At 45.5% G+C, this 106043-nt stretch overlaps 3 protein-coding genes and 1 long non-coding RNA gene across 5 annotated transcripts; 3 read left to right on the forward strand and 1 right to left on the reverse strand.

Annotated features, from left to right (window-relative positions):
• Nucleotides 1–500: 500 nt before the first annotated feature.
• CFAP74 (cilia and flagella associated protein 74) lies at nt 501–61171 on the forward strand. Its single transcript, XM_058161464.1, has 38 exons — nt 501–664; nt 1403–1487; nt 2957–3100; nt 3759–3857; nt 7566–7670; nt 9377–9550; nt 10686–10796; nt 12042–12144; nt 13483–13640; nt 15426–15633; nt 16160–16330; nt 17126–17299; nt 19238–19356; nt 20435–20501; nt 23516–23605; nt 25365–25535; nt 26292–26445; nt 29310–29422; nt 30682–30804; nt 32057–32178; nt 34241–34369; nt 38059–38146; nt 38738–38911; nt 39766–39899; nt 42257–42533; nt 44235–44369; nt 45317–45456; nt 45953–46087; nt 47210–47319; nt 48913–48968; nt 49103–49222; nt 49450–49605; nt 51788–51914; nt 52976–53130; nt 54799–54934; nt 56724–56851; nt 58252–58386; nt 60787–61171. Exons 1-38 carry the CDS (start codon nt 550–552, stop codon nt 60895–60897), a joined length of 5052 nt encoding a protein of 1683 aa, XP_058017447.1. The 5' UTR covers nt 501–549; the 3' UTR covers nt 60898–61171.
• Nucleotides 61172–61670: 499 nt separating this feature from the next.
• On the forward strand, nt 61671–68991 carry LOC131187059 (uncharacterized). Its single transcript, XR_009152478.1, has 3 exons — nt 61671–62539; nt 67874–68030; nt 68264–68991. It is a non-coding gene; the product is annotated as an uncharacterized LOC131187059 (long non-coding RNA).
• A 7764-nt stretch (nt 68992–76755) lies between these two features.
• On the forward strand, nt 76756–93015 carry TMEM52 (transmembrane protein 52). 2 transcript variants are annotated; one of them, XR_009152495.1, is made up of 6 exons: nt 76756–77035; nt 80391–80434; nt 81651–81695; nt 86374–86543; nt 87821–89318; nt 92509–93015. XR_009152495.1 is itself a non-coding variant. In XM_058161353.1 (5 exons), the coding sequence occupies exons 1-5, from the start codon at nt 76967–76969 to the stop codon at nt 88147–88149; spliced, it is 657 nt and encodes a 218-aa protein (XP_058017336.1). In that variant the 5' UTR covers nt 76756–76966; the 3' UTR covers nt 88150–91673. The 2 variants fall into 2 exon arrangements, 1 of the variants encoding a protein (XP_058017336.1); XM_058161353.1 differs by lacking the exon at nt 92509–93015 and having other exon boundaries at nt 87821–91673.
• CALML6 (calmodulin like 6) lies at nt 90363–97517 on the reverse strand. Its single transcript, XM_058161355.1, has 5 exons — nt 97206–97517; nt 95946–96120; nt 93885–94029; nt 93687–93787; nt 90363–90497 (listed from the first exon to the last, which is right to left on the reverse strand). Exons 1-5 carry the CDS (start codon nt 97206–97208, stop codon nt 90451–90453), a joined length of 471 nt encoding a protein of 156 aa, XP_058017338.1. The 5' UTR covers nt 97209–97517; the 3' UTR covers nt 90363–90450.
• Between the last annotated feature and the right edge of the window lie 8526 nt (nt 97518–106043).

Below are 106043 nucleotides of genomic sequence, written 5' to 3' on the forward strand. Positions count from 1 at the left end.
CCAGAATTCCCCAGCCAGCTTTGTTGGCTGGGGTATTCTGGGAGTTGAAATCCTCCAGGCTTAAAAGTTGCCAAGGTTGGAGACCCCTGATCTAGTCCAACCGCCTGCTCACATGGGAGACCTCTATTAGGGATTCGAACTGCCGACCTTTCTGATCAACGAGCTCAGTGTCTTAGCCTGACTAGGTTGGAGTCACTTGCTGGGGCGGTGTCAACTGATGCCTTGGAAAATCTACCTGGCTAAAAAAAAAAAAACGATTAAAAACATTGTAACATCTAATAATGCTTGGGCTGGGGGGGGGTTGGGCTAGATGACCTATAAGGTCCCTTCCCGACCCTGTTCATCTGTATCTGTATCCTGTAATACTATCTCCGAAGGGACAGATTTTAAGAAAATTTCAAGACTAGGAGTAATAAGTGAATTGGGAGCATAGGACTTGCCAAGAAGGAAACCTTTCATGTTTTCTTGTTCAGTTTATTGATATTATTTTATAGCTAAACCCACTTTGAGAAGAGGAGAGCTACCTCCCGCCCCCCGAAAATTAGCAAGATGGAATTCCATAATATTTTGGAAGAGGACCTTTCGCCTGATTTATATCCCATCGTAGAAGGAAGCAAAGAAGAAGAAACAAATATATTTGAAGAATTTGAGCAAGACATGGAAGGTTAGAATGGTTGTCTGTCTGTCTATCTACTATCTATCTATCTATCTATCTATCTATCTATCTATCTATCTATCTATCATCTATCTATATTAATATTTATCTATCTATCATCTATCATCTATCTATCATCTCTATCAATCATCTCTGTCTCTCAATCTATCTATCATTTATCTTCTATCTACTATATCTATCATCTATCTACTATCTGTCTATCATCTATCTATCTATCTATCTATCTATCTATCTATCTATCTATCTATCTATCTATCTATCTATCATCTATCTCTGTTAATATTTATCTATCATCTATCTATCGTCTATCATCACAACAAGACATTTTTTGCTGTCTCCAGCCCCCAGAGCCTCTCTAGGAGTCTCTGGAGGCTGGGGACAGCAAAAAGGTCACTTCCTGTCCAACCGGAAGTTGGTAAATGGGCCATTTCTGGCGTCCGGAGGGCCTCCAGGGAAATGGGGAAGTCCATTTTCCACCCTCCCAGACTCCTAGAGAGGCTCTGGAGACAGGTAAGAGAGAAAAACGGGCCTACCGGGCCATCATGTGTTGGGAGGGGGGGAAGAGTTGCATGCGCATGCACGAGGGTGGGGCACATAGAATTATGAGTGTGGGCACGCACGCGCGTGACCCCCCCCCCCCTTCCTGGCACGCGATGGCAAAAAGGTTAGCCATCACTTCTTTAGGCCTTTTAACAGAAAAAAACCCCATTTCTGCTTTCCGTCTAGGACATGAAGAAGGCGAGGAGGCGGAAGGCCACCCAGCCGAAGAGGTTTCTTTGGAAGAAACCGAAGAGGCTACGGATATTAGCAAGTGAGTCTGTAACAGGTAGTCCTCGACTTACAGCAGGGTTCAGAGCTACAGCTGCGTAGAAAAATAGTGACTTAACGGCCGTTTTTCACACTTAACGACCATCGCGGCATCCCCCCCCCCATGGTCACGTGATCAAAATCCAGACGATTGCCAACTGACTCGTACTTACGACGGTTGCAGCGTCGTGTGTTCCCTTTTTGAGACCTTCCGACAAGTCAAGTCAACCGGGAAGCCGGATTCCCTTAACAGCCGCGTCGCTAACTTAACACCTGCGGTGTTTCAGCTCAACAACCTGTGGCAAGGAAGGTTTTGAAAATGAGGCAAAACTCACTTAGCTTAACCACAGAAATTTTGCCCCTCGATTGTGATTGTAAGTCGAAGACTACCTCTATATCTTTACTATAAACCCCTCCATTTATTTAAACGAAATGAATAAAATAAATATATCTAATGAGGTGCTGCTGTTGTTTTTTTTCAAGAAAATTCCAAAGCAAAATTTGGAAACGTTGCTTCTTTAAAAGCCGGGCTAAATTCTGGGACTTCATACAAACTGAGAAGCTTCAAAAAAAAGAAAAAAGGAGAGAGAGAGAGAGAGCAAGAAGGGGCACTTAGTCTAGTGATGGCAAACCTTTTAAAGACCAAATGCCCAGACTGCAACCCAAGACCCACTTGTTTATCGCAAAGTGCCAACACGGCAATTTAACATGAATAAGGAGGTTTTGCTACCTAAAATAATGATAAACAAGGCAGAGATCAGCTAAATGTTCTAAGAAAAACGTGATCAATGCCCCTTCGTTTTTTTCCCCTGCTTTTGAAATATTTACGTTTAGCAACAACAAAAAAGAAAAACTTTTGTAATTTCAGTTCTTTTTCCCTCCCTCTCTTTCACTCTCTCTTTCTCTCTCTCTCTTTCCCTCCCTCTTTCTCTCTTTCCCTCCCTCCCTGTCTCTTTCCCCCTCTCTTTCTCTCTTCCCCTCCCTCCCTGTCTCTTTCCCCCTCTCTTTCTCTCTTCCCCTCCCTCTCTCCCTCCCTCTCTCTCTCTTTCCCTCCCTCCATTTCTCTTTCCCTCCCTCCCTCTCTTTCCCTCCTTCTTTCCCCCTCTCTTTCTCTCTCTTCCTCCCTCCATTTCTCTTCCTCCTCCTCTCTTCCTCCCTCTCTCTTCCTCCCTCCCTCTCCCTTCCCTCTCTCTCTTCCCCTCACCCTCTCTCTCTTCCCCTCCCTCCCTGTCTCTCTCTCTCTCTCCCTCCCTCCCACCCTCCCTCTCTCCCCCCGCAGGAGAAACACGATGGAGCTGGGCTGGGGCATGCCCATAGAGAGCTCTCTTTGAGTGGCACCTCTGGCACGCATGCCATAGTTTCGCCACCACTGGCTGATGCCCATTCCTCAATGCATTTATTTGATTTCTAGACTGCCCTTCTCCGTTTCAGCCCGTTCCTTGATTTGGACAACCTACTTTTCTAACCCTACAGGAAAAGTTCAGAAGGATTCCCGGTGCCGAGCCGAGGACGGACCATGAACTACACAGACCGAGTTCGTGTCCTCAACTTGCGACGAAACCTGAACCAACTTGACAGTCTCACCAAAGAGAAAGAGCTGCTCATTCAAAAAACAAGGTCAGGGGGTTTTTTTCCCCCCCCACCATTGTCTTCCTTTTTCTGCCATGCCCTTAGCTCAGAAAATTTATTCCGGCTCCATTTGGAAGATGAGGAAGATGCTAACAAGGAAATAACTCAATTAACTTTAATTACCAAACAACCCAAAAGATGTCAAAAGCATCAAATCAAAAATCAGGACATTGATTCCTTTACAGGAGGCAGGCCCCGGCTTACGACCACAATCGAGTCCGGAATTTTGGTCATACGTTGTCGCAGTTGTATGTCGCAACAACATGCGAGCAGACTCAATTTTACGACTGTACAACAGCCTCTACTGTTGATACTGTGTTGTCTAGTATTGTAAGAGTAATATCTAGTATTGTATACCTGACTAGTCCTCATGTTCCTTTACTTGGGAGCCAGCAGATCTAAAGGATGGCCCGAGAAATAGTCACATTAAAAGGGAGATTAGAACTCCTTTTTCCTCTTCCCGCCTCCTCTCTTTTCCTTTTGTGTAGCATCTCTCCCCTGGCGAACCCTTGGGCTAGTTTTTCCTTTTAATCCATGGACGGTATATTATCAGCATGGGAGGGTAAGTGATGCCACAGATGTCCAAGAAGAAACGGATTGCTGCGGCCAACCTCTCTGGCTGAATCCTGCCCTTCTGTCTTTTCAGAGAAGAGTTAGCGACTTGCCACGCCCGACTGGACATGCTCATCGGCCAGCAGAAGGACGTGGAAAAAGAAATTGAGAAGGAGAAGAAGGATGGAAACACGTATGTAGTTCACTTCTCCAGGGGTTTAAAATTGGCTGAATTCGGCTCCGTTTGGTGGCTGAAAAATATCCGCCACCTCTTTGATTTCCTTCTGTTTAAAGGTATTTAATGAATTTGCGATTAAGGTCTTCGATAAATAAAACAAGAGTTATCTCCAGAGACCGGCAGCCAGCGACAGGAGGAGTTAACCTTTTGCAAAAAAAAAAAAAATCATCTATTTCTGATGCCATCCTTTATCTGTCCCGCAAGTTATTAGTGCGTGAAAATGGGCTTTTTGTTCAGCGAATCTAGGTCCATGCAGTTGCTTTCAAACAGCTCGCTTTCCTTCGCCTTGACCTCAGAGGCAAGAATCCAACTGAGAGTTAAAACCAGCACTGGGGACAAACAATGGTTCCCCCACCCCCACTTTTCAGTTCAGTTTAATCGCAAAGGAATTGTTCATTCCCTTCCCCACTCTTTAAAGCAAAACATTGGTTAAAATGTTCTTGGAGTGCAAAGTTCCCGCCCTGGGATCAGCCATGAAATCAAAGAGCTTGGAAGGGACCTTGGAGGCAAGGTGGTTAAAAATTCTTGGCGACGTTTCGACGAAGTCTCATTCGTGACATTGCTCCTAGAAGCACGAAGCTGTAAACACCAGCCTGAAGATGACGAATGAGACTTCGTCGAAACATCGCCAAGACACTTCCAATTTTACGTGGGAGAAAACTCGAATAACCAAAGACCCACATATATATATAGGATATTTCTGGCCTGGAAATAGCAAAGGACCGGCCTGGGGTGCCTCTGCTAGCGAAAACGGGAATTGCTCCAGCATTAGGCTCCGCATGCTCTTTCCTACTCTGAGATACCTCATGTGCATTTAATGACCTGCACATTCAATTAACAAATGCATTGGGGAAGGCAGGGAGTGAACACAGTTCCTCTCTTTCTCTCTCCTTCCCTCCATGTCTCTCTCCCTCCCTCTTTCTCCCTCCCTCTTTCTCTCTCTCCCCTCTCTTTATTTATTTAGTTATTTATTTCCCTCCCTCCCTCCCTCCCTCCATCTCTCTTTCTCCCTCTTCCTCTCCCCTTTCTGTCTTTCTTTCTTTCTCTCTCTCCCTCCTTCTCTTTCTCTTTCTCTCTCCCACACTCTCTTTCTTTCTCTCTCTCCTCCTCCTCTCTCTCTCTTTCTCCTCTCTCTCTCTCTCCCTTTATTTATTTATTCATTCATTCATTTATTCATTCATTTATTTATTTATTTCCTGCTTCCTTCCTCCTCTCTCTCTCTCTCCTTCTCCTCCTCTTTCTCTCTCTCCCCTCTCTTTATTTATTTAGTTATTTATTTCCCTCCCTCCCTCCCTCCATCTCTCTTTCTCCCTCTTCCTCTCCCCTTTCTGTCTTTCTTTCTTTCTCTCTCTCCCTCCTTCTCTTTCTCTCTCCCACACTCTCTTTCTTTCTCTCTCCCTCCCCCCTCCCTCTCTCTCTCTTTCTTTCTCCCTCTCTCTCTCTCTCCCCTTTATTTATTTATTCATTCATTCATTTATTCATTCATTTATTTATTTATTTCCTGCTTCCTTCCTCCTCTCTCTCTTCTCTCCTTCCTCCATGTCTCTCTCCTCCTCTTTCTCCTCCTCTTTCTCTCTCTCTCTTTATTTATTTAGTTATTTATTTCCTCCTCCTCCTCCTCCTCTCTCTTTCTCCTCTTCCTCTCCCCTTTCTGTCTTTCTTTCTTTCTCTCTCCTCCTTCTCTTTCTCTCTCTCCCACACTCTCTTTCTCTCTCCCTCCCCCCTCCCTCTCTCTCTCTTTCTTTCTCCCTCTCTCTCTCTCTCCCCTTTATTTATTTATTCATTCATTCATTTATTCATTCATTTATTTATTTATTTCCTGCTTCCCTTCCCTCCCTCTCTCTCTTTCTCTCTCCTTCTCCCTCCTTCCCTCCCTCCCTCCCTTCCTCCCCCCCCCACTCTCTTCTCCTTTGTCTCCTAGTGTTTGAAAATCCTGCAAATACAACACAACCTTGGCAACAGGGTTTGGGAGACCGCACACAATTGTTGTGCTGGCTCCTTTCCTTCAATTTGCTTGAATTAAAAGCTGCCAGGAAGAGAGGGGTACAGGGAGGGGGCCTTGTACGCCGCAGATCAACTGCATTTGCATCCACCCTTGTTGCTTCTTGCAATTAATTGAGTTAATATAATTGTGCCAAGGCGGAACGCATTATGCGCCGACTGGCCAAAAAAATAAAACAAAACCCCATCCGAATCAGCAGAATAAACCCTCATTATGTGCCAGCGTGCAAAAAAATGAACGGGTGAAGGTGACCTCTTTAAATCCTTAAATTTAAAAGAAACAATCGGAGGCAGGACTGGGTAAAAGTTGCATTCAGTTTTCAATAAACCAGATTAAATCAGGTCCTCTCGCAAGGAAAATGCCCTCATTGTTTTCTTCCCCCCACCCCCCTGCAGCTAGAGGCCTGGGATTTGGGAAAGCTGGCATCCAGGAACAGACAAAGCAATAGGATTAGGATGGGTTTAAGGAATTTATTTAGGGCCACCCACCGAAGCACAGCCTCCTTACGGGAGTCTGAATTTCCCCTGTGCCTTTTCTCGAACTTGCCAAATGCGATTGATTTCTGAAGATATCGCAACACCTGGAAGCACAGCTCTTCATCCCACCTCACCTGTGTCATTATTACCATTGTAATCCTTCCGCTCAATTCTGCTTTCCAGTCATTCTTTTTCAGGGATCACTTTTTCTTCTCCAAGAGAGCAATTGAACCACAAAACACTGAAATGGCAGAAAAATAGGACTCTGAACTTGAATTTTAACATTATGAATTACAGAATAGCAGAATGGGAAAGGACCTTAGATGTCTTCTAGTTCACCCCCCCTCCCCCTGCTCAAGCAGGGGACCCGTATACCATTCTGGACAAATGCCTGACCAATCTCTCCTTAAAATCCTCCAGTGATGGAGCAACCCACAACTTCTGGAGGCAAGTCGTTCCACTGGTTAATTGTCTCATTGTCAGGAAATTCCTCCTTTGTTCTAAGACTGGATTTATTCAAATTAAATTGAAATTGAAATGTGAATTTTAATTTCTCCAGGAGAGTGCCTCCTTCCTAGGCTGTGAGTTCGATCCTAGTTAGAGGCAGATATATTTCTCTCTCTCGGCACAACGAGGATATATCTGCTGAACAAAACTCCGCATTGGCGACAGGAAGGGCATCCGGCCATTCAACGCTCTGGTAGCTCTATTCAGTTGCCCAGGCTCGGCCCCGCGAGGGATTATGAGGTCGTTAAATCATGATGATGATGAGTGCCTTCTTCCTGGGCCACGTCTAGGGCTCTGTGTACAGCAAAGAACCCGTATTCGTTGTGGTTGTTACAGGGGCTGTTGTGATTATTATTTTAAATGCAGGAGTTGGCTCTGATGTCCGTAGGGGGGACCAAATCAAGAAGCTCTTGCTTGAAGTTCTGCCTGTCAGCTGGTGTAGAGGTTTTGAAAGAGACCGAAAAGGATTCTTTTAAGAGTATAATTGAAAAACATTCCATTACTATAAACCGCCAGATGTTCAGGAAAACAACAGCCTGAATCCCTCCGGGCTGCAGAATTGTTTCGCCTTTGTTTACGTGCTGACTTTTGAACAATTCGCTATTTCCAATTTTCTTCCATTTTCTTTCTTTCTTCTTTTTCTCCTCCTCCTCCCCTCCCCTCCTTTTAATGGCTCAGCGCGGCCGTGTCCCGCCTGCAGGCATTACATCGGCGCCTGTGTACCGAACTGGGAAACGAAAAGAGCCTCGAATGCAAAATCACCGCAGCCCTAAATGAAAATGTGTAAGTGAAAGGAGACCTTGGAGGAGGGCGGGACACATTGGGCCAACTGGATCCTTGCGCTTTCCTCTTAATGCAGTTTAGCGGCTTGGCCCGACTTTGGGGGCTCAGTGGCGGTGAAATCTCTCCTGAATGTTTTACAGGGTGAAGGGGATGGGAATGGATCTATAAATATGCAAAACACGTTCCGGATTTTGAAGTTGGCAGCAGCTTCGTTAGGAATGTTTGAGCTTCAGCAAGGAAACCTTTTTTTCCCCGTCCTCCCCCCTCTTCTAACTCTTTTAACAGTTCTGCCAAACTGAAACGCCTCAATATTCCTCTATTGCTGACTTTTTCTTTAGGAATTCAAGCTGTCACATTAGTATCCCCTCCCCATTTTTTCCTCCCCTAATGAAACCTCGTAGGGGAGGTCTGGCCAAGGGGTGGGCTTCAAAATTTTTAGAAAGGGGTTCTCTGTCCGGTTGCTGGGTGGGCGTGGCCATGGTGAGCGTGGCCTAGTCAGCCTCCTGCACCACAGCAGGGGGGGAGCATTTTTGCCCTCCCTGGACTCTGGAGGCTTTTTGCTCGAGCCTCCGGGAGGGTAAAAATGGCCTCCGGAGGCCCTCCGGAGGCCTTCCTGAAATTCCGGTAGGCCTGTTTTTTGCCCTCCCCAAGCCTCCATGTGTGCCCTGCACTTACCTGCATCCAAAACAAGCCATGTGGGGACTCCTGAGAGGGGCCAGGTAGGTCAGGAGTGGCATTTGAGGGTTCTCCAAACTGCAGAGAATCTTAGCTAAAGGTTCTCCCAAACCCCTGCGAACCCCCAGCAGCCCCACCGCTGGTCTAGCCTAAGAGGAAGCAACCAGTTTGAAGCCACCCGGGATGAGGGTGGACTTGAACCCGTATCTCCATAGCCTATGTCCAATACCTTCACCCACTATACTACCCTGGCTGGTTGTGTTGGACGCGTGTTGATGTTTCTCAACCTGGTTTATTTATTTATTTATTTATTTATTTATTTATTTATTCATATTTTTATACCGCCCTATCTCCCTAGGGACTCAGGGCGGTTCACAACCAAATAAAAAACATACATATAAATACAATTAAAACATCCATTAAAAAACTTATTATAACTGGTCGAATAATTAAAATAGTAATAAAAATAATAAAATCCCTATTAAAACCAATTTGAATTTAAAATCTAGTCCAGTCCTGCGCAAATAAATAGATATGTCTTAAGCTCGCGGCGAAAGGTTCGGAGGTCGGGAAGTTGACAAAGTCCTGGGGGAAGCTCGTTCCAAAGGGTGGGGGCCCCCACAGAGAAGGCCCTTCCCCTGGGTGTCGCCAGCCGGCACTGTCTGGCCGACGGCACCCTGAGGAGTCCCTCCCTGTGAGAGCGCACGGGTCGGTGGGAGGTATTCGGTAGCAGCAGACGGTCCCGTAAGTAACCCGACCCTATGCCATGGAGCGCTTTGAAGATAGTCACCAAAACCTTGAAGGTTGGGATTTCCTTGTGGTCTTCCATCCAACTTGGCTTCCCTGTTTTGAGATCAGTTAAAGGGCCCTAAATGGCCGATTTGACTCCAGGTGGAAAAAAAACTGCAATTTCTGTCACAAACGGATGCGAGGATGAGGGGTGGAGGGTGGTTCTGGGTGCCCACAGAGCGTAATGTGGATGTATGGCACCAAAGCAGGTTGGGTACTGATAAAAGTCTCCCTTTGCCAAGGTTCGAAATGTGGAAGATTGAAATAGAGCAAGGAAATTTTGCCAAACTTCGCAAGCAGCTCAAACTGGACGAGGCGGAGCTGGATCAGCAGCGCCGAGACCAAGCGGAGGAAAGGCTCCAAAAACAGAATGAGTTGTCCCAGCTCTTGAGTCAGAGGTGGCAGAACACTGAAAGGTAGGCTGGATTTCAAAACCACACACCCCTTAAGGATGCTTCGAAATTTCCACTAGGCTCCCTTAACAAGCAAGGAGGCAGGAATTGATCCTGGCAAAACCTCTTTTATTTACACGACTGTGAATTATGCTCATTCACAGTCAGCAAGGCGTGTCCAAACAGTTTTTCAAAGGAATATTGATCAACACAGACCTTATCTGGCTTGGCAAGCTGCCACATAACTGGTTTCCAACCGCGGTACAAGGCAAAACTTGGCACAGAGTCTCTCAGAGTCACCGAACGAACAAATTGTTTCCTGCAAAAGCCCCACTCCCTGTTCACTCCTCTTTTGTTTCCTCTGGGAGGGGCCAATCACCTCCAAGGTGTGGCTTTACTCCCGAGTCGACCCTGCTTTCTGAGTTGTTGTTTTCTGGCAGCTCTGCACATGCGCACGCTGGGCACGGGCTCCAGCTGTTCCTCTGCCTCGCTGCTGTCTAACTCCCTCTCTGCCTCCGAAGCAAAGCCCTCGTCCGAGCTTTCCCCAGGCCCCAGAACTGGCCCAAATTCCTTCCCAACTCCTCACTGTCCGACTCTGCTGCCAGCTCTGCTGGCTGCCGGTGGACCACAACACTACAGCTCATGTAAAGGCACCAGGAAAATCAGGAGATCCAGACAGTTCAAATGAATATAAAGATTTTGTCAGGGTTCTGACCAATAAAAATAAGACACTCTAAATAAAATGAAGAGTCTCAAGCCACTTAGCAAGAAAAATCCAGTTGTTTATTAGGAGTGCTAGGTCGGCACAACCTAGGTTGAAGCCAGCTCTGGCTTCACCTAATTTGCACCTTGCCTCTGACCTTGTTCCCCCCCCCCCGGGTGTGTCATCAGTCACATTCCCCAATGAAGCAATTTCACGGATCGTAGAAGTCATTCCCTCCAGTCATTGTGGGTCTCTGTGGAGATGATGTAAAAAAAGAAAAGGGGGAGGGAGGAGGAAGATGGCTAATTTGAGCTTCACACCCCAACCAGTGAGATATCATTTCAGGAACCCTGACAGGATGAGTGTTGAAAGTTCTTTTCTGTCTCTTACACGTTAGGATTTTGCAGTCCCCTTTGAAAAGAATTCTGCTTTTTTCCTTCTCCCCCCCCCCCTTAGAAAAATCCAAGAAGCTAGCATGGCTTACGAAGAAAACCTGGCCACCGTGCTGGAAGATTCTCAGAGGAACCACGCAAAGGCCGTCCGGTTTCTGAAGGAGAGTTTAGGAAAGTACGTCGTTTAATTTTTCTCCCCTCTTTTTTCTCCTTTCAAAGAATGCAAGAGGTCTGGTCTGTTAACTCTTTGGATTTTCCTTCTCCAACCTGTGGCTCCAGATATCTTCAGCTCCAAAACGTACAGTCAGGGGTGGTATTCCCTTACTTTCCCTACCGGTTTGCAAACATGAGCGCATTTTTTTACTACTGGTTTGCCCGAACCCGTCTGAACCGGTAGCATTTCACTTCTGGACCACAGGCAGGAGTCCTTGCATCATCCTGGACAAATGGATGCCCAATCCTTTCTTGAAAACCTCCAACGACGGAGCACCCACAACTCTGGCAAACTCTTCCATTGATTAATTCATTAATTCTCACTCTCGCGAAATTCCTCCTTAGTTGGAGGAGGTTGGATCTCTCTTTAATGAGCTTCCACCCGTTACTTCTTGTCCTGCTCTCTGGTGCTTTGGAGAATAAGTCAGCCCTCCTCATCTCTATGACTTCCCCACAAGTACCAGAAGTCGGCTATCACATCTCCCCTAATCCTTCTCTTCGTTAGGTTAGACATAGGAGATCAGTACACGATATTGTCAACTCTGAAGCTGGCCCGACCGAGGCCAACTTGGAGGCTTCAGCCTTGCCTTGCAATGGAGGTGAGGGATAGGGAGGGGGGAGAGTAGAGATAGCTGGGGTTTTGTAGCCAAAACAAAATGGTTTCCTCTGGGAACCAAGGACGTTCCAACCGTTGGCTGAAGAGAGGAGGAACGACGTTACCCAGCAACCGGATAGCACCTTAATTGGACCATGTGACTGATTGTTTGGGGAAAGGGGGAAAAACTTGTACTTTTATTGAGGTGAAAACAGCGGGGACATTTAGAGTCGGTTTTCACCAGCCTGTGCCAATATGATATATCCAATAAAACTGTTCTTTGAGGAATCTACCTGCCTGGGAGTTCTGCGTGCTATGGGTGTATTACTTGGAACCTTGACAATATATATAATCTATATAATAATATGAGATCATATGAGATCAAGGCTGCCTGATCTCCTAGGCCCCATTACATTGCAAAAGTCCTCAGCTAGCCTGCTGTAGAAGGACAGCTGAGGTAGATCTTGACATGCTAACCCTGCATTAAGGAGCCAGGCTCTCATGGCACGCTAAGCCCTGCCCTTTGATGGGCATCAGTCAGTCAAGATGGCTGGCTTTGCCCTAGCCTCTTCATCAAAACGGAGCAGGATTGACTCTGTTCTTTTCCAACAGGGTTCGTGAGAAGGAATCGGCGGAGGAAGTAAGCCATAAAGAACACTTGCAAAAAAGGATGGAGACGGTGTTGTCTCTGAAAAACAGCATCAGTTCGAACCGGGTGAGGACTAGCTGCTTGAGAAGGAGAACACGCCACTGTTTTTACAATAAAGCTTTCAAAATTGGGCCTTCCGGTTTCAATTAAACTCCCGTGGCATGGGAAGAGTCCTTCCCTAGTCTTCCCCCTCCCCTCTTCCCCCTTTTAGCCTTTAAAAAAGGAGTTTGTAAAAGGATGGAGAAATTTGTATCAGTAACACAACACCTTTAACTATACTGTAGTTCGCAACTGCCGTTTTGCGGTGGGGAGGGGGGAAATGGAACACATTGGCCAAAACATTGAACAATGTTCAGAATGAAGTCCAACCACCGAAGTCTCATCTTCGTAAGTAGGTTTCATTCTTATATCGGGCTAAGCCGTGATTTTAACTCGGCTTTCCTGACTAAACCACAAATGGCCCTAAGCAACTTTCTGGGCCCGTTTCCAGATCAATCAAACCATGTTAGGGACTTTCCATTTAATTGATGGAATTTATTTTGCAGAGGGGGGGAAAAAAAAGAAGAAATACGGGTAATTCTTGAGTTACAACAGTTCATTTAATGACCGTCCGAAGTTACGATGGCACTGAAATTGGTGACTTAGGACTGGTTCTCAAACTTAAGACCATTGCAGCAATGGTGGAATTAAAATTTTTTTTTTACCACTGGTTCTGTGGGTGTGGCTTGGTGGGCGTGGCTTGGGCATGGCAGAGAGAGGATACTGCAAAATCCCCATTCCTTCCCCACTCCAGGGGATGGATACTGTAAAATCTCCATTCCCACCCCAATCCAGGGGAAGGCTACTGCAAAATCCCCACTTCCTCCCGATCAGCTGGGACTCGGGAGGCAAAAAATAGACGGGGATGGGGGCCAGTCAGAGGTGGTGTTTACTGGTTCTCCGAACTACTCAAAATTTCTGCTACCGGTTCTCCAGAACCGGTCAGAACCTGCTGAATACCACCTCTGCATTAAAGCATCCCCACAGTCAAAATTCAGCTGCTTGGCAACTGACTCATATTTATGACCGTTGCAATGTTCCGGAGTCATGCAATCCCTTTTTTGTGACCTCCTAACACGCAAAGTCAATGGGGTTTCCAGATCCGCTTAACAACTACAGTGATTCACTTAACAACGGGGGCACGAAACGTAGTAAAACAGGGCAAAATTCACTTAACAGCTGTCCCGCTTAGCAACCTAAATTTGGCTCAGTTGTGGTCATCAGCCGACATGTAACTTTTGAAAGCAATTGAAATCTGGGGGTGTGGGATACTTGCTGATTTCTGCCCTCGTGAACTGCTTTCCTGCACACCCAAAAGCGAAAGTTTAATATTTTATTTTATTTTATTTTAATACCTTTCTCTAGGAAAATCTACGAACCCGTCAAGTCCTGGGCAAATTGATTGGACTTGATGCTCAAGAGCAAGATCGGAAAATAAAGGAAGCCATTCAGGCTGAAGGACACAACGTGACCCGGGAATTTTTTTGCCAGAAGCGACAAATCGAGTTTGAAAAGCGGAAAAAGTGAGATGCTAATTTTTGTGAAATGCCATGTTGATCGGGGAGGGGAGTCCTGATAAATTAACAGACTTATGGGTTATTTCCAGGGGTGAAATGCTCCCGGTTCGGACCGGATCGCCCAATCTGGTAGCAATTGTGGCGGATGGTTTGGAGAATGGGTAGCAAAAATCCCTGCCCCCCTCCACATGCCCAGCTGAGCCACGCAATCATCAGAGGGTTGTTGTTGTTGTTTTTACTTTTAAAAGCATTTTTTCTTCGAGCAAAAAAATGCTTTTAAAAGTAAAAAAAAAAGCCTCTGATGATCGCGCGGCTCAGCTGGGATCGTCAGAACCCTTTAAAAGCGTTTTTTCTACAACCTCTTCGGCCAAAGAGGCTGTTAAAAAATGCTTTTAAAATTTTCTGGTGATCAGGCAACTCAGCTGGGATCGTCAGAACCCTTTAAAAGCATTTTTTCTACAACCTCTTCGGCCAAAGAGATTGTAGAAAAAATGCTTTTAAAAGTAAAAAAAAAAAAAAATGGCCACGCCCACAGAACCGGAAGTAACAAATTTTACATTTTACCCCAGGTTATTTCCTCCTAAGTCCTTGATTGGTGAGACCTCAATTGCAAAAGGGTCAATTATGCAGGGAGGGGGAAAAAGTTTTATAAAAAATATACTTGGACGAGAATTCCTTGCCATTAATTAATTAATTAAGAATTAAATCTTAACATTTCAGGGCAATTTTCTGCTGGGATGTGCTTGAAACGATTCCTATTTTTTTAAATAGCTGAAGTATCGTTTAAAAAGTACTATCTGTGCACACAGATTATTTTTTTTTCCCTTTCTGAATGTTATTTTTAACATATTTTCAAATTCCAGAAAATGTTGCCTAGAAGTAACCTCAATGTTAGTGCAGTAGATCTGGAAAATAGAATCATTAACCCCTCTCCAACCTCCCTCCTCCTTCCTGGTAGCTTGTCATTTCTTGTTAAAAACGTGGAAATTCTTCCTCCTTAGTTAATTCTAGTCAAATCCGCAGTAGATTTTGCCAACAGGTGAGTGGAGACCCAAATTTTAGCAGTTAGTAGCCACCAGCTATCCGAGTTCTTTTGTTAGCAGCCTCAATAGTCCCTTTTAAAGAAGGATATTTGCAAATGCAATAAGATTGCAGGTCACAAAATAAAGCACACACTTTCCCTTCTTATATATATAAACTAGCTGATAACCCGTCGTTGCCTGGGTATTTATTTATCCCAATTCCCCTTACCAGAGGGGAGTACTGTGGAGTACTGTGAAGCTGTTACCATGACAACTCACTGTGCTGTACAGTAGAAGTCATTTTAAGGCACAACTGGCTGTATCCTAACAACCTGAATCCAAAATGCACACTATCACTATCAAAAGTACTGTGCTTTGACACTATAGATATAATTCATTCCTTTTCATTTCAGCAGCCTAGGCATTCCACAGTCATGCTGGAACACATACATACAGACACACACACACACCCCAAGGGGTTTTAGGGGTGTCTTACCCCCACAGTATTTTTTTCCAGAGAGTAAGTCATCTGTGTACCAAGTTTGGTTGAAATTGCTCAAGGCGTTCCAGAGTTATGCTGGAATGCGCGCGCGCACACACACACACACACACACACACACACAGCGCCATTTATATATATAGATAGATAGATTTTTAAAGGATTAGCGGATTAATCCTTTTGGACTCAGAGGTCAGTGGTTTGTTCCCTCAGTTTCCCTGGTGTCTGTTCCCAGTTTGTCTCCATTGTCTGCCGTTGCGTCGCCCACAGGGAGTTTCTGGACCAACAGAAAACCAGGAAAATCGAAATAGTCGCTCGGATTTTGAAAGAAGAAGCCCAGGTGGAGAAAATTAAAGCACAATCTCGTCCCCAGAAATCTAAAGGCCCGGACAAACTCTCCGATGCCATTAAGTGGCGCATGAAAACATGGCGTTACATTGAGGAAACGTGTAGCGATAAGGTGGCGCCTGTCATACAGGTGAGAGAAAGCAGGGAGGGCTTATTATTGTTGATAAACTGGTGGGGACTGTTTGGATCAGATTAAAATCCTTCTATGTCCTTACCTGAAACAGCTGGAGGGGGCGTAATCTCTACAGCCCGTGAAAGTGCTCTGTTGGAGAAAGTGATTTATGACACACCCTGGGAGGAGGGGGGGAAAACAAGGGTCATAATTGGGCCATAAATTACGTGGGTCAGACCTGACTTCACTTGGGCACCTGCCGACATGTTGCTCCTAATAAATAACTGGATTTCTTTTGAAGCTTGGCTTGAGGCTCATGGTTTAATTAGGGCATCTGTCGGAACCCTGGCATACGGGTGTTTTTGGCAAGAAAGCGTATTTATTTGAAAGTAGTGATGGATCTGCTCCAAATTAACTGAAGTTTCTGGGAGTCGATGATGAATTTGATGTGGGTTTTTTTTTCTCCTAATATTTCCAAGATTTTGTGATTAATTCACCTGGCCAAGTCCCCCTTTTGACTTTTCGCCACTCTCTTCTGCGGCAGAAACATTGGCGCAGCCCTTCAGTTTCCCCCTCGCTGGACGACAAAAGTTTTAACGCCTCTTGCGACTTCGGCCCTGAAAGCAAAACCGAAGGCGAGCAGGAAAACGTGGATAATATTCTCGCGGAGCCCGAATTTGTGGGGATCTGGGACCAAGAATATAACCCACTGCAGGTACAGATCTATCTTTCTGTCTTTTCCGGTCGTTTTTTCCCCCCTGCCTTTTCTTGTAGGGTTGACCGCGAGGTCCATTCTACTAAGTGGATTTGAGGCTTCCTCTTTTTTTTTTTCCTTTCTTTTTTTTTAAACCCTGCTGTTTTGTTCCGTGACAAGATCAGATCGTTAACCTCCGCGCATCTGACCTCAGCTCTTCTTGCAGCGTTAATCTCTTAACCTTGGGCTGAGCTATGTTCCGCTCATGTCGACTCTTTGTCCTCTTTTGTCAACTTCTCGAGTTCCTACTGCGGTCAAGACATCATGCCATGCTACCGTTTCCCCAGTTTTAAATTCAGCAGAGGGCGAGTGGTTTTTCTCCCGCTGCCAAAACGGACTCAAGGCAAAATGCCAGTGGTGTCAATTTTTGCTCTTCCTTGCTTGGTTTCCTTCCTTGCTTGGGTGGATGGCAAAAATACATATTTACCAAGAGATGAACTCAATCTGTCACCCTATCCCGTTATCCCTGTGTAATGTGTCTTTAGGATAACGGAATAACAGTGTTGGAAGGGACCTTGGAGGTCTTCTAGTCCAACCCCCTGCTCAAGCAGGGAATCCTATACCTTGGCAGACAAGTTGTTGTCCAATCTCTTCTTAAAGACTTCCAGTGTTGGAGTAACCAAAATTTCTGGAGGCAAGTCGTTCCACTGGTTAACTGTTCTCACTGTCAGGAAATTCTTCCCGAGACTAGGTTTGTACTGTATACTTTCTAAGGAAGCCTAGGTCAGAACAAAACCAGTGTTGCCTATTTCTCAGGTACTGGATGACAAAATTGATTCCAAACCCCTCGGTGTGTCAAAACTTGAAAAGGACATTTTTGCCCAGAACTTGGAGAAGTTACATGCTGGAGTCATTCGCAAACACCGCGTTTGTGGACGTGAGTTTAAAGGGTGTCCATTTTATAGCAAGCCAAGCCTCATTCATTTCAAGGTGAGTGATGACTTGATCAACCGCATTCACACAGTGGGCTGAAGTTGGGTTGTTTTAATCTGGACTAGGTCTGGGTCTCTTTGTTCTTGTGATGTGCAAACCAGGGGTGAAATAGAATAGAATAGAATAGAATAGAATAGAATAGAATAGAATAGAATAGAATAGAATAGAATAGAATAGAATAGAATAGAATTTTATTGGCCAAGTGCGATTGGACACACAAGGAATTTGTCTTGGTGCATATGCTCTCAGTGTACATAAAAGAACAGATACGTTCATCAAGGTACAACATTTACAACACAATTGATGGTCAGTATATCAATATAAATCATAAGGATTGCCAGCAACAAGTTACAGTCATACAGTCATAAGTGGAAAGAGATTGGTGATGGGAACTATGAGAAGATTAATAGTAGTGCAGATCAGTAAATAGTTTGACAGTGTTGATGGAATTATTTGTTTAGCAGAGTGATGGCCTTCGGGAAAAAACCGTTCTTGTGTCTAGTTGTTCTGGTGTGCAGTGCTCTATAGCGTCATTTTGAGGGTAGGAGTTGAAACAGTTTATATCCAGGATGCGAGGGGTCTGTAAATATTTTCACGGCCCTCTTCCTGATTCGTGCAGTATACAGGTTCTCAATGGAAGGCAGGTTGGTAGCAATTATTTTTTCTGCAGTTCTAATTATCCTCTGACGTCTGTGTTTTTCTTGTTGGGTTGCAGAACCGAACCAGACAGTTATAGAGGTGCAAATGACAGACTCAATAATTCCTCTGTAGAACTGAATCAGCAGCTCCTTGGGCAGTTTGAGCTTACTGAGTTGGCGCAGAAAGAACATTCTTTGTTGTCCTTTTTTAATGATGTTACCGGTTCATGCTACCGGTTCGAACCTGTTCGCCTGAACTGGTAGTAATAAATGCTACTGGTTCAGGCGAACCGGTAGTAAAAAAAAATAATGCTACCGATTCAGGCGAACCAGTCTGATCCGGTAGCATTTCACCCCTGGTTTGCACATCACACGAACAAAGAGACCCAAATCCTTCTTTCTAGGGCAAACCCAAATCATTGGATTAGTTGATGGTTTGGTCCATTGTGCAAAGCTAGGAAATGAATCAGTGATTCAACAGATTGATTCACACTGAATATGTTGTCGGTTTGCAAGAAGAGGAACTGCCTTTCTTGGCCAAATTAAAATGTTATGATTGCGATGACAAAAACGTGAGCATTTTTATGAGCTTTAATCTAACACTATAACTTAGTCTTTGCTTCAATTCCCCAGCCAGCATATTGTTGGTAATTCAGATTTTTTTAAAATGCACATTTGGAGACCATCTACTTCCCTATCACCTTCATCACCTTTAAATGCCTTCATCCATTAAAGAAGGCGAGCCGGTCTGTAGTTGTGCAAATCTCCCAGTATAAATAGTGTTGCCATTGTTTTAAAATATGTTTTTTTTTAATTTTAAAAAATGGAACACACCAGATTCTCGTACTTCAGGTGCATGGTACATTGATAAAAAAAATTAAATTCATAACATATTAAAATACAGATGGGATTATTTGGTTGTGTGTGTGTGTGAGAGTTATTTGGAAAAAGGTATTTCTCCAGAATAGGGATGAAAAAAAGAGAAAATGCTGCTTTTAATTCTGATTATCTGTTTTTTAAAGAAATAAAAAAAATGAAGAGCCTGTTGCCCAGTTAATTGCAAGAACGCTTTAAAAAGCCAATCAGAAAGTAATTTAAAAGTATTTAGTCGATTTACAATCTTACTTCTGACCCAATAAACACATTCTATCCAATTGAATGTTAGCAATTCAATTCTCTCCAGTTTAGCAATTGTGTTGCACTCATCAAACCGTCATACTTTCGGTGACACTATTGGATTTTTTATTAAAAAAATAAAAATAAAGCTAATATCATCTTTAAAAACAAATATTTCCAGGACTTTGACATTGGAAAAACCTATAAAAAGAAGGTGACTTTGATCAATGCCTTCTATAGTATCAACTACTGCAAGCTGGATGGCGTCAGCGAACATCTGAAAGATTTTTTCACTGTGCTGTAAGTTAGTTTTTCTTAGTCATTTAACCAGGGTTTGTGGATCGTCTGGCTACTTGGGCATTCTGTAAACATGTGAGGGAGAAATAAGGTTCTCTGTAAAATAATAATAAGGGGGCTGTCACTATTCCAACATTTTAACTTTTTGATAAGAACTCTTAGAAATGAATGTTCAAATGGGTAATTGCTTTGTTAGAGTAGGAAGAATAAGAAGATGATTAGGGGGCTGGAAGCTAAAGCGTATGGAGAACGGTTGCAGGAATTGGATATGTCTAGTTCAGTGAATAGAAGGACCAGGGGAGACATGATAGCAGTGTTCCAATATCTCAGGGGCTGCCCCAAAGAAGAGGGAGTCAAGCTATTCTTCAAAGCCACCTGAAGGCAGGACAAGAAGCAATGGGTGGAAACTAATCAAGGAGAGAAGCAACTTAGAACTAAGGAGAAATTTCCTGACAGTTTAGAACAATTAAATCAACGGAATGCCTTGCCTCAAGAAGTTGTGGATGCTCCAACATTGGAGGCTTTTAAGAAGAGACTGGACAGCCATTTTTCAGGAATGGTATAGATTGGACTAGAAGACCTCCAAGGTCCCTTCCAACTCATTTATTCTGTTATGTACTGGGGCATAGTTGTGAAATCTAGGCATTCTTCATAGTCAGGGGTAATATTCACTTACTTTCCCTACTGGTTTGCAAATGTGAGCGTGTGTGCTGGCATCCGCAAGCTTCACTCGCATGCGTCCCGTCCACGCATGTGCCCAGCCTCAAAAATGTGCCTAAATAGGATGGCATAGAACCAGGGCGAGGGTGGGCCCACCACCCCCACCTGTAATTTACGCTACCGGTTCGGGAGAACCGGTCCGAACCAGCTGTTCATAGTGCAGGGAGTAATCACGAAAGGGATGCTTCATTGTAGCTCCTCACTATACACACCAATACTTCAGATTGATCTGAAGTAAAATTGGTTTTCAACTCCCCGAATATCCAGCCAGCAACGAATATGTCTTATGGTTCCGCCCCCCCCCCCCGGTTTATTAGAAATGCTGCCACGATCCAAATCTCTCTTTCCTTTCCCCTTGCAGCTTTGATCCCCCAGGCCCGATGTCGTCAGGAATGTCTTGTGAAGTTGGGGTGACTTTTAAACCTATGGTAAGAGACATGTGTCCAGATGCGTTTGAAAGAGAGACGGGGGGACCTGGGCAGAAATTTTTGGAAACTAAGCAGTGGAAGAGGGTAGAGGTGTGAGAAGTACCTAGATTGAACAGCCAAGAAGCAGACACAGACAGAGATAAAGATTCAAGAGAGGAATTTGGGAGGCAAGTAAAAAAAAAAAAAAAGCATAGCAATTAAAGTATTGAAGCGGGCAAGAGACAATTGATAGATTATTTCTCTTTTTTGTTGTTCTGATTTGCTCTTCCTTTTTCTTTCTCTCTCTTTTCTTTTTTTTTTTAGGTAGGTGACATGACTAGAAGTTAGGAAAGATAGAAAGAAAAAGTCTTTTAATGAAGGGTGACGTGATTAAACGTTAGAATAAGTAAGAGAAGGGGGAATATTAGTGTATACACTTTAATACAATAAGAGTAACGACAAGAGAAAACGTGGAATAATTGCATAATGACAGATTGTAGCTTAATACAAATGTGTATTATTATTAGAAATATATAACTTGATTGAACGCAATAGCTATGATTAATTCTACTAGTTTTATTTGTATTAGAAGGTGTGACACCCAGGTGCCCTACTATTCATGCATTGATTTGATATGCTTGTAAAAAATAAAAAAAGTTGGAGACATGTGTCCACTCTGCCCAATTAAAATGTGGAAATTCCACAGCAGCCAAGAAGATCGAAGGCCCAAGTCACGCTTGGGTGACAGTCTGATGAAGCCACAAATCTCCATTGCTCAGCAGTGTAACCACCCCCTGGCCTGTTCTGGAGACAGAAATTACAGTCTATTCATTTTGGCCCAGTGTTGTTTATTTTCTTTAACTCCCAATTTTTTTCAGGTCCGGGAAAACATTTTCCAATCTTCACCATTTTTTTTTTCCTTTCTTTTAATGATTTCAGACATTCAGCCTCTTAGCAGAAAAGGGGTAAAACAGGATTGTTCCCCAGCGTTTCTATTTAAAGATCCCGAGATTTCCTTTGGTTGATGTGCTACCAGTGATTGCTTTTCAGCCAAGGGTTTCATTAGTTCTCTAAGACGAGGGCAATTTGATAACAGCTCTCGAGGGGCGGTAGCCTAGATCCCCATAGTGCTATAAATACCAATTTGAACTATTTTAACTTTGAAGAAATATTTCTCGCCGCTGTATTTCAGCCACTTACAGGTAGCCCTTGACTTACAGCCACTCGTTTAGTGACGGAAGTTACAACAGCATTGGAAAAATTGGGACTTATGACCAAATAAAATAAATAATAATAACTTGTCACACTTAATGACCATTGCAGCATCCCCATGGTTGCATGATCAAAAATTTAGACACCTGTGCAACTGGCATGTAATTTATGATGATTGCATCTCTCTCTCATCTCTCTCTCTCTGTTAATGTAGTCTAGAACTGTGTTGGCTTTTTTGGCAATTGCAGCACACAGCTGGCTCATATTTACAGAATACAGAATAACAGAGTTGGAAGGGACCTTGGAGGTCTTCTAGTCCGACCCCCTGCCTAGGCAGGAAACCCTACCCCACTTCAGACAAATGGTTCTCCAATATCTTCTTAAAAACTTCCAGTGTTGGACCAGTTACAACTTCTGGAGGCAAGTCGTTCCACGGATTAATTGTTCTCGCTGTCAGGAAATTTCTCCTTAGTTCTAAGTTGCTTCTCTCCTTGATTAGTTTCCACCCATTGCTTTTTGTCCTGCCCTCAAGTGCTTTGGAGAGTAGCTTGACCCCCTCTTCTTTGGGGCAGCCCCTAAGATATTGGAAGACTTCTATTATGTCTCTCCTAGTCCTTCTTTTCATTAGACTAGAAATACCCAGTTCCTGCAACCGATCTTTATATGTTTTAGCCTCCAGTCCCCTAATCCTCTTCGTTGCTCTTCTCTGCACTCTTTCTAGAGTCTCAACATCTTTTTTACATCGTGGCGACCAAAACTGGATGCCGGATTCCAAGTGTGGCCTTACCAAGGCCTTATAAAGTGGTATTAACACTTCGTGTGATCTTGATTCTATCCCTCTGTTTATGCAGTCTAGAACTGTGTTGGCTTTTTTGGCAGCTGCTGCACACGGCTGGCTCATACTTAAATAGTTATCCACTAGGACTCCAAGATCCCTCTCACAGTTTCTACTATTGAGTGAGGTACCACATATACTGTACTGACTTATATTTAAGTGATTGTCCTCTAGGACTCCAAGATCCCTCTTGCAGTTACTGCTATTGAGCCAGTTCACATTTTGCAACCTTCTGACAAGCAAAGTCAAAGGGAAACCAGATTCACTTAACAACTGTGGGACTAATTTAACGACCGCAGGGATACACTTATTAACTGTGGCAAGGAAGGGAGTAAAATGAAGCAAGTCTCACTTGACAATTCTCTTGCTGAGCCACAGAAATGTTGGGCTCATTTGTGGTCATAAGTCGAGGACTCCCTGTACACAGGAAGAGAAATGACATGCTATTCATGAGATGAATTTCTCAGGCCCTTCAGGTGTTTATTTATTTATTTATTTATTTATTTTTCATATTTATATACCGCCCTATCTCCCTAAGGACTCAGGGCGGTTCACAGGCAATTAAAATACATATAAATACAGATTAAAAAACGACGATTAAAAAACTTATTCTATTGCCAAATTATTAAAAACAATATAAATAGTAAAAACCCCTTAAAACCAATAACTTTAAAATCTAATCCAGTCCCGCGCAGATGAATAAGTGTGTTTTAAGCTCGCGACGGAAGGTTCGGAGGTCCGGAAGTTGACGAAGTCCTGGAGGGAGTTCGTTCCAGAGGGTGGGAGCCCCCACAGAGAAGGCCCTTCCCCTGGGTGTCGCCAGACGGCACTGCCTAGCTGACGGCACCCTGAGGAGTCCCTCTCTGTGAGAGCGCACGGGTCGGTGAGAGGTATTTGGTAGCAGTAGGCGGTCCCGTAAATAGCCCAGCCCTATGCCATGGAGCGCTTTAAAGATTGTCACCAACAATCTTTGCTGTTTTTCTTTCAGATAAATGAAGATCTTGAAGGAGAAGTCACCTTTTTATCCCAAACTGGATCCTTTTCCATCCCCCTGAAGTGTTCGACCAAGAAGTGCGTGGTAAGTCCAGATTTTGCATTAGGATCAGAGAGGAAAATTCTATCTTGCTTTGGTATACTATATACAAGAGCAAAGAAAAAAAAATACATTGGAATTCATTGTTGGAATGTATTTTTATAACTGCGGTAGTATTTAGCCAGTAGATGGCAGTGTTTACAAGCTTGGATCTATGATAGATCTTTATGCTTTTTTGCTCTAAGTAGAGTTTCCTGTTTCCTGTTACAGTTATGCAGTTGAGCAGTAAAGCACATGGTGACTGTACTCTTTGTTGGCTCTGTGTGATGCTATCTAGAAACAGAATTTCTAACAAAATATTAGCAGGAAATGAGAAGCAGGAAGAGGTCTGGAAGAATTCAATTGAACAGCAGCCTAACAGCATTTCAATAAATAAACTACACAGTACTTTTCTTGAAATAAATCCACAAATCATTTACTCTGTAGCTAGCACAGCCACAGAGGCGATTGTGAAATGACACTCTAGCAAGCGTAAGGATTCATTATTTGATTTGGATGGCAAGCCTCACGCTAAGTTAACCCACAGATGTTTAAATCCTTTTTCACACATGAAAGGAAATGCCTTTTTAAATATATATTTAAAAATGAAGGCAAGCAAAAGAATACATGAATACAGAAATCGGGTAGAGGCTCATTTATCTCTCCATGTTATTTTATTTCTTTTATTAGATTTTTATCCAGCCTTTCCCCCTGGGACTCAGGTTGAGACTCATACCCTCTCTCTTCCAGTTTTTAACCCACAACAACCCTGCGAGGTAGACTTGCCTGAGGTAGAACAACTGGTAGAGTTTGATTCAGGAAACCCGTTTGTCCATGCCCAGCACCTTAACCATTTCCTCATGGGGTGTGTGTATGTGTGTGTATACATCACACACACATCTGCAGACATTATTTTCCACCCTGATAAAGTACATTATTTTGATCGTTGTCAAATTGCCAAGTTTTTGAACTGTGGCATTTACAGGTTGCTAAATCGAGGGTCTGTTCTATAAATTGCCATTTAAGATTTTGTCCTTTTTTTTTTGTTTTTTAAACTGGAAGTGTTTGAGTCGCGCCTGATGTTACGACCTTCTTCGCCAGGTTCGTTAAGCGGATCACTTGAAGTTGTGAAGTGAATCCTGCAGTCCTTAAGCAAATCCATCTTGCCCCATTGACTTTGCTAGTCAGAAGCCGGCCGAGACAGTCGCAAATGGTGACCGCACCCATCATAAATTCATATCTATATCCAAATGCCCCAGTTTCGATCACAGGACCTCACGCCGTAAGGGTGAGGACCGGTCGGTTATTAGTCACTCTTTTCCACGGCCGTTGTAAGTTTTAATAGCTGTGAAACAAAATGGTTGTAACCAGTGGTGGGTTTTGGATTATGTTACTACTAATTCGACCTGTGCATGCATGCTTCGTGGATGCGCATGCCCGGTTCTTGCTCACGCCTGCCTTCCGCACATGCACCCGGCCTTTCACCTATGTCTCGCACACGCACCAAAAACGTGCCTAAGTAGTATGGCATACTACTTAGTAAGTGGGGCAAGTGGGCGGGGACAGGGGCGAGGGCGGGCCCACCCGCAATTTCCATTACCGGTTCGCCCGAACTGGCTGAAATCACCTCTGGTTGTAACTCAAGGACTTTTCTGTAGAGACACAGAAACGCTTGTGTTCTTTCACTGAACCAACATGATCGCGTCTGTGGCGTTAAATCAAATTATTTCCCACTCCCCGCCTTCCGCTTTCTTTTTTTTTCCAGCTGTCCCTTGATAAAGAGCTCATAGATTTCGGCATGCACGTGGTTGGGGAAACCATTTCACGCACCATCACCTTGACGAACGACGGGGCCCTGGGAACACGGTTCCGGCTACGGAAATTAGGTGGCACCGAGGCTCCGGGCGCCGTTCCAATGCCTTCCACCGAAAAGCCGGTAAATCTGCATTAAAGTTCATCAGTCAATCTAAAAATAGCCAGTTACTAGTCATCTTCCCGCTCCACCCCACCCTGAAAGGATCTGTTTCAAGGTCCTTTCGACCTGCATAGTAGCTCTTTCCAAAGTTGCAACTTTGCTCCAACTAAAAAAAAAGCTGTCTTTAATATTTTGATCAGAAAATAATTCCATTTTAAATTGTTTTTATCAGATTTTAGTATTAACTTGTGTCTGGAACTCTGCACTTTGATATGGCCCAGGGGCTAATCAATTAAACTAAACTAAATTAAACTAAACTAAACTAACCTAGGTTAATGCAGTAGGCTCAGCCATAATTTAGTTTGTTGGATTTAGCTCACTATTATTTGCGCATCCAAGCCCTTGTGGCTTTTTAATAAGCTATAAATAATTAAGTGATGGCTTGGTACAACTTAGGAGCAAAATTCTATTTTTCCCCCCCCGGATCTACATTTTGGCCGCGTGCCATTTCCTAACCACTTGACCAAAAATATCAAAGAGATATTTTGATATTCGGAGGGTTGTTTTTTTTTGACACCCCCCCAACTTAAAAATGTCCACTCTGGGATACAAAACATTTGGCTGATGCTCAGTTCAAGCAATCGCCTTCTGTCATCACAATGGGAATTGCAATCCGGTGGCCTGGAGGTGCACAGCCTCACACCTTGAGGCCCCATCTGGGAAAATAATTGGAATTGGGCTGTTTTCAAGGAAGCCACTCGTCCTTCCCATATTTAGGTCTCCCCTGCTGCCGGTGAATTATCCAGCATGGAGAAAAACAGCTACAACACAAGAACTGACTCCGTGTCTCCGTCCCATTCAGAAGAAGTTCTCCCAAGCGCTGCCCCGCTGGAGAAGCTACATAGCGATGCCACCGTGACCACCACGAATGGTATGGGGCTTGCTCTCCTTCGTTCGCCACTGCAGTGGTTAAAGCAATCAAGCTAGAAAGCCGAAGGTCCCGAGTTCTAGTCCTGCCTTAGGCACGAAGCCAGTTGGATGACCTTGGGCCAGTCGGTCTTTGGGAAGGAGGCCATTGGCAAAGCATTTCTGCAACAGGAAATTGCAGGGATTTCTCCGGGCACTTGCCAGAAGTCATAACTGACATGCACTCACATGCAAATAAACACACAGTTGGGATAGCACAGAGGTGAGGAGCATTAAGCAAAGCCACTTAACAGCCAGGGTGTCGTGTCCCACTCCTCCGCTGACGGCCGGGTCAGGGAAATCCGAATCAGGCTTGCCTCTGCAGCTCTGCCCAAAGTCCTAGCAAAGTCCTCAGAGCAGGCAGGAGACCAGAAAGTGACTTCAGCAAGATATGTTTAGACTTTGCCTGACTCAGAGACTGCCAGAAAGCAGATCCTTTATATAGGCCATGGGGTGTGGCTCCATGACTCAACACTTATCCAGGCCTGCCCCTCCCTTCCTTCTGTTGCCTCCGCCTATCCAGTCTTCTGACGCGAGGGTCACTCCAGTCGGCAGCTGTTGGCAATTGACCTCCCTCAGGCTCACATGCTGTGGAGGAGGGGGAGGGGTCTAGTTGCTCCGTTTGCCTGGGCATGGAGCCAGAGCTGGGGGCTGGAGGTATTTCTTCCTCTTCAGCCTATCTGGGCATGGAGCCAGGGCTGGGGCCAGGAGGCATACTAGAACATTCCTCCGTGTTCGGAAGCAGATAAGAAGGCCCCGGCTGTGGTGAGATCGGACGAGACACAACACTGGGACTGGAGGCTCAGACACATGAAGAACGGTTGCAGGAATCGGGTTTGTCTCGTCTAGTGGAAAGAAGGACTAAGAATGACATGAGAATAGAGCAGGGGTGAAATGGTCCCGGTTCGGTCTGGATCGCCCAATCCGGTAGCGATGGCGGCGGGTCATTCGAAGAACTGGTAGCAAAAATCCCTGCCCCCTCCCTGTCCGCCCCAGCTGAGCTGTGCGATCATCAGCGGTGTTGTGTTTTTTTTTTACTTTTAAAAGCGTTTTTTCTTCGGGCGAAAAAATACTTTTAAAAGTAAAAAAAGAAGCCTCTGATGATCACCCGGCTCAGCTGGGATCGTCAGAACCCTTCAAAAGCTTTTTTTCCCTCTGGCGATCCCAGCTGAGTTGCCTCAGAAGAGGTTGTAGAAAAAACGTTTTTAAAAGTAAAAAAAAAAAAAGTTGGCCACACCCACCCAGTCACATTACCACCCCCCCACCAAGCCACGCCCACAGAACCGGTAGTAACAAATTTTACATTTCATCCCTGGAATAGAGTAGTGGCCAAAATTGTGGAAACCTTTTGGGAAAAGTGTATTTTCTAAAACTAGCTAATAGCATCACTTTTTTTTTTTTTTTGAGTAGTACCATAAAATTATATATCCATGGAAATGTCACTTAACCAAGAATGTAATGCAAATAACATTTATGAAGGATTTGCTATTAGAATAGCAGTTACAGTATTCAGAAGAAAAGTGAAACACATAGAAAAAAACGAGATACGCAAAAATGATCCCCATAGCAAAAAACAGGATATACCAAAATAATCACCAGGTCAGTGAATCCTTAGCTGAGAAATCTTGAGCATGAATGACGGCCTTACAGCATCTTCCCATGGAGTGAACCAAATCTTTGAGTTCTGCAGCTGTTCTAATGTGAAACCAAGATTTAACGATGGCTTCTATTAACTGGGTTTTTATTGCTGGGTCGCTTTTGACAAGTTTCTTTGGTCGGCTCCATAGATTTTCAATGGAGTGAAGGTCTGGGCTCTTCCCAGGCCATTCCAGCAGTCGAAGAGGATTATCTTGAAACTCCCCCCCCCCAAAAAAGTGGTGTTATTAGCCATCAAACCTCAAAACTACACTTTTCCCAAAAGGTTTCCACAATTTTGGCCACTACTTTAGAGTGTTCCAATATTTGAGGGGCTGCCACAAAGAAGAGGGTTTTGTTTTTTTCCAACTTTTCAGACATGCAAACATCAACTCCCAGCTTGTCCGGGTAGGGAATTCTGGGAGTTGACGTCCACAACTGTTCAAAGTTGCCAACGTTGGACATCCCCCTGTCCTGTATATGAGTTTTCTCCTGGGTTTGATTTTTTTTTTTTTTTGCCAAAGAACCCTGGCAAACACTTTTAAGAGGCAGGAATATATGCCTACAACACCTTCCAGCCAGAAATTACGATTCCAGGGCATTGCAGGGATGCCCCCCAAAAAGTCTCTTGGACCTTTTAAATCCATTTGTTGACTCTAAAATGCACTCCAATACCATCCACAAACTTTTTATCTTGTTCAGTCCATTTCTGTGTTGTTTTTTCCCCGTAAACCCAAAGGCCTCAGGCACAGACACGAAAAACCAACTAAGATTGTTCACTGGCAGCTCTCTCTCTCCTCCCACCCCCCACAAACCCTCTCTCTAATCTCTCAGGGTTTTTATTCCAACGTTTCTCTGAATTTTGTCTTCAATCTTTGCTCCCCGATTACTCGCTCTCACCTTTCAAAAGAGAGTGACAGAGAGAAAGAAAGCAGCACATTATTAAAATAAATAAACCTATAGACCAGGGGTCTCCAACCTTGGTCCCTTTAAGACTTGTGGACTTCAACTCCCAGAGTTCCTCAGCCAGCTTTGCTGGCTGAGGGACTCTGGGAGTTGAAGTCCACAAGTCTTAAAGGGACCAAGGTTGGAGACCCCTGCTATAGACCACTGGGCCACACAAGGTTTTTAACAATCGGCAGAGCCTCAGGGTGGATATAATGTCTCTGATTCTTCTCCGTTTCCTTTTTCAAGAGCCACAGGCCGCAACGGAGATGGATATTGCCGGACAAATCTCACCACTTTCTCCAGACGTCGGCTCCCTGGATGACCCTCCGGAAGAGTTCTGCGAACTAAAATTGGGCAAGGTAACAGAGTCACTGGGGGACTTGTTCGATCTGAAGGTGGCGTTCGCGGAGGGATCCAGGTTGCGTGATTCCCGAGTGGGCGGTCACCAGAGTGGATTATCAAAGAGAGATCAAAACCTAGGACGAAGGAGAGGTTTCCTGACGGGCATCGTTGGGGTCCTTTTTAACGACCCCAAAATCCCTTGCGGAGTGGGGTCTGGGCAGTCGAACGGAGCAGAGTGTTTCCTGGCCGGATGCCCTTCCTGTCGCCAGTGCGGATTTTTTTTTTTTTAAATTCAGCAGATAAATTCTCATTGTGCCCAGAGAGAGAACTATCTGCCTCTTTACTACCTCGGATCGAACTCACAGCCTCCTGATTTTGAGGCAAGAGCTCCACCTCTAGGCCACTGCACCAGTCAGAGATTGCCTAACCGTGAGAACGATTAATCGGTGGAACGGCTTTGCCTCCAGAAGTCGGGGGTGCCCCAACACTGGAGGTTTGCAAGAAGAGATCGGGCAGCCATTTGTCTGGAATGGTTTAGGGCAAGGGTCTGCAAACTTGGCTGTTTTAAGACTTTAAAGCAAAGCTGGCTGAGGAACTCTGGAAGTTGAAGTCCACAAGTCTTAAAAGAGCCAAGTTTGCAGACCCCTGGTCTAGGCGAACCTTTTTGGCACAAAGTGCCCAAACCGGGATGCGCGTGCATGTGCGGCTGGAAACCCAAAGACCAGCGCATGCCTGGTTTGGCGCCGTTTTTGACCATTTTCCGGGCTGTTTTCAGGCCGTTTTTGGCCCAAAACCGCCAACGAAATGGCTGGAATATGGCCTGGAAAATGGCTCGAAAAACAGCCTGGTTTTTGACCGTTTTCTGGCAATCCGGTGCCCGCGAAGACCAGCTGGGTGATGTGCGCAATGGAAACCAGAAGAGCTGACTATGGCACGCGTGCCATAGGTTCGCCGTCACAGGTCTAGAGCAAGGTTGGGCAACCATATCACTTTATAACTTGTGGACTTCAACTCCCAGAATTCCTGAGCCAGCCATACTTTCCCCTTCTTGTATATAAGGTCTCCTGTTCTAGCCGGGGTTTGGACTAGGAGACCTCTAAAAGTCCCGCCCAACTCTTTGGTTATTCTATTTTTCCACTCTTGAGTTCGCAATAAGAAAACATTAGAATAAAACCGCTTAAAAATCCCTTTTTAAGAATCTGAAAGAAGAGACCTTACTGAAAATTACTAATAAACAGAGCTCTTCGATGATGGTTTTCTTTTTGCTTACCGGCAGGTAACCGAGGGTGATATCGGGCCCTTCAGCTCGGTCAAACTTCAGATTATTTTCACACCTGTGGTTCCGGGGACCGTCCAGGCTGATTTCGAGATCACCTTTGAGAACCCAGATTGCAAACCAGTGAGTGGTGGGATTAATTTCTCTTCCCCCTCCCCTGCCGCAGATACATTAAGAACAGAGCCAGCAAATATCTGCCAAGGTTCCAAGTACTGTATTTTTCAGAGTATAAGACGCACCTTTCCCCCCCCCCCAAAAAAAGAGGGTGAAAATCTGGATGTGTTTTATACTCCAAATGTAGCCCCGCCCAGCTTCTCAAATGGAGGTTCAGAGGCTGAAAAAAGCATCAGAAACGAAGTTTCAGAAAAGAAGCCCCCAAACAGAGCTTCAGAAAAAAAGCCTCCAAACAGAGTTTCAGAAAAAAAGCCTCCAAACAGAGTTTCAGAAAAGAAGCCCCCAAACAGAGCTTCAGAAAAAAAGCCTCCAAACAGAGTTTCAGAAAAGAAGCCCCCAAACAGAGCTTCAGAAAAAAAGCCTCCAAACAGAGCTTCAGAAAAAAAGCCCCCAAATAGAGCCTCAGAAAAAAAGCCCCCAAATAGAGCCTCAGAAAAGAAACCCCCAAACAGAGCTTCAGAGGCTTTTTTTCTGAAGCTGTTTCGGAGGCTTTCAGAGGCAGAAAAAAAAGTTTTTTTCTGAAATGGGGTTGCAGAAGTTTAAGAGGCAGAAAAAAAACAAAAAAAAAAAAAACGCAAGGCACAGAGCTCACAACCAAGGAACCTGTTGCTAAAATTCACCTCTGGGAACAGCTGATTGGGAGGCCAATCCACCTGCCAATCAGCTTTTTTCTTATTTTCCTCCCCAAAAACTAAGGTGCATCTTATACTCCGAAAAATGTGATAATACATTCCCAAAAATGAGCACTTGGAGGCAAATATATTCCTCAAAGAACATTTCATTGGGACATATCATATTGGTACAAACTTGGTGGAAAACCGGCTCTTAAATTTCCGCAGGTTTTACACCCAATTAAAAGTAAAAGGTCGGCATAGAGGCGGGGCAGGTGGACAGGCCCACCTGCGATTTCCACTACCGGTTCACCCGAACCGGTACAAACCGGCTGAATACCACCTCTGACTCTAGGGCTCACAAGTGTTTTGTGACTGTTTTTTCCACGCTTACGACGGGCGCAGCATCCCCATGGTCACGCGATCACAATGCAGACACTTGGGCAACTGACTCGTATTTATGACGGTCGCAGTATCCCAGAGTCACGTGATCCCCTTTTGCGACCAATTAAAGTCTGTGGGGAAGCCAGATTCACTTAACAAGCAGACATCTCTGCCGTACACTGAGTGTCGCACGGATTCACCTTTAGTTGCCAATTGGGGTCATCGCCGTCTCAGTGGCCGTGCCGGTTTGGGTTTGCAATCCGACGATCGACCTGAAAATCTGCATGTACGATCGACTTTACCAGGACTGCATCGTGGTTCAGAGCAGGTGAGCAGTTTTTAATATATTTCCAGCCCAATACTATGCCATTTTTTATTATTATTATTCTTCGAAGGACAGGGCATGTAGAAAGAAGCATCCATTTTAATGGACCCGCAAGGAATTGTAAAGTTACAAACAAACGGGGCTGGATTTTCCGAAGAAACGGATCCTGTTTGCTTTTTCCAAAAAGCGTTGCTGGTGCCCGCCAATTTCTGCCTTTCTTTTATTCTGCAGCTTCAGCTGGCAAGATGTTCTGAGTCTTGCTATTTTTAATTTCCTCGCTGTTTTAATGTTCTATTTTGAAGGCGAGCAAATAGGATCAGCTTTTTAAAAATGTATGCTTGATTATACTCTTCTCCTTTGTTTCTTGTGTGTGTGTGTGTGTGTGTTGAACAATGTCTCTTGGAAGCCGCGCATATTCTCAGTTCTTTACTAAGACCTTAAACACCGCAGTTGGAAGAGAATAAAGATTTGATCTCCAAAACTCAGAATAGAATAGAATAAAATAGATTTTTTTTATTGGCCAAATGTGATTGGACACACAAGGAATTTGTCTTTGGTGCATATGCTCTCAGTGTATATAAATGAAAAAATACATTCATCAAGAATCATAAGGTGCAACACTTAATGATAGTCATAGGGTACAAATAAGCAATCAGGAAAAAATATCGATATAAATTGTAAAGATACAAGCAACAAAGTTACAGTCATACAGTCATAAGCGGAAGGAAATGGGTGATGGGAACGATGAGAAGATTAATAGTAGTGAAGTTTTAGTAATAGTCTGACAGTGTTGAGGGAATTCTTTGTTTAGCAGAGTGATGGCGTTCGAGGAAAAAACTGTTCTTGTGTCTAGTTGTTCTGGTGTGCAGTGCTCTATAGTGTCGTTTTGAGGGTAGGAGTTGAAACAGTTTATGTCCAGGATGTGAGGGCTCTGTAAATATTTTCACAGCCCTCTTTTTGACTCGTGCAGTATACAGGTCCTCCATGGAAGGCAGGTTGGTAGCCATTGTTTTTTCTGCAGATCTAATGATCCTCTGAAGTCTATGTCTTTCTTGTTGGGTTGCAGAACCAAACCAGACAGTTATAGAGGTGCAAATGACAGACTCAATCATTCCTCTTTAGAACTGGATCAGTAGCTCCTTGGGCAGTTTGAACTTTCTGAGTTGACACAGAAAAAACATTCTTTGTTGTGCTTTTCTGATGATGTTTTTGATGTTAGCAGTACATTTTAGATCTTGCGATATGATAGAACCTAGAAATTTGAAGGTCTCTACTTTTGATACTGTGTTGTCTAGTATTGTGAGTGGTGGAAGTATCGAAGGGTTTCTCCTGAAGTCCACCACCATTTTTACGGTTTTGAGTGTGTTCCATTCCAGATTGTTCCGGTCACACCACCGGGTAGTCGTTCAACCTCCCATCTGTACACGGATTCATCATTGTCTCGAACTCAGCTTACAAATATGACATACAGTCATGTAATGAGTGAAGTTTTACTGGGGTGTTTCTATCTTTCCACCCTCCCTGGGACCAAAGATAATATTATAAATTCAGAAGCAGAGTTATCGTTTCTGGGTTCATCCAATCCTGGATTCTGAGAACCTTAAAATAAATTCAGCTTTCTGATTGCGGGAAACACCGCTGCTTACACTTTTACAGGCAGCAGCTGAGTGCAGAATACCATGTTTCCCCGAGAATACGACATACCCTGTAAGTAAGTCCTAGCTTGATTTTTACATGTGCGCCCAATATAAGCCTTACCCCCACAAAATAAGCCCTAATTAAGACTCTGCCCACTCCAGGGTGCACAGGTAAAAATTAAGCTAGGGTGGGGATGGGAGGGGTGGAACTGCCCTACTAGTTACCTTCGGACAGTTGCAGCCAGGCCTCATACACCTCCGCTCATTTCTTCTGCAGCCGGCAAGGCTTTCCTGAAGGCCTCTGCAGCCGATAACAGAGCTCCGGATCAATCCTAAGACGAATGTCTCACTTAGCAGCAAAAATTCTGGGCTCAGTTGTGGTCGTAAATCGAGTACGCTCTCCGCTCTCTTGCCTTTTCTCTCTCCAGAGCGAACAGCGCCTTACGCCTGAAGTTTGAAGTTTGCAAGGAGCTGGCTAGCTACGTGGAGCTGCTGCCCAAAACAGGCTACATCCAAGCCCATTCTTCCTTCAGCGTCCAGCTGAAATTCCTGCCAAGGTAACGAATGCACCGGCTGCTTTCGCTACTTTCCCGATGCGTTTCTTCCTCAGCCACCATAATCTTTGAGGAAGGCCTGCGTCAATGGTGAAATCCTCCCGGTTTGCCACTGGTTCGCGGCCTGCGCATGCGCGGTGTGTGTTGCGTGTGCCCATGTGCAGTGGGCACCAAACACATGCTGGGCACATGCGCATGCACAGTATGAGCCAAACGTGTGCTGCACACGGAAAAAGGAGGCTTGGGGAGGTAAGTACAACTGAGAGGGGGGGACAGCTGTTTACTTAACAGCTGTCTCTCTTAGCAAGAGACATTTTGGTCTGAATTGTGGCCGTAAGTCGAGGACTACCTATATATCCCACCTTTTAAGGTCCTTTTTCTTCAGTTGGCTGAGTGAAATTAGAATAGAATAACAGAGTCGGAAAGTACCTTGGGGTCCAACCCTCTATTTAGGCAGGAAACCCTACACCACTTCAGACAAATGGTTATCCAATCTCTTCTTAAAAACTTCCAGTGTTGGAGCATTCACAGCTTCTGGTGGCAAGCTGTTCCACTGATTAATTGTTCAGGAAATTTCTCCTTAGTTCTAACTTGCTTCTCTCCTTGATTAGTTTCCACCCGTTGCTTCTTGTCCTGCCCTCAGGTGCTTTGGAGAATAGCTTGACTCCCTCTTCTTTGGAGCAGCCCCTTAGACATTGGAAGACTGCTATCATGTCTCCCCTGGTCCTTCTTTTCATGAAACTAGACATGCCCAGTTCCTGCAACCATTCTTCATATGTTTTAGCCTCCAATCCCTAATCATCTTTGTTGCTCTTCTCTGCACTCTTTCCAGAGTCTCCATATCTTTTTGACATCGTGGCGACCAAAACTAAATGCGGTATTTCAAGTGTGGCCTTACCAAGGCCTTATAAAGTGGTATTAACACTTCACGTGATCTTGATTCTATCCCTCTATTTATGCAGCCCAAAACTGTGTTGGCTTTTTTGGCATCAGCTGCACACGGTTGGCTCCTATTTAAATAGTTGTCCGCTAGGACTCCAAGATCCCTCTCACAGTCAGTACTATTGAGCGAGGTACCACCTATACTGTACCTGTGCATTTGGTTTTTCTTGCCTAAATGTAGAACCTTCCCTTTTTTCACCGTTGAATTTCATTTTGTTAGATAGCGCCCAACATTCAAGGCTGCCAAGATCCTTCTGTATCTTGAGCCCATCTTCTGGAGTGTTATCTATTCCTGCCAGTTTGGTGTCGTCTGCAGATTTGATGAGTTCCCCATCTATTCCCTGGTCCAAGTTATTGATGAAGATGTTGAAGAGTCCTGGGCCTAAAACAGAGCCTTGGAGTACTCCACTGCATACTTCCCTCCATGTAGATGCAATTCCATTGAGGACTACACATTGAAGAGCGGTTGGTCAGCCAGTTACAAATCCATCTGGTGGTGATGCTGTCTAACCCACATTTTTCTACTTTATCTAGTAGTAGCTTATGATCTACTTTATCAAATGCCTTACTGAGGTACAAATAAATTATATCGACAGCATTCCTCTGGTCCACTAATTTTATCACTTGGTTTTTCTTGCCTAAATGTAGAATTTTCTTGCCTAAATGTAGAAAACTCCCATTTTCTTTCACCTCCATTCAGGGAGGAGTCACTTAGAGACCCTGTGGATTTTGAGCAGCCCAACTTTTCCTCTCCACTTGAGTGAGGACCAGTTGAGGGGTGAGTGGAGGTGCCAGGATGTTGTGGGGAGCCCAGCACGTCTCCATCCGCGCGTGGCACCGCACTTCCACCGAGGGTGACTCAGAATTGCTGCTAATGAATTCACGTCAATGTCAAAAGGAACAGATTGCCCAAGATGGGGGCCTTAGCTCGCTACAGCTGGGATCTCGGAAGCTGACATACTGATCAGTGTGCAAGTTTACGTTCTATTTATAGCCAAGAGTTACTGTCCCGAAAACAGAGCAATCTCTTGGTCTTTTTTTTTTTTTTTAAACAACCAGTAATATACAGCATCGGCTTATCTTCAGCTCCTATTTAATATCATGAGCTGACAGAAGGAATTCCTGGCAGTGAAAAGCATTGTCTCAAAATCCCCGTGCAGAATCGAGACTTTAAAAAAAAAAATCTGCTTTGCCATTCAATCAGACTAATAATAATTTGTGCTGCAAAAAATACACCAAAGGAGAAAATTATTCTCGTATATCGCAGTGGTTTGGATGCGAAGGGGGTGACCTGAAAATACACAACCCCTAATTATTTGAAGGATGTAAGACGAGAGGGTTGCGTTCCTCCTTTTATGTCTTTATTCTCTTTATTTATTCAAGGGATACGCCGTCCATCGTTCTGTCACTAAGCCCTGCTTGGCTGTGAGGTATTGAATAAACCAAGATTGCTGGTTCTCTTAATTCCTCAAGTGGGAAGCTAGGATATGCAAATCCCTTTGGATGGGCTCAAATGAAAACACAATGCGGGATTCAGCCTTGCTTTAAAACCTGTTTTGTGAGCACTCGGTAGCAGGTGGAATACCATATAACTACGTCATTGGAACCAAAAAGATAACTGTCTTGTGTTTTATGGCAGAGTTTGCTGCAAAACTCTGCCATAAAACAGGTCCTGCAAAAATTCCCCTATTGGCTGAAAGAATTAAGAATTTTCTAAGATCTAGAACAGGGGTCCCCAACCTTTCGGATCTCAGGGACCACTAAATTCATAATTTTAAATCCCATGGACTACTGATATGATCTGCCTAAAGACCAGCTGGGTGGGCGTGGCTAGGTGGTCATGTGACTGGGTGGGCGTGGCTGGGCCAACTCGATGTCACTCACATCCAGGGGCGCCTCGTTGGCCTCTACTCACCTCTCCCCTGCCAGTCACTCCTTGCCTCCCTGCCCGGGCTCCTGAGGGCCCCAACAGGAAGCAGTTGTTGGAGCTAAGCAGCCACCAGGAGAAAGAGTTGGCAAAATAGCTCAGTTCAAATTGGATCTGACCGAGAAGGAGGCTCAGCAGAAGCACCTCACTGAGGACTAGGAGCATAGGCTTTCCAAGCAGAAGGAAGACCTGCGGGAGTGCAAGGTCAGGTACCGGCGCCTGGAGGGTCAGCGGGCTGAGATGGTCAGCCAGTTCCAGGCTATGATGCAGTCCCACTGGAACCAGGCCCTCCGGCTCTTCGCCACCAGCACAACTTCCCTCCAGCCTTCACATAAAGCCCCGCACCAGGAGGCTGAAACAGACCCCAAGTCTGAATTTCTGCCCCAACAACCTGCACAAAAAGATCCCGAAGTGGGAGACTCTCTGCAGCAACACAAACATTCATTGCACGTATCTGTCCCAGGGGCCGTAGTTTGAGGACCCCTGATTTAGTGCAATATAAAAAAATGCAAATAATTTTTCTGTGGACGACCAAAATTTTCTTATGGACCACCAATGGTCCATGGACCACCAGTTGGTGACCACTGGACTAGAAGACCTCCAAAATCCCTTCCAACTCTGTTATTCTATTCTATTCTATTCTATCCTATCCTATCCTATCCTATCCTATCCTATCCTATCCTTTCCTGTGTCCCAGTACTCCTGAGCCAGCATGGGTTGCTCAGGAATTCTGGGAGTTGAAATCCACAGATCATTAAAGGGACCATATTTACCCATCCCTGCTGTAGCCTGGAAACCGTCCCCCCCTTCCCTTCTCTTTCAGACTCCCCCTTTCAAAAGATGCCAAGAAGTACTTTGATGAGAAGACCCGAGTTCTGGAAGCCCCCCTGACTATCATTGTTTCTGATCAGGTCAGCCTGGCCAATCTGTGGCTTCTTTTGTTGTTGTGTAAGCACAAACCCCAGGTCATGTCTCGTTTTGGACAATCCGGGATTCTTCATTTGAAGGCTGAAGAGCAGGGGCGGGCTTCAAAAATTTTAGCAAGGGGTTCTCTGCCCGGTTGCTGGGTGGGCGTGGCCATGGTGGGCGTGGCCTAGTTGGCCTCCTGCACCACAGCCAGGGTGGGTGGGTGGTTGCCCTCCCCGGGCTCCGGAGGCTTTCCTCGAGCCTCCAGGAAGGTGAAAGGCCCTCTGGAGGCTGGAAACGAGCCCGTTTCCATCCTTCCCAAATTTCTAGTAGGCCCAGTTTTCGCCCTCCCCAAGCCTCCACACACGCCTTGAACTTACCTCCATCCAAAACGGGCTGCGTGGAGACTCCGGGGACTGGAGGGGATGGGTGGGCGGGGGCCAGCCAGGAGTGGGATTTGTGGGTCCTCTGAACTGCAAAGAATCTTAGCTAGAGGTTCTCCCGAACCCCCAGCAGCCGACCCCGACGAAGAGCCTCTGTTCAAATGTAATATATTCTGATTGCATCGCCGTTCGGCTTCGTTTTCCGGTTTTTAGAGCAAGCCGGTTGAATTCAGCATGCACGCCATCCTAACCACTTCGGATCTGGAGATCAACCCAAGTGACGTGGATTTTGGATACTGCTCTATCTACGAAGCTGTTCGGACAACCGTCGCCGTCACCAACAAAGCAATTCTGCCCCAGGAGTTTGGTTTCGTCGGGCTGCCAAAGGTAAAAAGGTCTGCTTGCTTTTGTCCCAAGAGGGCCTCCCTTGGAAATTTCCAGCCTGGGTTAGAATTATACTCAGCTTTTTAGGATGGAGAGCATTCTGGTGGGTTCTGCTTAGAACGAAATCCGCATCAGGAAATTGCAAACTTCTTCATTTGTGCACACTGGACCAGCCGGTAAATGTTTGTTGTGTCCCCTAGTGTGCTCCGTCATAATTTCTGATGTTTTAAACTTCTCCTGGAAAGGGGCTTTAAAGTATATATATTTTCATGAGCACTAGTAACTTGGCTTATTTAGATTTGGAGGGGCAGCAGACGTCCATAGTCAATACAATATTTAAGACGTTTCATTTTTATTTTTATTTTCGCTTTGCAATCTCACTAAATGTATGAGCCTCGGTGGCGCAGTGGTTAAGAATGCAGTACTGCAGGCTATTTCTGCTGACTGCCAGCTGCCTGCATTTTGGCAGTTCGAATCCCACCAGGCTCAAGGTTGACTCAGCCTTCCATCCTTCCGAGGTGGGTAAAATGAGGACCCAAATTTGGGGGGGGCAATAGGCCGACTCTGTAAAACCGCTTAGAGAAGGCTATAAAGCCCTGTAAAGCGGTATATAATGCTATTGCTAATTGCCATAAAAATTCTGAGAACCAAGTTTAATAACAGATTTACAGAGTTGGAAGGGACCGTGAAGGTCATCTACTCCAACCAAAATAAAACAACCCTTTTGATAAAGGTAAAATATCTACCGTTTATACCTTAGAAACGTTAGGACATTCCTTTTTGTTAAAAAATAAATAAATAACCGTCCATTTTCTAATACTTTTCCTTGGTTCATTTCCCCCCCTGATTTTGGAAAGTTCGTAGAAGTTCAACCCAACGACGGGTTTGGGGTGCTCCTACCTCTGGAAAGCTTGACCCTGGATGTCATCTTCAAAGCCAAGAAGGCGAAATTGTACAGTTTCGAACTCGTTTGCAAGACGGAGATCAACAGGTATGGGTGTCTGTTTCAGTTGCCAAGGCCATGGTGTGGTTGGGCCAAAAAGATTTTGGGGAGTCGCTGAATCAAAGCGAGGTCCACTTGAGGTTCAGCTAGCCCCAGCTAGAACAGAGGACTCCCTATTTAGCTTCTGGCACTTTTTTTTTTACACCGCTAGTTTAAACTCTAGAACCATGATGGCAAATCTATGGTACACGTGCCACAGCTGGCATGCATAGCCCTCTTGGTGGGCACGCGAGCCGTTGCTCAGCTCAGTTCCAAAGGGCTTGCGCATGCATGCCGCCCGCTGGCCAGCTGATTTTCGGGATGCGCAGGGGGCATGCGGAGACATGCATGCATGGGGATCACACACGCATGTGTGGGAGTGGGGGTTCTCCACGCATGCACAGGGGCGGGAGCGCGGGGCAGAGCAGCCCACCCACCCCCACAGCCCATTTTTTCAGCCCAGGAGGCTGCAGGGAGGCCTTTAGGCCCAAAATAGGGGGCGCGGGGTGTCACCAATTTGGCTTGGCTTGGGTGAATTGGATGCTAATTTTACATCTGGTTCACCGAACTGGTAGTTGCAAGGGCTGGCTGGTCCTCCCATCCCGCCTCACCACCCCCCAGAAGTCTCCACGTGGCCCGTTTTGGAGGCCAGGTAAGTGCAGTGCCCACGCAGATGCTCTGGGAGAATGAAAAACGAGCCTACTGGAAGTCCTGAAATGGGCCCGTTTCCAGCCTCCGGAGGGCCTCCAGAGCCCGGGGGAGGCTGTTTTCGCCTTCCTGGAGGCTCAAGGAAAGCCTCCAGAGCTTAGGGAGGGTGAAAATGCCCTCCCCCACCCTCCCGTGGTGCAGGAGGCTGAGTGGACCATGCCCATCATGGCCAAGCAACCAGGCCGAGAACCGGTTGCTAAATAATTTAATGCACCGGGGGAAGGGGAGCATGGGGGTCGCATGCGCATGAACAGGGAGTGTTGTGCGCATATGCGTGGAGGCGCGCGCATTGCATTATGGGTGCTGGCACGTGCGTGCGTTGTTGCGAGCGCACACGCATGCTTTCGGCACACAAAGAGAAACGGGTTAGCCATCACTGCTCTAGAATGACATCCAAAGGAGGGATAAGGCCTGACAGGTTCTCTGTACGGTTTGTAGATAATTCCCAGTTGGTTTTTAAAACAACCCATCGGAGCCACTAATCACGACAAATGACAAAACTGTGTTAAGAAATGGGAAAACAAACTTAGAACAGCCCCAAAACAACTGCCAATTACTGTCATCGTTTCTCAGAAGTGATGCCTCCTTATTCAGGGAATAATACTTAAAACAAAACAAAAAAATGATGAAAAAAGATTTGCCAACGAGAGATGCCTCAATCCTGTATATTCCAGGCCTGTAAAAGAATCCTGAAATCGCACTTTTAGCTAACCAAGGACATTCTAGGTGGTTCAACTATAGCTCCCACGCTTGGCTGGGAGTGTTGGGAACTCTAGTCCAACACGAACCAGAAAGCAATAAGACTGGGCTGGGCATAAAGCTAGTCTCACATGACAGCTGCAAAGTAACCTATTTTCTAGGTTTTTCCTAAAAGATGGAACTATAATCCACACCCAGAGGCTAGGTTTGCTTATCATGCTAAACCAAAATAAACCAAATAGAATAGAACAGAACAGAACAGAACAGAACAGAACAGAAGTCGCACTGAGACTTATATACCACTTCACAGTGCTTTACAGCCCTCTCTAAGAGGTTTACAGAGTCAGCCTATTGCCTCCAACAATCTGGCTACTCATATTACCGACTTCAGAAGGATGGAAGGCTGAGTCAACCTTAAGCCGGTGAGAATCGAACTGCCAGCAGCCGGCAGTCAGCGGAATTAGCCTGCAATTAGCCTGCAATACTGCATTCTAACCATTGTGCCCAGAGGTGGGTTTCAGCAGGTTCTGAACAGTTCTGGAGAACCGGTAGCGGAAATTTTGAGTAGTTTGGAGAACCGGTCGTAAAAATTCTTACCCATCTATTCTCTGCCTTGCAATTCCCAGTTGATTGGGAGGAAATGGGGATTTTACAATATCCTTCCCCTGGAGTGGGGCAGGAATGGAGATTTTACAATATCTTTCTCCTGCCACGCCCACCAAGCCATGCCACACCCACCAAGCCACACCCACAGAACTGGTAGTAAAAAAAATGTTGAAACCCACCATTGATTGTGCCACCGATCAGTGGCTCTTCGAAGCCACGAAGCCGTGGGGATTTCTCTCTCCGTTTGCAGAAAGGGATGGTGCGTGGCAGACTGCCGACTTCGTCATGCCGCTTCTTCGAAAAGAATCCCAACACCGACCCTGAAACGTTTTGGTCCTGTTTCCCCATTTTAGGGAGTTCAAGCTCTCCTGCAAGGCTGTCGGCGTCCACCCGCCCCTTGTTCTTTCCCACTCCTTCGTCCAGTTCCCGGCCACAGCTCTGGACGACGTCTCGGCCGCCACCCTCTTCATCATCAACCCCCACGAGAGAATCAGCCACTTTACCCACACCATGCCCCGAATCGGCGAGGGGGAGATCGCTCCAGTCGGACCCACTTCCTTCCAGTTCCTCGTGCCCGAGGATTCTCCCATCATCATCATCCCCTGCGTGGGGACTGTCCTGCCTGGGAAGGTAAACTCTGAGCATGTCTGTCGTGTCCCACTCCTCCTCTGACGGCCGGGTCTGGGAAGTCTGTATCAAGCGTGGCCACGAAGCCTCTGCAGCTTTGCCAAATTCCTATCAGAATTCTCAGGGCAGGCAGGAATCCAAGGTGTGACTTCAGCAACCAGATGAGACTTTGCCTGACTCAAGGAATGCCAAAAAGCAGATCCTTTATATAGGCCATGGGGTGTGGCTCCATGACTCAGCACTTATCCAGGCCTGCTCCTCCCTTCCTTTTGCTGACGTCGCCTCTCCATTCTCCGGAAGTGGGGATCTGTCCACTGTGTCTTTTCGTCCTCAGCTGCCGGCAATTCTAGCTCGTGGCTGGCTTCGTGCTCACACGCTGTAGGAGGGAGGTTTGTTTGCTCAGTCTGTCCGGGCATGGTGCCAGGGCTGGGGGTTGGAGGCATGCCAGGCCATTCTTCTTCACTATCAGTCTCTGGCTCAGATAGCAGGAGATGGGAGGGGCCCGGCTGAGGAGAGGAGGGCGGGCGAGGCACAACAATGTCTAAATAAGATATTAGTACTACCCACCCACCCCCAGCCTCCCAACCAGCCTCCCAACCAAGGTTTTAATTCCTGGCAATGGATCCACCCTTTGAAAAAACAGTGCCATGTCCGAAGGGACTTTGCCATCAAGTCAGCCTAAAAATTAGCAGATACAGATTAACAGAGCTGGAAGGGACCTTGTAGGTCATCTAGTCCAACCCCCCACCCAATCAGGAGACCCTACACCATTTCTAACAGATGGCAGTCCAGTCTCTTCTTGAAAGCTTCCAGGGATGAAGCTCCCACAACTTCTGAAGGCGACTTCTGTTCCTTCAACTTCTTATTCTCACTGTCAGAAAATTCCTCCTTATTTCCAGGTTGAATCTCTCCTTGTTCAGTTTCCCTCCATTATTCCTTGTCTGGCCTTCGGGTGCTTTGGAAAATAGCTTGATCCACTCTTCTCTTTGGCAGCACCTCAAATATTGGACATGTATTTTTTCCCCTCTTCATTTGGGCTTTTACAAACCTTCTTGGAAGCTAAGGGAAGAATGACATGTTTAAATAGGAGATAATTGCATGAATAATTAAATAAACAATTAAAGCTACCTCCACCGCCCCATCCTTCAGATGTGGTGGAGGTTAAAACATAACGAAGAACAGTTGCAGGAATTGGGTATGTCTAGTTTAATGAAAAGGATTGGGGTGAGATGATAGCAATCTTCCAATATTTGTGGGGGGGGGGGCAGTGCCACAGAGAAGAGGGGGTCAACCTATTCTCCAAAGCACCAGAAAGCAGGACAAGAACTAATAAAGGAGAGAAGCAACCTGGAACTAAGGAGAAATTTCCTGAAAGTGAGAACAATGAACCCGTGGAACAACTTGCCTCCAGAAGTTGTGGATGCTCCAACACTGGAAGTTTTTAAGAAGAGATTGGACAACCATTCGTTTGAAATGATACATGGCTTCCTGCTTTAGCATGGGGTTGGACTAGAAGATCTCCAAGGTCCCTTTCAACTCTGTTATTCTGTTATTTTGAGGCTCAGTTGCAGTTTTGTGGCTTCAGCCATTTTGTTTCCTGCCTGGTTGATTTGGTTTTATGTCCTTGGTCATTTCTGCTTTTAGTGAGGGTTTTTCTCCCCCACCTCCTTATTTCTTTCTCTTCTACCGGCTTCTGATGTCCAGAAATGCCTCCTTGATGTCTCCTTCCACCCAGCACTGTCCGATCAATTGATCAGGCAAGAGGCAGTGAACATAACCTGTCAGAACGCCGAAATAAAAGCTCAAATGGAGAAAAGGGCCCGAGAATTGGAAATGCAGGTAAATACAGGTGCAGACAGCTTCCTGTTAGTTCTTTCTGACCAAGGGAATGTATGACAGGGTCACAACTTGGAGAAGCAGGTGGCAAAGGTGCAAACACCCACATCCATTCACACACCCCCACACCCCCACACACAAACAGACCTAGCTGTGGTGGGGGGATATAAGGTGAGCTGGACTTGAAGAGTGAGGAAGGGGACCTTGTGCAAAGATTAGAGACCAGCAGTTCATCACAGTAGTGTAATACTTCATTTAACACCCAGTAAAAATAATAAAGTCCAGTGACATAATAAAGAGAGTCACAGAATGGCTACAAGGGGAGGGGAGGGGAGGGGAGGGGAAGGAAAAAAGGAAAGGAAAGGACGAAGAGGGAAGGAAAGGAAAGGAAAGGAAAGGAAAAAGTAAAATAAATGATGAAGGGGGAAGGGAAGGAAAAAAGGAAAGGAAAAAAAAAAGGATGAAGAGGGAAGGGAAGGAAAAAAGGAAAGGAAAGGAGGAAAGGATGAAGTGGGAAGGAAAGGAATAATGGAAAGGAAAGGATGAAGAGGGAAGGAAATGGATGGGAGGAAAAGGAAGGATGAAGAGGAAAGGGAAAGGAAAGGAAAGAGAGAAGGGAAAGGAAAAAGAAAAGAAAAAGAAAGGGAAGAAGGAGAGAACAGAAGGGAAGGGAAAGGAGGAGAAGGGAAGAAGGAGAGGAAAAGAAAGGAAGGAAAGGGGAGAAAGAGGGAAGGGAAAGGAAGGAAGGAGAAAGGGAGGGAGGAAAGAAGGAAGGAAGGAGATGGAGAGGGAGGAGATGGGGATTTTTCTTAATCTACACTGAAAAAACTCTGGTGGCCCCAGTCTCTCAGTTCTATCTCCAGGAGCAAAGCTAGGATTCAGGGGAGTGTCTAAAGCTGTGTTTTGTTTGCTGCCATTCGCACAGAAGGGTTGTTGTTTTTTTGTGGCAGAGGAGGAAGGAGGAGGCGGCCATATTGGGACGGAAAGACGGGAAGAAGGTGGCCAGCTTCTCCTTCGTGGCTGAACCTTCAAAGGACAAGAGCCCCGTCAAGCCCTTCGAAGAGCCCAACCCAGAAGACATCTCCAGGGAGTGAGGATACAAAAATCTATTCGTTAGGGTTCCGACAGATGCTCTAATTAAATCATGAGCCTCGGGCCAATCTTCAAAAGAAATCCAATTATTTATTAGGCGCTTCATGTCGGCATGTTCCAAGTGAAGCCAACTCTGACCCCATGTAATTTACGCCCCAATTATGACCCTGTTTCCCCCCCACTCCCCCCAGGGTGTGTCATCAGTCACGTTCACCAACAGAGCAATATCGGGGTTGTAGAGATCACTCCCCTCCGGCTGCTGTAGGTAGCCCTGGGAGACAGCCTTGAGAGAGAGATGTCTGGAATGTGCTTTTGTTTTTGGCTGCTGTTTCGCCATTTCCCCATCCCCCTTGCCTATAGCAATTTGAGAGCAAGCCAGGGTATCTTTACGAGTTGACACTAATTCTGCTTCCTGGCTAACACTTAATTGTAGGAGTTGGGTGTGCTCATCGGTCTATTTTGGCCAACTATTGGTCGGTTTCTTCCCCCTCTAGCTCCGAAGAGTACATTGCGGCCCATCTCAACCTAGTCCGTAGCTACACCAGCTGTTTCGATAAGTACATCATACCTTGCCTTGTTGCGAGCGGAGACATCGACGAGAAAAGAAGGGTTGAAGACATGAACTTCAGGTACGCGGAGAACCACCGCGGCCGAGGGCCACTTTACCCATGGCACTACTGTAGGAGGGGTTGAATTTGCCAAAGTCTGCTGCTTTGGCTACATCTCTGGCTAATAAAATCAGCATACCGTTTGCCTCTTTTTGCTTGCAATGGATACTCTTTGATCTGCATCCGCATGTAATTAAAAGCTGGGCTTTTTTTTTTTAAACTCTGATTTTAAACCAGGTTTAAGTGGCAGGGCCAGATTTGGTAGGATTTGAATTTTCTTTTTGCCTGGCTTCATTCCTCAACAAAGATCTTAACGCTTTCTAGTTGGCCAAAATATTTATATTTATCTTATCTCTCTATCTGATATTTTGGGACCGGCCGTCTCGGGCGGTGTACAATAAAACAGGAAAGAAGATAAAAACAGGCTGTAAAAATGTAAAACTTTGAAAGGACACTTGGATAATTGAATGCTGTTAAAATTAGTTAAAAAGTCACAGGGTGGGCTCTTCGGCCACCCACCAACCCCACGGCTGCGCTCCCCATACGAGGTCCCCATATGAGGTCGCAGAACTAGTGGTGGGATTCACCAGTTGTAACAAACGGTTCGCTTCGCGCGCCCTCCGGAAATGGGCCCATTTCCGGACTTCCGGTACTTCTGATAGGCCTGTTTTTTGCCCTCCCCAGGCTCCAGAGGCTTTCCTGGAGCCTCCAGGAGGGTGAAAACTGCCTCCCCCAGGCACCGGAGGCCCTCTGGAGGCTGGAAACAGGCCCATTTCCGGACTTCCGGTAGGCCCATTTTTCGCCCTCTCAGAGCCTCCGCGCATGCACTGCACTTACCTGGCATCCAAAACAGGCCACATGGAGACTCCTGGGAGGGATGGCGTGGGGTGGGTGGGGTCAGCCAGTCCTTGGAACAACCAGTTCACCGAACCAGATTAAAATTAACATCCGGTTTGTCCAAACTGGCTGAATCCCGCCTCTGCGCAAAACCATGTTTTTAATTTTCTCTGAGATCAGAATCTTCTCTGAAAGTTTGCGTTTCACGAAGCTCTTTTTGCCGATCTTGGGGTGTTCGCGAACCACGATGCTTTTTCTGTCGGAAACCAGGGGCATTTGAACTGCAATGTAATTTTCTCTCTACAGCCCTTACAACACTTTGTACTTGGAGCTTCATTGTCCATCTGTCGCCCCTGTCGTGGTGGTCACTTCAAACAACGGGAGAACTTTTTTCAACTTTGGGGACGTCGCCGTCGGTACGAAATCCCCTTTCTGTATCCTCTTTTTTTTTCCCCTCTCCGTTCTGTCTCCTTCCCCACTTCAGACCCACAAGCTGGCCTTCAGCCAGTGGATTCAGGGCTCTTATCAGCGCTGGTAGAGAAATCGCAGCTGCTTGCCAAAGTTCAAACAAATGACTCGCAGAGTAAGACTTCAGCTCTCTTTGAAACGGTTCAGCTAATCTTTTGCTCCCCGTGGAGTGAGAGCAGTCCCAAAGCTCCTTATATATCCTGTGGGGTGGGGCTCCTGCCCCACCCTTCCCTTTGATGACGCCGCCTCTCTAATCTTCTGAAGCGCGGGTCGATCCAGGCTTGATTGGTATGATTATCAGCTGCGTCTGAAGGCGTAGCCTGAGGAAGGGAGGAATCAGGGGATGACGGCCTCATTACATCCTCCGACTGGCCTGGTTCTGGCTCCTGGAGCCGGGCCAAAGGCATCGGTGCTCCCGAGGTAAGCCTTACCGGCCCTTCCCCCTCACTCTCGGAGTCATTTTCGGGCATGGGGCCAGGTTCGGGGGCTGGAGTCACAACACTCTCCTTGGCAGAATTTGATTCATAAAGCTTGGTGAGAGCCGCAAGTTTTCTCAGTGGCCTTATAAGCATCTTATAAGAGCCAAGGTGGCGCAGTGGTTAGAGTGCAGTACTGCAAGCTACTTCAGCTGACTGCTAGCTGCAGTTCAGCAGTTCAAATCTCACCGGCTCAACGTTGAGTCAGCCTTCCATCCTTCCGAGGTAGGTAACCCAGATTGTTGGGGGGGGGGGCAATATGCTGGCTCTGTAAACCGCTTAGAGAGGGCTGTAAAAGCACTATGAAGTGGTATATAAGCCTAACTGCTATTGCTATCTTAAGAACAACAAAGTTGATTAGGGGACTGGAGGCTAAAATGTATAAAGAACAGTTGCTGGAATTGGGTATGTCTAATTTGATGAAAAGAAGGACTAGGGGAGACATGACAGCAGTCTTCCAATATCTCAGGGACTGCCCCAAAGAACAGAGAGTCAAGCTATTCTCCAAAGCACCTGAAGGCAGGACAAGAAGCAATGGGTGGAAACTCATCAAGGAGAGAAGCAACTTAGAATTAAGGAGAAATTTCCTGACAGTCAGAATAATTAACGAGTGGAACAACTCGCCTCCAGAAGTTGTGAATGCTCCAACACTGGAAGTTTTTAAGAAGAGGTTGGATAACTATTTGTCTGAAGTGGTGGAGGGTTTCCTGCCTCAGCAGGGGGTTGGACTAGAAGACCTCCAAGGTCCCTTCCAACTCTGTTATTCTATTCTATTCTATTCTATTCTATTCTATTCTATTCTATTCTATTCTATTCTATTCTATTCTATTCTATGCTAAACAAAAAACAAAAACCTCTCATTTTGGAATATTGGAGCAGTACAACACTTTGTATAGGGCAGGCCAAAGGTATATAGGTAGTCCTTGATGTACGACCACAATTGAGCCTAAAATGTCTGCTGCTAAGCGAGACAGTTGTTAAAAGAAGAGTTTTGCCCCATTTTACAACCTTCTTTTAAAATTGTCTCAACTGGCTTTCATTTACCTGGACTGTCTTCTCACACAGGACACAGAATCAAGAAAGAAGTGGAGATCCAGAATATATCCAAAGAACACTTGGTGGTATCCTTTTCATTGAACTAGGGCCTAGTTCGTTGCGGTGGTGGCAGCATGGGCTGTGGCATTGTTAAAAGCCAAGGTTAGGAATTGGCTGTTTTTTCTTGGTCCCGTTGGATTCTTTGAACCAAATTTTTCAGGTGGGATATTCCCTTCTTGATCCCTTTGGACCGTTTCTGCTAGCCAATCCGATTTGTTCACTCGGAGAAGGCGAATCCCGGGAGCTAGTCCTTTCCTTCTGTCCAGACGAGAGCAAGTCTGTGAGTTTCTGCGTTCTCTTGTCACACTTTTAATGTTTTGTAGCAATGTGTCTCAACCTTCTCCAGTTTAAGAGTTGTGGACTTCAACTCCCAGAGTTCCTCAGCGAACTCTGGGAGTTGAAGTCCACGTCTTAAAGTTGCCAAGGTTGGAGACTCCTAATCTATACAGTATCCCACTGACCATTTCATCCATTCCCTGCTCTTCCCCCTGAAATTTCCCTTCCCAGTATTTTGAAATCCTGGAGATCCGGACTGAGAAGGCCACCCTAACTCTTACATTGACTGGCAGGGGAGTAATCGCATCCATTGCATGTTCGCTGGAAGAAGATGTCTTGAATATGGGATATGTGGTCTCCAAGGAAACCACCACATCTGTCTTCAAGGTACTTTTCTCCTTTTCAAGGAAATCCTATTATCCTATTCCCAACCGAGGCAAATCAGTCGGGAAGTTACCGTGATGGCATGCAAGCCGCAAGGAAAGGCCACCACTTGGTATTATTATTGCCATCATTATTATTATTTAAGATTTAATCTTCAATTCGATTCACAGTCTGGGACTGGTCAAAACGTAACAATTCAAACAATAGTGGGATTCAGCTAGTTCTGTTGAACCGGTACCACGCCCACCCAGCTGGTCATTGGGGCAGAGAACTGGTTGTTAAATTATTTGAATCCAACCACTGAATTCAAGCCCTAACCAAGGATTTAAGAGCTGTTAAGATAATATCTGCGTATATAGGCAGTTCCAAGTAAGGTAGTTCTTTGCGAAGTCAGAATATTCAGGTCAGATATGTATCTAGGCAACACTTTCGTTTGTTGTTGTTATTTTATTCATTAAACAAGTAACTCAAGTCAACTGAACATTCTAAAATTGTTGGTGTTGTTATTATTATTTATTCAGATTTATTCTAGCCACTCCCCTCTAATCCTACTTAGCTTCTGGACATAAGCCGAGGTCAGCCTGTTTATTGCCATCTGCTGTGATCTAGGAATTTTTGATCAAATAAGTTAGTTAATCTTTGGGGGATTTCAAGTAAATCCTATCTAAAGTTTTCAGGGTCATCTTTAAAATCAGGATGGGGGAAAAAAATGAGAAGATAAGTTAACCTCAAGATCAATCTAGACCAGGGGTCTCCAACCTTGGTCCTTTTAAGACTTGTGGACTTCAACTCCCAGAGTTCCTCAGCCAGCTTTGCTGGCTGAGGGACTCTGGGAATTGAAGTTCCCAAGTCTTAAAGGGACCAAGGTTGGAGACCCCTGATCTAGACTATGGAGCAAAATAATTTCTCTTGGCAGATTTTCAAAACAAGTAACAAGCATACCAATAGAATAGAATAGAATAGAATAGAATAGAATAGAATAGAATAGAATAGAATAGAATAGAATAGAATAGAATAGAATAGAATAGAATAGAATTTTATTGGCCAAGTGTGATTGGACACACAAGGAATTTGTCTTGGTGCAACAATGTCCGGTTCATCAAAGCAACCTACATACATCTTTATGAGTGATAAACTTTCAAAGCCTTTTTTACGGTGAGCAGTTTCCCCAGATTAAAGACGGTCCATTTTTTGGAACAAAGGTTTTTTGTTTTGTTTTTTTGTTTACATTTATATCCCGCCCTTCTCCGAAGACTCAGGGCGGCTTACAGTGTATAAGGCAATAGTCTCATTCTATTTGTATATTTTTACAAAGTCAACTTATTGCCCCCCCAACAATCTGGGTCCTCATTTTACCCACCTTATAAAGGATGGAAGGCTGAGTCAACCTTGGGCCGGGCTTGAACCTGCAGTAATTGCAGGCTACTGTGTTCTAATAACAGGCTCTAACAGCTTGAGCTATTCCGAACCTTGTCTGAACCTTTGTCAGGTTGTCTGAAATATTTAATATCTGAACGAAGGGTGTTGCCAGGGTTCCAAGTAATAAATCCATTGCAAGCAATTGAATACCTCAAAGATTACTTTTATCGGAAATATCATATCTGGTGAAAACTGACTCTGAAAACTCCCGCGGTTTTCACCATATTAAAAGTAAAAGATTTTCCATTTTCTTAAAACAATCAGTCCCATGGTCCAATCGCCGTGCTGTCCAACAACCAGGTGGCATCACTGCGCCTCCTTCCGACCGAGTGGAAGAATGACCTTGGTTCCCAAGAGAAAGTATTTTGTTTTGGCTACAAAAATCCTTCTATCTCAATTTCCCCCTCCCTGATCCTGACGGAAGAAAATGGCTTCGGTCAGGCCGGCTTCAGAGATGACAGGTATCCAACCTTGGCAACTTTAAGACTTGTGGACTTCAACTCCCAGGATTCCCCAGGTCTGAAGTCCACAAGTCTTGCAGTTGCCAAGGTTGCGCACACCCGACCTAAACCGTATTGCTGTCCTCATCCATGACAGCTAGCAAAGATTTCTTGCAAAAATTACTTTCCCGCCACTGTTTTCTTCCTAAATCTGCAAAAAGAAATCTTCGCGTTTTTGCCAAAGGCCAACAGCACCTGTACTCTGCTACCTAGGAAAAAAGGGCTTAATATTTGAGGTAATTTTAGGACGATGGGTTCTTTTGCAGATTGAGAACATTTCTTCTTTGGCTTTGAAATATTCTATCGTCTTGGACTCTCTTTCTCCGGACAGATATCAAGAGCTGCAGAGGTTTCCCCCATTCCTTAACACTCCAAGAGAAACGCATATAGTTGGTAAGGAAATGGGCCCCCGTTTTGAGGGCTTTTATGTGCTAGATGTGGCTTGTGGGTGGCTTCATGGTTAGAGTTCATATGATTTGAACAAATTCTCCAGAGGGATACGTGTTCCAGTCACATGAAGGTGGCAGGGCAAATTTCATAGGGAAAAATGGCAATAATATCTATTTATCCATCTATCTATCTATCTATCATCTATCTATCTATCTATCTATCTATCTATCTATCTATCTATCTATCTATCATCTTTGTCTGTCTGTCTTTCTGTCTATTTATCTAGCCATCCCTCTACTTATTTAGCTACCTACTTATCTCTATATCTATGTATCTATCACAAGGGACATGGTGACTCAGTGGCTAAGACTCTGAGCTTGTCGATCAAAAAGTCGGCAGTTCAGCGGTTTGAATCCCTAGCGCCGCGTAATGGGGTGAGCTCCCGTGACTTGTCCCAGCTTCTGCCAACCTAGCAGTTCGAAAGCATCTATAAAAGGCAAGTAGAAAATTAGGGACCACCTTTGGTGGGAAGGGAACAACGTTCCGTGCGCCTTTGGCGTTTAGTCATGCTGGAGACGTCTTCGGATAGCGCTGGCTCTTCGGCTTTGAAACGGCGATGCGCACCGCCCCCTAGAGTCAGGAATGACTAGCACATATGTACGAGGGGAACATTTACCCTTACCTAAGTGTTCTTTGAAATCCTTTGGCCACCTAATGAGAAGGAAGGACTCCCTGGAGAAGAGCCTAATGCTGGGAAAGATGGAGGGAAAAAGAAGAAGGGGATGGCAGAGAACGAGGTGGCTGGATGGAGTCACTGAAGCAGTCGGCGTGAGCTTAAATGGACTCTGGAGGATGGTGGAGGATAGGAAGGCCTGGAGGACCATTGTCCGTGGGGTCGCGATGGGTGGGACACGACTTCACAACTAACAACAGCAACAAATTGTTCTTCCTTGGGCTCAACTGGTTAATATCCTAGTTTTTCTACTCGTTCTTGGATTTCCAGCACTGCTGTGGGAAGGACACGGTCTCTTTTCTACTGGCCTTTTTACCGATTCCTTTCCCAGGTACGCAAAACTACAGTGGCCTAAGCGTCTTCAGTGTCTTCCCAATGCAAGGCGTCATCGGGGTTGGGAAATCTCAGGAATTCACCGTCACCTTCAGCCCTGATCACGAGAGCTTGTATTATTCCGACCGCATCCAGATCTTGCTTTTCGATAAGGTGAGCTTCCACATATTATTCGAAAGGGAACGGGGATGGGAAGGTGTCAAATTCAAGGGGGAAGAGAAAAAGAAAGAAAACGGGGCACCGACTTCCAACTCTTCCTAGCGCGGTACAAGATAAACACGCTCCAATTTCAATGTTTTGCTTTTATATAGAACAAACCATTTCTATAACACCAAATCCAAAATCAAAGTTTCATTCTTTTTTTTTTTTCTTCACAAGCACAAATTCCAGAAGTGATGTCCAAATAAGAACATATTTTCCTCTTTTAAACAAAGCACTCAATTTAACCATTCCTGCTTTATCTTCCTTGCTTCCTGGAAACAGTGTCAATTTCGATTTCCACCTAGTAATCTTTGTGAACTGTCGCTATTTTTATTTACAAAATTTTATTGTGTTCTTTCAAAATTCTTTGGCCTTGCTGAAGTCCACGCATCTTAAAGTTCCCGGGGATTGAAGAATATTGTTTTAAACATTGTTTACAGAAGGAATAGATCAGACATCCAGCCCTTGGTTATCAATGGAGACCGAGTGGAGCAAGTGGCCAGTTTTAAGTTTCTGGGTGTTAGCATAAAAGAGGACCTGACCCGGGGCGCTTACATGGCAGCCCTGGTCAAAAGGGCCCAGCAGAGATTATAATACCTGAGACTTCTCAGGAAACAACTGAATGAAAAACTGCTGGTGACTTTCTACCGCTGTACCGTAGAGAGTATTTTAATTTACTGCACCTGTGTATGTTTTGCCAATTGCACAGTGGCAGAGAGGACAACGCTCCAGGGGGTCAGCGTCATTGCCCAGAGGATCATGGGTTGCCCTCTCCCCTCTTTGGAAAAGCTTTATAGCTCCCGCTGCCTTAAGAAAGTTCAAAACATTCTTAAAGATCCATCACATCCTCTTTTTTTTTTTTTGAACTATTATCATCTGGCAGCCGGTACAGGACAATCAAAAGGACAAATAGGTTGAAAAAAGCTTCTATCCCAGAGCAGTAATTATATTGAATTCTACTGCATTTGTTTTGTTGTTAGTTGCAAAGTCGTGTCCGACCCATCGCGACCCCACGGACCACGTTCCTCCAGGCCTTCCTGTCCTCTACCATCCTCCAGAGTCCATTTAAACTCATGCCGACTGCTTCAGTGACTCCATCCAGCCACCTCGTTCTCTGCCATCCCGTTCTTCTTTTGCCCTCCATCCTTCCCAGCATTCGGCTCTTCTCCAGGGAGTCCTTCCTTCTCATTAGGTGGCCAAAGTATTTCAGTTTCCTCTTCAGGATCTGGCCTTCTAAAGATCAGTTGGGGTTGATCTCCTCTAGGACTAACCGGTTGGATGGCCTTGCGGTCCAAGGGACTCGCAGGAGTCTTCTCCAGCACCATAGTGCAATATTAATGCAGTATCGGGGGTTTTCAGTTCAATTGTATAGAATGCGAAGGATGTGTGTTTTTGTTTTATCTTTATAGTTTTCTTACGTACTGAAGGTGGCATTTAATTTTGTTGTACAAGGTGCAGTGACAATCAAGTAAACTAGAACTAAAAGGAGTAGTAAGGACAAAATATTGTTTTCCTTCAGAAGATTTCCTCCCAAGATTCTTTGGAAAGGCGATGGGAATAATAGAGGCAAGTGATGGAGAGGCCTTTTAGAAACCTCGAGCTCTTTGAAACTCTTTGCAGGAAATTATCCGGGTGATACAGCTGAAAGGAGCAGCAAGAAACCACATCATGTACGTGGAAGGCGGGGAGCCGCTGGATGTGCCCTTTGAATCGCTGGCGGTGTTAACCTCCATAACTGAAGAAGCCTCCAAAGCAGGTGACGCAGCCTTCAAAGAGGGCTGAACTCGGTTCATCTTAGGCTTGGAAACTTGCAGGTGGAAAATGTGAGGGTCCGGCGGGCGGAGGATGGGGAATTCCCAAGCTACCCTGCAAGGTTGTTGTAGTTGGCCTTTGGCACCCAGGGAAGAGGTGATGATGATGATGATGATGATCACAATAGGATCTCTCTGAACAGGCAGAGGCGTTGCCCTGATGATGTTGCCTAGTTTGGTAATGAAACGCCCACAGGAAAACCACCAAGCCCAGAGACCACCAAAGACCCTACAGTCCTTCTCCTCCCACTCCTCCTTCTCCTCTACTAGGCAAACCCAACTCCCTTCTAGCACTGATGATGTTTGCCTAGTTTGGTAATGAAACATCTGCAAGGAAACAACCAAGCTCAGAGAGCACCAAGGACCCCATAGTCGTCGTCGTCTTCTTCTTCTTCTTCTTCTTCTTCTTCTTCTTCTTCTTCTTCTTCTTCTTCTTCTTCTTCTTCTTCTTCTTCTTCTTCTTCTTCTTCTTCTTCTTCTTCTTCTTCTTCTTCTTCTTCTTCTTCTCCTCCTCCTCCTCCTTCTCCTCCTCCTCCTCCTCCTCCTCCTCCTCCTCCATTTCCTCTCTCTCCTCTTCTTCTTCTTCTCCCTCCTCCTCCTCCTTCTCCTTCTTCTTCTTCTTCTTCTCCTTCTCCTTCTTCTTCTTCTCCTCCTCCTCCTCCTCCTTCTTCTTCTCCTCCTCCTCCTCCTCCTCCTCCATTTCCTCTCTCTCCTCTTCTTCTTCTTCTTCTTCTCCTCCTCCTCCTCCTTCTTCTTCTCCTCCTCCTCCTCCTCCTCCTCCATTTCCTCTCTCTCCTCTTCTTCTTCTTCTCCCTCCTCCTTCTCCTTCTTCTTCTTCTTCTTCTCCTCCTCCTCCTCCTTCTTCTTCTCCTCCTCCTCCTCCTCCTCCTCCATTTCCTCTCTCTCCTCTTCTTCTTCTTCTCCCTCCTCCTCCTCCTCCTCCTTCTTCCTTTTCCTCTTCCTCCTCCTCCTCCCCTCCACAAACCCCACTTCCTTCTAGCACTGCTGATGTTGCCTAGTTTGGTAATGAAACGTCTGCAAGGAAACCACCAAGCTCAGAGAGCACCAAGGACCCCACGAGAGGCATTTCATTTTAAGATGGAATCCTGAAGCTCCCCCTACTCTAATGAATAGATTTGGGGGCACAAAGTCAGCTGGATTCTCATCCCTTAGCCCTGATGTGCTTTGACTGCTATCACTTAGCATGCTGGGTCAAGCCAACCAATGGTGGCTTATTCAGTAAACCACGACTGAAGCAATGGGGGTCATTCATTCTGCCTAAAGGAAAGGAAATGCTTTAGGTAAATGTAATTTCTTTAATATCTATCTACGCTGCCATGGGAATCCTGATTCATGGTTGTCCCAAAGGAGCCTTTTCCCCCCCCCTCTCCATAAGGCAGTTGGACTGCCTTTGCTCGAAGACGTTTCACTTCTCATCGAAGAGGCTTCCTCTGTTCTGACTGAACGGTGAAGGAGGGAAGGAACCATTCGGTCAGAAGTAAAGAAGCTTCTTGGATGAGAAGCAAAACGTCTTCAGGCCAAAACGAAGGAAAGTCCCGTTGTCTTCTGAAAACAAAAGAAAAGAAAAGCACACCTTTGGGATAACCCTGACCTGGATGACCGAGAATCTCCACAGTTAAATTAGCAGTTAAATTTTGATTAGCAGTTAAATTTTTTTATTATCAAAAACCTCCTCCTCCCATCACCGATGGACAAAAACCTCCATCTCTGCAGAAGCTGAGAAAGCCACCAACTCCATCCTGGTAAGCCTGAAGTGCGTGCAAACGGAGACTTTGGTGATCCCGGCAGTGCGGGAGTTGAAAGTCGGAGCCATACGGACCGCTCAGTTTGCATCCAAGAAGGTGCGACAGTCTTCGGGGTGTGGGATGGACATTTATCAAAGCAAACTGTGGAAATCAGGAGAGGACTTGGTCTAGAGGTAGACCTCTCGCCTCACAGTCAGGAGGCTGGGAGTTCGATCCTAAGTAGAGGCAGATATTTCTCTCTCTGCGCACAATGAGAAATATATATGCTGAACAAAACTCCGTCCTGGCGTCAGGAAGGGCATCCAGCCAATAAAACACTCTGATAGCTCCATTCAGCTGCCCAGACTCCACCCCCCCCGCAAGGGATTATGGGGTCGTTAAACAATGACGATGATGACTTGGTCAGACATAGAAGAGGTGGAAATCCTTCGGCAACTTCCACCTTACAGGTTTGGATGTATTACAGGAGAAATGCTCCCGGTTCGGACCGGATCGCACGATCCGGTAGCGATGGCAGTGGGCGGTTCTGAGAACCAGTAACAAAAATCCCTCCCCCACCCCCGCACCCGCCCATGCCCAGCTGAGCCACACGATCGCCAGAGCCTTTCTTTTTTACTTTTAAAGGCATTTTTTTACAATGTATTCGGCCGAATGTGTGGCATGTGGCAAGGAAGGACGAAAAATGGGACAAAACCCCATTTAACAAATGTCTCACTTAGCAACAGAAATTTTTTGGGCTCGATTGAGGTCATAAGTCGAGGGCTTCCTTATTACCAGAATTTGCCTAGAAGTTAGTAATATTTGCAAGTAGCTAATGGAGGGTAGTAGACTGGGGTAAACCTACTGAGAATTCCTCTTGTAGTTAACTTCTTTTTAATCTTTCCTTGTTTTTCCATCTTTTTTCGTGGCCTTCTGAACGCATTAACTAAACGACCGTGGTGGGGGGGGAAAAACACCCCATGATTCACTTAACAACCGTGGCCATTGAACGAGGCATGACTCTCTTAACATCTGCCTTGCTTAGCAATGAAAATTCTGCCTGCTGTGACGGTTGTAAGTTGAGGACTACCTGTATTGAAACAGGCGCTTGCTCGCTTGTATTTTCTGCTGCTCTGTCTCAGGGATTAACAGATTAACAAGAGTTGGAAGGGACCTTGTAGGTCATCTAGTCCAACCCCCCAGCCCAAGCAGGAGACCCTACACCGTTTCTGACAGATGACAGTCTAGTCTCTTCTTGAAAGCCTCCAGGGATGAAGCTCCCACGACTCCCGAAGGCAGCTTCAGTTCCACGGGTAGATTGTTCACAATGTCAGAAAATTTCTCTTTATTTCCAGGTTGAATCTCTCTCCTTGATCAGTTTCCATCCATTGACCGAGGTTTTCTCCCTTCTTTTGCAACCCTTCTTTTTTTCTTTCTTTCTTTCTTTCTTTCTTTCTTTCTTTCTTTCTTTCTTTCTTTCTTTCTTTCTTTCTTTCTTTCTTTCTTTTGTTTTGCAGAATGTCGAATTCACCTGGGAAAGCTTACAGATTTTGCAGCTGAAAGGATTCAGCGTGGACCCCGTCAAAGGAATGGTGGAACGTGGGCAGACCAAATCCATCATCGTTTCTTGGGTGCCCCCTGCTGGCTCAGATGTAGGTTGGCACGCTTCGAAGTCTTATTTCAGGGGTAGTCAACCTTTTTATACCTACCGCCCACTTTTGTATCTCTATTAGTAGTAAATTTTTCTAACCGCCCACCGGTTCCACAGTAATGTGCCATGTATCGTCGTCTGCACATGCCTCTCGTGCATCGTGGATTGGGTTTGAGGGGTGGGGGCAGTGATGGGATTCAAATAATTTAACCACCGGTTCTCTGCCCTAATGATTTCTTCCAACAACCAGTTTGCCAAACTGCTCAGAAAGTTAACAACCAGTTCTCCCGAAGTGGTGCAAACTGGCTGAATCCCACCACTGGGTGGGGGGCGCCAGCTACCAGCTCTGCTTGTCTGTTACAGATGGGTAGGTGTGGGGCGAGATGCACGAGCTAATCTGGGACGAGGCTCTTTTGTTTGCAGTCGCGCTATAGCGCCATTTAGTTTCACTTACGTAACATGAACCAAACTTATGCGCGGGTGATACAAATAATATATTTTCAGGAATTTAAATTGTCACGGGGAATTTTATGAAAACCAAATGAAAATGTTTTTAAATAATGCTATGAAATTTTTTTAAAAAGTCAGTTCAATTAAAAAAAAAAAAAGGAAAGTGCTTCAGTATCGGACAAAACCCCTACCGCCCACCATGAAAGCTGGAACGCCCACTAGTGGGCGGTAGGGACCAGGTTGACTACCACTGTCTTATTCGATTGAGCTTGTTTGCTGGCATTCTCTCCTTCCCTTTAAACTAAGTCTTGGCATCGCCCTTTTTCTCAACCTTGGCAAGCTTAAGAAACGGGTGCATTTCAGTTCCCAGAACGGGGAATGCTGGGAGCCAAAGTCCACCTATCTTGAACTTGGCAAGGTTGGCAAACGCGGCAGCATTAAAGCAGCGGCACCATGAAGTGGTTCCGTGGAGTGAGGTTTTTCCGTGGACCGGAGGGGACGTGGTTTCATGTGCTGCCTGCGTCCCACAAATGGGACTTCGCAGCCCAGTTCCAGTTCACAAACCAGAGGTTGGGGACTCCGGTTTTAGTTTTTATTTATTTATTTTGAATATTTTTATTTTATTTTATACACAAACAAACATTTAAAACATCAGTCATTCCTTCCATGTGACATCTCGGTGTTTTCTCCTCGACTTCATCTTTTTGTTGCCTCTTCTATCTTCATTTTCATTTAATCTGTTACAGGTTTTTTTTTCCACAAGTACAATGTTCTGATTATACCATTTTCTTACATAACTATTAGTTTGCTTATCTACCATATTTTTCGGGATATAAGACGCATCTTTTTCCCCCCACAAAAAGAGGGTGAAAATCTGGGTGCGTCTTATACTCCGAACGTAGCCCCCCACCCAGCTTCTCAAAGGGAGATTTCAGAGGCTGAAAAAAGCATCAGAAAAGAAGCTTCAGAAAAGGAGACCCCAAACAGAGCTTCAGAGGCTTTTTTTCTGAAGCTCTTTTGGAGGCTTTCAGAGGCAGGGAAAAGTTTTTTTCTGAAACAGAGTTTCAGTGGCAGAAAAAAAAAAGCAAAAAAAAGCAAGGCACAGAGCTCACAACCAAGGAACCTGTTGCTAAAATTCACCTCTGGGAACAGCTGATTGGGGGTATTCCAGGAGTTGGATCCACCTGCCAATCAGCTTTTTTCTTATTTTCCTCCCCAAAAACTAAGGTGCATCTTATACTCCAAAAAATACATCTTTTTTCTAACCAATGGTAAAATTGATCCCATATCTTAAAATATTCTGAGTCCAGACTCCGGCTTTAAAGAGTCCAGGGAGTTAACCTTCAGAAGCCCCGAAATTCAGGCCCTCCTCTGTCTTTTTATATACATGCATACATACATACATACATACATATTGTTTTTTTTCTTTGCATACGTGTTTAAAGAACAGTGTACTGTCTGGGTCAATTCATTTACATCTTAAGCTCCTAATTTCTACCCCTGTTGTTCCAACCATTGATAAAATAAGTCCCGAGCTCGAAAGTATTCTGTGTATTTTAAAGTCCCAAGTTCAAAAGTATTCTGTGTATTTTAAAAGTATTTTCTTTTATCTTCAGTGTTAAACCTGCCCATTTCTGCACAGTCCGGTATGTTTTGTTTTTTTAAATGACATCTTCTTTAGGTGTTTCCTCACTTTTCCAATGTTGTGCAAACACATTTCTTGCCGCTGTTAAAATACATACAATCAAATATACTTTCTCTTTATTATCGTTTTTTTCTGGCATTATGCCTAACAGGAATAGTTCTGGCTTAAAATCTACGGTGCTGCCTTAACATTTTTTTTTCTAACTGCATATATGTTTTCGCCCAAATTCTTTTTTTTTTTTTTTTTGGCTTTTGGGCATGTCCACCACAGATGGTGGTATGTGCCCATCTCTGTCTTGTCCCACAGCCCAATCAGCCTATCACCGGATCAGCCACGCTGATCGTGAAAGGTGACGTGAAGGAAGTTTACGGCGTCTACTTCATGGGCCGGATCGTGACCAGAGAAACTCCGAACTGAAAAAAACCTTTCTGGGCGGATGCTCCAATTGAGGCTGTCCATCCGAAGAACATTCTGGAAAGGCCATCTGGAACGTGGGAGCTTTTAACCCAAAATAGATTTCCGGTTCGATACCTCTAGAACGCTTTGAGACCGAACGGTATCTACTGCTTCCCCCGCCCACCCACCCACCCCTTTTTTTCCCCTTTCCTCTGAACATGCACAGAAGGCTTCAAGCTGGATTGGAGAAATTTGGTTTTCCGTTCATTTCTGTTTCTGTTTGTTGGTAAATAAAATCGGCCTTGCTAGCCATGCTTGAATTTGTTACCTTTTGGGATGAGAATGGGCTGAGAGGAGGAGAAATGCCATCTAAGAACTTGCTTCTCTTTGTGCGTGTGTGTGTGTTTGTGTGTATGTATCATCATCTTTTAATCCCTTGCTGGATGGACTCTGGGCAACTGAATGGAGCTGAGTGTTTCCTGGCCGGATGCCCTTTCCTGTTGCCAGTGCGGAGTTTTGCTCAACAGATATATTTCTCATTGTGCCCAGAGAGAGAAATATCTGCCTCTACCTAGGATCGAACTCACAGCCTCCTGATTGTGAGATGAGAGCTCCACCTCTAGGCCACCGTGCCACTCCGTGTGTGTGTGTGTGTGTGTGTGTGTGTGTGTGTGTGTGTGTGTAGGTGTAAGTGGCTGGGAATTCTGAGAGCTGTAGTCCACCCATGGACACCAACCACGTTTTCCAACGGAAACAACATTGTGTGCATTGCTTGGACAAGAGTTCTCTTTTTTTTTTTGTCTCCCAGTTGTTCCAGGCCTTTTGCAAACAGATCTCCCATCTCCACCGATCATGACTGTTTAACATTGCTGGCTGGTCTGGTCGGACATTTCCTTCCATAGACCGGACCAATGAGATTAGCTCCGGGTGGGAATAATTGCAGACTTCTTGGATGAGACTATAAAAGACCGTAATTATATACTTGGAACAGCCTCTACCCATCAATGACACGGCCTCTGCATACAAATAACTCCGGCAGGCCGTTATTTATGTGAATTTTTTTTTTTAATTTTTTTTAAACGCAAAGATTTGCAGACTTTCTTGCTCATCATCAGCCCAGCCCAGCCAGCTCCTTTGCTCAGATATCTGGACGTCCTTTAGATATTTTCAGATTTGAATAATTTCTTAATGTCACTGGCAGTTGAAATCCACCCAGCAGTGTCTGAAAAATTCTGTTCTCCTGCAAAAGAAGTTGCTGGGTTTTCTTTCTTTCTTTCTTTCTTTCTTTCTTTCTTTCTTTCTTTCTTTCTTTCTTTCTTTCTTTCTTCCTTCCTTCCTTCCTTCCTTCCTTCCTTCCTTCCTTCCTTCCTTTCTTTCTTTCTTTCTTTTTCTTTCTTTCTGAGATGCTTGGGAACTTTTTCACCTTTCTCTTTGTAGTGTCTTTCAGCTTCCTTCCCCCTTGCAGGGTAGCCGGGGACGATGGTTTCCTCCTGCACTCTCAAAACTTACCGGTGCTCGTAATTCCCGATCGGAAAAAGGCTCCCGCAACGACTGGAAACCTTTCCTTCGGGTTTTGAGCAAGGAAGCATGGAGGCTGCAGGCCCCTCGAGAGAAGGTCGCGCAGTTGAAAGGGAGGCCGCAGTTGAAAGGGAGGCCATTTGAGGTATTTATTTTTATTTATTTATTATTTGAATTTATATCCCGCCCTTCTCCGAAGACTCAGGGCGGCTTACACTATGTCAAGCAATAGTCTACATAGTATACATCCTTCCTTACCCCTAAAAAAAACTGTTAGCGCATGAAAATTCTCCCCTTCATTGGAAAGAAACTTCCGAAACAGATTCTCCTTCATCAGGTCAAAGGAGGACCTGTAGAATTGGGGGAGAGGGAAGAGACAAATTCCTTCCTTCCTTTCCTCCCTTCCTCCTTTTCTTTCTCACTCACTCCCTTCCTCCTTTTCTCCCTCCCTCCCTCCTTCCTCCCTTCCTTTCTCCCTCCCTCCCTACTTTTCTCCCTCCCTCCCTCCCTTCCTTCCTACTTTTCTCCCTTCCTCCTTTTCTCCCTCCCTCCCTTCCTTCCTTTTTGCTACCAGTTACCTTTGCCCATTGTGGCTTATGAATCCTCACATTGCACTTAAGTCAGGCCTTACTTAACCCATTCTCTGCACACTGCCCCAGTCCCATTTCTGGCATTTTAAACTCGGCGTTTTTCTTAAAACCATAGGCTTTAAGGCCCTGAGAGATTAAAAAATTAGCATTGCTATGGTAAGAACTGGGACGGAAGTGGCCATGGTGTCACCATTATAAGACGAGAACCAGGCTAGTCTCTGTTGGCAAAAAAAAAACAACACCCGGGATCTGGTAGCAATTGATAATTGATGGCATTTTATTAAGAGGCAGAAGATCTCGTCCTACGCCTGGTAAATTGTGCCTCTTGTTAAAACCTTATAATAGTTCTAGGCACCTCCCCGAGACTCCGTTCAGCTGGCGGGGCAGGTTTTAAAAGCGGTGACACACATCTGGTGTGTTCCACGGCAGTGAGAAAAACACAGCTGTCTTAAATTGGCAGCCTTCATAATACAGGTAACCCTCAACATATAACAGTTCGTTTAGTGACCTTTCAAAGTTACAATTCCACCGGAAAAGGTCATTTTTTCACACTGGTGACCGTTGCAGCATTCCCCCATAGTCACAAGATGCCAAAATCCAGATGCTGGGGAACTGGTTTCATATTTATGATGGTCGCGGTGGCCCGGGGTCACCCCATCAAATTTTGCAACCTTCCAACAAGTGGGGTCAACGGGGAAGTGAGGTTCACTTCACAGCCGTGTTGTGAACTTAACAACTGCGGTGATTCATTTAACGAAGGTCGTAAAACGGGGGGAAATCTCACTTAACAGCCATCTGACTTAGCAACAGAAATTGTGGTCGTAAGTGGAAGGCTACCTGTAATAGGGTCCTGCTTCATTCAAGCTAATGTAAGTGAGATCCTCACAGATATGGCCTGCGCCTTCGCCACTCCCTCAACCTGGAGAATCTTACCTGGAAAAAAAAGAAAATTAGCACAAGGGCCTTCTATGCTTGGAGATCTGCAGAAGGTGATAACACAAAATTGCTTGAATTCCATTTCCATCCAAGGACTCGCTGATAAAAGACCACGTCAGGCCCGGAAGCTATCTTTTACATTGGATCTTCAGGTCTGCCCCATTTAGTGCTGTGGGAAACCCTAAGCGAAGGCGGGAGGAACACTGGAAGAAATTTAAGCGTTTCCCTTCCCCCTCAGAAAATCAGATAAAACACAGATTTAAAGAATAGAAATAGAGGCAATCAACGGGTTTGAGATAAAACTCGTGGGTGCTTGTGCCTGGAGCAGGCTGAGATATAGGAGCTAGCAGAATTTCTATTAGCTAAGAAAATTCAGGTCACCTCCAGTTACACAAGCGAAGGTATAAATAGTCAACACCTTGTACCCATAATGGATAGATGTGAATCAACTCCCTTTAATGACATAATCTAAACAATATTTACCTACAGCCATGGATTGCTATTCCTCCTATTATCGTTTCTGTTGATCAAACACCTGGCTCATTATAAGATATATATAATATATATCAAAGGGGTCAAAGTCATGGTGATGTGTGTGTATATATATATATATATATACACACACATATCACCATGACTTTTAACCAGCATTTCCTCTGGCATTTCAGAGTTTCACATTTTGGAAACACAAATAAATGATTCATGCTTAAACCACGCTTTGGTCAAAAGACCCTTTAAAAAAAAAAAAAAACCGCTCATATGATCTTAAAGCAGATGCTGTGTTTCGAAATAATTCCTGTTGAATTCAGGGACTTATCTGAGCCTCGGATAAGAACAACTAGCTTCAGAGCATGTGCAGAGAACGGTTCTAGAATCTCTCCATCGAGGCAGGCTGTGGTTTGATGCATTGGGAAACGCTGAAGCATGGGGAATAATTACACTCAGGAAAAATTCTTGGCCACCCCTCCAGGGATCATAGATAAATAAAGTTGTTAGGAGAGGTAGCCCTTGGCTTACAACCATTTGTTTAGCGACCGTTCGAAGTTATAATGGCGCTGAAAAAAGTGACTTACGACCATTTTTCACACTTATGACCGTTGTGGAATCCCAGGGTCACGTGATCAAAATTCTGGTGCTTGGCAACTGACGTATTTATGACAGTTGCACTGTCCCAAGATCATGTGATCCCCTTTTGTGACCTTCTGACTGGCAAAGTCACCGGGGAAGCCAGATTCACTTAATGACCGCGTGACTGGCTATCTTAACAACTGCAGTGATTCACTTAACAACGGTGGCAAGAAAGGTCATGAAAGGGGTCAAAGATCACCTAACAACTGTATCACTTAGGAACAGAAATTTTGGGCTCAATTGTGGCCGTAAGTCGAGGACTAGCTGTAGTTCCAAGCTAGAAAAAGAACTGCCTGGCCTCGTTTTAATCTCAAGTCACTCCTCTGCTGAAAGATAACTTCATGAGGACTAGAACATTGGTGCCCCTACCAAGTCAACAGACCTTCAAAAGTTGCTTTCACGTATGACTTACCTACAGTAGTGGCCAAAATTGTAGAAACCTTTTGAGAAAAGTGTATTTTCTAAAACTAGCTAATAACACCACTTTTTTTGGGGGGGGGGAGTAGTACCAGAAAATTATATATCGATGGAAAGATAATTTAATCAAGAATGTAATGTCATAACTTTTATGAAGGATTTGCTATTAGAATAGCAGTTACAGTATAAAGAAGAAAAGTGAAATACATAGAAAAAACGAGAGATACAAAAACGATCCCCATAGAAAAAAACGAGATATGCAAAAATGATCTCCATGTCAGTGAATCCTTAGCTGGGTAACCTTTAGTATGAATTCCAGCCTTACAATGTCTTCCCATGGAGTAAACCAAGTCTTTACATTCTGCAGCTGTTATGTGAACCAAGATTGAAGGATGGCTTCTATTAACTGAGTGTTATTGCTGGGTCGCTTCTGACTAACAAGTTTCTTCAGTCGGCTCCATAGATTTTCAATTGGATTAAGATCTGGGCTCTTCCCAGGCCGTTCCAGCAATGGAAGAGGATTCCCTTGAAACTCCCAAAAAAAGTGGTGTTATTAGCCATCGAACCTCAAATATACACTTTTCCCAAAAGGTCTCCACCAATTTGCCCGCTACGGTAGCGCCTGACGGAGATTCCTTCTGTTAGAATAGAAATTTGAAATTTCCAAAATAAAAAAAAAAACAGGTAATATTCTAAAGGGCTGCATAAAAAAAAACCAAAAATGACCATCTGGAACCCTGGTGAGAAAAAAATCTCCCCGGTCTTGTTTATTTTAGAGATAGATACCCGCCTTTGGCTTTTGCGCTGCTCCTGGTAACAGCTCATGAATGTTTTGTCTCGTGTGTACCTTTTCATAAGCCATTAACTTTCACATCCATCTCTAAAAGGAGCAAAAGTCGCCCCCCCCATCTCGTGATCCGGAAGAAACTTGCTGCCCGATGAATCAAGATTAGAAACTGAACCTACGTGGGTCACTGCCATGCAATAACTCAACAGACCCCCAATTTAGGAGCTCAAAGTTAACAGCCGGACGAAAAACCTGACCAGCATGATCTTGGGAACTGGGTTAGAATCAGGGTGCTTCGATCAGAAATTCAACAGAAAATGCGAAGAGGTTGTTGTTTTATTTCTTTATTAAATTTGCATCGACGCAGTTATAGGGGATTGCACGCCAGGACAACTGGGCACAAGGAGAGTTTTTCCCCCTGTGCCCTCAATCTGCTAAACAAACTCATCCCCACACGAACCATCTAATAAGGCTGTATTGCTATTATTCTTCCCATCTTTCCTATTACCTATTACGGTTTACATTGTTTATTCCTAGTATTCCTAGTTTAATCCTAGTATGATTTATGTTGATTGCTTATTTAGTATCCTATGACTATCACTAAGTGGTGTATCTTATCATTTATGATGAACATATTGTTACGCTATAATCAAGATTTATCACTAGTTGCTTGTATGTACACTAAGAGCTTATGCACCAGAGACAAATTCTAGAATAGAATAGAATAGAATTCTATTCTATTCTATTCTATTCTATTCTATTCTATTCTATTCTATTCTATTCTATTCTATTCTATTCTATTCTTTCTTAATTTCATTCTATTTCTATTCTATTTCTATTCTATTCTTTCTTAATTTCATTCTGTTCTTTCTTAATTTCATTCTATTTCTATTCTGTTCTATTTCTATTCTATTCTTTCTTAATTTCATTCTATTCTATTTCTATTCTATTCTTTCTTAATTCTATTCTACTCTACTCTACTCTACTCTACTCTACTCTATTCTATTCTATTCTATTCTATTCTATTCTATTCTATTCTATTCTGTCTTTATTGTTTTTAGAAATAACTGAAGGCAGCAAACATGTCCAACACAACCTCCTCCTCCTATTTTCCCCACAACAACTGTGAGGTGGGCTGGGCTGAGAGAGAGAAGGGGGGTAACCGGTTCAAAGTCATTCAGCCAGCTGTCTTGACTAAGGTGGGGACTTGAACTCGTGTCCTCCCACTTTCTAACCTGGTTTCTTAACCACTAAAACAAACACTGGCTCTCTTTGCAGAAATGGCTTATGCGGAATTTAACTTAAGCTTTGCAGAACTTACTTTTCCCCCCCAACTCTGCAGAATTTGGGTTTCAGGCTTGAATTGCAGGTTAGGACCAAACTTACCTGTTACCCCCCCCCCCAAATCTCCAAAAAGTCAGGCACAGGTATAGATACCTACATTAAACAAAAGAGGAAGGAGGAGGATTATGTATGTTTGCTTCTTACTCACAAAGTAATACAAGTGGGATTAAAAAATAATAAATGAAGGCAGAGAGCTCGGAATGACGTCACCACACCTGTCCTCCACCTTTAATAGGGGCTTCTTACATATTTTACGTTTCTTTTTCTCTGTTTTAAGATCCTGAAGATGGAGGAGATAACGCAAATAGGAATGCCAATCATCTCACTTTAGACCTACAATGTGGTTTATGGAAATCTGCACTTCTATACCATTCCCTGCTGCAGATCCTTTGCCCCCTGGAGAAGCTAGTTAAACCTGCCAGCAACCTGACTGGGTAAGGTAAAGGTAAAGGTTCCCTTCGCACATATGTGCTAGTCGTTCCTGACTCTAGGGGGCGGTGCTCATCTCCGTTTCCAAGCCGAACAGCCAGCGCTGTCCGAAGACGTCTCCGTGGTCATGTGGCCGGCATGACTCAACGCCAAAGGCTCACGGAACGCTGTTGCCTTCCCACCGAAGGTGGTCCCTATTTTTTCTACTTGCACTTTTTATCTGCTTTCGAACTGCTAGGTTGGCAGAAGCTGGGACAAGTGACAGGAGCTCACCCCGTTACGCGGCGCTAGGGATTCGAACCACCGAATCGCCTGTACCTTTCGATTGACGAGCTTAGCCACTGAGCCACCACGTTCCAACCTGACTGGGTAGGTTGACAGTTTTTTTAATGGACTCTCCTTTGAAAGATCCCCGTAAAATTTGAAAATAGGCAAATCCCAGTTCCTGTTCAGTCACAAAGGAACATCAGTCTGCCCAGATCTGGCACGTGCCTGTTAGCCAGGCCTCGGTTTCCCCATTTCCTTCCTTTTGAAAGACTCCTGAGCAGCCAAACAGGTTCGGGGGAATTATTGAAACCTAGGAAAACGTTTTATTACCTCGTATTTTTCCATTGCGTTTCAGCGAGCTTCCCGCCCTCCTGTCCGCCCCAGCCCACACTCAGATCTGTGCCGCTCTCTTGAAAAGCGCAACCAGATATAAAATACACAGTTCTGGGGCTGAGAAAATCTTAAAATAACAGCCACATACTTTCCGAAACACACAAGCACGGGGCCCTTTCCCCGCACCATCTTTTCAAAAACAGAGAGGCAGAAACAAAAGGTGTCATTTTAAGGGAAATGAAAGAGCACTTCTCAAGGGACATTTTTTCAGCAGTTCCGACGTGCTTTTTAAAAAACGTATTGGCCTGTTTTGTAGCTCGTGTGAAAGGTAATGTTTAGCCCAGGGGTCTGCAAACTTGGCTCCTTTAAGACTTGCGGACTTCAACTCCCAGAGTTCCTCAACCAGCTTTGGAAAGGAAAGGAAAGGAAGGGAAGGGAAGGAAAGGAAAGGAAAGGAAAGGTGTTAAGTTTGGGTATTGACGAGGCAGGAGACCAGGTTAGTGACAACAGCTCTTTAATATAGTGTGACCCAGCAAAACTCTGGAGAAAAACCTCTCCTTATATACACTTCAGCCAGAGGCTGCATCCAATCAGAAGCGAGATACTTCCCGCCTAAAACTCCCGCCAAAACTTACAGTAATACATTACACTCCTTCCCTCCCAGAAGGCACTTTGCCAATATTTACATATTACTTCTCTACGTAGTCCCGCAGGTACGTGGGGCGTCTCCTGACTCTCCCGGACCTGCGCAATTCACTTTCTGGAGTTGAGTCGAGCTTGCCGGAGGGGCTTTTCGTTCCTCTGAGCTCCTCCTCCCGGCCATCCGGCCCTGGATTATTTGCCGGCTCGGACCTGCTGTCCTCTAGAGGGACCGGAGGGTGTCGCTGGACTTCGCCTGACTCAGATAAGTCTCTGTTTGGTTCTACGCTTTCTGTTTGTTCTCGGCTCCAGTCAGCTGTGGGGTTAATTAAATCATAGTCAGGGCTGGTCTCGCCTAATTCTGCCTTATCGCTCAATCTGTTTCTTAATTGATCTATGTGGCGCCTCCAAACTCTGCCATCGTCTATTTCCACTAGGTAAGATTTGGGGCCCGTTTTGTCTATGACTATCCCCCTCTTCCAGCTTGGGCCGTCGCTGTAATTATGTGCCCACACTGAGTCTCCTATGTTTAATTCCCGGATTCTATCTGGTTTTGTTTTGAACCCGTCCTGTACGTAGTTCGGGTGTAGCCGGTCTAGTGGGCACCGTAGCTTCCGCCCCATTAATAGCTCGGCTGGGCTGCGGCCGGTGGCCACACAGGGGGTCCTGTGTTGGACGGTTAGGAATGCGTCGATGTGTGCCTGCCAATCGCCGGGGCCGCTTCGTGATAGCGCTTCTTTCGCACTCCGAACAAAACGTTCAGCAAGGCCGTTCGACGCAGGGTGGAACGGCGCTGAGAGGCCTTGTCGGATGCCCTCTCCACCCAGGTACCCTTCAAATAATGCTGCGGTGAACTGTGGGCCGTTATCGGACACGAGGGTGTCCGGTAGCCCGTGCGTGGCGAAAAGGTGTTTTAGTGCTGCAATGACAGCTCCCGCGGTTGTGGATTTCATTAGGATGATCTCCAGCCATTTGGAGAAGGCATCCACCACAATTAGAAATGTTTGGCCGTGGAAGGGCCGGCAAAATCAATGTGTATGCGGGACCAAGGGCCTTGGGGTTTCTCCCACTCCAACACTGGGGCCGTGGTGGTAGTGGTCTGGATTCCTGACATACCTGGCATCGCCAACCCTGTCACCGATTTCCCTGTCCATTAGGGGCCACCAAACATAGCTCCTGGCTAGCCCCTTCATCCTTACAATTCCTGGGTGACCCTCATGCAGTAGTTCCAGGACTTTTTTTCTCAGCTTCTCTGGAACTACCACCCTATCCCCCCAGAGCAGGCACCCCCCTTGCACAGACAATTCCCCTCTTTTCTTTGCAAACTCTCTAAAACGGTCGCCCGGCGCAGCGGGCCATCCCCTTTGAACCCAACCGATTACAGTTCTTAAAACAATGTCCCGGTAGGAGGCCCGAGCCACTTCCTGCGATGTGACTGGGCCAGAGTCCCAAGAGTCAATTAGTAGAACGGGGTGCCGGAGTAGGGTCCTCGATTTCCCGGCAATGGGCATCTGCTCAATCGTCCGCATGCCCCAGCTCTTTCCAGGTCGATGCTGCAGTTTGTAGAGTAGGCGGCCAGAAAAATAGTCCATCTGGTCAGCCGGGTGATAGTGCCACTGGCGTTGGGCGGTCGCCAGCCAGTAATCCCAATAGCGGTCTGTGGTCAGTGATAATTTCAAAGTCTCTCCCAAAAGCGTATTCGTGAAATTTTTCACCCTGACACTATTAGAGCCTCCCTATCTAGCTGGCTGTAATTCCTCTCAGCCGGGACATCGTTCGTGAATAGAACGCTATAGGGGCTTCAGTGCCGTTTGGGAGTCTGTGGCTAAGTACAGCTCCTACTCCATAGGGGACGCATCACAAACCAATACTAACGGCAGTCTGTTGTTGTATTGTATTAACAGGCTATCGCTTGATAGCAAACTTTTACTGCCTCAAATGCCCTATTCTCTGACTTCCCCACGACCAAGCAGTGTTTTTCCAAGCAATTTATGCAGCGGTTCAGCAACGGTTGCCTTGTCTTTTAAAAACACGGCGTAAAGTTTACCAGACCCAGGAAAGCCTGGAGTTCTGTCTTGTTTTTGGGTGCTGGGGCTCTCTTTATCGCCTTGACTTTGCTCTCAGTGGGGTGAATCCTTTTGTCTATTCTATAGCCCAAAATTCAACAGATTCGACCCCTATCTGACACTTGCTTGCTTTGACTTTTAATCCTGCCGACCTAAAATGGCCAAAACTTTCCTTAATCGCTTCCCCAGTTCTCTTAAATCTTCCCTGATACCAACACATCATCGAAATAGGGTACGACTCCGGTAACCCTTGTAGGAGCCGCCCATCAAATTTTGAATAGCCCGGGCCACACTCACCCGAACTGTAACCGGGTGCACTTAAAGGCACCCGGTGCGTTACAATGGTCTGGGCTTCAGCTGTGCTAGCATCTACGGGTAGCTGTTGGTACGCTTGTGCCAAGTCTAATTTGGCGAAAACTTGTCCGTGCCCTAGTGAGTGCAATAAGTGTTGCACTACTGGAACTGGGTAGGCGCTCTTTTGCAATGCTTTGTTCAAGGTAGCCTTGTAATCAGCGCAAATTCTTATGGACCCGTCTGGTTTTATAAGGGTGACGATTGGCGTCTCCCATTTGGCATGGTCAACTGGCACTAGTATCCCTGGCTGACTAATTTATCTAACTCTTTGTCGATTTTAGGTTTGAGTGCAAAGGAACCCTCCTTGCCTTTAACCTAATGGGAGCTATTTGGGGGTCTAAATTGAAGGAGATAGGGGTCCCCTTGTACTTGCCTAAACGGTCCTCGAATACGTCTGCGAATTCCTCCATTAGGGCGTTTTGCAGGTTGCATCCGCTCCGGTGGACGCCAGTCACCCCCATTCCCAACGCCCGGAACCAGTCTAACCCCAGCAAGCTTGGCAAGGTTCCTCGACTAACGTGATGGGCAGGGTCTTTTCGTATGTCCCGTACTTGACCTCGACGGTCGTTGTCCCTCGAACAGGGATGCGGTTGCCCTGGTAATCCTGCACCCGGAGCCGTTGTTTCTGTAGCTTGCGCTTTGCGATGTGCGGCAAGGCTTTCACAAAAGTGTCCCAGGACATGATTGTGATAGCTGATCCTGTGTCTACTTCCAGTCGGCACGGTACGCCTTCAATTGTCGGGTTTGTGAAGATCTTTTCTTCGATGCGGTAGCTGCGTGGTCTATGGTAACAGTCATTCGGTTTGACTTGCGCTCTTTCTTTCCTGGCCAATCGCTGGTCGCCTCGCCGATCTCGCGCTCTGATTGGCTGGTTTGAAATTTCGGCGGAATGTGGGGTTTGCATCTCTGACTCAGAGCCGCTCTGATTGGCCGATTTGAATTTTCGGCGGAAGGTTGGGGTGCTCGGCAGACTTGAGCCAGGTGCCCTTCCTTTCACACCGCCGCAAATGGCGCCCTGAACTTACATCTTTGGCGCTGATGTCGCCCGCAACTTCCGCATTCCTCCGGGTCTTCCTTGTCGATTTTCCGGTGTAGTGGACTTCTTCCTCCTCTTCGCTGGTTGACTCACGATAGGTTTCTTCGTGGTGGACTGTGCTCAGCTTTGCGCCCGCCATCGGCGTGAGTCGCTTTGTAAGGTGTCTGCTGCATGGTTGGACATCTCATGGGCTCTGGCTTCGTCCAGGCGTTTGCCAATGTCAGGTTGCTCTTGGCTAGCAACCGTCTCCTCAAACGGATGTCTCTGACCCCGTATAAGTTGTTCCAGCAGCTCTTCGTCCAGATCGCGGTACTGCAATGCTTGGAGGCTTGTCTCAGGGCTGCCATGTAGTCGCTGATAGACTCGCCTTCTTGTTGCCTCGCTCCCCAAACTCGTGCCGTCGAGCGTATTTGGGCGGGGCTGGTGCGTAGTGATTCTTCAGGAGGGTCTGAAGGGTCTGCCACGATACGGAGTGTAGCGGTGTTGGCTCCGCTAGGGCTTCTGACGGCGATGACTGCGGACCCACAGTGGCTTATGAAGTAAGCCCGTTTGCGGTTGTCGGAGACTCCTGTAGCTCGTTTGCCTCCAGGAAACTTTCGAAACGGGTCAAATATATTCCCCATGTCTCCTGGGCAGGGTCAAACGGAGTGGGTGGCGTGTAGCCGGTCATCGCTGCATTCGCTATCACCTTGCTGGGTTTGATTCTCGTAGTGAGTTCAGCTCTGTTCTGGTGCTCTGCCTCAAGATCCCATCCTCGTCGCCAATGTTAAGTTTGGGTATTGACGAGGCAGGAGACCAGGTTAGTGACAACAGCTCTTTAATATAGTGTGACCCAGCAAAACTCTGGAGAAAAACCTCTCCTTATATACACTTCAGCCAGAGGCTGCATCCAATCAGAAGCGAGATACTTCCCGCCTAAAACTCCCGCCAAAACTTACAGTAATACATTACACAAGGAAAGGAAAGGAAAGGAAAGGAAAGGAAAGGAAAGGAAAGGAAAGGAAAGGAGGATAAAAACCTGGAAAAGTGTGCCTGCCCATCCAGATTGTGACTAAACAATGCATTCAACACCAGAAATAAACTAACCATTGTGGCTTAGCATTACTCTCAATCCTGGCCAGGATGGTTAGCACTTAACAAAAAAGCAGAATCACGGAGTTGGGAGCAGGGATGAAATCAGTGATGGGATTCAAATAATTTAACGACCGGTTCTCTGCTCTAATGATTTCTTCCAACAACCAGTTCACCAAACTGCTCAGAAAGTTAACAACCGGTTCTTCCAGAAGTAGTGCGAACTGGCTGAATCCCACCACTGGGTGAAATCCAGCAGGTTCTGACAGGTTCTGGAGAACCGGTAGCGGAAATTTTGAGTAGTTCAGAGAACCGGCAAATACCCACCTCTGGCTGGTCCCAGAGTGGAGTGGGAATGGAGGTTTTGTAGTATCCTTCCCCTGGAGTGGGGGTGGGGGGGAATGGGGATTTTGCACTGTCCTTCCCCTGCCACGCCCACTAAGCCACACTGTGCCCACTAAGCCACGCTCACAGAATCTGTAGTAAAAAAAATCTGGATTTCACCACTGGTTGGGAGGGACCTTGGAGGTCTTCTAGTCCAACCCCCTGCTCAGGCAGGAAACCCTGGCCTATAGCATTTCAGACAAAGACTTCTTCCCTCTACGCTGAATGCTCGCCGAAGTAGATTCAAAGACGCGTCAATGGAGGGGAAACCCACCACCCAGTTGAGCCCTAATCTACGTTGTGAAATTGGGGTGGATTTTTTATTTTTCTTCTCCCTCCCAATTAAGTTGGCTGTCGAGCCTTGCCAAGTCCGACGATCTCGGCCTTAATAAAATAAATAAATAAAATAACCAGGATTCTTGTTTTTGTCCCTCGCTCTAATCCCAGATCTTCACATGCCATTTCCGTTCCCATCAAGGGATTTTCCGGCTTGTGAATCGATGGCCTTCTAAACCACCACCAGCCCCCCCCCCCCAGAGTAGAGAGGTAAGCTGTTTCTGATCCAGAGATAAAATGTTTTTAAAAGCCCCTAATTGGCCTTGAAAAGGCATACAATTAGTGGACCTCCAATTTCACTGAATTAACCCTGACGGGCTCTCTTTTAAATGGCGCGGGAGAGGGGAGCAGATTCAAAACAGTCAAGAAACCTTCAGCCTCTGCTTTAAAAAAGACCCCACTGACTGGCCCCTCCAGTCTGGGGCTAGAAACCCTGTCAGATATATATCAGATCAGGGGTGCCCAACGTAGACTTCCAGAATTCCCCAGCCAGCGTGAGGTTGGTTGTTTTCTTGGAGATGTTTCATTACCAAACTAAGTATCATCATCAGTGCTAGAAGGGAGTGGGTTTGTGGCGTGGAGGAGGAGGGAGAGGAGGTGGGGTCCTTAGTGCTCTCCAAACCTGATTGTTTTCTTGCAGACATCTCATGGCCCAAGTAGGTAACATCATCAGTACTAGAAGAGAGTGGGGTTTGTGGAGTGGAGGAGGAGGAAGGGGAGAAAGAGGAGGACAACAACTGCAGGGTCCTTGGTGCTCTCTGAGCTTGGTGGTTTTCTTGCCGACGTTTCACAGCCCATCTAAGTAACATCACCAGCGCGCAGGGCATCGTCAGGGACAGGGCGAGATGGACAGGAGAACTTGATGATGTCACGTTGTAATGCTTGTGGTTTTCATAGATCTCTAGGGTAGGTGTTAATGATATAGATGACTGTCGTTTTAACTGTCCGCCGGGAGCTGCCCAGACTTGTGATGTAAGATGGGTGGCTGTGAAGATGTTTTAAATGAATCCATAAGTATAGCTAAGGCCCAGCCTCCCTTGGGAAGGCCAGCTGGGGAAGAGATCCAGGGCTTGGATGGAGATGTGATGCTCATTATTGAGGGTTCATTATTGAGATAGATAGATAGATGCCGTAGAGAAATGATAGATAGATAGATAGAGAGATAGAGAGATAGAGAGATAGATAGATAGATCTTCTGATAGTAGATAGGTAGATAGATGAGAGAGAGAGAGAGAAGATGGTAGGTAGGTAGATAGATAGAAGATCGTAGGTAGGTAGGTGGGGGAGAGAGAGAGAGAGACAGAGAAAGAGAGAGAGGATAGTAGATAGATAGATAGATAGATAGATCTTCTGATGGTAGGTAGGTAGATAGATGAGAGAGAGAAAGAGAGAGAGAAGATAGTAAGGTAGATAGAAGATTGTAGGTAGGTAGGGAGGGAGAGAGAGAGAGAGAGAAGATAGTAGATAGTAAGATAGATAGATAGATAGATAGATAGATAGATAGATAGATAGATAGATAGATAGAAGATCATTGGTAGGTAGGGGGAGAGAGAGAGAGAGAGAGAGAGAGAGATGGAAGATAGTAGGTAGGTAGGTAGGTAGGTAGGTAGGTAGGTAGGTAGGTAGGTAGGTAGATAGATAGATAGATAGATAGATAGATAGATAGATAGATAGATAGATAGATAGATAGATAGATCGTAGGTAGGTAGAGAAAGAGAGAGATCGTAGGTAGGTAGGTAGATAGATAGATAGACAGATAGACAGACAGACAGACTGCCTGATTAACTGATTGATTGATCGATTGACTGACTGAGGCTATGTTGTCCCAAACCAGGAGGACTCTTGATCGCACTTTTCCCAGACATAATTTTATTAAAAGACAATATCGGGACAATAGAGGCTTAGCCAGGGCTTTGAGTGAGTGGGGGGGGGGGAGAAGTGTCATGTCATCCCACCATCCTTGAATTCCCAAACCCATCATCCTGATCCCCAAACCGCCCTCCCCCCCCCCGTCCTCCTGATAGACGGGTCCACGCCTCCCTGTGTCCTCCCCCACCTCCACCCACCCACCCCGCGTCCCTTCCCCCCCCCCAACATTAGACAGAGAGCCGCCCGTGGAGCAGCTAGAGCCCGTTTGGAACGGCCAGCGGGCGCCCGGTAGGAGAAGCCGAGCGCCGAACAAAGCCGGTGGGGGCGTCTGTGTGTCTTTTGGGGGGGGGGAGGGAGCAGGGAGGGGCGTGGCCGAGTCAGGGAGGGGGCGTGGCTCCTGGCCGAGGAATACCCTTCGCTAAGCGGCCGCCTCCTCCTCCTCGTTTTTTTCCCCCTCCTGCCGTCTGGCTCTCCTGCGCGATCGGAGGGCGATCGGCGGCGCTCTTGGCTCGTCTCCGAGACAAAGGCTGCCTCGGCCGGGCCCTGGAGGCGGGCTGAGCCGCCGCTTCCTTCCCCGCTGCTGCCCATGGCTTCAACCCGCCAAGCCAACCCGGTCTCTGCCTTCCTCTTCTTGGCAGCCGCGATCGGGGCACAGGTGAGTTGGCTTTCTCCCCCCACCCCCCGCCCCCCGGGGTTGAAATCACTCGGAGGATGCTGCCTGGGTAGGTGGGAGAAAAGCTCGGTTCTCACGACCCGCGAAACCCCCGTGTCCATCCTTCGGGTTGTGTGCGTCTCTTGCGAACCCCCCCAGCGCCCTTTATACTGATATTGATGGTTTCCTGGTTGCTTAACTGTAGCCTATGACTGTCATTAAGTGTTGTATCATTAAGTGTTAAATTTGTACCCTATGACTATCATTAAGTGTTGTAGGTTGATGAAGGTATCTTTTCTTTTATGTACATTGAGAGCTTATGCACCGTAGACAAATTCCTTGTGTGTCCAATCACACTTGGCCAATAAAGAATTCTATTCTATTCTATTCTATTCTATTCTATTCTATTCTATTCTATTCTATTCTATTATTTCTTTTATGTACACCGAGAGCATATGCACCAAAGACAAATTCCTTGTGTGTCCAATCACACTTGGCCAATAAAGAATTCTATTCTATTCTATTCTATTCTATTCTATTCTATTCTATTCTATTATTTCTTTTATGTACACCAAGAGCATATGCACCAAAGACAAATTCCTTGTGTGTCCAATCACACTTGGCCAATAAAGAATTCTCTTCTCTTCTCTTCTCTTCTCTTCTCTTCTCTTCTCTTCTCTTCTCTTCTCTTCTATTCTAGCATGTCCAGAAATCCCCTCTGTAAGTAAAATGATTTTTAGAGTCTTGGAAAAAATAATAATGAGAGGGGAGCAAAGTTTAAATCTGTCATCCAGTCCTGTAAATTCTCCTTTTTATTCTCTCTCTCTCTCTCTTTCTCTCTCCCCTCCAGCCTGGCACTCCATCGATTAAATGGATTTAATTCTAATTTGGGGAATAATTCGCAGATTCACCCACCCGCCCCACTCACTGTCCTCAATCGGAAATTGTAGTTGGTAAAATCAGCCTGTGGTTTGTCCTCGAGACAAAAACGAAACTTTGCAGCTTTGTCTGGGCTTGATAAAAAAATCCTAAAAATTTGGGGAAATTGCTGGGTTTTTTTTAGCCCTGCTGTGTTTATGTGTTTTGCTGGACAATCCTAAGGCACCTTTCCCCCGCTTGGTTGCAATAAATTAGTTTATAGTCAAAACTTGAATAAATGTGTTCAACAGCCCCCGTCTCTTTATTCTTATTTTGGTAGAGCGGTGAAGAATGTACATTTCAGGTTGAGTGAATGACAGCAGGTTTTTCTTTGTCGTCAAGCCGATCTCTGGTTTAGGGAAGAACGTCAGAGCAGAATGAACAGGGCTTGGGAGTCCAGAACAAACCTGCTTTCCAATGTTTTGAATTGAAGTCCAGCAGTGCGTATGTGTTGTGTTCACACAACATTTTTTTTTTTTGAGTTTGTCCTCAGGCCAAATGCAGCAGGGTTTCTCCACCTTGGCCGCTTGAAGATTGTGTGGGATTTCAACTCCCAGAATTCCCCAGGCATGGGGGAATTCTGGGAGTTGAAGTCCACATCTCTTCAAGCAGCCAATGGGAGTTGAGGTCCACTTACCTTCAAACGGTTGAAAAACATTGAGGCTTAGTTGATTTTAACGTTGGCTTGTTTCTGAGGGTTTGAATTATTGATTGAACTCAATCCCTCAATAATGGTACTATATGGTTTCCTGCCTAAGCAGGGGGTTGGACTAGAAGACCTCCAAGGTCCCTTCCAACTCTGATATTCTATTCTATTCTATTCTATTCTATTCTATTCTATTCTATTCTATTCTATTCTATTCTATTCTATTCTATTATTTCTTTTATGTACATTGAGAGCATATGCACCAAAGACAAATTCCTTGTGTGTCCAATCACACTTGGCCAATAAAGAATTCTATTCTATTCTATTCTATTCTATTCTATTCTATTCTATTCTATTCTATTCTATTCTATTCTATTCTAGTGTGTCCAGAAATCCCCTCTGTAAGTAAAATGATTTTTAGAGTCTTGGAAAAAAAAATAATGAGAGGGGAGCAAAGTTTAAATCTGTCATCCAGTCCTGTAACTTCTCCTTTTTATTCTCTCTCTCTCTCTTTCTCCCCTCCAGCCTGGCACTCCATCGATTAAATGGATTTAATTCTAATTTGGGGAATAATTTGCAGATCCGCCCCACTCACTGTCCTCAATCGGAAATTGTAGTTGGTAAAATCAGCCTGTGGTTTGTCCTCGAGACAAAAACGAAACTTTGCAGCTTTGTCTGGGCTTGATAAAAAAATCTTAAAAATTTGGGGAAATTGCTGGGTTTTTTTTAGCCCTGCTGTGTTTATGTGTTTTGCTGGACAATCCTAAGGCACCTTTCCCCCGCTTGGTTGCAATAAATTAGTTTATAGTCAAAACTTGAATAAATGTGTTCAACAGCCCCCGTCTCTTTATTCTTATTTTGGTAGAGCGGTGAAGAATGTACATTTCAGGTTGAGTGAATGACAGCAGGTTTTTCTTTGTCGTCAAGCCGATCTCTGGTTTAGGGAAGAACGTCAGGGCAGAATGAACAGGGCTTGGGAGTCCAGAACAAACCTGCTTTCCAATGTTTTGAATTGAAGTCCAGCAGTGCGTATGTGTTGTGTTCACACAACATTATTTTTTTTTGAGTTTGTCCTCAGGCCAAATGCAGCAGGGTTTCTCCACCTTGGCCGCTTGAAGATTGTGTGGGATTTCAACTCCCAGAATTCCCCATGCATGGGGGAATTCTAGGAGTTGAAGTCCACATCTCTTCAAGCAGCCAATGGGAGTTGAGGTCCACTTACCTTCAAACGGTTGAAAAACATTGGGGCTTAGCGTCTGCGTTTGTGAAGGATGCTTGGTTGATTTTAACGTTGGCTTGTTTCTGAGGGTTTGAATTATTGATTGAACTCAATCCCTCAATAATGGTACTATATGGTTTCCTGCCTAAGCAGGGGGTTGGACTAGAAGACCTCCAAGGTCCCTTCCAACTCTGATATTCTATTCTATTCTATTCTATTCTATTCTATTCTATTCTATTCTATTCTATTCTATTCTATTCTATTCTATTCTATTCTATTCTATTCTATTTGAATTGAAACTCTCCTCGGATCACTCTGTAAATCCAGAAAGTAATTAATTCAAGAACTCAAGGCAGGACTTCTTGAATATCAGGGTATAATTTTGGGAACGTCTCAAGGAGATCCGAGTGGTGGATGATTAGTACTGTAGTACCTGAGTCTGGTTCTCAAATCCATCAGAGTTGGTTTTTTTTTAGCTGCTGTCTGTTTTTAAGAGCCGCCGAATTAAGATTCAGGATTCGCCCTCTTGTCTTCCTGTCCTGTGCTAAGTATTCTATTTTTCTTCTCTCCACCAGGCTGTGCCTTCCTTTTGTGAGATCCTCTGCAGCGGCGACAAAGAGTAAGTAAATTTTAAGTTATCATCTTTGAGTAGGTACACAGGTAGCTCTCGACTTTCGACCACAGCTGAGCCCAAAATCTCGGTTGTTCACTCAGCCATTTGTTTAAAAGTGAGTTTTGCCCCATTTTACGGCCTTTCTTGCCACAGTCGCTAAGTGAATCACTTTGGTTGTTAAGTCAGTCACACGGCTGTTAAGTGAATCCGGTTTCCCCGTTGACTAGGCTTGTTAGAAGGCCGTAAAAGGGGCTCACATGACGACCCCACCCCAGGAGACTGCAACCGTCATAAATACAAGTCATCTGCCAAGAGTCTGAATTTTGATCCCGTGACCATGGGGATGCTGCAACGGTCGTAAGTCTGAAAACTGGTCGTAAGTCATGTTTTTCAACGCCGTTGGAACTTTGGTCACTAAACGAATGGCTGTAAGTCGAGAACTGCCTGGATATACCTTTCAAATACTTACAAGGTGGTGTTACAATAGAATAGACAGAGTTGGAAGGGACCTTGGAGGTCTTCTAGTCCAACCCCCTGCTTAGGCAGGAAACCCTACACCACTTCAGACAAAATGGTTATCCAGCATCTTCTTAAAAACTTCCAGTGTTGGAGCATCCAGAACTTCTGGAGTCAGGTTGTTCCACTGATTAATTGTTCTCAGTGTCAAGAAATTTCTCCTTAGTTCTAAGTTGCTTCTCTCCTTGGTTAGTTTCTACCCATTGCTTCTTGTCCTGCCTTCAGGTGCTTTGGAGAAGAGCTTGACTCCCTCTTCTTTGGGGCAGCCCCTGAGATATCGGAAGACTGCTATCATGTCTCCCCTAGTTCTTCTTTTCATCAAACTAGGCATCCCCAGTTCCTGCAACCATTCTTCATGTGTTTTAGCCTCTAGTCCCCTAATCATCATCGTTGCTCTTCTCTGCACTTTTTCTAGAGTCTCAACATCTTTTTTACATCGTGGCAACGAAAAATGTGTGCAGTATTTCAAGTGTGGCCTTACCAAGGCCTTATAAAGTGGTGTTGACACTTATTGTGATCTTGATTCGACCCCTCTGTTTATGGTGGTTTTCTGCCTTCTCAGTTACTCACCTCCAAATTGGAAGTGACAAAATTGGTCTACCTTTTGCTGTTTGTTGTGGGTGTGGGTGAGCTGGATCGGGTTCTTACCTGCGTGTGAGCTGGATCAAGTGATTGATTAGTGATCGGTGACTTCCTTCCCTGGCAGATGTTCTGAACAAGGAACGAGCTGGACCAGCTTGTGGTACGTCTGGTAAGTTGTATTTATTTTTATTTTTTTATCGTTCCTGAAGCATCTTTGTTTTAGCAACAGCTCGCCCCAAATGGAAATCCAGCCCTGGTTGTCTCTCAGAGGGTGCTAAAACGTGGTTGGTTGGTTTTAATAAACCAAGAATAAACCAAGGTTTGAATCCACTGTCTCCAGAAGGAGATTTAGCTGGCAAAATAGTCTTTTCCAGTTGGGGGCTGCCTCTGTATTTGGGGAGGGGGTACTTGCCCCTGTTGACATCGATTTGAAAGTGAGTTCTGGCTCAGTTTAAAGATTTTCTCGCGACAGTGATTAAGTTAGTCACACGGTTGTTAAGGGAATATTGGCTTCCCTATGGACTTCGCTTATCAGAAGGTCTCCAAAAGTGATCACGTGACCTCGGGGCACGGCAACCGTCATAAGTACATGCCAGTTGCCAAGCATCTGAATTTTTGATTGTGTGAATGTAGGGATGCTGCAGCGGTCATAAGTGGTATAGAATAGAATAGAATAGAGTAGAGTAGAGTAGAGTAGAGTAGAGTAGAGTAGAGTAGAATAGAATAGAATAGAATAGAATAGAATAGAATAGAATAGAATAGAATAGAATAGAATAGAATAGAATAGAATAGAATAGAATAGAATAGAATAGAATTTTTATTGGCCAAGTGTGATTGGACCCACAAGGAATTTGTCTTTGGTGCATATCCTCTCAGTGTACATAAAAGAAAAGATACATTCATCAAGAATCATAAGGTACAACACTTAATGATAGTCATAGGGTACAAATAAGCAATCAATATCAATATACTGCCACCAGTAGCCTCCCATCGACCTGTGTGCTCCCACAGGGAGGGCGACCCCCAGGGGGAGGGCCTTCTCTGTGGGGGCTCCTGGCCTCTGGAATGAGCTGCCTCCGGGGCTTCGTCAACTCCCCGACCTCCGGACCTTTTGCCACAAGCTGAAGACTCTTCTGTTCCATCGCGCAGGGCTAGCTTAAATGCAGTTTTTAAATGGGGTTTTATTCTTATTTTAGTTTTTAGGCCATAAATTGAATCAGTTTTTTATATTGTTCTTAACTTGTATTATATGTATTTTTTACTGGCTATGAACCGCCCTGAGTCCTCGGGAGAAGGGCGGTATACAAATCGAATAAATAAATAAATAAAATAAATAAATAAATAAATAAATAAATACATCGTAAGGATACAAGCAACAAAGTTATAGTCATACAGTCATCAGTGGAAGGAGATGGGTGATGGGAACGATGAGAAGATTAATAGTTTGACAGGGTTGAGGGAATTATTTGTTTAGCAGAGTGATGGCATTCGGGAAAGAAAGAAGAGGATTATCTTGAAACTTCCCCCCAAAAAAGTGGTGTTATTAGCCTTCAAACCTCAAAAACCCCAAAAGGTTTCCACAATTCTGGCCACCACTGTATGGTGGAATTACAGTATAGTAATGGCTGGGAATGTTGAGATTTGTAGTACCTCACCTCGGGCAGGAGCAGAGACTACACCAACCCTCTCTGGAAGTTGGGAAGATCCCAGAGGTGCACAATTAAGGGTTTGTCCTGATTCAGCCAACCTGCCCCAGAGAGAAGAGAAAAGAGAAGAGGAGAGGAGAGGAGAGGAGAGAAGAGAAGAGAAGAGAATTCTTTATTGGCCAAGTGTGATTCGACACACAAGGAATTTGTCTTCGGTGCATAAGCTCTCAGTGTACATAAAAAAATACATTCATCAAGAATCATAAGCTACAACACTTAGTGATAGTCATGAGATACTAAATAAGCAATCAAATCATACTAGGAAACTAAATAAAACAATATAAACTGTGAAGATACAAGCAGCAAGGTTATAGTCATAAGTGGGAAGAGATAGATACTAGTAAGGAAGAGAAGAAGAATAGTAATACAGTCTTAGTAAATTATTTGACAGGCAAAAAAAAAAAGATTTGGTTCTTCTAGGGCCCGTCCTCCTCCGCTTTTGTTCTTTGGAGGAATTCATCGGTTCTCTTCTCATTCTTGCCAAAATTCTTGCCTGCTACGGGTGTGTGATTCATCAACGCGCCAAGTTAGTGGGTCAACATCCTGGGCTATTAGAAACCTGAGAAGTTGGCCGCACCCAGAAAAAAAAAAGTGGGCGGATTTTCCTATTTGCGGTGATTCAGATGACTGGGTTTTGCTAGAGAAGAAGTCGATTGCGGGGCAGGCCCTTCTACTCATCCTGACTTAGCTTTTGGGGGGGATGTTTGGCATATTTGAGGATGAGGTCAGGTTTCCGCCCACTTCCCTCTGCTGCCTCTGGGGGAATTTTTGAGAATAAAAGACCCAAACAGGAATCGTTGTTTTTTTTTAACACGATGAAATACGATGGCTTGTTTGCATTCAGCCACTAATTTGCAGAAACCACGTAACTTAAGCAGGGACTGGCTTCACAGTTTCATGTTGCTGCCTTCCCGGGGGAAGCAAAACCATGTCACTCCATCAAGCTGCAATGTGTTTTTACCGCAAAAGGTTGTTTAAAACGTAGGCGTTATATTTAGCCAACCCGGGTTTAATGCATTGTGTGAATTTTCTGGGGTCAGGCCTCTACAGTTTGGGCAGTGGTGAATTTCACTTACCTTTGCTACTGGTTTGCTCGCTCGTGTGTGCTCGGTTCACTCGTGTGCGTGCCACTTCTACGCATGCGCAGAGCGTATTTGATGACAGGCGGGTGGGCGGAGCCTCCTGCCGCTGCTGCTGCTACGGGTTCGCCCAAACCGGTAGCAGTCCACCACTAAATTTGGGCCTTGCTGAGGTTGAGGCTGCTGTTTTAGGAGATTTCTAACCGTTTGCAACCAGGACCCTCAAAAAATAAAATAAATGATATTGTTATAAATAAACTCATACAGCTGCTTGTGGAAACCTCTCAGAACTCCAATGCGTGCTCAGGAATTCTGGGAGTTGAAGTCCACAGGTCATAAGGTTGTCATAAATTGTCCGCGCCTGAGCTACAGCTTCCTTCATTCCTGCCTGTGACAGATGGGACCTTGCTGGACAGTGACCATCTTTTGTAATTATGGGGAAACACCCTTGCTGGATTAAATAGATATGTTGTAATTTTGTCATCTGATTTCTCCTTGTGTGTGCGTGTACACACACAGAGACACACAAGGAGAAATCAGATGATAAAATTACAATATACAGTTGGTCACGAACGCTTCTGACCGCAGCCAAATTGGGTTCCGACCAAAAAATGCACAATTTTTATTTTATTTTTTTTGCAGCCAATTTCCCCTTTCCGCACCATTTTTTTTGTAAATGCCAAATTTCCAAAATTAGGTTAGGGTGGTGATCAAATCAGGTTGGGACCAAAGTTATGGAACGAATTATGGCCACGACCAGAGGTTTTACTGTATATGATAAAAATTACAATATTAGATAGATAGATAGATAGATAGATAGATAGATAGATAGATAGATAGATAGATAGATAGATAGATAGATAGATAGATAGATATAGATATAGATATAGATATAGATATAGATATATAGATATATAGATATATAGATATAGATATAGATATAGATATAGATATAGATATATAGATATATAGATATATAGATATATAGATATATATTATTTGGCCTAAGAACAGAAATCAGATGATAATGTTACAAAGAGTAGTTCTTTTGTGTGAATTATTAAGGATTTTGGCAATATTTTACCTAGAAATGTTAAATCCCTACCTTTCTGAATGCCCATTTTCTTTTTTCTTTTTTTGTTCTTTTTGTCTTTTGGCGATCTGCGTTACTGCCCTATGAACAGATTGCTTAATAGTGCAAAAGTTTTATGAGGGTTGGGTTTTTTTTGTTTTGTTTTTTGAAGCAGTCAGTCAGTCAGTCAGGACTAATTGGTGAGTGGGGAGACACGTGCATGCACACACACATGTGCATAAAAAATCTCTTTGTCTTCCTCCCTCTCTCCTGCTTTCTCTCTTTCCTTCTCTCTTTTATCCCTTCCCTCCCTCTTTTACCCTTCCTTTCTTCTTTCTTTCTTTCTTTCTTTCCTCCCTCCTTCCTGCTTTCTCTCTCCTTCCTTCCTTCCTTCTCTTTGCCTTCCTCCCTCTCTCCTGTTTCCTCTCCTTCCTTCTCTCTTTTACCCTTCTTCTTTCTTTGTTTCCTCCCTCCTTCCTGATTTCTCTCTTCTTCCTTCCCTCCTTCCTTCCTCTTTTCCTTTCTCCCTTCTATTTTCTCTCCTCTCTTTTATCCCTTCCCTCCCTCCCTCTTTTACCCTTCCTTTCTACTTTCTTTCCTCCCTCCTTCCTGCTTTCCCTCTCCTTCCTTTCCTTCCTTCTCTCCTTGCCTTCCTCCCTCTCTCCTGTTTCCTCTCCTTCCTTCTCTTTAACCTTCTCTTTCTTTGTTTCCTCCTCCTTCCTGATTTCTCTCTTCTTCCTTCCTCTTTTCCTTTCTCCTTCTATTTTCTCTCCTCTCTTTTATCCCTTCCCTCCCTCCCTCTTTTACCCTTCCTTTCTACTTTCTTTCCTCCCTCCTTCCTGCTTTCCCTCTCCTTCCTTTCCTTCCTTCTCTCCTTGCCTTCCTCCCTCTCTCCTGCTTTCTCGCCTTCCTCCCATCTTTTATCCTTCCCTCCCTCCTTTCCTCTCCTTCTAATCCCACTCACTGACTTTTCCCATTTTCTCCCCGCAGGCTTATCCTGCTAACTGTCTTCCTGCTCCTGATGTGCGGGATCGGAGCCAGCTGTGCCAAATTCTGCTGCCGCACCAAGCAACCCCTGCGCCAAACCTTCCCGCCCCATGCGCACGATCTGACCGTCATCCCCATGGAGCACGACAGCACCGCCCACAGCACGGTTACCTGTAAGTAAACCATGATGGCTTTTTCTCTTTTTCTGGGCGTGCTCTAAAAATCCGGAGTTTTAGGCGTGACCATACTCCACTGTCACATGCGCAAAATTCAGTGACGGTATTCAGTCGGTTCAGACCTGTTCGGCCGAACCGGTAGCGGCCACTTGCAGGTGGGCCCGGCTACACACCCTGGCGCTATGCTGTCCTATTTAGCCACATTTTCTAAGCCGCGCACATGCGTGCAAGCCGTGCGCATGAATGAAGCGCACGCACGGAAGACGCACTCACGTTTTCATAAAATTATGTGAAACCCACCTCTGCCCAGGGGTCACATGATCCCCTTTTGTGACCTCTGACAAGCCAAGTCAATGGGGAAGCCAGATTCACTTAACTGTTGTGGTCCGCCAGCAGCCTGTGGATCTGGCAACGGAGTCAGACAGTGAGGAGGCTGGGGAGGACGATGGGCCAGTCCTGGAGTCAGGGGAAGGCTCGGATGAGGGTTCTGCGTCGGAGGCAAAGATGAGGCCAGGGCCATCTAGGAGCGATGCGTGGACTCCGGAGCCTCCAGAGGCGGACAGCAGAGAGGCAGAGGAACAGGAGGAGCCTATTCCTACTGCACGCATGCGAAAAGCTGCCAGAAGGCAAGAGCAGCTGAAGCAAAAAGGACAACTGGGGAGTAAGGCCAGGAGATGATTGGCCTTAAGGCTTAAAAGAGCAACAATGAGTCCTAGGGTTCTTTGTAGAAAAGCAACATTGATTTCTGTGCTTCTTGTCAGCATTTCTTGAACTTTGTGGGGTTTTTGCCAAGAAAAGCCTTTGGCAGATTGCCGAAGACATCAAAGGTTGGTGATAAGGCCGAAGGAGTGGTTATTAAGACTTTTGTTTTGGAGGAAGCTGAGAATGAATGAATTCTCAGCTGTTTTAATAAAATAAGTTTGTTGAGGACTGAATTGTGTTTAGTAATCACTACTTGGGCCTCGGTCACAACACTTAACAACCGGGTGACTAACTTTGTAACCATTTGTAATGATTCACTTAACAACGGTGGGAAAGAAAGGTCGTAAAACCGGGCAAAAATTCAACGAACCAACGGTCTCGCTTGGCAACGAGGAAATGTTGCATTCAGTTGTGGTCGTGAGCTGAAGGCTGCATTGCTTTTCTATTCTTCTCGTTTTCCGCTTTCAGCGGAGTCGCTCCGAGGGAAATGGATGGTCCTGTACATTTTCTTAAAATTAAAAAGAAAAACATTGCTAGACAGCCTAATCTTTCTGCTTCGTTGTTTTTCACAGCCTACAGCTCCCTCCAGTACCCTCCCAACGTCTCTCTCTCACTGCCTTTTGGAGACGCGGATAGGAACACCGCTTGTCCTCCAGCCTACAGCCTCTACGCCATAGAGATGCCCCCTTCTTACAACGAGGCCATCCGGATGTCCAAGCCTCACGACGAGACTCCGTCAGCGGGCCAGAAACCGGACAGCGGCGCCTGTGAACCAGCAGACTCGGCGAGGGAGCGGAACGAAACTCCCGAGTTGCCCGGATCATCCCAAAACTGCCCCACGGAGGCACAAGAAAACCCGGGGGATGCATCCACCGGTACTTCCTCCCCCGAGCAGTCGTAGCGGTCTCTTCGATAGGGGAACAGGGAGAATACGGACCGAAGTCATGGTGGAGAAGGGAAATTTGATCACCTGTGCCTGCCGCTTTCTGAGTACCATTGGAATTCTCGAGGAGATGGAAACAAGATCTTTTCCCGCACACGCCCCCCCCCGTGTCTGAATTATCCAAGGTGAAAAATAAAGTTTTGGGGGTGACAGGCCCCTGACCCTTACAGCAAGGGTCGGCAACCTGTGGCTCTGGAGCCGCATGTGGCTCTTTTCCCCCCACCCCCATTGCTGTGGCTCCCTGTCACTCAAAATAGGTGTCACAACCGCCAATGGGCAACACCCGCCGGCACACAATTTAATGAGCTTTTCAACCCCCGGTAGGCCAACCATGGATAAATCCAAGAAAAGAAAAGTTTCAGAAGAAAACAGAACGTTTAATTCAACTACAAAATGCTGGTTTTGTGGCCGCTCAAGAAATAGTCAGGCACGGGAAGGGTTTTGTGACTCCCGATGTTTTCTTTTCTGTGGGAAGCGGGTCCAAATGCTCTTTGAATGTTTAAGGTTGCAGACCCCCTGCCTTAGAGGTTCAGTTGCCTTGAATGCATTGGATTAGCAGAAAAATGCCTGCCTGCTGGACTTAAAGGCGGTCAAAGGGTCTCTCTACCCCACACCCTGTCGTCGGGGGAGTGGGCGAACCAAAAAGACGAGAGCAAGCACAGATTTAATTTCTCTTTCTTCCGCGGAAGACTGGACTTTCTAGCAAATTGCTGAAAGATGAGAATTCGTTGCTATGTAACGGCCACGCTTGGACCCAGGGCCCGTTTTTTTGTTTTTTTAAAAAAAATTCCTACGTCTTCTTTCGATAGACTGGGCAATATTTTCCAAGGTACCAAAGTGTTGGAAATTCTTTTGGGGGACAGGCCAAAGTTCTTTTTTTTTTTTTAATCCTAAATCCAAACCCGGAATATTCCATAGTTTCTCGGTGCCTGCAGGTTCCCGATTCCCACGTCTCCTCCGAAGGACAATGGCTGCGTCCGACTGGAACGGGAATTCTGCGTTGGGCTATATTTCGAGTTCCTGCCGTGGATTTAAAAAGAATGACTTTTTGCCAAGAATTTTTTCAAAAAAAATTCTTTTTGAATCGAGTAATATTCTGCTGGACCACGAAGCGTTTTGTATTTTAGGTAATTCATCTTAAAAAAATGTTTATGTTTATGGATTGTATATAGAAGGTCAACCTATTGGGAGAATGCTTATATAAATATTCCCCTGAATAGTTCCCCTTTCCCCTTTGATCTAATTTTTCATCGATAGCTGGCAGAAATTGTGGAACAATTCCGAAATAGTCTCTAATATTCGTCGCCTTTAAGGAACGTGTGTGTTTTTGCTGTGTTATTTTCTATTTGAATCGTTCATTGTCTCTGGAGTATATTCCCGTTTCGCAGGAGGGGTAGTCCTCGATTTACGACCGACAATTGAGCCCACAATTTGGCTTGCTAAGCGAGGCATCGGTTAAGTGAACTTTGCCCCGTTTTACGACCCTTTCTTGTCGGCGTTGTTAAGAGAATCACTGCAATTGTGAAAAGTTAGTAACCTGGTTTGTTAAGCGAATCTGGCTTGCCCGTTGGCTTGTCAGAAGGTTACAAAAGGGGACAGTGCGACCGACAGTTGTCAGTCATCTGAATTCTGATCACGTGGCCAAGGGGATGCTGCCAAGTTTGTAAGTTGTGAAAAATGGTCATAATGGTCACTTTTTTAGCGAACTATTGTAAATCGAGGACTACCTGCATAGATTTAAGGCAGAAGTGGCTGGGCGGGGAAGCCATCATCTTGGTTTAATACCAAAACGGCAGCTTCAACACAATCCCACTGGGCTAGGATTTAACAAACCAGGTTACAGCTTAGCAGAAGATGTGATGTTCCCTTTTGCGCAACTCCCGGGGAGCTTCCAAGAACACACAGGGGTTGCGTACCAAGTCCCAAGTGTCGCCCATTTTCCCCACTCCCCCAAAAAAACAACCCTTGGGTGTTAAATGTGACACAGGCTTTATTGACAAAACTCAATAATTTCAGTTATAAATTCTGTCCGAGTGTGGCTACTAGAGGTTTGAAATCCTGTAGTCTCGGCTCGAGAAGGTTTTCGTTTCACGCCTCTCACAACTTAAAAAGACACTTGCTGTGACCAGGGCTGTGACTTCACGCGTTGCTGTTTGATGTCCAGGTTCTGCCACGGGTCTTTTTTACCCCACTTAACACCGCCGGAGGAAGAGAAAGCAGATAGGGGAGAGGGAACCGAAGAAAAGTTTCTCCCAGGTCTTACTGAGTCAGTTTGAAGGATTCGCCCGTCATCATGGCCACGAATTCTAGGAAGGAAAAACAAAGCTAGAGCAAGAAGGTAGAAATGTCGTCCTTTTTTTTTTTTTTTTAACCCCGTGTCCGTCCTTCCTTGCCTTCCCTCCCCCAAACATGTTGATTGGATGTGTTCTGACCCAGCTGCCCAAACATAGTTATCCCTCTGAAGCGAACTCGAAAAATTCCTTTATTAGGAGCGCCTGCAGCCCGGGCAAAAGTTTCTCTCGCACGCTGACTAGGCCGCCTGGCCGGAAGATGAATAGTTGTCTACAACATCTATTCATCTCCACCCCCTGCCTTTTATCCCCAGAGCTAGGGTGGGGCCTCGCTAGCAGCGGTGGCTCTTCCGTCCCAAGGACCGTCCCATAGATTTCCACTGCTCTCCTCTCCTCTGCCTTCTGCACGTCAAGCACTGGACCCAGCTGTTCCTCCTCTTCCACATCAGCCACCTCCAGACTCGGGAGCTGTTGACTCTCCATCTGAGGGCTGACGGACACCTGTCTCTCTCTTTCTGCCAGCTCCATTCCCTCTTCCCCCTGGGAGCTCTCAGGTTTCCCTGACTCCCACGCCTCCTCCTCCTCCTTTGATATGGTTGCTGGAGGGGCTGGCGGCCGACAGGCTACAACAGGAGGTCACAAAGGCTGGCACTTAGCAGTAATTTTTCCCCCTGGGACTAGCCCTTCTGTTGGGCAAAATGAAGACAAGAAGTTGGCCAACTTCAGTGGTCCAGGGATGAGGTCCTGGAGGAGACAGTTATGAACTGAAGGTGACCCAGATCCTCAAGCTACCTTGCTTTGTTTCCATGGGATGGAGGTAGGGTTGGATTGGTAGCCCTCGACTTACGACAGTTCATTTAGTGGCCGTTGAAAGTTACAACAGCACTGAATTTTTTTTTTACCGAAGACCGTTTTTCATACTTAGAACCATTACAGCGTCCCCATGCTCATGTGATCAAAATTCAAACCTTTGGCAACTGACTCATATTTATGACGGATGCAGAGCCCCAGGGTCATGCGTTTCCCTTTTGTGACCTTCCGACAAGCAAAGTCGATGGGGAAGTCGGGTTGACTTAACACCCGGTTTGCTAACTTAACAAGCGCAGCGATTCACTGAATGACGGTGGCGAGAAAGGTCATAAAACGGGGCGAAACTCACTCAAGAACTGTCTCGCTAAGCCCAGGGGGTCTGCAAACTTGGCTCTTTTAAGACTTGTGGACTTCCAACTCCCGGAGTTCATCGGCCAGCTTTGCTTTGCTGGCCGAGGAACTCTGGGAGTTGAAGTCCACAAGTCTTAAAAGAGCGAAGTTTGCAGACCCCTGCACTAAGCCACAGAAATTCTGAGCTCGGTTATGGTTGTAAGTCAAGGACTAGCTATGTAGGCAGAGGCAGAATAGATAACCGCCAGGGTCATTAAGCGACCAGTTAGGCCCAAGTTTCCCTTAGCCTTGGTCATTTTAAGCTACGTGGACTTCAACTCCCAGAATTCCCCACCCAGCCGTGAGAAGAATACGAGCATATTTCCAAGTAGGTGTAAGGTGGATGAATGGATTGTCGTTTATTTCCACACCAATGTTAACCAAAAGTTAAAAGCAGCGCGAAAGCAAACGGCAAAGAAATAAAAATACACCTGCCCACCCCAATTTGGAATCTCAGAATAAACTTAAAGGAGCTCAGGTGAAAATTCAAGCCAATGTGTTTATTGCAAAATAAATAAATCCATTTTGCTGTAACAGGTGGATCAGTTTTGATCCAGATGGCGCCTCCTAGTGGACAATTGGAGGCATGGCATGCCTGTTTGCTTTCGTGCTCTCTCTATAATTTCCCAATTTTACTCTCAGCTTTTTAACCAGGCTGCGGAAGAATTCTGGGATTTGACCTCCAAGACATCTCGTGGGGGAGACTGTTCCGATCTTTGGCATAAGATAAAACAGGCAGTTAATCAACTTGTTTCTGGCAAACATAGGCAGATGCTGTAACTTGGTTTCCTTTGTGATTCTTATTTTTAAAAGTAAAATCTACCAGGCCAGCTAGGTGCAAAGATGGAGCTGGAAGACGGAACTAAGTTTAAAATGGAGGGACAGCTGTTCCACATTAACAGTTTCTCAGCAGTATAACAAGCCAGCATCTAACTCAACAACCCAGCATCTAAATCCATAACAAGCCAGCATCTAAAAATCCAGAGGAAGATATTCTGACAGGCAGTTTGGAGAAGTAAGAGCTTTTAATTCTAAACTACTGTAACTGGGAGATGGGAGCGGTTGCCAGTATTTCTTCACAGTATTGTCATATGATTGTCATGAAAACTGTGCACATGTGTCCATGTGATCTCCATCTCTTATTTACCAGCACTGCTAGTTTTTTAATGTTCAGAATTAGCACTTTCTTTTTCTCTCCCGATCCTATTTCCTTTCATGTCGAGCTCATTTTAGACTGTCGATCTACAGACCAGGAATTATCTTTATCCGTTTCCGGAAGCTTTTAATAAATTAGTCTCACTTTCAATAAATTAAAATCATCGCGGCTCCTTGATTTACGTAGAACTGAATCTTAAATTGTATGGTCTTTTTTTTTTTAAATTTGAATTTATATCCCGCCCTTCTCCGAAGACTCAGGGCGGCTTACACTGTGTTAAGCAATAGTCTTCATCCATTTGTATATTATATACAAAGTCAACTTTTATTGCCCCCAACAATCTGGGTCCTCAAGGCAACCTTTTTGGCTCGCGTCATCGGATGTCGGCCGGGGATTATAGCAATATAGCAATCACACGTAGACTTATATACCGCTTCACGGTGCTTTTACAGCCCCTCCCTAAGCGGTTTACACAGTCAGCACCCCAACAATCTGGGTCCTTGCTTTACCGACCTCGGAAGGATGGAAGGCTGAGTCAACCTTGAGCCAGTCGGTCAGGATTGAACTGCTGGCAGTTGGCAGAGTTAGCCTGCAATACTGCATTCTAACCACTGGGAGGGAGGGAGGAAGGAAGGAAGGATTGATTCATTTTACCCACTAGGGTTTACAGAGTCAGCCTATTGCTCCCAGCAATCTGGGTCCTCATTTTACCGACTTTGGAAGGATAGAAGGCTGAGTCAGCCTTGAGCATGGTGAGATTTGAACTGCCAAATTGCAGGCAGCCGGCAGGCAGCAAAAGTAGCCTGCAGTACTGCACTCTAACCACTGCGCCATTCTGCTTCCAATACCTTCGTAGTCGATGGTCCCATCCCCGTCCTTGTCAGCTTCCTTCATCATGAGTTCAGCTTCATGTTCATTCAGCGGTTCTCCGGCGTTCATCAACACGTATCTTTTAAAAAAGGGCAGAAAACACAAGAAGGCTTAAATTGCCCCTTATATCCTGCGTCTCAACCCAGAGCCTCCATCTCAGGCCTTTGTCTGCTTACTTGAGTGTGTCCCACTCGATGTAGCCCTTGTGTTCTTTGTCAAAAACTTTGAAGGCGGCTCGGAGTTCCTCATCCTGGTTTTTGGATTTCTCGTGGTAAATGCCCATCAACACCAGAAACCCATCGCAGTTGAAGGTGCCTTTTTCTGGAGGAAAAAGAGACAACAGAGGTCAAATCTGCATAGGCAGAGGGAGAAAATCAAGATCATGTGAAGTGTTAAGACCACTTTATAAGGCCTTGGTAAGGCCACACTTAGAATCCTGCAGCCAGTTTTGGTCGCCACAGTGTTAAAAAGATGTGGAGACTCTAGAAAGAATGCAGAGAAGAGCAACAAAGATGATTATAGGGGACTGGAGGCTAAAACATGAAGAACGGTTGCAGGAACTGGGGATGTCTAGTTTGATGAAAAGAAGGACTAGGGGAGACAGGATAGCAGTCTTCCAATATCTCAGGGGCTGCCCCAAAGAAGAAGAAGCCAAGCTCTTCTCCAAACCACCTGAGGGCAGGACAAGAAGCAACGGGTGGAAACTAACCAAGGAGAGAAGCAACTTAGAACTAAGGAGAAATTTCCTGACAGTTAGAATGATTAACCAGTGGAACTCCTTGCCTCCAGAAATTGCAAATGCTCCAACACTGGAAGTTTTTAAGAAGAGGTTGGATAACCATTTGTCTGAAGTGGTGTAGGGGGTTGGACTAGAAGACCTCCAAGGTCCCTTCCAACTCTGTTATTCTATTCTAGACTTGCTCCCAATCAACTTTATTTGTGGGGGGAGCTGGCATCTTTTTTTCTGCAGCCAGAGATGGAGTCTTCCCACAAAGATTTGGGGACTCAGAAAGAGGCAGGAGGGTAGCCAGCAACCTCCTGAGGTCCCTAGGTGGATCCGAAAGGAATATTCAGCCTACTTTAAGGCTGTTACGACTGATCTCAGTTTATGGCACACCTCAGAAAGGAAGAGAAGTCAGGAGGATGGGAGACCACCAGGAAATTTTGAGCGGCCAACAAGTTGTCTATGTTTTGTAACCCTTCAGCACCAGGGCCGTTGTCGTTTATTTTGCCTTTCTGGGAAATTAACACTTTGGCTGGTTTTGCTCAAAATGTGGAAGGGGCTCAGGGCGGCCCACTGTTTCCAGTAACTTCTGTTACTGTGAGATGAAATTTGCATAAACTTCTTCGAAGAAGTCACCATGCAGGGGTGGGTGGGGGGGAAACACTTATTTTCCCCGCTTCCAAAAGAAGTTGAGCATTTTGCATAATCGTTCATTTGCAGCCAGACTGTTGTTGCTGTAAATGCAACTCAGGGGATCAGGAATGGATCAGGAAGTTAGCCAAAGAAACAAGCGATCCATTTCCTGAAACGGGGAAGCGGGAAGGAAACCACAGAAGGATATGCACAACTCAGGAAGATGGGTCTTTGTGTATGGAACCATTGGTGAAATCCAAATTTTTTTACTACCGGTTCTGTGGGTGGGTGTGCTGTGGCTTGGTGGGTGTGGCAGGGGAAGGATGCTGCAAAACCCCCATTCCCATCCTACTCCAGGGGAAGGATGCTGCAAAGCCCCCATTCTCACCCTACTCCAGGGGGAGGATGCTGCAAAACCCCCATTCCCACCCTACACCAGGGGAAGGATGCTGCAAAACCCCCATTCCCACCCTACTTCAGGGGAAGGATGCTGCAGAATCCCCATTCCCACCCTACTTCAGGGGAAGGATGCTGCAGAATCCCCATTCCCACCCTACTCCAGGGGAAGGATACTGCAGAATCCCCATTCCCACCCTACTCCAGGGGAAGGATGCTGCAGAATCCTCATTCCCACCCTACTCTGGGGCCAGCCAGAGGTGGGATTTGCCGGTTCTCCGAACTACTCAAAATTTCCGCTACCGGTTCTCCAGAACCTGCTGGATTTCACCCCTGAAAATCCTAGCAAAGAAGCTGTAACAGCCAGATTATCCGACAGGGATCAAGAGAACCGTGAAAGACCTGAAATTCTGCAGGACCCCAACACTGGTGTTTTTTTTTCCCCGGAACCCGAGGCAGCCCCTTAGAACGGCAGCCATCTTACTGTCTTTGTCGACATCCTTGGCCATGTTGACCAGGTCTCTCTTGGTGGGGTTGATGCCGATCAAACTCATGAGGCTCTCCAACTCGTCTGTCTTCACCAAGCCGTTCCCCTCTTCGTCGAACATCTCAAAGATGCCTTTGTATTCGGTGATCTGCTCCGGCGTTAGAATTTCTGCCTGCGGAGGGAAGGAAGCCAGCGTGAACTTTTGACAAGGACAGTGTTGAGTTGTCTGAGATGCTGCATTACAGATTGCATTAAATTAACAGAGTTGGAAGGTCTGCTGATCATCTAGTCCAGCCCCCCTCCACCCAAGCAGGAGACCCTACACCATTTCTGACTGATGGCAGTCCAGTCTCTTCTTGAAAGCCTTCAGGGATGAAGCTCCCACAACTTCCGAAGGCAACTTCTGTTCCATGGGTTGATGGTTCTCACTGTCAGAAAATTCCTCCTTATTTCTAGGTTGAATCTCTCCTTGATCAGTTTCCATCCATTATTCCTTATCTGGCCTTCAGGTGCTTTGGAAAATAGCTTGAGCCCCATCCTCTTTTTTTTTTAACACTAACATAAAAACATATACTCCTTCTTTACATCAGCTTCCTTTCGGTATTCTTCTATTATTTACATTTTCCCCCTCTCATTTCCTTTAATTATACTTACCTTTTTTGTCCCATTATCCCTTATTTCTGTATATATTCCATTGAAATATTCCATATTTCCTCTCTTTTTTTTGTAGTGTCAAATCAAACATGTGGTCACAAAGTTATAATAATAATAATATAAAATAAAATAAAGTTATAATAAGAATCTATGAAGTTAAGTCAACTCGGAACAAGTTTTCAGACCCCTGAACCGAAGGAACATTGCATACAGGCATTGCACAGAATGGGACAAGCTGATCATTCAGGAGAAGCAACCCTTAAAAATCAGGAAATTTTCCTGCAAAAGATGAATAAAATTTATCTGGGTTTCTCTTCGAAGAGAATCGAAGACGATCGTATGGCGAAAGAACTCCACTCAGCCGTCCAGCCAAGGATAGACGCTTGGATGAAGGGAAATTTATTTTTACAGATGTTTCTTTTCCAGCTGTTTTAAAAATGTCGCACTTCAGGACAAAAATCTCATGTGTTAAAAAGAAAACCTGCCAATTGTTTGGAAATAAGATCGAGCAAACGGGAAACTAAAGACCCACAAAGTTGACACAAGCAGAGTAGAGCTAAAGCTTTTTTTTTTTTTTTAAATCATACTTGGTTAGAAACTTACCATTTCCTCGGTATTTTCCGCCCAGGATGGCGCCCTTCAGCTAACCGGTGATGGGGGTAGGTAGGACATGCGGGCAGGAGTGATGGGGAAGCTACTCATTTGTAGAGTTAAGGAGAGACTGCAGGAGGCTTTTAACCCCTGGGGAGGAAAGATCTCCGTAGCCTTTTATGGGAATGAAAGCTGGAGGATCCTATTTATGGGGAAATAATTTTGTCTTAATGCCCCTCCTAAGACTTGAAGAAGGTTGAGGGTCTTGCATTGAAATGGTGCATCTGCATGTAGTCAGTCCTGGGCCAAATGGAGAAACAAAACAGTCGGTGGGGCTTAAGTCTGAAGTCCTCAAGCAGAGGAGAGGCTGGAAGAGAGGAGAGAGGGGAAAAAAACATACATTTTCCTGCTTTTGGGGTTCAGCGAAGGGTTTGCTGCTGTTTTCTGCCTGGATCAGGTTGATTGCTGAATGGAGCGCAGAGTTTTGCCCTTGAGGTCCTCGCATGGCATTGATCGCACCACTAGGTCGGTCTGCCCAGGTGGTATTTCTCCGAAGGTGGGAGATCTGGTCCTTGGCGATGCTGAAGGGACTTCAAGCTACAGAGCCTCCACCAATGGAAGAGACAGGTGTTGCAAAAGACTGGAACATCTGCAGACTTCAGCCCAGACCAGAGGTGGTTGATTTCCTTCCCCCACCCCCCATTCTCAAGGGATAGAGAGAAAAAATATAGGTTGCCCTTGATTTAGAATCACAACTGTACCCCGAAATCCCACCCATTTCGTTCTGTGTGGCCCTGATGACTGAGTTTCTTCCTCCTTCTCTCTCCCCCCCACATGTAAGTATGACAAGCTCACCTTGCCAATAGTAGTAACTGTGAGAGGGATCTTGGAGTCCTAGTGGACAATCACTTAAATAAGAGCCAGCCATGTGCAGCTGCTGCCAAAAAAGCCAACACAATTCTAGGCTGCATCAACAGAAGGATAGAATCAAGATCACGTGAAGTGTTAAGACCACTTTATAATGGCACACTGGGAATCCTGCATCCAGTTTTGGTCGCCACAATGTCAAAAAGACGTTGAGACTCTAGAAAGAGTGCAGAGAAGAACAACAAAGATGATTAGGGGATTGGAGGCGAAAACATAGGAAGAACAGTTGCAGGAACTGGGTCTGTCTAGTTTAATGAAAAGAAGGACTAGGGGAGACAGGATAGCAGTCTTCCAATATCTCAGGGGCTGCCCTAAAGAAGAGGGAGTCAAGCTATTCTCCAAACCACCTGAAGGCAGGACAAGAAGCAATGGGTGGAAACTAACCAAGGAGAGAAGCAACCCAGAACTAAGGAGAAATTTCCTGACAGCAAGAACAATTAATCAGTGGAACAACTTGCCTCCAGAAGTTGTGAATGCTCCAACACTGGAAGTTTTTAAGAAGAGATTGGCTAACCCTTTGTCTGAAGTGGTGTAGGGTTTCCTGCTTAAGCAGGGGGTTGGACTAGAAGATCTCCAAGGTCCCTTCCAACTCTGTTTATTCTATTCTATTCTATTCTATTCTATTCTATTCTATTCTATTCTATTCTATTCTATTCTAAGCCACCTGCTCCTGTTTTAAAGTGAAGCGCGGTTAATTTCTCTCATCCGGAGTTTTTCAGCCAAAGGGGAGACCCTCATAACAACCAAGGCCAAATTAAACAGAGAACAGATTCGGTTTTGAAACGTCTGCCATTGAGATCTTCCCCCCGCCCCAAACAGATTGTAAAAAAAAAATAAAAAAAAAAATTGGGCCTCTTTAATGGCCGAAGCAACAAAACAAAATGAGTCGGCCACCTGTTCTTGTCTCTAAACAAGAGTGAGCTGCAGAACCTCACGCCAAATAGCGAGAGGGTCCCTGGAGCCCCCGACTCCATCAGCCGTGCACCAAATAAGGGTATCTCTTTGGAGCAAGTATATTTTGAATATCACCCCAAGGGGTCTGGAAGCGATGAAATAATTCCTTGGAAAAAACTATATTCTATATCTATATCATGGCGATGTTTAAAGCTGCTTTCAGAATGGGGCTCTCAAAAGCGACTGGCTTGGTTTCTTTCAAATGTCCTGACAAAACCAGCAATGCAGGTAAGTCCTCGACTTACGACCACCCATGGAGCCATACATTTCTGTTGTTAAGCAAGACATTTGTTAAGGGAGGTTTGTAGCCCCATTTTACAACCGTTCTTGGCACAGCCGTTCACCGAATCCCCCCGCAAGCGGATAAGTGAGCAACCCGTTTGTGATGACGCGGATCCGGCTTTCCCCGTCAACGCCGCTCGTCCGAAGGTCGCAAAAGGGGAATCGCGGTCACAAGTACGAGACGGTCGTGATCTGAATTTGGATCACGTGACCATCGGGGGAGGGGGGGTTTGCTGCAACAGTCGTAAGGGCGAAAAACAGTCATCCAGTCACTTTTTTTTCGGTGTCGGTAGGGAGGCCAGATTCGCTTAGTGACCGGGTTACTAACATAACAGCGATTCACTTAATGACTGTGGCAAGAAAGATCGTAAAAGGGAGCAACGTTCACTTAAAAACTGTCTCGCTTAGCAACATCAATGTTGGGCTCAGTTGGGGTCGTAAGTGGAGGACTATCTATCTGTATTAACAATCTTTCTTCTTTTTTTTTCCTTCTTTTTTTTTGGCTCTTCCGTGAGGAAATGCCAAGTGATACTGAAATTCTGACTTGTTTCTAATATCTTGCCTGATGTTCTAGGATCGTCCCAATAAGCCACTTTGCCTTCTCTTCAAGAAGAAATGTGGCTCCTTTAACACGTTTACTTTTTTTTTCTTTTAACCTGTGAATTGTTTTTCTTTCATATATGTAACGTATGACATGGTCGGCTGGGTTGCAAATAGGGAATCTTATACATGTTGGGCCTCCTTTTGCAATCTAGTATCGTTGCGATAGATTTGTCCGTGTTCAAGTAGCGGGGATAGTACATACTTTTTGTTCTTTTCTTAATTCGCATTTTTAAAAAAACGTTCCTGTCCAGTTTTTGCTTTCTAGTTTTCTTTTGTCTCTTTGTTTTTCTTTTGCATTTTGTATTGTAATCTTCTGAACAAAATTAAAAAAAATGAGGAGAAGAAGAAGGAGAAGGAGGAAGGAAAGGAAGATGAAAGAAGGAGAAGGAGAAGAAGTGGAAGGAGGAGGAGGAGGAGGAGGAGAAGAAGAAGAACAAGAAGAAGAAGAAGAAGAAGAAGAAGGAGAAAGGGAAGGAGGAGGAGGAGGAGGAGGGAGAAGAAGAAGAAGAAGAAGAAGAAGAAGAAGAAGAAGAAGAAGAAGAAGAAGAAGAGGAGTAGTAGTAGTAGTAGTAGTAGTAGTAGTAGTAGTAGTCCAGGGCTAACAACAACAACCCGGGGCTCCTGCATTTATGCTAGCCACCCTGCATACGTGTGGCTGCATTTGTGTTTGTGCGCATAACACACACTGGGATTGCGCTCTTGCCGATGTAGTTTCCAGCTTGCTCTTGGATAAAGGCATTCAGCTCTCTTTCCTTTTCATTGCTTGGGGGGGGGACCCCTCCGTCCTACCCTCAGCTCCGTCCTGTAGGCCACCCTACCTCCTCCATAAGGCCCTTCCCTGTGTGTGCAGCTCTCTCTCTGCCGAGGGAGGGGCTGAGCCCAATGGCATCGGCTGGCACCGATCGATCGAGAGGGGGAGAGAGAGAGAGAGACACTTGTGCATTCATCTGATTTGCCAGGTTCTAAAAATAGCTCTCGTGCTGGCTCCGATATTCCACGCCGGTGGTCTCCCTTCTTTCTCTTCTAGCCGGTTGGTGATGCTCATTTTGGGTGGCTAAGAGGCCTGGCAGCCAGGCAGCCAGGCTGGCTCGCTTAGCGGTGAGGAAGGGGGAGGAGGGGGCACCCAGCGGCCCCGTATTATCTCCTCTCTTTCGTCCCCTTCAGTGTGGGGCAGAACACACAGAAAATAAAAGCTAGCAAACAAGACCGAGGAGACCAATATAAGGAATTGGTAGCTCAGGGTTGGAATGAAGGGTCTCTGAGCTTGGTTGTTTTCTTGCAGATGTTTCATTACCCAACTTGGTAACAACATCAGTGCTAGGAGGAGGAGGAAGAAGGTTGTTTGGGGTTCCCTATTTGCAAAGGAGGCATCTAAGGATCCTTGCAAGAAACACCAGTCCTTCCAAAATCAGATTTCCAGGGAGTCTGCAGCTAAAGTCGGAGGCACGCAAACACTCAAGCTTAAAAGCTTTTCCCCTTCTGGCTGCAGTGTTGGCAGGGACAGTTTTTGCCTTTCCGATCCACCGCCTCTTGCAATTATTCCCCCGCGGGTTTCTTATGTTCCAGGCCGGATGCTGGTTTTAAAGGATCAGAGGCCGTGGCGTGCAAAGAGAGGATTGCAAATACGGAAGGCGTTTGCCTGCCCCTGCCCCGGGATCGATAGGTATTTGATCCCTCCAGACATTCGCTAGAGAACGGTCGGTTTCTAAACAAAATTCCAAACGAGTTGTAATCGTGAAGGCGGTGGAATAACAGAATAACAGGGCCGGAAGGGACCTTGGAGGTCTTCTAGTCCAACCCCTCTGCTCAGGCAGGAAACCCGACACCATTTCAGACAAATGGTTGTCCTATCTCTTCTTTAAAAACGTCCAGTGTCGGAGCATCCACAACTTCTGGTGGCAAGCAGTTCCACTGATTCATTGTTCTCACTTGACGGGAAATTCCTCCTTGGTTCTAGGTTGCTTCTCTCCTTGATGAGTTGCCATCCATTGCTTCTTGTCCTGCCTTCAGGTGCTTGGGAGAATACCAGATTTGGGAGGGACCTCAAGGTCTTCTAGTCCACCCCTCCCCCCTGCACAAGCAGGAGACGCTAGACCCGTGATGGCGAACCTGTGGCACGCGGAGCCACAGGTGGCACGCGGAGCCATATCGGTGGGCACGCGAGCTCAAAAGCAGGCCTTCCAGTCCCACCGGAAGTCAGCAAACGGGCAGTTTCCGGCTTCCGGAGGGAGTGAGAAAGGCTGTTTTCGCCCTCCCCAGGCTCCTAGAAAGGCTCTGGAGCCTGGGGAGAGCGAAAAACAGGCCTACTGGGCTCACCGTGCCATTGCGTGCCAAAAGCGGAGGGAATGTGGGGGGGCGCGCAAGGCGCATAGAATTATGGGTGTGGGCATGCACGTGCGCGATTCCCCCGCACTTTCGGCACACGATGGCAAAAAGGTTAGCCGTCACTGCGCTATAGCATTCTGGACAACTGGCTGTCCAATCTCTTCTTAAAAAACCTCCCGTGATGAAGCACCCACAACTTCTGGAGGCAACAGAAGTTGGGGACCCCAATTCTACTCTAAACTTCTCCCGGTTTGCTTTCCGTCTGTTTCCCCCCCACCCCTTTCTTGGGCGCTCTCCTTGGTCCTGCAGAGCTGGCTCCCTTTTGATACCGATTGGAACCATATAAGGTGGGGGTGGGGGAATCGCTGCTCCTCCAGTTTTGGCCTCTGGCCAGTGTGAGGGATGCTGGGATTTGTAGTTCCACAACAACCCTGGTCTTAATGGCGTTGACGTGCAGAAGTCTGCTTAAGATAGCTGGAGGGAGGCACAACCAGATCTGCGAGCGATTTGATTCCTTCACTTTCCCAGGTCACTGAAAGTGGCGGACAGAAGCGGATCGCCACTGGATCGCACGGCAAGGATGAGCAGAAACCGAATATGGAAAAAAAAAAAAACAAGGACATCGGCCTGGCAACCAAATGTAGGTTAGTCAGTCCGCTCTATTGTCTTCCCCGTAGCTACCTGTGTTGTGAACGCTGGACGTTAAAAAAGCAGGACAGGAAGAAAATCAGCTTTTTTTTTTAAAGATATATTTTTATTGTTTACATGTGAATATATTGAATAAAATGTAATTGTCCTGGCATTCCACTTACCATAAAACAAAAGTTAAAAAGAATAGAATAGAATAGAATAGAATAGAATAGAATAGAATAGAATAGAATAGAATAGAATAGAATAGCATAGCATAGCAGTTGGAAGGGACCTTGGAGGTCTTCTATTCCAACCCCCTGCTTAAGCAGGAAACCCTACACCACTTCAGACAAAGGGTTATCCAATCTCTTCTTTAAAACTTCCAGTGTTGGAGCAATTCACAACTTCTGGAGGCAAGTTGTTCCACGGATTAATTGTTCTAACTGTCAGGAAATTTCTCCTTAGTTCTAAGTTGCTTCTCTCCTTAAATAGTTTCCACCCATTGCTTCTTGTCCTGCCTTCAGGTGCTTTGGAGAATAATTTGCCTCTTCTTTGGGGCAGCCCCTGAGATATTGGAAGGCTGCTATCCTGTCTCCCCTAGTCCTTCTTTTCATCAAACTAGACATACCCAGTTCCTGCAACCGTTCTTCCTATGTTTTTGCCTCCAGTCCCCTAATCATCTTTGTTGCTCTTCTCTGCACTCTTTCTAGAGTCTCAGCATCTTCCTCGCCTGCCGGTCCCCTCGGTCCCTACAAACCAGAAAAAGCTTGCTTGCAACCAATGATGCAAATCCTCCTCCAATCTGCATCGTGTATCCCCTTCGGGAACTTGGGGCTTTCCTTCCCCCCCCCCTCACCCCGGTCTGATGCAACAGAAATCTTTCGTCCCTTTTTTTTTTTGTCGAGCGCAGCAAAAATAATCAAAAGATGCCAAGGCAGGCAGGCAGGCAGGCTTCCCCCTTGGGAACATAAATAAATCCTGTTTACGGCAGAAAATGCCGCCAGCGAACCATCGGACTGCATACCAACACCCACCCACCCCACCCGGTTGCACCACCAGACAGGTTGACACTACCGCATCTTACCAGAGCAATTTTTTTTTCCTGCAACGCAGGGATCTTGCAACGCTGACAGGAGCGTTCATCTGTCTTCTCTTCTCTCGGGAGGAAGCCAAAGTGGGGAGAATTAATAATCGGCTCCGAGAAAGGAGGCCATCTCCCAAGTTAGCCCAGAAGATTCAGCAAGGCATCTCTTGATTCCGAGCAGGTTTGCAGAAGCTGCTGGAGAGGAGGAGAATTTTAAAAAAAAAATGGTTTCTCGTCAGTGGAGGGTTTCAATTTTTTTTACTACCGGTTCTGTGGGTGTGGCTTGGTGGGTGTGGCATGGCTTGGTGGGCGTGGCAGGGGAAGGATACTGCAAAATCTCCATTCCCTCCCCACTCCAGGGGAAGGTCACTTCAAAATCCCCATTTCCTCCCGATCAGCTGGGACTCGGAAGGCAGAGAATAGATGCGGGTGGGGCCAGTCAGAATTTTTATTACCGGTTCTCCGAACTACTCAAAATTTCCGCTACCGGTTCTCCAGAACTGGTCAGAACCTGCTGAAACCCACCTCTGTTTCTTGTGGATGAAACCTGTGAGAAACACGCCTCCAGCAAGGCTATATTTTTTGGTTTTATTTTTTTATTTATTACCCAGCACCTAGGAGAAATGGCTTGTTAGTCTCAAGACCGGGGGTCGGCAACCTTAAACACTCAAAGAGCCATTTGGACCCGTTTCCCACAGAAAAGAAAACATCGGGAGCCACAAAACCCTTCCGGTGCCTGACTATTTCTTGTGGGTTTTATTAGAAACAGGCTGTCCAAGGCAGAGGTGGGTTTCAGCAGGTTCTGACCAGTTCTAGAGAACCGGTAGTTTTTTGAGTAGTTCGGAGAACCGGTAGTCAAAATTCTGACTGGCCCCGTCTATTCTCTGCCTCCCGAGTCCCAGCTGATCGGGAGGAAATGGGGATTTTGCAGTAACCTTCCCTGGATTGGGGTGGGAATGGAGATTTTACAGTATCCTTCCCATGCCATGCCCACCAAGCCACGCCCACCAAGCCTTGCCACACCACCAAGCCACACCCACAGAACCGGTAGTTAAAAAAAAATTTGAAACCCACCACTGGTCCCAGGCTACTAGCTTAGCTTCCATCTGAACTGGTAAAAGTCACTTCCAAGAAGAGGATGCAGGAGAGAGCAATTTTGTTATTTGCAAAGTTCCCACATTTCCCTATTTGGCCACTTGGTGGCGCCAATTTCCTGGTTGGATCCTGGTTGGATCTAGCCGCCTCCCTCCCCTCCCCCCCTCCCTTCTTATTCTAAGCAAGGAAATTAAGCACAGAGACTTGCAGGTCACAGGCCCCCGATGGAGGCATGGCAGGAAGATTCGGCTACCTGGGTTTCAAAGAAAGATTTTAAAATGTATATACATACATACATACATACAGAGAGAGAGAGAGAGAGAGAGAGAAGCTTTATAGGGCAATCAACTCCCTGCCGCTATCTTAAAACCAAATTAAAAGGTGGAGCAGGCGAGGAAGAAATGCGTTTTCTGCCGTTTCTGCCTCTCCACCACCCACTTTGCAAAAAGAAGCCATAAATAAATAAATAAATAAATCAAAAGAGAGAGAGAGAATAGCTCACCCCGGGCCCTTTGAGCCTCCTCCCGTGGCTAAGGCCCGATAAATAATAAATAACATTACGCCAGCGCTTTAAAAAAAAGTGCCAAGAAATTCTGCAGTGCTTCGGCAGAGAATCCGTTGTGCTTCACAAGATCACGCCCGCTGGGCATCTTCCAAAATCTATCCAAATTTGAAGTCTCTCGATCAGATCAAAAAAAAAAAAAAAAAAAAACAGGGTGGGGGGGAGAAATCCATTTGTAATTGCGTGGCACGGCTAGGAGACCACCGAGGGCCCCCGTTTCTGGCTTAAGGGTGCCACCTCAACCTTTTCCAGAGGGGTTATTAGTTTAAATAAAAGCACCCACAATTTGATGTGTAAACTGCCAACACAACTATCCCCCAGAGGTGGGTTTTCAGAGGTGGTGAAGTGAATTCGGTCCCCATTTTACGAACTTTCTCACCAGAGCCGT

Source organism: Ahaetulla prasina, chromosome 18, assembly GCF_028640845.1.
Source record: "Ahaetulla prasina isolate Xishuangbanna chromosome 18, ASM2864084v1, whole genome shotgun sequence".
NCBI lineage: Eukaryota > Metazoa > Chordata > Lepidosauria > Squamata > Colubridae > Ahaetulla > Ahaetulla prasina.

Coding starts and splice junctions, on each gene's coding strand:
- CFAP74 (XM_058161464.1), top strand. CDS start 550: ATGGAATTCCATAATATTTTGGAAGAGGACCTTTCGCCTGATTTATAT. Junction 3,101..3,758: donor CTGCTCATTCAAAAAACAAG/GTCAGGGGGTTT, acceptor CTGTCTTTTCAG/AGAAGAGTTAGCGACTTGCC. Junction 17,300..19,237: donor CAAGCCTCATTCATTTCAAG/GTGAGTGATGAC, acceptor AAATATTTCCAG/GACTTTGACATTGGAAAAAC.
- TMEM52 (XM_058161353.1), top strand. CDS start 76,967: ATGGCTTCAACCCGCCAAGCCAACCCGGTCTCTGCCTTCCTCTTCTTG. Junction 77,036..80,390: donor CAGCCGCGATCGGGGCACAG/GTGAGTTGGCTT, acceptor TCTCTCCACCAG/GCTGTGCCTTCCTTTTGTGA. Junction 81,696..86,373: donor ACCAGCTTGTGGTACGTCTG/GTAAGTTGTATT, acceptor TTCTCCCCGCAG/GCTTATCCTGCTAACTGTCT.
- CALML6 (XM_058161355.1), bottom strand. Junction 94,030..95,945: donor CAAGGATGTCGACAAAGACA/GTAAGATGGCTG, acceptor TTTTTCCTCCAG/AAAAAGGCACCTTCAACTGC. Junction 90,498..93,686: donor TGGGACCATCGACTACGAAG/GTATTGGAAGCA, acceptor TTTCCTTCCTAG/AATTCGTGGCCATGATGACG.